The sequence below is a fragment of the Carassius auratus genome, chromosome 5, assembly GCF_003368295.1.
Source record: "Carassius auratus strain Wakin chromosome 5, ASM336829v1, whole genome shotgun sequence".
NCBI classification, from domain to species: domain Eukaryota; kingdom Metazoa; phylum Chordata; class Actinopteri; order Cypriniformes; family Cyprinidae; genus Carassius; species Carassius auratus.
Genome location: NC_039247.1, coordinates 3795150 through 3914702, shown reverse-complemented (window position 1 = coordinate 3914702; position 119553 = coordinate 3795150). Strand labels below are relative to the sequence as shown.

Here is a 119553-nt window from a genome sequence, read left to right as displayed (position 1 = left end):
ACATGCGAGAAAATAAATGATCTGAGAGAGAAAAAAAAGGTTTGAGAGAAAAAGTTATCACACTGATAGCAAAAAAAGAATATTTGAGAGAAAAAGTTTTCATACCAATAGCAAAAAATTATATTTGAGACAAAAAAAAGTTTTGAGAGAAAGTATTTTCTCATAGAACATAAAAAATATAAATTTGAAATTTGTAAAATTATTTCTGAGAAAAATAATCTCTCTCAAATATATATTTTTTGCTATCTGTGTGAAAACATTTTCTCAAAAAAAAAAAGTGTTTCTCTCGAAACTCTTTTCTTTGCTTTTGATGCAATTTCTTGCTTTTTTGAAATTTTGCTTTCACTGTGAGAATTGTTGTGTCACGGGCGGGGCCACGTTCCTACTGGCCAATCGGGTGAGCATCGTCTTGTCTTGTGTGTCGAACTGAATCATTACACCATTGTTCGGCGAACAATGTACAATGTTCGGTTCACCTGCACAGATGCCGCCTCTGCCTTATGGCTAGTTTAGTTGAGCTAGGACACTCCAATGTGTGGGTAAGATTATGATACACAGCTTGCTGAGCAAGTTCAGTATCACTGAAGATTAAACATTAAAAAATAGCACTCATATTCATGAATGAATGTGTATTATATTATTTGTTTGCTAATCGCTAATAAAGCTAACCAGCCATCATGCTAGTTAAACTTGCAAACCCATATGGTTTATGCTATTTTTAAATCAAATGACAAATGAATGTTTTGATTTAGATAGTTTCACATCTTATTTAGTGAGTAGTGAGCTAGTTTCTACCTTTGCACTTGCAAGCCTCAAAGCACATGAAGAGGAACTACTTGTTCATACAACCTCCTCTACAACTTTCAGCTAACGTTAGTATGCATGGAAGGTAGCTAGCTAACTTTAGACAGTGATTGATATACCGTTTGAAAGTGTCCCACCTAGTTTTGTTTAAAATAGTCTTTGTATGGTTGTTGCACTACACGTTTAGCTACACTGCATGTGTAGCTTGCAAATTCAGCTACACTGGGCTTATTCTAAATATTTTTTACCATCTAGCCGAGGTCTAGAGGTGACAAGGTAAATTGCAGGTCTAGGACTAACTCTTACATTAGCAATCCACAAATATGCTTGTGCCTGTACTGTCATGGTAATTATTTTTTCTTTAAATTCCCAGCATGGAAAACCGACCACAGGTAAACCATTGAAAATGATTTTTAGTTAAGTACATTGGAGCAAAATATGTTTGTACATCTAAACTAAAATACCTTACCAGTTAAATACTGCTGAGACACAAGAGAGGCCACGGCAGCTACTTGCCCCGATTTTGTCAGTAATTCTTCAAGAGCGACAGGGCAGCCATTGTGAATTGGCCAATTCCTCCAGGCCCACAGGAAGTCAGATTGAGCGCAGCTTCGTCCAGTATGAAAAGGCTAGGTCCAAAATGGCACTATGGTGATGTGAAGAGAGACAGAGGAGACAATTTGTTGAATGAAGTCTTTATTTTTGTTTTCTTTGTGTAAAAAAAGTGTTATTGTTGCGTCATGACGTTACAGTTGAACCACTGAGTGCAGATAGACTATTCTCGCGATGTCTTTATACTTTTCTGGACCTTGACAGTGTATTTTACTTGGCGGTCTATGGGACCACCCGGTTTTCATCCAAAATATCTTAAATTGTGTTCTGGGGCCTGTTCTTCATACGTCGCTTATTACATCCGAGATCAAATTACACATCCAAGATGATATCGTGCTAATCATGATCCGGCTAATTGGGTTCTTCGAAAACACCTGTTGTGTATGATTAGTATCGCTGGATTGAGTTATCGGAGATAGTTGCGCGTTCATGTGTTTGCTTAAAAGGGGATATGTATCGATACTCGAAACCATGATCAGCAGTGCAGCGATTGGCTGGTGGCAAGACGGCAATGTAATGACGTCATATAATTTAAAATGACACCCGACGAAAAACTTGACAAATTTCTGGACTTTTATAAGGAAACAACCAAGCAAACAAAATTACATAAATGTTATAATAGATACATGAAACAGATATAGATACATGTTTTTATTTTATTAGAATTTTTTCATGATTCCCAATTATTTAGATTCGCAATTTATAGCTAATAGTTGTGCAGTCTTTACATTTTTATTTCAATGTAGAAATTATCTATTCATTTCATTTTATATTTGGACAGATTTGTTACATGACAGCATTAATGAAAGTTTCTTAAGGGTCAATATCTGCATCTCCTGCACTCCATCAAGCCACTCTTATAATAGCAGTCATCACAAAATAATGCACGACTCTATCTGTATAGCATGTAAGACTCTTATACAATTATGAAGTAATAATTTTATGACAAATAAATATTTCAGTGAGTAAAACTGGCTGTGTCTATAGTAGGCTGTTATGGACTACACAGCATTTTTATATTATTTTTAAATATTTGTATTATTATTATTATTTTAAATTATTGTCCCTGGATCAGTACGATACTCTTGTAATAAAGTAGCGGTGGTACCAGATGTATTAAGAGTATCAGTTCTGGTTGAAAAGAAGCTATCTAATACTGTTTACATGAAATAAGCCTGCTCCCGAGCAGGTTTAAGCTTATGGACCTGTTGCTATGACAGCAGCTCCGGGATGAGCTTCAAAGAATCAAATGATCCAACATCATGCAAAATCGTCAACATTCAAATCCAGCTAACTGAGCTAGCGACGTACGAAGAACGGGCCCCTGAAGACAAACGAAGATTTTAAGGGTTTGGAACAACATGGGGGAAAGTGATTAAAGACAAAATTTTCATTTTGGGGTGGAGTATCCCTTTAAGTATTTTTGGGGAGTATCTTTACTTGAGTTTTTATATTTCAGTTAGCCTTTACGGCACTACATTCCCTAATTAAAAGGTATACACCGAAGCAAATTCGTTACTTAATACAAAATAGAACTGCAGTCAGGAAAGCGGATTTGATGAATCAGTGGTCTGACATTTGCAAGTTATTCTCATGCTCGTGCAAACAAGTGCGCGCACAACCGCGGATGATTCATTTTCCGTCGAGGTTGAGTCTCTGGACTGTGCGGTGTGTGATACAGCATCATCTGCGAGAATATGGTAATGATTTTGCTAGCGAAAATAGTTCCAAACAAAGATGAAAGCATGGTTTTGCATGTCTGTGCAATGGATGGTGTTTACTTATTATACTCTTGAATGAATCAATAATCACTGGATGAAGTGCTTCTTATTCTTACCCAAAAATACAAAATGCAAGAAAGAGGTCAAACTGAACACAATCTTGCTTCTCAAGCGGTGTATTAATATATACACATATATATAATTATTTGATGCTTTTCCATTTTGCATTTACTTGTACTTTTACTTTCAATACTCAAGTACATTAAAGATGAAAAAAAATACTGTTCATACTTAAGTACAATAAATATTACATACTTTAATACTTTTAACTCATGTAATATTTTAAAGTAATATTCTTCAATTACTACTACCAAAGTCATTTTCTGGTAAGATATTATTTCACACAATCATTGATGATACAGACACTATGGAAAATTTAAGTGTTACATGCATTTTATTTAGCAATGCTTCACAAGAACAAACAACTAAGAGTTACAGGGAAAAAAAGAACATTCTGAACAGTACTGTTTAAGAACAGCTATCAAAAAACAAACAAAACCAAGAACGAAAGACAGAGACTCGTATGTAATCTACCGTCTGGTCTAGATGCTGAACAGGTGTCATTTACAGAAAGAATAGTTTCTCTGAAAGCTGGATAGCAGGCTCTGAATGGAGGTACTGGCCAGACAGGAAGGCCAGTTTGTGGGCATACTTGCACGGTGCAGGAACACGTATCGTTCCTGGCCAGTTCCAGTAAAGGTGGCACATCTTGAAGGTCAACCTACGTTTATAATAAGTAAATAAATGATACATACTAATAATTGTTTTACTGGCATCTTTTACTAATTACTAAGAATGAAGGCAAGTATTGCTAATACTAATACTGAAGCCTCAGTTACCAATTTCTGTGGATAAAATAGGTATATGTGTGTGTGTGTGTGTGTGCGCGTGTGTTACAAGTTAAACCAATTTCTTACCTCTGTAAGTGGTCAGGGGTGAGGTTTGCTGTATTGTACACTGCTATGTAATGAGTGGGCAGGCCACAACCCTGACGAATCGAATGTGCCATTAGGTAGAAGTCCACCCTGAAGAGAAGAGAAACGTGTCAATTCATACAGTATACCACATTTTATTTTCTCCTGCTAAATCACTTGACTAGATCTCATTTCTTAAGCCGTTTGCAGAATCCTGGGCTGCACATGAAGCACAAGCCTTAGCTCTTTAAACCAACCAATCTCTGTTTGTGACAGTGTGGTCCAGTACGGTTCCCGGCGAGGGTGTGCCAAAGTGCCCTGATCCACAGGAGTACAAGGTGGTGTTGATTCTTTTCTGCACCACGATGAAAGCCAGTTTAGGTTCATACTTCGGGATGGTCTCAAAGCATTTTAGAATCTGAGGGATCTCGTAAAGCTCCACAGTCTGTAGCTGTCCGTCTGACACGCCATCGCGATAGATGACAATCTTCTCAGGGAAGGTGTGGTTCACCTGTTTGTAAAAAGTAGGTAAAGTACCTATAAAAATCTATCTTCAACATTAAGGAGACTGAGTTACCTGAGACTGAGGTGGCTGTGCCACCTTGAAAAAGCTACAACCATCATTTAACATTTGTTGTAAAGCCTTTATTTTATCTGATTGAGATTAAAGTTTGTAGATATGCCTCATTACCTCGTAATATTTCTGCAGGGCAGCCAGCAGACAGACTCTGAAGCCATTGATTATCTCCTCGTGAGGCATTTGGAAAGTAACTCTGGAGTACCATTTGGTCAGCATGCTACATCGGGACGATAAACAGAGTTGGGTCTGAATCACAGATTTCTGCTGCATTTAAGCAGAACATGTTCATTTCTCCCGTATTAACATCTTGCTGTTCTCAGTAGCTTGACAAGTTTTTCAACAGTTTTAGAAACAATTATATTAGTAGACATCAACAACTACATAATACATAACAAAAAAAATGATAAGAACAATACATTAATTCACGAAGGACACAAACTGATCAATATGGTTTTGTACGTTTATAATAATAAAAAAAAGAAAAAAAAGTTGTTCTTTTGAACTTTCTATTCATCAAAGAATCCTGAAAAAAGTACAATATTTTGAAGGATTTTAAATTGGATTTTTAACAATTACCATTTTTACTGTATTTTTGGATCAAATAAATGGTGAGCACAAGAGACTTCTGAACATTCATTTAGGCCGGTTTCAATATACCTGTTGAGACTAGCCACAAAGCCCATGACAGATCTGCTCTTCTTGCTTACGTCATGGTGAACATCCACCCCAACCACCATCAGGTATTTCTGTTCAAATGAAAACTACAGTGGTTAGAAGGTATCCCTTTAGTTAATGCAATTTGCTAATTTATTATTATTATTTATTAGCTGCAACAATCCAACATCAATACCATTCAACAGGAATAATGCATTCAGTTAACTTTTGCCTTTTTTCTTTATAACACATAACATCATATTTGATTTATTACAGGTTATTCTGTGCACAAATATAAGTTTGGAAACAAGTTAAGAAAAGACTTTTAATATTAATGACATTTAAATGTTCTACCACCAACTCAAGATTATTAATGAGTTTGTGGCTGTTGTTGTCAAGGCTTTTTAAATGTGGGGGAACAGAGCTTTATTTATACTCGATAAGAAAGTCCAAATGTGAATCTAGGAATAATTTGACCATCAATGTGTTAAAAAATAAAAGATACCATTTAACAGAAAATGGGTCACACAGCTATCATATATCAGTTCTCTTTGCGCAGTGACCTTGGTTCTTCCTGATACGCCATATTTACTTAAGCATTTTTTAATCAAGAGTGAAATACGATATGATAACTCCAGGGCCATCCGTGGGGAAAAAGGTCTGATTAGCACACACTCACCAAAGGAACATTTACCGTCCACAGCTCTCCTCCCAGTTTGCAGTTAATCTGCAGAAGGATCTTTTGAGCGATGCTGCGGAGCTTCTGCGGCTGGGAGATGGTCCGCACGTTAATGGCCTGGGAATAAGGGTCACAGATTCAGACATGATATGACATGTCCTATACGAATACAAGCTATTTGCCACAAACAGGCAAGGTCAAAACAGCTGAATAATTCCACTGACATGGGATTAAAAATTTATTAAAATGATGAAAATCTAAATTTCGGTACAAATGACTGTTGAAGGTGAAGGTGGTTCTGCCCTACATTACCTCTTGCTGTATATTCTGTCTCACATGGAAATTATCAACCATTATCAGATTTAAAGGTATTATCTTTCAGGGAAAACCACTTAAATAACTAACAATACCATTTTAAATGCTGAGGAAATTAACTTTTTACACTGACACTGAAGACAGGAGTAATAATACTGAAAAATCAGCATTGCATCAAATTAATTAATTGTATTTAAAAAAAATATTAAAATAGAAAAGAGTATTACACAATATTACTGCTTTTCAATCAAATTAATGTAGCGCTGGTAAGTAAAAGATACTTCTTCCAAAAACATTTTAAAAAATCTTACCAACCCCAAACCTTCGAATGGTAGTTTATATGTTACATAAACAGCAGCTGAACTATAAAATGCAAAGAAATTGTGTTTGAATGAAACCTGTGATGGTACGGGACTCTGGATGCAGCAGAGCTTTTTAATGGCGCTGTACAGGTCGTCTCTGTTTCCAGTCATGATGCACACGACCAGCTGCACACGAGGCTGAAAACCAGGAGAGAACATTCTATATACTATGGTATTTTGATAATACTCAATGTACTACAAAGCCAAAAGATCCATGGCTCATAGAGAGTAGCATGTTTTTAAGTAAACTTCTATGAACTCTTGTTTCGTTACAGTTTTTCCACATCTCTCTGTAGTTCACTTCCCCACCTCACTGGTGAGTTGAGAATGAATGCTCTTGATGAAGGTTTCAGTTCGATCATCTCTTAGCTCTACACGGATTGGCCGGTCGATTTTGATTCCCATTGGTCCGGCTACTCTTGTAAAAGTGGTCACCAGCTCCTCAGCCTGATCAGTTGCCCGTCGGGGATAGAAAACAGCCCAGCAGTTCAGAGGGACCTGACAGAGAAGAATCCGGAGACAGATAGATATAAAGAACTACAATAAGAGTCACATTTGTCACATTCAAAACATCCAAAGATATATATATATTTTTTTTTTTTCAATATAATGATCCTCTTTTCAGTTCAGTCAGATACTAATTCTGTAGAGTCACTAAAATTAGATCATAAGAGACAAAAAGAACAAGTTCAAAAGGGTCATATTGCACAGAAATAAGAATATACTGGTCCAGCTGTATTTTTTGATTAACTAAAATGAACCTGCTCCTAAAGGTAATTTTGCTCAGGAATCAGAATTCACTGCTCCAGCTGTACATTTCTGATTCAATAAAAAAAAAAATCCAGCTCATAAGAGTCATTTTATTCAGAAACCAAAAGTTAATTGGTCGAGCTATACGTTTCTGATTCACTGGATTTGGAATTGTGTGATGTCACGATTCTCCTCGATATGCCCCTTGCACTTATATTTATTAATGTCTGTCGATTAATCACAAGAGTGATACTGCTGTTAGGTAAAAAAAAAATATTTATAAACTAACCTTGAGAAACATGTTATAAAAATCTGAAACTGCATTTAATCAGCACCATGATCTGTGATTAGTGTAGGGCTGGTTGTAAAATCAATAAAAATATGTGACGATTCAAGTCAGTTGAGTTGTTAACTGAATCGTGATACAGTTGGGGCTGGGGGTTTACATGAATGTATCTCAGAGGGGAACTGACTGTCTTCAGAAAAGTTTAAATGATCATTTATTTTTATCTTGCCTCTGTATAAAGCATAATCAAGTAGTACTCATAAGTGCAGCGCTGCTTTGTTTACAGCGGAAACCAAGGGAATGTTGTCTCGCTGCAGCTGTAGTATTCCTGCTGTTTATTCCTGTCAGTAGCACAAAAACCATCTGTTCTCTATACTGTGATTATTTTATTTACAGAAAGCGATCACAGATTTTTCTCTTTTATTTGTTGGAGCAGTCAATTCAAGACCAGCTTAAATCTATCAGTGATTTTATTATAATCAATGACAGTTTATTGTGTTCAATGAGGAGGATGTTTACATCGCGTTTTCACTGTGTTAGTTATGATGAATATATTTGTGAGATTATAGAAATTGTGTTGCAGTTAGAAGATCATTGCATCGGGTTCTCAGCTGACATGACTATGTTCAGCTACAGTGCAGCATTACAACCAGAGCCTAAAACTAACTTTTTGCTACTCCTGCTAATGACCGGTGACATGATCAAATTAACCAGCCACATTTTTTTTTTTAATCGGCCATGAAACTCTTTTTCAAAAACAGGCATTTATTACTACTACAATGACTAAACATATTTACAATGTCATAATTTGTCCTGCTGGTGAATTTTCCCTACATTTTCCCTATTAATAATAGCCATTCAACATTACATTATAATTGATTTGAAATCCATTATTTTTAACATTTAATAGGCTCTGAAATATATAATAACTTTAAGTGATTTTAAAATTATCCTCACATTAACAATATTATATATGCATAAACTATATAGAATGTTATTTATTCAAGCTATAGAAGTTACTATAAAAGCAACTAGAACAGTCCAAGTTTTTTTTTTTTTTTTTTTTTTGATTTACAATAAATTACAGACTTCAGCAGGTTTCACTTTCAAACTCGATTACAAAAAATGAAAAATTTCTCTTCCTCAAAGCCTCTTTTAATTTATTTTAAATCTCACATTAGGTTCTTTAACAATGATTGTTTTAATATGACACAAATCATTTACATCGCCCACAAAGCGGAAGGATTTGTTTTGTTTTGAGGGCGCGGGAAACGTAAAGAGAATGTTGTGGCGTGTGTCCATTGCAAGATAGAGCTGGCATACCACAACTAGGGCCCTATTATTTCCGCGATGCAGAAAACGCGGACGGAGTCGCAGAATCCAGTCATAAAAATTTAATTTACACGGAATTTGCAAAATTTGGAATGAATTAATCAAAAATAGGTCCTTGTACTTACATCAAATCATGATATGGACTAATATCTGTAAATATGAATCCTGCATGTTCTGCGTGTCTCTTTTAATGAATGGAGCAGAAGCGTGACTTCATTCATTACATACACGGAAGCACGCGTGATGCTCCGGTGATTTCAGCATCTGCTGTCTCACTAAATATGGACGTGAACACATGAACAACATCTACAGAACTGCTCTGAGAGTCACTTCATGAGCATTTGACCGTTTGATTTGAGTAAAACTAGCATCACATCACATACACAGAACTGTTAAGGTACGTCAACCCGTCAAAATAATAGTTTGGGTTAGTTTAAAGACAAGTATTTGCCAGAGATGTATTACTATTGTTCAACAGAATGTACATAGCCTACTACAAAAAAAAAATAATAATAAAATAAAAAAAATCTACCAATTTATTTTATTTTTTTTTACATTTCTTTCATGTTTTTATTTTTAATAGTAAATCCCCTTTGTTTACCAAAAGGTTAAGTTTGCTTAATTTTCTATAATTAAATTATAAATTAAATTAATGTTTTATGTGTTTAATGTTTAATGTGCATCTCAGAAAATGCTTTATTTAAAACCCCAACTGAATGGCACTTAAATGCACTTAATTCATCTGTCAACTTTATTGTCACTGTTCACAGTACAAGTACAGACAGACAAACAATGGGTAATAATTAAATGTTTTTTGTGATGTATTCTATGCATTTAAAAAATAAACATATTTTTTCTAAAAAAGGAAACTTAGTTGTTCATTTTAAGAGACCCAGGAGTCTTATTTTCTCTTGCATAATTAATATTGCACTTTAATTAAACAAAAACACATTTTATCCGATTAATCTTTGGAATTTTTGGTAGAATACTCGATTACTAAAATATTAGATAGCTACAGCCCTAGTTAAAACACATTAACAGTTTGAGAGAGTTCCACATGTCATGCTCATTTCATATGCAAAGATGTTAGCCAATCATAGCCGAGGGCATTTACAGTGAAGTCTCACAGCAGACATGACCTTCCAACAGAGCATTTAAATCAGAGGGCTAAATTAAGGATAGAAAATGACCTTTTTGTATTTAAATTATTACTGTTTCTGATGAAGCATATTAAGATTATAAGTGCACCTCAGGAAACATGATAAAATCGTTTTAAAATGCATTTCATGACCTCTTTAATACCTATGTGTGATGTGACTCAAACAAAATGTGTGAATTCAACCCACACATTTCTTTCACACAAGCCAAACAAGACCATTCTCTTTCTCGTGGTGTGAGACCTCCAGCCTTTGAAAATATGCAGGTTCTGCAGTCCACCTCCTCTGATCATTCTGACATGTGCCCACTGCACGTGCGCACTCCCCCACAAAGCAATGACTCACAGTGATTTTGTTCAAACACCCTGCGGAGATCTCTGATTGTACTGACTCACAGTGCTGATGGAGGGGTCTCGAACCACCTCTCTGGACCAGTCTACTGACGGAGAGGTGACAAAAGATGCAGAATGCAAGCAGATGGTCTCGCTGGGCAGAGTTCTTCCTTGAGTCTGTATAGAAACAAAATGTTTTAGTAATCCAAGTAATCTACAAATGTACCAATGGATCAAGGTGAACAAAAAAGACTGTAGGCAAAAAAAAAACAATACAGTTTATAATTATTTAAAAGGGTGAACAACAAATCCAGTGACCAGTAGGTGTCAACATTAGTGATTCTTCAAAACTAGTTGTATTTTATAAAATGAAGATATTTTTTTTTCAAACCTTATATTTTACAATGACAGGTTTTAAAGATACATGAACATATCTGCACATTACAATAATGCTTGAATTCACTCGTTTCCATTTTTTTCTCTCGGCTTTCTATTTAGATTAAGAGATCCATAAAGGCATATTTGGTTACACTTTATTTTGATAGTCCAATTTAGACATTCTATGAAGTAACTTTGCAACATGTCAACTAACTCTCACTAGAGCATTTGTAGACTGCTCATATTTCTTTATTAAATAATTTTAATTTGATTACCCTACTTCTAAAGCATAATTTAACCAATACATAATGTTACTCGAAATAAAACACTTTTGAATCAATCAATGTTCTCCATTTATTCCTCTTCACTACACTCCGTCACAACGCACGTTCAACAACCACCCCCCACAGCACGGAACTTCATAATAAGAGTCCCTTTTTAGTTTCGATAAACTGGCATGTGAAATACTAAACAATTTTCAGCATAGAGGTATAATGTGCGTTAACACATTTTATAATGTCTTAAACTTAACACATAATATTCACATATGCAATTCATAAGGGACATTACTGTATTAGACCTACAGTAACAGCATAAAACACTATTTAAACCTATAACATTTTATATAAGATTGACCTATTTTATCTCACAATTCTGACTTTTTCTTGCAAATTGGGAGTTTGTTCATTCTGAGGGAAAAAATCCAGAAATCTGGGATATAAACTCAGATTCTGAGCCGAAGAAAAATAAATAAATATAGAGATTGACAAGTTGATTTTTTTTTTTAAATCAAAAATGTAAGATATAATCATGGAACTGCAAGAAAAAAGTCAGAATTTTTTAATATAAACTCCTTTTAAATTACCTTTTTTAATTATTTTATTCCATGGATTCCATAGAACTCTACTTTAAAATGGTAATTTTCTGGCACCAAATAGGCTCCGCCCACAAACATAAATTGGTCTATACTACCATTCAAAAGTTTGGTGTCAGTAAGATGTTTTATTCTTTTCAAAGAAATTAACACTTGTCAAAAGTGACTGTAAATACATTTATAATATAACAAAATATTACTATTTCAAACAATTACTGTTCTTCTAAACCTTAACAAAAATATTAAGCAGCACAACTGTGTTCAACGTACAAAATAAAGGATGATGTGACACTGAAGACTGGAGTAATGGCTTCTTAAAATTCAAATTTGTAATCACAGGAATATATTACATTTTCAAATATAATGAAATAGAAAACAGCATTTTGAAATTTTAATATTTCACAGTCAATTAAATACAGCCTGGATGAGCTTCTTTTATGACTTCAACCCCATCTACATTAATGTAGATACATATATGGAATGATGCAACTTAATAGGAGCTATTCAGGTATAATGTTGAACATGAACATATTTCTGGTTTGGTATAGTTGGAGGACCTGATGGAGCAGTGGATGCATCTAAGACACAAAAAAGTCCTACACTCTCAATGAAGATGTGTGTTTCCATTCTCACCACTAGAATCTCTTGGCTGATGCTGAGACCCCAGCGGTCCAGCTCTGACACAGCTTCATTATTGCTGTTGATGTTGTGCAGCAGTTGTTTGAGACTCTGAGTGTGTTGCTCGGCTCCCACATTGATGTGCATGGTCAGATCCTGAAACACAAGACGAACAGGTTGAAATAACCCTGAACAGTAGAAGTTTATTTTAAATTTATTTTAAATTTTACAGATTCCAATAGTTAGGCAGGACCACACTGGTCGATACGTTTAATCAGCTGAAAGTTTTTAAAATGGATACTGAACAAAAACTAAAATAGTGATTCACTATTAAAAAACAAACAAACAAACAAAAAACATGGACCTGAACCATACTTTGTAAATGAATAAAAATACTAATATTAGTTATATACTGATCATTAAAGTCATAGTTCATTAACTAATGTTATCAGAACCAACTTTAACATTTTAAAATGTATTAGTACATTTTGTAAATAAAGGAAACACTGAACAATACAACTTCTTCAACTTTTATCAACCTTGGCCGAATGAACATATCGATAGCTTTCTCATTTCACAGCTTTAAATCTGCAATTTCGCTGGCTAACAAATGCATTAATGTGACCATCTGGATATAAATTAATGCAAAATAGATGTAAACATTTGTTATATTAAACATATAGGTCAGACTTTGGTCACATTGTTTTAAGTACTAATAGGTGCACTAAGCGATTTCTGCCAAACAATGTTGATATTTGAAAGCACTAAAACAAATACGCCCAAACCCCAACTGGACCTTGCCCTTATTTTGTTAACCTGCCCCAAATGTACACAACCCTGGCAGCAACAATGGTGGATCTGCCTTGCCTGCCGGACATACCGTATTCAAGCAAAAGCCAACACAGAAAAGTTGTGGAAAAAGCTAAATCAATGTAACTTACCTATCAAGAAGAAACAAAGCATACTCCGCATCCGATTCCCTTTGCTCATTGAGTTCCCTCCACCGCTGGAAACTGCACTAATATTTACACGGTCCTACCTCTTGCCTGATTGTAACCATTTTTTTTTGCCATCTATAGCCGATCAGCTAATGTCCATATACTGTGCACTCATTGAGCGCTCTCTTTTCCCAATCATTTCTAGACACGCCCCTTTCTGATAATTGGCTTCAAGTCTATTTTGGGACCCGGTCTGACACAGTGGTCAAAAACGTTTTCCAAAATCGCTTATTGCACCTTTACTGTTTGCTTTTATGTGCTTCTGCCTGAAATAAATTTATACTAGCTAACTGTATGATTCCATTAGCTTGAACTTGGACACATTCACATAACAACACATAACACATAACGCACACAAATATGATTAAAATGTTAGAGCAGTATGGAGTGAAATGATTTCAACAGACATATATGTATTTAGGTTGAATTTGAGGTGCATTACCCTCAAAAATAAAAAGTAATCCACTGCGTCCTCAGTGGCTCAGATGTTGGGAGAAAATGAAGACTCTTATGTTCAGTCTAACATCCAAACACAGACCACTGGGAGTGCTTACTAGACAATGTTGACATTACAGCTTCTCGAGCATGGAGAAAATGAAGGACAGCACACAACCAAACAACTTGCTGAGGGAGGAAACCATGATAATGCATGACTGTCAGTCAACAGCAGTGGGTGGGGCCTAAACATTGTGACGTCACAATGCTAGGAGATTAAAATGGCATGTCTACCGAGGCTTTGGTTTAAGGGGAATTAAAAAAAAAAGGAGTGGGTGGATTTTTATCATTGTAGGGTGGCTGTGTTCACAAACACCATGTAAAAGTGGATTAATATGTGCCCTTTAATATTATAAAAACTTTGAGCATATTTTAAGTGTTTGTATTCAAATCACCAAATTTCAACCTTCCATATTATTGGCTCTCAGGTAGGCCTATATTTTACAGCATTAGTTAAGAGATTTTTTTTCTATGAGAACATTTCGTCCCCTTGGAATTATAAGGTTCTATCTGACATTTTTGTCAAATTGAGTTATTCACATATTCTTATTCTGTGACAACTTATTTACAGAATGTGATGTTTTTTTTGAAGTTGTGTACATTTTGGGACTTTTTATTGAAAAAACAAAAAGGTTCTATCTACAAAGACGAACTCTAACTTGGCTCTATAAGGTTCTATCTGCGTTAGCCAATCAGCACTTCGAATGCACAGAAGAGGACCAATCAGGATCAACTTTATATGTAGTGTCACCGGCTTTAGATCGCAGTGTGAAGATTATGGCACGCAACAAAGTTTTTAAGAAACCTAAAGATCTACAATTTTATTGACAATTTTGTCAAGGACCGCAGCTCGAATTCCAGGCAAGTTCACTCTTTATTTTTTTTAGGTCTTGCTGAGAAGATTGTTTTCATAGTTAGACACCACACTAGCCAGCAGCGCTAGCTTTATAGTTCCTGATATTAAGAGGCAAGCACTAAGATTAAAAAAAAAAAAAAAAAACGAACGAACGAACCTATCCTACTCAAAATAGTTCGTTTACAGTAAGTTATGATTTTTATGTGAACAAGTGAAAGATCGTTAAAGCAGTTACCTCAGTATTAAAACGATTTAAGAATGATTGTAGACTGTGTAGCTACTCAATGGGATACCATGCTAAATATATATAATGTAAATATTGTGTTTAAATATGTATTTTTTCACATGTATTTTTTTTCTCCAGGCAGGTGACAAGGTAGATGCAGCAGGGCCTAGGGTCTTACCAGACAAACCAGTGGGGAACCAGTGACTGCACCTACCAGTTTACAAATTAAAGAGCTGGGGTCTACTCAGAAAAGAAGAAACGGGAGAAGTGTCTCAGATAAAGTCTGTGTTTGAAAAAAAGGAGTCACAGAGAGTATAATAGTTATGTGTTTTAAAAAATGAGTCTGACATTTTTTTGTGATTTATATATAGTCAGTGAATCATTTTTCAATGATTATTAAACTTTATGAATTAATTTGCTGAAACGTCTTTTTTTTTTTTTGCAGTTTTTTTTGCAGTTTTTAAAGTCTTAAAATGTCAATATTAAGCCTTAAAGGTCAAATAGTCAACAATTTAATTGATTGGGTCTTAATTATAACAATAAACATTAGCATGTTATTTCAGCCATACTGATGTCTAGAGAGAAAGCCATTTTACCTGGCCCACTTTAGGTAGAATAAAGTCCTGCTCAGATATATTACTGTAGCTTCTTTCTGTCTAAACAAAAGAAAGATTAAAGTAACAATTTCTGCAATAATGTGTTTAATTACCCACCAAATTGTTACTAAAATTAATATCTGCACTCAACAAAATATTTAGACCTACCTTGCTTAATTTGAAATGTCCTAAATACATGAAAGTGCTAAAAATATAAAATAAATGTCATAGAAAGGATACAATTTTACTTTCTAACACATTTTGAGACATTGTTACAACATTAAGTTTATATTCAATGTTCAAATAATGTTTTGGCAGATAGAACCTTATAATTCTAAGTGAAAAGTGCTTTTTTAGAATTAGAAGGTTCTATCTGCATTTGACTCATTCCAAAAATCCCCATTTACAAATTAGATAGGATTTTGATATTTTATATTTAGAATACATTTAGGGTTCCTGTTATTTTCATGTTTGAAAGAGACTTGTTCCCCATATACATTTTCCTATATGTAATGCAAAAACTTTGAAGCTCAATATCTCAAAACTGCTCAGAACGCAGATAGAACCTTATAATTCCAAGGGGACGATTTGCCATTTCATATCCAAAATAATTGATATTAAATCAAATCAAAATCGGAATTGAATCGAATCTCAAACTTGTGAAGGAAGACTGAAGTGAATTGTGAAATTATTGTCAAAACCCAGCCCTATACTTATCTGATTAATAACGAGCAGACATCTGTGAGAAATAACAACACAAAGACAAAAGAACTGATAAAAATGAGCTGTTATTGGAGCAATAGTCATGTGGGCAGCGCTGTGTCATAAACCATAGCTGTGCACTTATTCGTTCATTAATAACGTCATCAGCGACTAGTCGACATTGACTTGACTTTCATCAGATAAACGTAGACTTTAAAAAAAATCTCCTTTAAAAAAAGTCCTCGAACCCCTACTTATTTTACATTCACATCTAAAGTGTCCTGCTCTGTGCAGCGCACAATGTCAAGTGTTTTTACTGATTGCCGATAGTTCCGGCCATCAACTATCGGTGCCGATTAATTGACAAAACCAATCAATCGGTCAACACCTACTGAACATTTTCAAAAATAAAGAGTTTATCCACCGGACTCTATTTGAGACTGGTTTGAATGGAAACTATTCGTACCTTCATGGCTTTGAAGTCTTTTCTCATTTTCTCAGGGATGCCGGTCATGAAGGAGAGTTCAGGCAGCAGCAGGATTTCACCGGTTATAACCTGTCATGAAACAGATCAAATTCACATCTTTGGATCTTGTAAATTTATATTAAAAAAATAAATTAATAAAAAATTGACACAGGGCATTCATTTCATCACATACTGGAAAACATTCCCAGTGACAACCCTAAAACAACATATGGAACTACCAAATTTTTCTATAAGTTTGATTGCATCATATTAATGGCTATTAATATTTTCATCATCTGTTTGATTACGTCTTTAATTGATTTTTCTGTACATTTCTGCAATATGTACATAAACTGAGTCACTACTGATAAGCTACTACTCAATATTGTAGAAACATAATTTTCTGTAAAGTTGCATTGCAACGATTTGTATTGCGAAAAGCACTACATCGATAAATTTAAATTGAAAAATATTGGCCATTGTCATAAAGAAAAAGCTCTCCACATTCGCCACCAAAATAAGCATTTAAGGAACAAAGTCACAACAAAGTTTTTAATGTATTTGAAAGAAGTCTCTCAAAGGCTGCATTTATTTAAAGGGGTCCTATGATGCGATTTCATGTTTTACTTTGTCTTGCTGTTCGTGCATACAGAAGATCCATTCAGTCGCAAAGATTAAAGTCTGAAACCCAATGAGATAGTGAACGCTCATCCACGGCTTCCTAAAATGCCTCGTTCAAACACGTCCCCACATATCTACGTCACTGTGTGGGAAGATTTTCATAACCCAAATGTATATGCAAAGAAAGAAATTTTATTCTCACAGTAGTACTGTTGCCTCCGCAGCGCGTTTCATTGCGATAGCTAAACTACTTTGTTTTGCTTTTCAAAATAGACTAGAAATCAGTGGTTAAGTGGGTAATTTATATGGGTAAACGGTTGGTGGAGTCCATACATTTGTGGATTGGTGTGCGTCTTGATGTTAGAAATGTCTCATAATCCACAAATACGCGCAGCAAACCACAAATGCACAGCGAGCTATCCACAAATGTGTACAGCGATATACAAATGCACAAGACGCAATTCACAAATTGCTATTTTTATTTCCAAGTAAAACATTTTTATTTGTGAATTAAATTCATGTTTGTGAAACTAAGATTTATTAGTGGATCTCATTCTATTTATTTTGTTCATTTGTTTGTTTTTTGTTAATCGCTTTACATCTATTTGTGGTTCACAACAATAATGCAACAATTTTACCCCCATATTATTTACAACACTGTTCCAGAAACAGTACAACCCAAATATTAGAGTGTGAGCAGTGCATTTTACAGAGAAAAGTTTTATGAACCTGGTAAGGGGCGTAATATTTCCATCACACGCTTGAGGAATTCAGCCAATCACAACGCACTAGATAGCTGGCCAATCAGAGCACACCGCGATTTTCAGAATGATGAGCTTTTTAAAAATTGACGCATTTCGGAAAGGCGGGGCATAGATGAGTAACAGTAATGTACAGTATGTGGAAAAAAATGTGTTCTCTTTTTTTACCTTAAACCGAGTAAACACATTGCATTAAACCAAATACACACAAAAATGTCCCAATGTCATATGCTCCCTTTAATCAAATTCAGTAAAACAGCTAAATTGAGAACTACTATTACATCTGAACATACATACTGCTTAATATTTTTGTGGAAATATTTTCAGGATTCTCTGATGAAATGCAAATACAAAAGAACACCATTCTTTTGGAACGAAAATCTTTTGTAACATAGATATATTTACAGTGACTTTTAAGCAATTTAATGTTGAAAAAACAAATATTTTCTTTTTTTTATTAAAAATTACTTAATTTTATTTGGCAGTGTATATGACTTGTACATATCCTTAATTCACCTGTCATAAAGATAAATAGTTAAATGCAGACACTGACTACTATTTTAGGACAAATGAACTACTGTTACAGCACAGTACCCAATGACCCCACTAGATGACAGCACGGAGTGTGAATTCAATCAAGCTCATTCTATTCAAACCACCACAGACTGACATGCAGCTGTCACTGTCATTTCTAAAGCTTTTTAATAACTCGCAACATAAGCTAACAGAACAGCAACACCATCCATTCCAGAAATCCTGATAAGCATTATTTCACCTTTCCTCCTGGTTTGGACCTCTCTTTTGGACGATGAATGAGCAGTGGTTGGTCCAGTTCCTTTATAGTAATGCCATAGTTTTTTCTGTGCATATGAAAAGCCAATTAGAAAATTTACAAAAATTGTCATTTGCATCATAATCCAATTATGTAAGTTACGGCCCAGCTTTTTTATGCCTTTTACATGGATTCAGGTTTTAAATCAGAGAAGTGGGTTTTCCACATAGCAGATGAACCTGTAGTAATCAACAAAGGTGGTCACGGTTCCATCAGCCAAGGTGAAAGTGTCTTTGGGAGACTTGGACCACTCAATGTCATCAATACGGTAAGTGCGGTTATTATAGCGTGTGATGACGATTGAACCGACAAACTCCTTTGTACATACGTCCTGAAAACTCTCACGACTTCCTTGGTAAATCAGGTTCCTAAAGCAAACAAATGTTAATTCAGGGTTAAGCAAATGGCATCTCTGCACTGAGATTATAGCGTACATTTTAGTCTAAACTTTAGCATGCATTTAAATTATTTTATACAGATGAGTTCCGACAGTCTCTGAGCTCCTGGTTTTTAGAAGGTGTTTCTCTGTATGAGATGATGCTGTCTGCATTTCCACTCCTAGTCGCTGCATAATGCTTTTTATTTTCATTACAATGAAATTTTGGCACATCACCAATGTTCTCTGACACTTATGTCAACAGAAATTACCAACTCTCACCGAAAATGAAAATAAATGTTACGGCAGCATCTTTAACTAAAATGGAACTTCCTATGCAGGCCAATGTATTATTAGTTTAATTAAATTAAATTATTTTTGACTCCTTGTCCGCACCAAATGCGACCTGATGGCAAAACAGAGCTAATAAAGACTCCAATGACATACAACAAACAAATACATTTTGAAAGAACTGTTAGAAAAACCATAGAATATTTCAACCCAGTGTATTAGGGAAATCATGTATTACTTGAAGAAGCGCATAGCATACATAAAGTTTGGGCATAAATACATAAAGAAATAATACATTTCTCTCTTTTAATAACCTATAAAATAAACAAACACACACACATACACATACATATACATATACATATATATATATATATATATATACACACACACACACATATATATTCCTTTTTTTTCTAGATCAGCAACTAGATTTTGGAACACTGCTTTTAAGTGGAATGAAGCATGCAATTGACAAAATGGCAATGACTTATGTCAGAATGATTGATTGCACTGATCAAAAACTCACATGACATCCAACACAGAGTCGTTTCGCAGCACCTTATGCGAGACATCTACAATGAGGTAGAGGCCACCATCGGTGTGCTTAATACTGGTGGAGTACCCAGGCCACACCTGAAGCCTGATGGACACGAATTCACAAACACAAAAAAAATCACAAGGATCCTCAACAGAGAATCATCATGCAAACCATAATTACAAGAGGTGCTGAAATGGTTCAAATGTGTCTGGTAATCATAGGTGAGGTGGGAAAATACAGAATCTTAACTGTAGATTTATTCAGTGTGAAACCAAACTATGTGGAGTACAGCAATTTTGGTTGGATTGCAATCACAAACAATCAGGTCAGTGCAAAATACCTGTGTTTGCCGAGAACCACAACAGCATTGGGGTCGTAATGGTTTCTGCCCACCAGCTTCAGCCCCAGTAATTTCATCACTCTAGAGCAGAGAGAAAAAATGAGAGGAAAGCAGCAGGAATGTCAAGAGATGTCAGAGCTGACTGTCAACAAGCCATTATAGCTCAGTCTCATATGCACAGAAAAAGTGGAGCAATACTCCACAGGGCTCAACAATACAGCCTGTTTCACACCGCACACTCATGTGGTGCACATGTGAACAATTTAACTACAAGAGCAGCCTCACAATGTGTTTTTAAACTCGCCGTTTACCAATACCTTACCAAATATTTGCTTTAATAATGGCCATAAATTATCAAATGCTTATTAGTAGTCAGCCACTGAGCTATATAACAAATTGACTGTGATGAAATCTAATTTACATGAAGAGGGAGATCACACTGAAATGGCTATTAAAGGAATATTTTGGTGTCAGTACAAGTTCATTAAAAGCATGCGTAAAATCCAGTTTTGTTATTGTTAACTAAAAATGTTTATGGAAACTGAGCTCAAATCAAATAGAAATGAAAATGAAAAACTTGAGAAATGTGCCTTGCCAATTAAAACCCATTAAGCTTAAGCGCAAGTAGTAAAATTACTAAAACACAAATAGTTATATTGAAATGCAAATACTAAACAACTTAAAACTTTACAGCTCAAATAATAGAAGAGTTCTCATCATAGAAGAGGTCTCATTAATTTTCTATTCGAAATAAACCGCTTTTTGCCTTTTGAAGTCCAAATTTATTTTTGTGGTAATCAACATGCTGTCACATATGCTGTCGAATCGGTTTAACTTGTATTGAACCTATAATATTGCTTTGACACAGAATGGAACACACAGTCTTCATTCCTCTTTGGGTTGTTATGTCACATGGCCCATAATCCAATTACACTTATTTAATTTTCTAAAATTGCTTGATGACCCCATCTCCGTGGAGTGAAGGGAAATGGAGTGAAGCAGTCACAGCTGAGCAGACTCTCAGGATCATGTTTTCACTCCTGGCTATCAAGAACAAACAGGGTGTTCAGTCCCCACCGAGACTGCAGCTAATTGTAGATTTCAAACATGGTTGACTTCAGACAGGCCTAGTGCTGAGACTCCAGGATATCACACGAGGGAATCTTCTGAGTGATATGACTGCTACGGGTTTTGTCTTACAAGAGAGGGAAGAACTATGTGTCTGTCTGTAACAGAGAGGGAAGAATTATGCCAAGTGAAAACACTGGGAGATGTTACATTCTCTCTGAGGCCGGGTTAGTCAGAGTTTATGTTTTTTAACGTTATTTATTCTTTGTTTTTTTATTTCATTTAAGATTTAATGGTGCATGTCTATGATATTTTTCAAAATTACTACTTTTTTTAATTTATTTAGTTTGGTAGTAAGTTTAGTTAATTTCAGCATCCCTTATAACACCACTACACATAGTATGACACTACACTTTATCAGAAACTTTTCACATTATTATTTCACATTATTTATTATTAAGCTGTTTCAGAATTCAGATATACACTACAGTTCAAAATTTTAGTTTTTTTTCTTTAAATGAATTAATACTTTTATTCAGCAAGGATGCATTAAATTGAGCAAATGTGACAAAAAAAAAGACTTTCTATTAATCAAAGAATCCTGAAAAACACCTGTATTTAACATCGACAATAATAAGTTCATAAAAAAATGATTGAGAATCAAATCAGCAGATTGGAATGATCTCTGAAGGATCACATCGCAACACTCTACAGACACCTTGGCAATTGAATCGCCATTGGCAAGTAAATATTTTAGTTTACTCTCCAGACTGATATACTGTATATATATTTGTAAAATGGCCCAGTTTTTTAACCTGTTAACTGTCACTCACGTTTTTGAAGATAGACATGAATGTGCATGATACAAACCTAAATTTTTATAATTCATGACTGAAAACATTTTGTAACATGATTTTGATGTACCATTTACATGGTAATGCAATGTCTGATTTTAAAATGGTTTTTGAAGGATGAATTTTGAGATTTTATGTTTTCAAGTGATATATAACTTCTGATGATTTCTAAAATGTGATAGAGAAAAAGGCAACGAGGAAGTCTTTTTTTTAAACAAAGGTCAAAGCTCCTTTTGAAATTTAGATTTCTGAGGGTGCACTCTTGTCATAAATTAATCTATTACTTTTCCTAAATAATTTTTAACAAAACCTTTCCAACGATATATAGTTTATCAAGATTAGATTAGATTTGATTGTAAAATAGTATATTCAACGTAGGCGTCCCGTATACGGGACGGGGTGACATTTAACAGGTTAACTTGAGAGGTGGTTGTTTTTTCTGTCATTCAATGTTTCTGACAAAGAAAATGGGAAAAAACTAACAAAAATACTGATATGATAATGATATGAATTCTAATAATAAGACTATAAAACACACTTAAGCCCTATTCGGACGGGACTAGTTTTACAGGGGGTCGTTAGAGAAATCTGCGTTTCACAGACGTACTTGGTGATTTTAATCCCGTCCGAATCTGCCACGACTGTGTTTTTCTCACACAACCTCTGTGATAATTCCAGAGCAAATTTCCTACCGTTTTTCAGCAAACTCAGTGATCCTCTGAGAAAACTAATCCCGTCCGAATGCGAATGTCTGTGATTCTCGGTGATATTTTATTTCACAACGCGTTTCCTTGTGTGTTTTGGCCAACGTGAATTACCGTAGATGCTCTTACCGCACGGATGTTTGATATATTTGCTTAGCGGCAAATAAATAATAATAAAAAAATAATAAAGATAATAAAATCAAGAGCAAGATCGCGTAAACTCTTAATACTGGCTAATGTAATATCAGCATCAGGTAAGATTACTCACATTCATTTATGTACTCAGTTACATAATGTTTTAACTACATTTAAAAAAAAAAAAAAAAAGGAAAACAAGTTAAACTAAAGGACCCACACATTAACATGGTTTTGGTATACTAGCCATTTAGTATTTATTAGGGGTGTCACGATTTCGATTTTAAATCGAAATCGATCGAAATTAAGTCACAGTCTCGAACTTCGAATTAAAAAATGGAATAGTCGATGCTGCCACGCCCCCATGTTGTATGACGGCAAATCAATGACAAAAATAACCGAGCATTCAACTGATGCTGGCGCACGCGCTATATGGCTTCCGCGAGAGGAAAACTGAATCGGATGCGAAGAAACGGGAGCCCGCGAGCTCATTTCAAACTCTCGCGCGCGCGTGACATGTACTCTGCGCGCAATAAAAGCCCTCGCGCGCGCATGCTCATTCCCCACATCCTCGCGCTCGATCATATCTCCTCTACTCGCGTGAACAATTTTATTTTTGTCAGTCGTGGGGCTGGGCTTGCTGTTTTAGTTGTTATCTCAAATGTCATTGGTTATACCCCTTTTCCTAAAGTCAGTATTAGACGCCTGATAGAAAATAATTAATAATTCACTTGACTTGACCCATGACTTCATCAGTGGACCAGATACATGCGAGTAATCATTTCTTTTGCTTGTTTAATTTATTTTTGTCTTTAATGTAATTTAATGCATTGTTTATAGAGTAGATCTTTTGTAGATACTTGATTAACTGGAATTATTCTGATTGCTAGTGATTGCAGTCTTGTAATAAGAGATACACATATTTTACAGACTGTAATGATGCACACACACCACACACACACACATACTTTACATACATACATAATATACATATATATACATATATATATATATATAAATATAAATAAATCTAAATGAATGACAGTGAAGTGTTTAACAAGTGTTTTATCTTTAATCTTTTAAATAGATACATCGTAATATTTGAAGGTTAGTTTAGTCATTTTTTATTGTTTTTGTTTGTTTTGTTATGAACTTGAATGTCATCTTTTGTGACTGCACTTACAAAAGAGAAACTGGATGGCAGTTTATTTTAAGTTTTCAATTGACTAAAGATATAAGTTATTGTTACATTATGTTGTTAATAAAAGTTTTAAATTTGACAGTGTAATGTGGTACATTGCAAACAAAGGTCAGATATTATATTACATAAAAGTCTAGTTTGAAAAATGACAATCTGTGCTTTAAAGAGAATAAATGTAAAAATCGAGAATCGAATCGAACCGTGACCTTAGAATCGAAAATGCAATCGAATCGAGGATTTGGAGAATCGTGACACCCCTAGTATTTATTGTGTAATAATACTAAGACAATCATTCTGAATGAATGCAATGCACGCATACAGAGCGCGTGATCTCGGTGATGCACAAATCAGACCCTCCCACCTCTGTAATAAACATGGAGATGTTAGTCCCGTCCGAATTGGTACATGAAAATCACAGACGTCAGGTGGCAAGAATCGAAACTCAAACGTAGTTTAGAAAACTAGTCCCGTCCGAATAGTGCTTAAGGATTACTGAGGACTAATGAGTTGCTGGATTCATGAATATTAATCAGGTTTTGTGCGTTCACTTGAACTGATTTGCTGAAATCAAAACAGGGACGATAATAGGTGAGTGCCAGCCAATGGGATTGCCATTTGTGCATTAACTCCACTCACTACCGAAAAACCCGGCTGTTCTTAAAAGCTGAAGACTTCCATAGGAACGCTGTTAATTTGACAGGAAAATACAACAAAGAATATTGTTTAAATGTAGCACGTCAATTCACTCTCTCTCTCGGTCTCTGCGTGTGTGTGAGAGAAAGCGACGGCGATCTGTGTGCCTTAACACTAGAGTTTACGGTACATCAAGTACAGGTGCGTTGTGCATCCATTGAGATGAACTGAGAAATATCACAGATCGCTTGACTTAGAGTGAAACTCTGAAGCCCTCAGACAGAGAGTGTTTACGAGTGAAAATATATCTGTGCTAAACTTATACTTAGCCTCCAATTAACACACTGGCGAGTAAAATCTGAGAATTTATTAGCCATTGGCTAATATTAGACATCATTTGAATTTACTCGCAATGTAAAGGGTTGCATCGAACTGAAGACCGAAAGTAAAGGATACTTGAAATTCAGCTTAAAATACATAAATTATTTTTATTTTTAATAATGTTAAAATAGCAAATAGTAATTTTCAATTGCATTACTTCACAAAATTACTTTTGACTATTTTTGATCAAATAAATGCAGTCTTGGTGAGCATAAAATACTTCTTTTCAAAACAAAGGAAAAAATCATACCAACTCCAAACTATTTAACAATATTGTAAATGACCTCGGTTTTCTGTTTTGTTTTTTGTGCTCATCTTGATGAAACAACGTAGTACACACTCTCATCCAATTCAAAATATTCTTTTCATGGTACTTATGTCTAAACTATTTCTGACTCACTTGTTTTTGCAGTTCAGTTTCCATGAATGTGCTGGATGAATGAGGGAAGGAGCTTTGTATTGTGAACATTACATTATGTCTACGTGATACATCAGACTCTTATTTCAAACCATTAATGAGGTCATACATTAATGAAAGAGCACGTGTTTTCTCTCAGAGGAGGACATTTCAAACCATGAAAGAAAAACAGGAAGAACAAATTATAAACACATCTGACCTGTGGTGTTTTATTATATTATACAGAGAATACACACCTCCTTAGGACCACGTTGTAAAACGGGATACATAGATCAGAGCTGGGTGGCAAAATCTTTGTCAGCTGGATCTTGATGTCGATCTCTTGGTTGTCGGTTTTTCTCTCAGCTTTAAGATGAACAACCTGTTACGCAGCAATGCCAAGGTAATTTGGGGCTATTAGGAGTGTTTAAAGTTAAAGTCACTACAACATCTAACATGCACACAAACCTCTTCTAGACGTTTGGGCAGATACAGGATGGATCCGTCAAAAGCTACCACCTCTCCTGTAGTAGGCCGATGTTCCTTCATCATACCAAAACGCATACCGAGAGACTCAACGTTCGGGCTGAAATTCAATAGCTGATGATTAATGCCATTAATCACGTTTTCTCAAAAAAAAACAAAAAAAAAAAAAACGTTGCTAATAATAATTCTTCAATCAATACTGGTTACTATATAAGACATGATATTAACATCTACTTTATTCACACAGGCACCGGCAAACATCAAATTTCCATTTAACAATGCAAATGAAGAGGTGCACCCATTTATCTTCATACTTTGCTGGCAATTATTGATCTTCTTGAACAATCAATACTAGATAGCATTAGCTCTGAACAATGCATGAGTTAATGCCTAAAGTTTGTTTTTGTAACTGTAATGTTAACTTGTTTTAAAAAATACGGTACAGATAAAAAGACTCACGTAAAAGTAACATGGTACTGAAACACAGCTTCATTTTTGCAACAGATGGGGATGTAGTTTGACCCGATGGATACTGGACTGCCTTTTGTTCCCATTTTCTGCAGAGGCTCCCTGTAGGAACACATTGTAGAAGAGAAACATTAGTCTCTAATAACTTGCTGGATTGACTCGTTAATAATGAAATAAATCCTTGGGATTGAGGCAGAATTGGGTTATAACTCACTCAACAATGTTACAACGTATATAATATACACTAAAGTGTAAAAGGTGCGGGGGTCAGTAAGTCACGTGTTAATCAAGGACACATTTATTTGATCAAAAATACAGTTAAAAAGCAGTAATATTGTGAAATATCGTAATTTTAAATAACTGCTATGTAGTTTAATGTATTTTAAAATGTAATCTATTCCTGTGATTGCAAAGCTTAACTTTCAGCATCATTACTCCAGTTTTCAGTGTCACATGATCTTTCAGAAATCATTTTAATAAGCTGATTTGGAGCTCAAGAAAAATTTATTATGATTAAGTTTATTTAAAACAGGTGTGCTGGTTAATATTTTGAGGAAACGGTGATAAAATTTGTTCTTTTTTCAGTAGAACAGCATTTCTTAAAAAGAAACTTGCTTAAAATTATACAAATTTACAAACAGGACAAGAAATCATTGAAAGAATTCATACTTCACGGTCTCAATTTTCACTTCAACTTTAGGGGGTGTTCCTGGAGGAACCGGGGCATCTTCAGAGATGGAGGCAGCGGAAGACAGGGAGAGTGGGGCAGCAATGGGAGACACAGGACTTGATGGGCCAATCGGTCCACGACCTACACTCATATGAGGCAATGCTGCTCTGCCAACACCAACAAATCCTCTGCCCAGGAAACTGCAACCACAAAACAAAACTCTGATTTCATTTACATTTATTTACAATTACATACTGACTTACACTTGAACAATACAACAAGCGATTTATAATAAGATGGTAATAAACACAAGTAGTACCCATTATACAAGGTCTCAGTCTAATCAGCATTTTGATGAATTTCAGTAATCATCCTTTAAAGAAATAGTTCACCCAAAAACCGAAAAAATCTGACAGCATTTAGTATAACTCATAACATTCCAAACCTGTATGACTTTTTCATTTGTGAAGCAAAACAGACAGATATGAATTGTTGTTCACTTAGTCTTGCAAAAGAAAGTAAATCATGCAGGTTTGGAATTGCATTAAGGTGAATCCTTTTTTTTAATTCATTATTTTTGTGGTGAACTATTACTTAATGTTTTCCACGTGCAAATAAAAGATGCAGAAAATTAGCAAATCCAAGAAACATCACCTGATGGATTCTTCTAAGCGAGCTTCCGCTCTTTCTGGAGTCAGAGCGGCTGCCCCAATGATGGTCGGCTTAGGCCGTACATCTGCCCCCAAATCACCTGCTGCCCCCCGTCCTGAATTAGGACAGGAAAAAAACATCCAGTACAGACAAATAACAAGAGTCATATTCAGAGAAATGCTGGTTTCAGAGTTCACACTTAGACAACATGATTCTTCTTTAACTGAACTGCAGAAGATCATATGAATACTAATTATCCAACTTTACTGATAGGTCTCTATGATTATGACTTTATCAAATCATGATATGGGCTAGAGACTGTAAACATCAAACCACAAAAAGACTGCGGTTTAATAATAAAGTCTGCATCTTCTGCTACAGTTTTGTTAAATGGGTAGTTCACTCAAAAATGAAAATTGAAATAAAAAGCCTGCTTCCTTTTTTTTTTTTTTTTAAGTCTCACATGGCTCCAGGGGATGAACAAAGGCCTCCTGTAGCGACTCGATGCATTTTTGATAGAAAAATATCCATATTCAAAATGAAATAATCACTTTAATCTAGTTTGCGCCAACAGTTTTACACACGTGCAATTCCGGGAGCATAAATGTTTACAGGATCAAAATAAGCAGGTCAAAATAAAAGTTTTATGTAACCTGAAAGCATAATGGAAATATATTATTGCACAGTAGAGTGTACTTCTCAAAGTAATAAGAATAATGTTATAGTTTACTGAAAGCTATATCACACAATTTTTCATCCATTTTTAAGCACTAAACCTTTGTTGTGCAGCACTGATTGCAAAATAATAATAATAATTTTAAAAGATGAACTGTGTAGAGATTAATTTAATAATTACATAATCAAGTAAATGTAATCAATGACACCAAGACATACCGATTGTCTGTATAAACACACTTGACAAAGCTCTTTCTGATTCTGATTCTAAATCATAAAATAGAATGCAAAGTTGAAAAATACATAACATAAATTCTGAAGGGACATGTTGTTACAATTTTAACACATTTTTACTGAATTTAGCCAATCAAAATGAATCCAGAAATAAAAAATAAAAGGGAATTTGAAATTCATTATGCTCTAACTGACACAATTCCAAGGAGGTAACTATAATGAAATGTCAACATACACTACATTCTCTAAAAGATTACTACAGCATCCTCTCCACTTATGTCATAAATGTCAAGAGACTTATCTGTAGTGTGAAGGGGCGGTCACACTAGACTTTAAACGTGCGAAATTATCTCGGACGCCGCTGCGAGTATGGGCGGGAGCAAGATAAAACAGTTTCACCTCAACTATCACAACATGGATTACTATTTGTGCTTGTACCGTGTCTTTTGCGATGGCGTCGAACGCATCTGATTATATTGTACTATCTGTATCTCTCTCTATATAAATATATACACCCTAAGCAATAAAACATTTTAAACATCCTGATTAAAATGTACCATCTGTTCCCGTTTCCACCGACACTAGGAACCATGCAACTTCTTTTATTTCATTTTATGATCTTTTAAATATGTATTATATAAAATAGGACGCTGCGCTACAGCTAGTTATTTAGCGCTTCCTTTATTTTGGAATTTCTGTACAGAGAAGTCACACAGTGACGTATCGATCTTCTACTGGTCCCACATCTTCAGGTGATGTGAATTCGCAGGTCAGAGGTCACCAAACGTGATATTTTTTAAGCCAGTCAGTTTGCTGTCAAGTGCATCCAGAAAAAAGCAGAGGTTCCTCAAGAGTTGTGCGTAAGACAAAGAAAGGTCACTGATTCAGATGACAAGGACCATTTCAAGTGCTATTTAAGTCCTTACACATAAAAAGCTCTTAAATACAAGATTACTGGGCTTACTTTTATCATTTGTATTTACATTGCAGATTAAGTTTGTTTTCCTTATTACTTGACCTTCCTGTTGTCTTCAGCAGTAAATTGCACATCTAAGTGGTGACTATTCAACTTTGTCGGGATTTCCAAGGAAACAAGAATGATGGCACACAATCTAATGCCCACTCCAATCAACCTAGTGCTGACATGAATAATAAAACAGGTATGAGTTTGATTAAAGTTTGAGTTTAAATAGAAAGTTCAAAAGAAAAGCATTTACCGGTATATGGAAAAAAAAGTCTTTACAGTCACTTTTGATCAATATAATGCATCCTTGCAGAATAGAAATAATAATAATAATAATAATATATTATATATATATATATATATATATATATATATATATATATATATATATAACAATAATAAAAAATAAATAAAGGGAAATAAACATTTAAAAGGATAAAAATGTGATGCCAAGCTCTCCTTTTTGGAGTTTGGAGTGACTGGTCATGTCAAAAAGAGAGTGAGTAAATGATGACTGGACTTCATATTTTTGTGAATTATTAATTTAAAGACATACATACACAATGTAACAAAAATAAATCTTTTCACTTTTTTCTTGCTCATACCAAGAGGTGTAGCTCCTCTGTCCCATGTCTTTCCTGGCTCAATGCCCAGGCCCCTGAACATGGACACCAGCGATGACCCCGGCCCAGGAGCATCAACCTAAAAGAAAGGCATGACTGAGACATTGCATAAATCTATTGCGAATTGAAATGTGTTCATCTGGAACTAGTACCACAATAAACACTTATTTCCTGAAATGTGGTGACTTAAATATTACTTTGAACCATTTTATGAAATAACTATTCTTTGAAATAAAATCTAAATTGTGATATGGCTGAGTGTGATTGTCAAATCATAAACGCAGCAATTTAATTAAATAAATATATGCACTGCGTGTTTCCGACTGAAGCATGGCACTGTTCTTCTATGTGAGCCGGTAATAATCCGCTGGCATCTCAGAGCAGCTTGGTTCACAGAAATTGTGAATAGAGTAATAATAGCCATTAACTGTCTTCAATAATAATAATAACAGAGACCACATAGATTGCAATTTATTGTTTTACAGCTTTAAGAATATATTTCCCAGCTGTGTGACTGAGTGTGTGTCCCCTTAATGATACTGCAAAACAATTCTGCAGTTTGTTTGCTTTAAAAGTTAGCTGGCTAGTTAATATTAAAATAATAATATAGCCATACAAGTTGTGATATAATATAAATTATTATTTTTCTTTAACATGCTTTACAGTGAAATATTATAACAGTAATACTTATTTAGTTTTTGTTTATATTTTGCTTTTATATTTTTATTTTTTAGTAATAATAACATTATTTCACAGCCATATTGATATATAATGACAACATTTTGGCCAAACTGTGCAGCCCTAAAAACAATCACAGAAAACCTAAATAACATCTTAAATTGCAATCCTAATTTTTATTTTTTTTAAATTACAATTTGATTTATTTTTCTTAAATGGCGCAGCCCTAACCTTGTCTTCTACTTACCTTGGCAACCGTTGGTGTCACCTGTGCTTGCAGTTCGGGCATCTTTTCCCTTGCCTCTAATTTTCCGATGTCTGGGATAGGTACTGGTCCCACAGCAGCCCCTCTCCCTATCCCAACAGTGGGATCCAGAGATGGCAGCAAAAAACCTCGGGCTCTTCCAAAACCTCCCTCTTCTATAGGTAATCGCACTCCTCTAGGAACGCCCACCGGAAGCTCACTTACAGACTGAGTTATTCCTCTCCCAAACCCCACAGGAATTTCTCCAGGTACGCCTAAGGCTCTACCTCGTCCAAGAAGAGGTTCATCCTTAGGCAGAACGAGACCTCTGGCCCGTCCCAATGGGGGCTGGTCTGGTGGCTGACCCTGATCTTCTGCTGACAGCATCCATGGTAGGCGGGTGACCCCTGGGGGACCAGGATGGGGTGGTCGTTTTGGATCCATTTCCTCCTTTGTTGCACTGCAATGCAACTGACAAAACCAAAGCAAAGAAATCAATGAAGGTTTTCTTGACAAATCTATCTATAACATTGTCAAAGCACTGCAGAGCTTTAAAGCATTAAATCATTAAAGTAAATCTCACTGACTCTTTCCTACCACCTGCACGAATTAATCTAAACTACGCAACAAAATCAATCAATTAACGGGTCACTGTACAAGATTTCTGCCGAATAATGCGCATGATAACATAAGAAAAAACATGCTTTAGTGTTTTGAAAGACTGTTTATGTCTGATGTAAAGTATTGCACATTTATACTATATAATGGGGGGTGTTAACCCCTTCCCGTATCAACTTGCTACCAGCTAATTTATGTTTTAGTGCATTTTTGTCCAGTTGTTAAAAAAACGCTGTTAAATGGATGATTTGAGTGGAGAAATCTATTGCTTGTCATAGATAGGCTTTAGATTAGTACGCCCAAAATATCATTTTAACGGCTGTAATCAAGGCTAATGATATTTTCGCTAACATTTAGTCAGATATTCAAGTTCGTCATCTCAATGGACATGAGCACGTGCCTGCATGACAAGCGTCTATAAAACAATAGCTCGACTAATTTCATTTTTTAAATGTATTCTGCAAATTAAAATTAAATGACACGTTAAGATGGCTATGGGAAGATTTAGTGTATTTAGTACTTTTTTGGCTTTTGCATGTCGACTGTCAAGTTTAATCAGCAAAAACAGCGAGCGCATTCAAATTGATCAGATTATTCACAGAATGACGAACGCAGTAACAAAACAATTCTTTTCGATTATTTCCAGAAACAAATCAGTTTGACGTGTGCGTAAAGTCGTAAAAATTAATGTAAATATACCTGCAACTGTAGTAAATTGTTCTGTGAGACGATGAACCGTTCGCTCCAAGAGCCAGATATTTTAGACTGAACTGAACAAATACTGATTCAGTAGTGTTGATTCGCGATTTGTGACTCAGTCAAACCAATTCATGAATCATTCGACTGGAAACACGAGGTTTTATAGTCTATGGTTATAACTCAAATAAAACATGGCATTTACTTCCCCACCCCAAACATTAGAAAAAAAAAATCCTTGTTTATTAAGATTTTATTTTTATCTGTATACAGTATTGTATACAGTATTAAAATAAAGCAAAATTATGTATATTAAACAATACATCTTTATCTTTTCTTCTAAAAAGTTGACAAAAAATAGATTTTTATTTGAAAATCAACCATGTACAAATTATATAAGAAAAACACTCAATACCTCCGCTCCCTCTCTCTATCCCGCTAAAGATTGTTGGATATGTCTGATATTGTCAGATATTTTTAAAACCAAAGGGCGATGTCATGGACAAACTGCCAAATTTAGCATCTCTGAAAGCCCAGGATGTCCTCTTTGTGACATACCACTTAAGGCAGAGACATGTGTGGTCTGAAATGTATAACATGCAAAAGTCCTCTACAGAGTACAAAATTCAACTGCGGTGCCCAGGAGATTTAATAAAAATGAAAAGGCAATTAACCCCCTCATGGTTGGTGTCCTCTAATGAGGACAGTTCCATAACATTGTAATGAAGCTAAAATCTGAAAATAAGTAAAAATTGATTTGGTTTTGAATGCAAGCTTGTCAAGATTTAAACTAATAGGAACAAACCTGGATTTGCATGAAACAGTCAACAGAAAACTTCAGTTGAAAAGAAAAATAGCATAAGTAATTGTCTGTTTTGAATAGTGAAGTAAGTATTCACCCCTTTTCCCTCAAACCTTTGCTGCATGATAATTATTTTCTTGCCACAACCAAACAAAGTTCACCACGTCAAGGCAAGAAATATTTTTAGAAAACAGATGATGCTGCAGTCTTATATGTGGCATTCTTTAGAGATACTGTATTCTGTTCGTTTCACCATGCAGGTCCTGTGAAGAGAAAAGATGTTTATAAGAAACAAATTCATCAAGTCATTTTGAACTTTAAACCATAGCTTCCAGATAAATTAAGAATCCTCTATTCTTACTATTGCTGAATCAAGTGAGAAATATGCACAGACCAAGCCCTTTACAAGCGTAAACAGTTAAAAACAAACATGTCTATGAAATTTGATGTACTGTAAGAGGACAACCAAGAGAAAGCTGTATTATGGTTGCAGGCTAGTATTTTGGCCATAAGTAGTTATTTAAAGCATGGGTTCCCCCCCACCCCCCCAACACTGCATGTTTTCCATGTCTCCTTACTCAAGCACACCTGATTCAGATCATCAGCTCATTAGTAGACTCTGAAATGGGTGTGTCAGACAAAGGAGAGATGCAAAATGTGCAATGTTGGGGGGCACCAGGAACGAGGTTGGGTAACCCTGCTTTGATGTTCAAATTCCTGAATGATGGATTTGTTGTACAAACAAGCAGCTTTTTAGGTGAGCAGGTGATGTATGACTCATTTCTCCAAATCTGTTCTGATGAAAAATAAACGCATCTAGGTTTGGCTACTCACCCCTAAGAGTGAATACATTTCAGCAATTTTACATTTCTGGGTGAACTATTCTTTTAACTTCAGTCCAAAAATCTAATCCTGTTGCTTTAATTCATAAAAAACAGTTATAACTTATAACCAAAGAAATGATCACAGAAATCGTGCATTCAGAATAAGGCCATTGGAGGTGGGGGCCCATGTCCCAGCTGTACCCCAGCTGCTGGACAGTGACAAAGAAGATGATGATAGTGACTTTAGCCACATCAGACTGGGAACATGCTGTTCTGTGCAATTCTCTGCTTCATTACAGATTCATTTTTCATGCCACTTAATTCCATGAGGTTGAGTGCTCACCATTCACAGACAGGATGTCTTTTATTTTTTGTCTCACTAGCTGTCAACATTCAAGAGATTTTGATTGTTCAAATGTTCAGGGCTTTTGTTCTCTTAGAGCTCTGCATGGTGTTCTAGCAAGTCTAAAATTATAAGCATTTTCAGATGGCGTTTTATCCAAAGTGGCTTAAACTTATATCTTGACAATTTCCCCTGAAGCAACCTGGGTTTAAGAGCCGTTCTGTAAGTGGTCATTAATCACCCCTTGCAGGGTTTGAACCAACACCCTTTTTGTCACCAACCTAGATCTTTCACCTCAACGCTACAATAAAAGAGTGCTGTAAGCTATTTCTGAATAACACCCTCTCAATCTGTAAAACCCCGCCCCAAGAGACGTGGTGAGCAAACATGTAAACATGAGGTAAGTCAAACATGCAAAATAGCTTTTTCCTTTTTATTATTATTATTATCATTTTGATGCTAATTATTATTGCTTTACAAGCTTAATCATGCGACCTCCTCTGTCTGCACTCCCATTTGATATTGCTGCATTTGTTCCTGTGGCTCAGTGGTAGAGCATTAAAGGTCGTGGGCTCGATTCCCAGGGAACACACATACTTGTGTATATTGTGAAAAATATTTATTGGACACACCCATATAGATAAAAAAGGTTTTGCAGCTCATCGGAAATCGCAGCTTTATTGAAAATGATTGTCGTTGTTATATAAACAGGGCTTTTGGCCCTTCACTGAGCCTGATGTGCTCTTTCAAAACACCTTTTAGTGATATCTGTAAGATAGGGCAATTTTATTATTTATTCTCCTCTTTCCACTGTCCAAATATAAGATGTCCAAAAAATAAAATAGTAAAATGCTATATAAAATTTTTCCCTTGTAGTTATGCAATAAGGCACAAAACTACAACAATAATAAGGAAAACAGTAACTGACAGTGAAATGCCTGAGAACTGAAGTGAGCAAATGTTTCAAAGCAGTCAAGTGCGGTACTCTTGTGCTTCCTGCAAAATAGAAGACAGGAAAATAGATCTTGATGTAGTCTAGGTGGAGCTGAGACCACTTCCCTTTGATGAGAAAGTTACGCGAGTAACCTACTAGAGTGCGCAATTCTCACACACTTCCTCGCATGAAGAACCGAACTGTCACTTCCATCAAGTCAAGGACTGTACAGCCTCTCCAAGCGCGCGCATTATACAGCCAAACCATAGTTATTGTCCTCCTTCCTCCCGTTTATTTAAGTTTCCCTTTGCTGTATCCGTGCAGCTTGTCTTTTTTTTCTTTTGGGAGCCTGAAAGACACCCCAGACCTGCGCTCGCTTCAGCATGCGCTTGGTGCACGGAGCGCACTCTTGGCGAGCGCTTCATCATCAGGCGCAGGGATGATGTTCAACTCATCGGGCTCGTTAGATTTCTTCTCGTTCACTCACCCCGAGGTTGCGTCGGAAGTTCTCAATGGTTCCTCACACTTATTTTACAACATCTCAATGGCCATGTGGAACAAATCCTGCGGGGAACAATTGCTCGATTTCACCACAGCGGAGAAGATTGTCATCGGAACGATGCTGGCCATCATCACCACCGTGACGGTTATTGGAAATATGCTGGTGGTGATCGCGGTGTGCGTCGTTAAAAAACTCAGACAGCCGTCCAACTATCTGCTGGTGTCTCTGGCCGTGGCGGATCTCTCCGTGGCTATTGTGGTGATGCCATTCGTGATCGTGACGGACCTCACGGGAGGAAAGTGGCTTTTTGGAGAGGTCTTCTGTAACATCTTCATCGCCATGGATGTGATGTGCTGCACTGCATCCATCATGACGCTGTGCGTGATCAGTGTGGACAGGTGAGTAGGTTGGCTGCTTCTTACCAAGTCATTTTGGTGATGCTTTAATACAAAGTGACTTTGTTATAGAGAGACAATCCTCCTGGTGCAACTAAAGTGTTTTGAACACAGTGGTGATGGTTTACCAAGCAACTCATATTGGGGTTTGAATTTACAACCCGTTTTCTTAATAAATATCAGTGTTTGAACCACTAGGAGTTTTTCCAAAATATTTCATCCCTAAGTGTAAAAAAATATAGTACATAAAATATCATTTTATATGTATGTACAGTATATATGTATATATTATTTATTTATTTACCAATATACACCAATTAAAACTAAAATGTATCCAAAGGTCTGAGGGAATTTGTCTTTTATGTATTTATTTATTTATTTTATTAAATATATATTAAGCAAACTGCATGAACACCACAAGTCACAGAGTTTATGTATACCGGAAAGTGTAGGCTGATATTTGAAGATGATATAACTCTTTTGATGTTGTTGTTTTGAATATTTTTCACCATTTTAAACACCTTTTAGCTTTTGCACTTTACTAATCATAAATAAATACAAATATTCCAAATAGTCTCTAAATTAGACGTAAAATGGCATTTATGATTTTACAAATATTAGAAAATGCTATTTCAAAAACTGCAGGGCACTGCTGTCACTGCATGACATGTCATGCCAGCTACCCATCTAATCATAAACGTTCCATGTTGTTGCTCATTTAATACCACTCCTCAGTCAAATAAGCATCAGTCAGTAAACTGCACTGGCAAATTCCTTCACTCAAATGTCAAGGCAACTCTCCGGACTTGTCCACTGTACAGCAGAAATTAAGACTGACAACTCTGTGTCCATGTTGGACATCATTCCTCCAGACCGAGAATAGGGTCAATAACACCTGCAGCCAGTCTCCCGTGACATCACAAGGGGGTCACTGACAGACCCTGATTTGGTTTGACACATCTCAGGAGCAAGTGTCCTTTGGCTTCTGAAGTCCGAGTATCTGCTGCTGTAGTGAAGCCCACAGAGCGACTGGATCATGTTGAGAAAAAAAAATTGCTGTATTGATTTGGCAGTTTTCACTTTCACATAAGGTTGTAGTAAACTGTTATGTGATTAAATAGTTAATTCAGTCAGCCATTGATCTATACGTCAGTGTGGCCATTAATATTTAGTTCAGATTTAAAAGCTGTTGCTCTCTAACTGAAGACACGAGAGCTGTTTCTCTATGTGACAGTAAAGTAAATGGGAATATGGTTTAAAGCATGTCTGAGTGTAAATACCTTTTGGAAGTGGTGCCTTGAGGTTTTGAACTTCAAGCTTTTTCTGTTGGGCTGGAATCTCAGTTTGCTTAAAATATATTCAGTCTCTATATATATAAAGATCATTATAAAACTGTCTTATTTAAAGAATCTGTGCTCTGCATTGAACCCATCCAAATGCACACAGTCATGAACGAGCACACACACACACACACACACACACACACACACACACACACACACACACACACACACACAGAGAGAGCAGTGAGCAACTGCAGCTAACCTGCAACATTTGAGCTACAAGTCCCTGACTCTCTAACCATTAGGTCACAATTGCCCAATTAGATCTTAGCTAGTTGTGATATCATTCTTTAGTGAACTTGTTTAGACAATAAATTCTTGTTTAATTATATATTAATTTAAATTGTATAAAAATAATTTTCATGTTACATTCTTAAAAATAAAGGTTTCACAACAGTCTTAAAAATAAAGATTATTTATTGGCATTAAAAGAACCTTTATCATCCATGGAACCTATCCATTGCGCAAATGGTTATATAAAGTGGGAAAAGGTTAGATTATTAAAATAATCCTCACAATAAGAAACAAAATTGTTATTTTAAGAACTGTTCATTTAATGGTTCTTTGGGGAAACCCATATGGTTCTTCTACTGTATTTTTATGCAAATAAAGAACAATTACTTTTAAGATACAGTATAAAGTTTGACATATAGCACCAACCTCAAGACAAACAGAATGTGTTACAGCACTGCTCTGTCTCCTTATTGTTGTGATGCACATTTTTTTTAGAAGCATGCTTTTGATACTCAAGCAAAATGTCACACAAATGCATTTTTTGTATTTTTTTTTTCAGCATATTATGTCTGCTAATGCTTAGTAGACACTTTAATCTATACACATGTACATACCAGAGGCTCATGTTCTTTCAGCAAGCACTTGAGGGTTTTTAAGTATTTCAAACAAACCTAGTCTCTTATGACACTTGTTTCTGTTTGAAAAAAAGCTGATGAGAAGTGATTCCACATTCGAGGATTGCTGGAACAGATTTTTCTGTTTGGGCATAGACCTCGAGGTGCTTAGTGCTTTTCTTGTTATTGAGAATAAAGCCGTGTAATCTGTCAGGTTGCTCTGCTCGAATTTTATTAAATGAAGATTGTGTAGCTTCCATTCGTGATGACATTACCCAGTCTTCACAGTCTAACTGGCTATTAATTTAAAATGGATCCAGTATTTCATTAGGAAATGTACCTGGATACATGTGCCCTCTAAATGAGATTATAACTATGGAATAAAGGTAAAGGTGATGTAACAGTGTGAACTAGGGATATCTATTTGTCCAAACAATGGAAGACTGACACATTCTATTTAGTTGTGTTAGTAGCACATATATTTCAGTTCTAAGCAACTCAATATTAATTTTATGCTGACTTTAAGAGTATATAATTTATGTTGCGTAATGTAATAAATATGCCACCATGGCCCTTTTAAGACCCTTTTTAAGGCCCTTTTTATTTATGCTCTTAAATGAATTTTACAGAAGCCAGCAGTGAAGGACAGCTCCTAAACAGGAACTGAAGTGCCTGTAAACTCGCCATTATAACTCAGTGTTTAACTACTCTTGACAAATGCTTTGACCTTTTATTCAGAGCTCATAGATCATTTCAATAATGGAAGAGAAACTTTTCCTCATTCGTCTTGAAAGTGAGGTCTTCTTAAAAGACCATTAACTACAGTGTGTTGTCAAAATCTTGAGGTGTTTCCAACAAGAAGGCACTTCACAGAAAAATACAAGTCTATCTACTGGACAATCACAGTCCAAAGCTCTAGAGAGTAAAGCCATTCAGCAGCAAGGAGAGACCTTTAACAGAAAGAGAAATTAGCAGGATTTGAGGGGAAAATGGCAAATGATTGACACTTTGAGAAAATCCAGACTGATAAGATGACAAGTGTTCATATCTGATTTAAAAAGTTTTAGGATTAAGTTTTAGTGAATTGAATGTTTACTGCCAGTATAAAATAGTAAGAACACACACAGTTCTGGGTTTTGAGGAAAAGGCACAAAAAAACAGGAGTCAGCACAGCTTTACTCATGGTATTCATGCTAATGCGACTGGGTAATGCTTGTGTAATGTGCTAATGTGAATTCAAAGCACTTCAAAAATCAAGTGTCGGATTTGTTGCATTATTAAAGAGGACACATCAAAAATACAAGTAGCATGCCTTTGTTTCAATACACTGAACATGTGCACAATACTACCTGCTGGTTCATCTTTTAGAGGTGTCTTGAATTAAAATATTTAGTGCATTAAAATCATAATTATATACCTTATCATTAAAAAAGATTGGGATCAGTAAGATTTTTTCGAAATAATTTGTTTTCTTTTTAACTTTCTATTCGATTGCAATTGAAAAAACATTTCAGAGTATTGCTGGTTTTATTTGTTTTAGTTTTTTTTGAGCATATATGCAACATATATATGCACACACATACATTGCTTGCTGGGTTGTAACAAATTACATGTAATCTAGATTACGTAACCAGATTATATAATTGTAATTCAAATACTTGTAACAAGTCAATAATTTAACAACATCTTAAAATGTTCACAGTTCTTTGATGCTTGTTAATGTCACATGACTTGAAGGTAAAAATTGTAAATACTTAATTTGATTGTTTTGATTTTAAAACTAGTTCATTAGTGACATAGTAAAAATTTTTTGGTGATTTAATTAATCATTATTTATTCACAACCCCCCAGTTTTTTGTTTAATACGTCATGATTTTTTGATTTTCTTATGAGTTAGGTCAAAAGTAGTCAGAATACATTACCTAATATGTGTAATCCAATAGATTACTTTAAAAACTACTATTTTTTTCATGTACAGTAATTAAAAAACAAATTTCACTGCACTGTTTATTTTTATCATGAGGTACCTCCGCTAGTGTGCACATTTATTGTTTTATGAAAAGCACTACAAACAGTCTTACTCTAAACTGAATTCAGTCCTTCTGTAAATGTGGTAAATTTAGTACTTTAGTCTTCTTGTATTGTAAATCAAGAGTGCATATACTGTAGCCTCAATTCTGACTGTTTTACCTGTGAAATAACAACCCGATCTCACGGCAATTCGTACATTTTTCACAAGGTGGCTTATTCCTACGAATTCCTACGACCACACTCTTACAAATTCATACGATTTGTACGTATTTAACGAGTTGCACAATTCTATGAATTTGTACGAATGACCTACACCTAACCCCGCCCCTAAACCTAACCGTCACTGGGGTTTAGACAAATCTTATAAAATCGTATGAGTGAGGTCGTACAAATTCGTACGAAGAAGCCACCTGGTAAAATACGTACGAATTGGCCGTGAGATAGCGTTGGAAATAATCAAAGCCACATTCATGCCCACATTATCTCTAGTTCATTTGGTCACTTTAGCTCCAGTGTTTCAGTTGCCTCTGTCCTTTGTAAAAAAAAAAAAAAAAAAAAAAAAAAGCCTCATATGTTGGACAGGGTAGTTATAGGAAGGGACAGATTCACATTAAAATTGCAAATGAGACACAAACGGTCTGGCTGTCTTCTAGAATTTAGAAATGAGAATGGACACAAATGCAGTTCAGGTTCAAAAAGCAGGTTTTCCCAGTGGCCCAGGAACTAGCCCCAGGTCTCTAGTGTTCTTGTGACTACTCTCCTTGAGTCTTAGAGGCATATGACGCTGTTTCTGCTCTCCTGACCATCTCTGCTGGCAATATGGAGGCCCAGAGAGAGGCTGCTCTGAGGTAAAACTAACCTGAGAGCCGCTTGACACATGGAGTCACACCTGTCAGTGTTGTCCGTTGTGTCTTCGACAGTCACTGATTTCTCCTTGTGACCACAAGAGCAGAAAGGACAGGAGAAACTGTTATTGTGAATTTTACACTTATATTTTTATATAAGAGTATTGCACGTTTCTAACTGCCAGGGGTCATGCTATACAATCGCTCAAGCAAACATTCTTGAATCCCCAAAATGATTTGGACATCAACTTACATGAGATGCCCTAACCAGAAATGATGACAAGTGATAATATGCTTTATTCCTCACGGAGGACAAGTAACCAGAAAAAAGCTTTACAGGGTGGAACCGCTAGGGCTAGATCAACGTGGTAGAACAACTCAATGGAGGCTGACACAGTTGACACATGGGAGGGAGGATGAACATTTATTGAGTTACCTCTACAGGGGGATTCAGCAGTAGATGTTAAGGGTTAAGGCACACAATAGAGAAAAAAATTGAAAGTTGTCTTGTAGAATACATGGGGGGGGGGGGGCTGCTTAAAGAGAAGTAGTCCTGGTTAAATACAATTTAAAGTGATAGTTCACCTGAAAATGAGAAAGCTGTCATGTACAATCAAATTCCATCCAGTGAAAGTGAACGGTTACATAGGGACTGTCAAGGTGCAAAAATGATAAATACCAACCCATAATTGTACGTGTACGTTTTATTTATTTCTTTTTAGGGAGATTTCCCTTACGAAAGGAAAATATATTTACCAATATATTTCTTAAAATATATTGTGATTTTTATTTCCTTTTTATTTTCTAAAATTGTATATATTTGAATACATTTAATAATATATTGATGATACATATATTATATAATATATTGCAAAATATACAAATGATTGCCACTTTCAATATATTGCAATATATTGGGAAAAATAAACATATATAAGAATATATGCCTAATATATTACATGATATTTTCCAATATACTGCAATATATTTTTGTTTCATAAGGGTTACTACCCCTGGTGACAGTTTTCAATGGAGAAGTTCTCACTATTTGAGAGAATCTCTCAAGATGCCATTAGGTCGTAAAGTTTATCTAGTCTGGCTGAGGTGACCTGGTTGCCATGGTAACCAGTGGTCTGGGGGGCCATTCACAGAGATCCTGGCAGTCATTCTGGTTGTTGGGTGAGGGGCTTTGTTTGATTATTTGTTTAATATAACAAATAATTGTGTGTCTGAATTATCCAGGTGTTACATAGTATATATAGTGGGGTTATATTGGGCCACTTGGTGGTAATGACATTTATATATTTTCCACACATTTACTTTCTTGGGAATCATGAACATGAACTACCTCTGGGTAAAGATAATCACCTTCTTTGGTACATCCCTTATAAGGTTCACTGCAAAAGCTGGCACCTGCAAAACTGCACAACCAGTGTTAAAGAACCAAATGTAATGGTATGATGAAAATGTCCTATGAGTTATAATTCTGCCTCCTGTACAGATGGTTTATTTATTTATTTTTTCATCTCCTGTTACATGATTTATACATCCTGAGTGACCCATCCAGGGCTCTTACAACACATAGCTTGATATAAAACGACATACATTTTTAACTGTGCTAGTGTTTCTGCTCACAGAACACATTGTCAGTTGTAGGTGGCATCAGTTGCCTTTACACTCCAAGCTCACAAACACAAAAAGAGTTGCTTTCAATAACTTTCTTTTTTTCTGATGATGTTGAACCTTCTGCTGCTCACATAATTTTTACTGGCTCATGGGTTTTTATGACTGCTAGTTTTATAGGCTTCTGTGAAACACATCATGTAAAACACGACTATGTAGCGAGAGGATAACATAATTGGTTGTCCACTGGAACTCCTTCCTAAAATATAAGGTCAGCTGCATATGTTCATGCAAAATACAGTAAAGGTGATAGCTCTAATCATGGTGTTCAACATTAAAAATGTATTTTTCAAAAACAACCTGACAGGAGATTGTCATCATTTCATGCTTCATCTGTACTTCATGACTAAACTCCATTAAAAGTTTAGTAACTGTATTTCGATTACATTCATTTTGTGCAACTTAAAAATCGTTCCAAAGGCTTACAGTTTTCACACGTTGGCTCACCATCTTATCTTGATTTAAATGATTTGACATGGATCAATAAACTGTGATCTCTCACGTTATACGAGGCATAAACCATCACAAAGTCCATTATTTGTGCTCGTCTGAGACTTTCAGTCACTAAAAAAAAAAAAAAAAAAAAAAAAACGAACAAAAAAACATCCTGTCTATTGCAGATGTCCTGAATTTCATTTGAATTAATTGTGTAATATTATTGCACATCACAGTGGCTGTGTGCGATGATTGTTTAGTCTCATTAATTGTTAGAACTGCCAAATATGAACAGTTCCTTCTTTTTAATTAAACTTTCAGAACATGCTAAAAGCATCTGAAATGAAGGAGCTATTTTGCATAGAAAGCAGCATAAAGTTTTGTTTTTGTCGCCTACAGAAACATCATTCAGCCCAAAAACGTCATTTATTAAAACAGTTCTTATTTATAAGAGGCCTGTCTCTCTTTTCACTCAACCGGGCCTTAATTAGGTGAGAGAAAGAGAGACATATAGATTTTATCTAATCAATTTTTACTTGAAAAAGTCCATTGCTTTTCCACTTAAGAACTCATGCTTTACTCTAGAGTCATTTTGCTCTATTTTTTATTTAATCTGTCCAATTAATCATTTTCACTTTCCCCCATGACACATACCTGAAATGACATAGTTACTAAGATTAAGAACAAATGTACTTCTTTAGAGAAAGATATAATTTGCCTTCATATCAAGATTTTTTTATTATCACATTATCGATTAAACTAGGCTGGGAGGATAATTGGCTGTCCATTGGTCCATTAGAGCACCTGCCTAAAATAAAAAGGCAGCTGCAATATGTATTTTCATGAGATTAAATACAGAAAATATTTTCCTTACAACCCCCGTGTACAAAATAAAGGCAATAATGGTCATTAAAATCATTCTTTTTGACATTAATAATAACACATTTGGCAAAAGTGTTTAAAGATTATTGTGCTGAAAATGTAATAACTGTATATAATTCAACAAATTTCTATATCGATTTATATAATCATTTTTAAAATTAACATTGAAAATCCTTTGTAAATATGTTATATTTTTGTACATCTTGTTGAAGGTTTTAAATGTGAAGTGAAATAAAATACCATTAACATGAAAGAAAATATTACTGATCTAACAGGATGAACAAGCTTTTGTTTTGTTATATATTTCATCTGCTTCAGCTACTGAGTGATTTGTAACTGTTAATAATAATCATAAAACGTACATTTTAACCAGAATAATTGATAGGGAGGTAACGTTGTTATTATTTATGCCACTTGTGCTTCATGAATCTCCACAACAATAGGTTTAGCCTTCTCATAACAGATTTCATATTTTCCATCTGTGCTGTTTTTTGTTCAGCTGGGAAGGTCATGAAAATGTAAGTGGACTGGTTCTTGATATTAATGTCTTCAATTTGATGTGCAAAAGCTCAGAATAAATGACTGAAATATGAGGAAATGAGCACAAATAAACATGAATTAAACATAAAACCCCTTGGAATTGATATCCACTGAATATTGCAGATCATCATTAGGAAGTGGCAAAAATAAAATGGCATAATTCTGAAGATTAATAGAAAATGTGTTCTACAACTGAATGCTCTGCCATTTTCCTAGTTAGAATAAATGCTATGTCTGCTGATCTGGTTAAGGGGAGATGTTTAGTAGCATCTGTGTTATTTAGCATCAGGTGTGACTGTGAGTGAGTCTTACTGTGTGGCATCCTGACACACGTCTGTGAGCGTTCACTCGGACATCCTGTCAAAAAAGATTTTGCTAAATGAGAATCTTTGAGCTTAAAATTTCTAAAGCAAGTCAGATGTATCAGATGTCTGAAAATGTTTCAGGTTGAATTATGGGTAAAGCTAGAATAGAGAAGATTTGTATGTGTATTTTTTTCCCCTAAGTGGGCTATTGTGTTGCTTATCAACAGTGACATGACTGCAAAACAACAGCAAATCAATAGCAAGTCATGGTGTTTTGGACATGGTATGGTACCATAGCCACAATTTTGATGATTTTTGGATTTGTACCTTGAAAATACCATGGTAAACTGTAAGGCTGTTAATTATCTTTGAATACTTATATTCATTTATATTATTAATATTATTATATTTTAAAGTGCCATTTAAATCTGCGATGGCAAAGATGAATTTCCAGCAGCCATTACTCCAATCTTCAGTGTCTTTACCCATATGGTACCATAGCCACAATTTTGATGATTTTTGGATTTGTACCTTGAAAATACCATGGTAAACTGTAAGGCTGTTAATTATCTTTGAATACTTATATTCAAAGTGTGGCTATGGTTCTACTCCACCATCATTGAATCCATCCTCTGCACTTCTGTAACTGTCTGGTTCAGCTCAGCTTCTAAATCTGACCTCAGAAGACTACAGAGAGTAGTCCGGACTGCTGAGCGAATCATCGGTTCAACTCTCCCATCTATTCAAGAACTGTACTTATCTAGAGTGAGAAAAAGGGCTGTCAAAATCACTCTGGACCCCTCACATCCAGCACACTCCCTCTTTGAACTGTTGCCATCTGGTCGACGCTACAGAGCACTGAGCACCAGAACAACCAGACACAGAACCAGTTTCTTCCCTCAGGCAATCCATCTTATGAACAGCTGACAATAATGGCGAACACACTACACTTTATATTTATATACACACACACTTTATTTATCTAACACACATACTTAGTATACACTTAAATTTTGCACACAATATATATGTACATACATAACTTCACTTTGTAATATACCTGCCTACAATTGTCATTTGAATATTGTCATTCACTGTCTACATATTTGTATTTTTTATTCTTTTATTATGTGTTTTATGTTCTGTCGCTGTCATTCTGTTGTACTGCGGAACTTCTGTCACGAAAACAAATTCCTCGTATGTGTAAACATACCTGGCAATAAAGCTCATTCTGATTCTGATTCTGATTCTTTTGAAATAATTTTAATGTGCTGATTTGGTGCTCAAGAAATATTTGTTATTATTAGCAGTGTTGAAAATGCTAATATTTTTGTGCAAACCTTTTTTTTCAGATCCCCCCCCCCCCAATGTAACAGTCTTTACTGTCATTTTTTATCAATTTAATGCATCCCTGCCAAAAATAATTTAATTCAAATAAATAATACTAACTCCAAACTTTTGAATGAAAGTGTATATATTGTATATAATGAATGAAGATTCATCAGTTCAAGAAAAAATGTGACACCAGAATAGATGCTGCAATTATATTTGGGCAATGCTATGGTGACACATTATGGGATGCATGGATGTCCATGTATGTGTAAAACATGCATTTGTTCAGATGGGCAATGGCATGATCAGATGTGTTAGCATAGAGGGTAAAAATGCATGTTTGTGTATATGTATTGGATGCTGTACTCAACTAATATAATCTTTGATTATATAAGCTTGCAAATTTTGTGTTCATAATTTTATTTACATTCTTGACACTTTCCTGGGAGACAGATGGGTTGCTAAGGATGCAAGTCAAGTGGTTAGGCTAGACATCAGGGGCGCAAATACAGGAATGCATAAACATAGCATGTTGCAAAATGTTGACACAGAACTATGCCCCCCCCGCCCAATAATCTCCTGAATACAATGATAATTAATTGGTTTTCTTTGTAATTGTACTTAACAATTAGCTTAGCGCTACACATCCTACATTGTGCAAAAATCTTACAGTATATGAAATCTAAAAGTTAATTTCATTTCCTTTTTTTTTTTTTTTTTTTTACTGAAATCTTGAAATTTTAAGTACACATTTGCTAATGGGCTTCCTAGGATGGAAATTAAATAAAATATGACATTAAATATATCAAATATTAAACCTATATCAAATTAAATATTCAAGCTGATGCAGCAGATATTGGTAATTTGACATTTACAGGGAGTGTCATTTTAATGAATGTCAAAGACATTCTTTTTGAACTATTTGAAGCTGTATATCTGTGTGATTCTGTTTAGTTAATGACAGAAATAAACAAAACTAGGTATAAGTGGCTTCATGTAGCACATAGGCTGCCACAGATATCACAAATATAATAAAGATTTTACAATTATCTCTTGTCTTTTTGATGCTAAAGTGATTTGTAGTAGTAGTAGATAAAAATAATTAATAAAAACCATTTTTGTCATTCAGTTTCCAGCAAGATAACTGTATTGTGATGTATCTATGACTAATTTCAGATATAAGTTAATTTTTCATATACTGCGGGGTAGCCTATGTCAGAATTGTTTAAGGAAACCAAAAACATTCCACAGATGCTGGTCATAGACATTACATTAAAAAAAAGTTCCTTTCCGGTCGCACTGACACCATGAACATATGGTTACCACTTGAAAAGCACAAAGGTCATGTTTGCTCACATGCATTAGCAACAGATGTTCATGCACCATTTAAAAACAAACCATGGAGGTTGTCTTTGACACTAGCAAGTCTGGCCAAGACTTTATGCCTTTATGCTATTAACAAGGAAATTGGATTGTTCATCTTCTTACAGGTCAGCATTAGGTGATGTTGTGAAGTAATAGCTAAATAAATCAAAGGGAACAAGAAATAGGAAGAATATGTGGAACCGCCATCATTGGCTTCATGAAGAAATGTATTATTGCTAATGTTGCATATCTGACACTGCATAGTAATTTTAGCTGCATGCAATAACCATTAAAAGAACAGTCAATCCAAAAAAGAAAATTTTCACCCTTACCCCCAGGCCATCTAAGATGTAGATACATTTGTTTCTTCATCAGAAAAGATTTGTAGAAATTTACTAACATTGCATCAATTGCTCACCATTAGATTATCTGCAGTGAATGGGTGCCATCAGAATGAGAGTCCAAACAGCAGATTAAAAGGTAACAATAATCCACACAAGTCCAGTCCATCAATTAAAGTGAAAAGCTGTGTGTTTGTAAGAAACGTCCATCATTCAGACATTTTAAACTTTATAATTTGCTTCCAGCTAAAACATGAATCCTCTATCCACAATAATGCTTTCTCCAGTGAAAAAGTTTTCTTATCTGAATCAGGAGAGAAATATGCAACATTTACAAGTGAAAACAGTCCATAGTTAAACAAATATGTTGGTGGATTCTAATGTGAGAGGACAACAGGAGATGAAGATTTTCACTGAAGTGCTATTATGGAATAAGGACTTGTTTTTTGGCAAGAAGTGCTGGTTTAAAGTTAAAACATCTTAATGATGGATTTGATTCTTTTCACTTCATAAGATGTTAATTGATGGACTGGAGTCATGTTGATTACTTATGGATTATTGTGATGTCTTTATGAGCTGTCTGAACTCTCATTCTGATGGCACCCATTCACTGCAGTGGATTCATTGGTCAGTCCCTCCAGAAAAACGTGATTATGCGATCACGTGATTTAATGCATAATCAGCCAAGGCCCGCATATTTATGCATGGGTCACATTTTTTCAAATACGCCGCATTTCCGCTGCATAAATTGCCGATTTCAGGAAGCAAAATATGCGGAGGTAGCATGATTTCATAATAATAATAATTTTCGTTGCAAAAAATATATCTTAGGAGAACGTTGAAAAATGTTGCGTTTACTTCACACAGGTAAATCGCCATTATTTTCCAATGGGAACCTTATGAAGTGACGTAATTGCACGTTGTGAACATCATCTGGGAAGCCCGCGGTGAAACCAGGGTGAAGGACACAAATCAATCTCATCTGCCAACAAAAATAAGCGCAAAAGACCACGCAAAGCAGTTACCCGGTGTGTTACATGACAGTGGGGGCAAATTATTTTGAGAGAGGAATGAGGATGGCGAATGATAGGCCAGTGTTAGCTATGCAGTTAGTTTTGATTTTCACAGTGGACTGTTGTAGTTTCATTCAGAAGTTGATGCACCTCTACAGTTGTAAGATTGTACTTTTTTTGTTACAGAATAGTACCAAAACCTTACAGTTTATTATATTAGTTATTATATTATATTATATATATTAAGTATATTAGTAGTATGTAAAATAATTTAGCAGTAAGAGATTGCACTTTGCAATTTGTGTGTATATTTTATTTGTATTCATTTTTACAGAAGTTGTTGAATATTCCTTTTGTAAAGCTAGAGAACTTGTTTGACTCAATGTTTTGTAAGTTTGAGCCATGTGTTAATTAAAGGGGGGGTGAAATGCTCGTTTTCACTCAATATCCTGTTAATCTTGAGTACCTATAGAGTAGTACTGCATCCTTCATAACTCCAAAAAGTCTTTAGTTTTATTATATTCATAAGAGAAAGATAGTCTGTACCGATTTTTCCCGGAAAAACACGACCGACTGGAGGCGTGACGTGTGGGTGGAGCTAAAGAATCACGAGCGCCAATAGGCTTTTGCATTGAGAGCATGTGGAAGTTGTGACATTACCTTGAGGAAAAAACCATCATCAAAAACAAACCATGGCTAACAGTCAAACTCAGTTGTTATTTATGATCCAGAATCAGATCCCGAGGCTGAAACTGAACAAGAGCAGCAGCAACGAAATAAACTCCATCCACTGGTGCCTTAATGCTGTTTTTTCTTTGGTAATCTGTGCAGGGTTGTCTTGCCCTGGCAACCAAAAACACACTCCTTTTGTGACATTTCGCAACGCTCTCGCTCTGATCAGTGAATGTCTGTGCTCTCTCAGTGCTCTGCTCTACGGGAGCGCGAGCTCTTCTGGCAAACGTGCCCTCAGGACCCATATAAGGAATTTCCGCTCCATCTAACGTCACACAGAGCCATACTCGAAAAAAAAAAACTTTCCGAAACTTGTGACAAACCGGAAGGAGTATTTTTGGATCAGAAATACTCCTTCAAAAACGTACAACTTAATTTTTTAAACTTTGTCCATGTTTAGCATGGGAATCCAACTCTTTAACAGTGTAAAAAACTCAGTATGCATGAAATAGCATTTCACCCCCCCCCTTTAAGGTCTGAAATAAAACAGAATGAGAACTTAAATATTCTGTGATTTAGTATGCTTGCTTTTCATAAGAAGTCATAAGAAATGACTCATTACATTAAGGTAGTAGCCTATTGAGAACAGGGTGTTGGGGGTCACCTTTTTTCTCTTTTTCATCAAACCGCAGTTTTTGCAAGTTCCCGCAATTTCATCGCATAAGATTGCAAAAATATCCTGCATATTCCATCGCATTTTTTAAGAAAAGCTGCCGCAAAATCAAGGATTTTTGCCCGCAACAATAACAAAAATAATCTGCGTTTTTCTGGATTGACTGATTGGTGAGCAAGTTATGTAATGCTATAACTCCAAATCTGTTTTGATCAATAAGAAACTGATTCTTCTACATATTAAATGGCCTGAGGATGAGAACATTTAAAATTAGTGAACTATTCTTACCTCTATTTTAAATATCCATATGACATCATATGAAAAGTCACAGAAGTCATATACCAATGAATTATGCTGTGGGAAAGCAATATATTTTTCTAAAATATTAAAATGCAAGCAAAAAAAATAAGAGGGACAAAACAAATAAACTACATTTATATGCTTTTGTGTGAAGTAGGACATGGAAAACAACTAGATATTGACTTGGCCTTCCAAAGTGAATAAAACATGCTGCTAATGCACCCGAGGCTGAAAGTAAATGTGGCTTCACTCAGGAAATGAAATGGAGAAGTTAATGGATAAAACCAGATATTCTGTAAATACGGAGTTGAAAGGGGAATTTTTAAAAAAGCTTTAAAATCCCTTACATTTATTTGACCACTAAGTTTTGCGATGTTGTGCCTACACAGTCTATGAATGCTAAACAACAAAAGAACAGAATAAATCAATATATCATAATCCAGCCAGCAGACGTGCACACAGATGTTAGTAATACTGAATGAAGTATCAGCTCCCTCTGGAAATTAACGATCGATTGCAGTAATCCGTCATGTAAACCACATTTAATCATTTATTTAATGATAATGGATGTCATTAGAAGTCACTAATTTCAGTTTATGTAGTGTATAGATTTTCCTAGTGCTGCCGTGGGAAGTCCCTGGAAAATGCAGCTATAAAAACAGTATTAGATACTTGCACTATGGTTATTTAAATATATTTTAGGATCTAGTGACACGTGCCATCTACAAAGTGAAAATAAACAGAGACAGACTTTCTGATGGGAAGCACGTCTTTCAGAACTGGCTCCCAGAGCAATTCTTTTCCGTTCTTTTGCTTGACATACAGCTTTGCATGACCATGTAAGTCTCATATGTGATATTTAGATCACATCAAGTGCTTTAAACTAAGCCGTTCTAATAACAACGTATTTCGTTTTAAGATTCTAAAATGACAGATTCATCAGAAACTCTTCGTCATTTTCCCTGCGGTCCACTTACAATGTTAGTCAAGGCTTTTTTTCCCACCCTCTACCTGACCTTTAGAATTAAATGGGCTGTTTTTAATGCTTTGACTTTACAATATCTATGCAAACACCCTCTTCACATTTTCTCATAAAGAGGCAGTGAGTTTCCTGTCGGGTCTAAAGTAGTTTGCACTTTCTAACTTCTATTTAAATCTTCTTCCTCATAAAGTCACTGTGACTGGACAGTCTAGAATGCTAAATACTGTATGTGTTGTTGATGTTACTACTACAGTTCAAAAGTTTGGGGTCAGTAAGTTTTTTAAAGAAGTAAATACTTTATGCATTAGTGTATTAAATAGTTGTATTAAGTGACAGTAAAGACATATAATATTAAAAAATAAATAAAAAAAAATGATTTCTGAAGGATCATGTGACACTGAAGACTGAAATAATAAAAAAAAACAAAAAAAAAAAAACACAAAAACAACAACAACAACAAAAAACTGACCCCAAAGCATTTTTTACATTGATAAATGGTCATTTTGAACTCTTATTACACACACAAACAGTACAATAAAAAAAAAAAGCTGGATCCTCTTTTATCCATCAGTGGTATGTGCAAGCATCTCTTTTTAGTTTAACTTGTGTTTAACATTTCTTTCTCCCTCTCTCTCTCTCTATCTTACAGTTTAGTGTCAGAAATCAAGCTCCCACTGAAGTACTAGCTCTGAGGGCCCTAAACATGGCCAAAGCTGCACAGCAATCTTGTCTGTCAGGAGCTGGTGCAACAGCTCACTACAACCAGCAACAATGTTTTTCTATCCAATAAAATTCACATTCATTTTTTTTTTCAGAGAGTGAGATATCTATGCAGCATTATGCCCCCCTTATGCATTTTTTTTTCTCGTGTGTATATGTGGGTGCATCTTTTATTGACATACAATTCAATTTCACTGCTGCCTTAACAAACACTTCAAGGTTGTTGAACTGATTTATTCTCGCAATACTGCAGATAAACGGGAACTCTTTGAAATACTATTCTGTTTAGTTTAGTCACTCAGGAAAGCATGTTCTGCAGCTACAAATCTTCAAGTTTAGTTTTTACAATCTTTCACTATCAGTTTAACTGTTTGTTCAGTCATACTCTGCATATTTTAAGGACATCTTTGCAAATTTCTATTCCAAATAATGATAATTCAGTATATTTAAATAGCCCTGGTCTTGCGTGACAACTATCATACACTTATCATTGAAATGCCAGAAGAGTATCTTGATAGGGTTATTAGAGGGAGTTATTAAACATCAACACTGTTAAAGATTATGCTTAATTTACCAACAATGTTAATTGTAGGTAAAACACTGATCATGTAATTACACTGTGTGAACAGAATATTAGTAATAATAATCGAAAAAGAACTACCAAAGACACAGTGCATCCATAATATTGTTGATGTATTATGTACTAATGTGAACAAAAGCTCGGACTAGTGTATTAAAGCGTGATATTTTCTAATACAAATGTATTCTGTGTTCACTCTCTGTCCATGTGTCTGGCACAGCACTCAGTGTCAGAATGACAGCTGCTGCTTGTGTGCATAGTAGCAGCACTAAGGAAATTAGTTCAATTAATTATCTTAATAAATTAGGAGCTATTGGTGTTTGTCGCTAATAAACTCAGTAGGGCATGTGTCATCTGACATATTTAAATTACCCCTGAATCTGCAGTGCAAAATTAAGGTGTGTGTGTGGGGGGTTTATGAATCCAATAACAAATCAAAATAGAGCTGTTTGAATATAGCTGCAAACAGGACTGCAGTGATGATTTATTTCATGCAATGTTTGTTTTCATGACTTCATCCCAGGACTGCCAAGATGTGAGTGTTTTTTAGATACTGTCACAAAAGAACAAATTTGGCAATTAACTATCTGATTTTATATGAAAGTGCTGCTGTTAAAATGACATATTCTTCATTCCAAGACATGGATTTTAATGGAATTGTCAGGGTTCAGTACAACTTAAGCTGTGCTTGCAGGATCTGTAGCTGTCAGTACATTTGCATTTATTCATTAAGCAAACACTTCTATCCAAAGCAACTGATTTTGATTTATCCGTCAGTTTGTAAAAAACAACCAAAACTCAAAGTTTAGAAAAATGCATGTACAATGCAAGTCTTTAGGGCAAGTTATATTTCTCCTGTCAAGGAAAATGAACCAAGGACATGAGTTTGATCCCAAAGAAGACATAAATTCAATGTAAGCAGGAATTTATAATCCTTTATAAAGTAAAAGCATCTGCATATATATATATATATATATATATATATAAACACACACACACACACACACACATATATATATATATATATATATATATACACATATGTATACATACGTACACACACACACACACACACACACAATAAGACAAGTAATAGATAATGAAAAAAAAACTTCATCAGTTCATCTGCCTTGAATTATAATTTAACCCCTATAAGGAAGATTTTTAAAGTTCACCCAATTCTGTATTAAAGAACTATATTCCCTTCACAACAGCAACAAAATCAAGCTCGCAGACAGCATAGACTGAGAGATAGATTGAATCTATTTTCTCTTTAATCAACAGCAGGCAGCTGTTGCTGTCTATACTGCTGAGCTTGTATTGAACCTGGATTATTCTTTTAAAAACAAGTCTTGTCGTTTTAGTCAACTCTGCTAAGAGCCGTTTTATAGAGACGCTGAGTTTGAAACTGTGCTCTTCTCCAAATAATGCCATGCCTGAGTTCACTTAACACACAGTCTCTGATATATCCTATCGCTTAAATGCAGCTTCACTCCACTCAGTTAGTCTCTTTAAAATGTCAGGCTTTGTGAAAGGGTCAGTCTGCTGATGAGTTCAAACTGGGGTCTTTGCAAATAAAAGGTTTAAAAGTCACGTTACACAGTTTCATGTGACGGCATGTCTTTTATTCATTTGATGAATGTTCTGTAAGAAACAATAGCAGATCCATCACAAGTGCTCAGATCCCCTCCAAAATTGCAGCATGAGGAAATGTAATGTGCAGTGAGATACAAATATGAAGTCAGTTAACGGTGTAAAATTGTGCACAAACAGTAACTGAATCAGGCAGTGTTTGCCAAAAGTGTCCTTTAAAAAAAAACAGCAACCACATCCTTTAAGTATTCATTATAAATCATTATAAAAGACTGTCACTATATATGTAGTTTTTCTATGAGAAAGCAACCTGCTGGTAATACAACAATAATAAACTAAGAGGAGACGTTGGGCTCACATGGAAATAATCTAGTTGTATTCAGATCAATATTGTCCATCTGAGTTATGATCTGAAAATAGCCACAGGTTTTGTCCCTGACCTAAAAACATACTGGCTGTAGCACAAACTAAACATAGCACTAAAGCTTCTTGGATTTGGATATCAATTATTGAAAAATACAACGAAAGAGAATGAGGAAGAGAGACAGATATAAACAGAAAGAATACAAAAATCATGAAATACCTTAGCAGTGTTGTACAGCAAAATGACAAATTCATAGAGAGGGAGTGTGTGAGAGAGTATCTTCAGGAACACATAGCTGTAGCATTTATTTATCCTTGAAAAACCAGACATCAAAAAGAAGCTGTCAAGTCGAACAATTATATGTATTCATATTCATAGACATTAGCAAAAGCAGAGACCCTTAATTTTTTATCTATTATAATTTTTTTTTTTTTTTTTTTTTTGCTGATGAAGCCAATGCATTTCTCTGTTGTGCAGCGATGATATTTTTAGTTACAATATACTGCATTAATTACATAAATAAATTGATTGCATAAGCTTGATTGCTGTGAATTTATGGACAAAATGCATCATTCCAGTGCATACGTTACAGCAAAAATACAATCATGCCATAAAAGTGGCCTATATGCCTAGAGAAAGAGAATGTCTGAAATGATCAACACCATAAAAGTTGTAGGTAGGAGTGGAGAGAAAAAGGAGAGAGATGGTGAAGATACTGGTGTTTTTATCGATGGAGAGTTGGTGTAAAGAAGAGAGGAGGAGGAGGAGGATGCTGAAGGAGCTGTGGTCACTCTAAATGCCTTTGCTTGATTGTTTCATGTCCTCTGTATGTCACTCTGCATCAGTTCATTCAGAGACAGACCTGTGTGCATTTCTCTTCCATGTCTCGTCCTCCATTAACCCAGTCTCTGAATCACTTCAGCCTGGACTTTACTCTGTCTTAATCTTGTATCATTTTACAGTGCTGAGAATAATTGGAATTATATATTTAAAACTCAAAAGTACAATGTCTAGTTGCATTATGATAATATGCTCAATTTTTATACACTATTTGCAAAATAATGTCATAATTCAAATGATAAATACTGTAGGCTTTATTTTCTTTAAGATATTCATGCTCTCTCTCTCTCTCTCTCTCTCTCTCTATATATATATATATATATAAGCATAAACAAAACCTCAGATATTTTTTTCTTTTTTTGGACATTGAGTTTGGGTCATCTAAAAGCAGTACTTGACAGTCAGTACTTTTCCCAGACACAAAATGATGAATGGTCTAAAGAGCCCTAAAAAGATCTGGGTAACATTCAAATAGAGATCACTTCACTTTACTTCTGCAGTATGGTGAAAGTGAAACGTTCTCTCCATTAACCCTGCCTTACTGTACATCCACACTGTGGATCCCCAAGGCAAACAAAATCTTCAGAGTAATAGAGTTAGAGTAAAAGAATAGAGCCAGGAATTTTCTAGAAACTCTCGCACTCTTCACTAGACATTCATCAACATCTGAAATAAACAGAGATGACACAACATGAAAAAACACATCTATCATAGCTATTTTTAAGTGTTCTTTCACTAGTTGCTCTCATGGTTACTATATCAAACTGACATTTTCATTTACATTTAGTAATTTAGCGAACGCTTTTATCCAAAGCGACTTACAAATGAGGATAATTTACAGTAGATGCTTTTGAAAAGTCATGGATGCAATTTAAAACAAGTTTTGAAGCTAAGTGGAAGAGTTCAGATTGCATGAATGCATGAAAAAATCTGTCATTTCAGGAGAATGTCAAGTTATAGGAAATGACACCATTGCTAAAAACTGCCAATTTGCAATAAGCTTTATACCACATTAAGGGAATAGTTCAGCCAAAAATGAACATTTCAGCATCCACAGACCCCTGTAAATGTGCTACACTGAACAGACCTGGACTCGTCTATTATTTTGAAAGTTGGACCCAAACCCAGCCAGGAGACACAGACCCGACTGGACCCAATCGGCACATATTCCACAGCAAATTGCTATTAACAATTCGATAAACAAGTTATGCAAATTATTTTTTTTTGTCTTACCTAATGTAAGAAGCCTTCTCCCTTGTATCTGACTGTGATGCACACAATCCTCCTTGCCAAGAAAGTTCCATCCATGTTATTCCTCTCTTGCCAATTGAAATTCTTAATCCACTCATTATTCCAGCTTCAAAAGTCCACTTGCTATCATGGTAATGGATGATAAATGCGACTTTGCAATTTTGCATTTTTTGTATCTTGAGTCAACTTGCATAATAATTTAGACTTTGCCCATGGATTCAAAATGATTGGTCGCCCAGTGCCATGGCTGCTGACATTAGCTTATTATCTTATTTGCTTTCATCAATGTGATCTCTGAGCAAAGATTTTAGATAACATTAATATAGTTCATTCATAATGTTAGGCTATTATAAAATTTGGAGAAACTGCATAGTAAAAAATAAATTCTGCCTTCTAAATAAAAAAGCCATTTGTAAAAGCTAAAGTCATTGCATAGTTTTTTTTTCAAATTTCAAATTACCAACTTACTTTCTCATCCTAATTTTAGGTTAGTTACAAAGTTACAAAACAACACATGCACAGCACTGACTGTCTCTGATAACAGCCAGGTGTTCTACAATTCCGATCGACTTGGGTTTTACAAACAATTTTAAACAGACCCAGAACCCAAAGTAAAAGATTGGGACCCAACCCGGACCTGGGTCCTCTGGTCTCTGGGTCTCAGTGTAGACCTCTAACTGGATCCTCTGCAGTGAATGGGTGCCGTCAGAATGAGTCCAAACAGCTCATAACAAGTAACAAATAACTAATAGTCCAAGTAATCCAAGTAACCCACACAAGTAATCCTCATGAATAATCCAAGTAAACAAGTAATCCACACAAGTCCATAAATGGAAGTCTTCTGAAGGAAAAATCTGTGTTTGTATTGTTAAGGTATTTTTAAAATCAAACCTTTGCTTCCAGCTAAAATATGAGTCCGCTATCCATGTTACTGCTTTCTCCAGAGTAAATGTCATCTCGTCTGAATCAGGAGGAAAATATGCAAAAATCAAACACTAATAACAGGGCAAAATAGTCTAAAACATTTATGTTGGTGGATTTTGACATGAGAGGACAACATGGATACACATTTTCACTGGAGGAAGTATTATTATGGATTATGGACTGGTTTGGTACTTTGACCAGAAGTGATGATGACCTTAAAGGATTTGTTTCTTATAAACAATCTGAAGTTAATTGATAGACTGGAGTTGTGTGGATTATTGTGATGTTTTTATCAGCTGTTTGGTCTCATTCTGACAGCACCCATTTACTGTAGAGTATCCATTGGTGAGCAAGTGATGTAATGCTAAATTACTCCAAATATGTTCGGATGAAGAAACAAACTCATCGATATCTTGGATGGCATGAAGGGGAGTTATTTTTAGGAAAATGTTCATTTTGGGGTGTACTACTCCTTTAAGAAAATTTTGCACCTAAAGAAATCAATGGTACAATTTACAAACAAGTTTTTAATGTATATTCACATCAGATTCATAAAGCCTGGACCTCATTTGCACCTTCATTGGACCTCGTGAGGTCTCAAGACATTTTCTTTTTCATTTTGAAGTGGAAAATTGTACTTGTTATTCAAATGATTACATTAAAAGGTCAGACTGCATTTTCCATATGACCTGTCCTAGAATTATGATTAAAATTATTCTAGCCTTGGAACCTCCTGTGCCCTCAGTGTTATTACATAAATAATGTCTATGTTATTTACATGACCTGAGGACCTCTACAGTGCCCTGGGAGTCATAAACCAATGGGTGTTTGACTGCTAAGCTGCTTAAAGGGAAGTTGGATTCATTTACTTTATGCAGCTTATGGCGTCTGAGCCAGAGCTGGTGCCATGTAGAATCAGATCTATGGAGCTGTGCATATCGAGAATATAGAGCTTCAGCAATTGCATTTGTACATTTGTACGTCTTTACTCTGTCAAACCACTGGTTTAATTTACAGTACTTGTGAAACGGAGAGTGATGTCAAACATAACTGTAATACAACTATAGGGCAAAATGTCAAAGATAGTTACTGGACTTTAGTGCTAAGACAAAACTAATACAGTGTTAATTAAATCTCTGTTTAGGCCCGGAAAGTGTATAAGTATTTGTTAAATATATAATACACACAAAATGGTAAAAAAAAGGACACCATGTGGGAGGCGAAGAGGTTAGTTTTCTTTAGTGAAATATAAAACATTATTGGTTGCACTTTATTTTACAGTACGTGTACTCACATGTACTTATATTATACTTACAGTGTATCTATATAAGAAAGTTCTGGTAATACAAGGTAACTACATGGGGTAGGGTTAGGTTTAGGGGTAGGTTCAGGGTTAGTACCTAGTTATTACATAGTTATTGTAATTACTATAATAAGTCCATAGTATGTACATGGGAAACAGGACTTTAAAATAAAGTGCTACCACATTATTTCTCTTTTTTCTGTTTGAATCAAATAAATGTGCAAATAATTATTTAAGTAAAAGAAAAAACATCAATCGAATGTATCTGTATTTTTATCTTAACGTTTTCTGATAAAAAGTCCATTACTAAACAGCGTTGTCATGGATGATTTCAAACAATAGGAAACATCTGACTACTTAATACTGAAATTGATCAACAAGAATCAAATATTTCAGAGAGATGTGTAATAAATGAAAAATTTCATTTGTTCATGAACTGGACTCCACAGGAAAAAAATGTATCTTAAAGTTCGATTCTTTTAGTGAATCAAAAACACAAAGCACAAACTAAAAAGATTTGGTTTATTAGAGTCATTTGTTCGTTAATCAAACCCCATCTGTCTTGGGTATGTTTGTTTCTGTGTGAGCAGCTGCAGTGTAGATTCAAATAAGCTGTGCAGGACAAACTATCATGGAGCCAAATGTTCAGTACAGACATTTCAGGGAGATCTCATAATAAAAAAAAATTATATTAGATGAGATTATGCTCTCAGTTCAGTATGACCTACATTTGTCTTTATGGTACTTTGTTTGCCTGATTAATCTTAATAAATCACATCTGTTTACCATTTGTAAGTCACTTTGGATAAGAGTGTCTGCTAAATGAATAAATGTAGATGTTCATCTCTTGATATATCCAATGTCATATATGGTCTTAAACTAACTTTGTGCAGCCATTCTAAACTCACCGGCTTTGTGGGATCAGTAAGACACCAGCGATGGTGGAAACTGCATGGAGATTAAATTTAGATCTTTATGGAAAAGACGTTCTTGCATAAGTGTCTCCTGGGGGCAGGGGTCATGGCAATGAGAATCCTTCATCAAACCTTCAAGAGCTGTAATCTTCTTCTCTTTAAATGTCGTTGTTTAACCACAACAGATGCAATGGTGGCATCAAGGTCAATTTCCTCAGCAACAGAAGTGGCAATAATATAATTGATCTTCTTTTGTTCATGTGTTTTTCTCAAATTCACCGTTCCTGCTCATCAACTCAACTCAAGTGGGTGCTGATTGGTTCAGACAAGAACTGCTCAGACAAATGCAATTTGAGCCACCCTCTCATCACACTGCAGTATGCCCCTGATGTGAACTTAATTTCTTTAAAATGCTGAATGTCTCGCTTCATTCACATTTGCCCCTCAATCATCTTGTTGTTCCAAACTTATTAGACCTGCTTTTTTTGTGAAATACAGAAAGAAATTGAAAATGAATGTCATGAAATTTAAGTTGTTACTCACTGAAAATGACAAGAATTGTATTTATTTATTAAATGTATTTATTTCTCCTCAGCACCATGCACTAGTCAAAGAGAGCTTCAGTAGAACAACAGTGAGCTACGGTTAGATGAGATGTTGTCAGACCATATGTCAGTAAAATCGAATTTTCCTGTCCTGTCAGCTTTATACTGTGCTTGTAGCACATGCTCTTCAATTGCACACACAAATGCGACGGTGCGTGCTGTGTATCATTTTATAGTAAAGTGCAAAGAAGCTACGAGCATGCAATGTAGACGTTATGTTGTCTGTTAAGTCATGAAGTTACTAAAAAGGCAAATAAATCTGCCTTAAAACTGTGCATGCATGTAAGTATTTGTTATATATGAGTCACATTTAAGAACATTTCTCTGAAATGCAGTGGTTTTCTAAACTGTCCTGAAGCAGTCCAGCACTGTCTCTCTCATCTAACACCCGAATCAACTTGTCAGCTCATTAGTAGAGACTTTAAGACCTGAAGCATGCCAGAAAAGGTAAAGGGTTATAAGAAAAACTGATGTCAAATCCGTATCATGTTCAGCAGCAGCTCTTAAAGCAGATAAAGTAACCTAATAACCCAGCTGCTGTGATGTCTGTTCATCAAAGAACAAAAGAAAAAAAGAGGAAATCAGTAACTTTTGTAGCTTTAAAGATTCAGCTTTATTTAATTTAGAATTAAGTGTTAGATAACTTCAAGCAAGTTCTGTACATTTCCTACATGCTGAAGGGCATAGGTACCTAATATGATTTATTATAATGGATTTATGTGAAAATTGTGAAAAGTTCACTAAAATAAAGAGTTGTTATTTTTCTATAGTCTATAAGTCTATAAATGTAGAATTGATAGCTCTCAATTATACTGTAATGTTTAATGGCTATAGTCAATGGTTAAATATTATGAAATTATGAAAAAAAAAATATGTCATTAAACAATTTTATGTTGTAATGTCTTTATGTTATTTCCACATTAATTTGAAGATTAAATGTGAAATTATTGCAATATAAAAGTATATATAAAAGTAAAATATTAAAATTAATTGCGATTAATTAAATTAAATGAATTGACAGCACTAGTAATTTGGTTATGTGCTTTTGTCATTTGTATTAGTTTTTTTATATTCTAATAGTTAATTTGGCAACATTTTTATTTCATTTTTAACATTATATTTTAGCTTTATTTCAATTAACATAAATGTTTTTAATCATTTTAGTTTTAGTTAAAGAATGACATGAGGGGGAGCAAATGATGACAGCGATTTAGCAATTTCATTTGTCAATGCTAGTATCCAGAAATCAAAAACTTCAGCTTTAATGTTAACAATCTCATCAAAATGTCTCAAAACTATTTGTTTGATTTCAGGTATCTTGGCATCACCCGCCCTTTGACCTACCCTGCTCGACAAAATGGCCAACTAATGGCAAAGATGATCTTTGGTGTATGGCTTGTGTCTGCTTCAATCACACTGCCGCCATTCTGTGGCTGGGCGAAGAACGTTAACACGGCTGGCGTTTGTCTAATCAGCCAGGACTTCAGCTACACCATCTACTCCACCGCCGTGGCCTTCTACATTCCCATGATCGTCATGCTCTTCATGTACTACAAGATCTTCAAGGCTGCCAGAAAAAGTGGTGCCAAACATCGTTTTAATGATTTCTCCCGTCGGGGTCGCCTGGAAACCGTTGCCAGTGAAGCGCTGAGGATGCAAGGTCTAAAACCCCAGCTCACGCCGGGTGTAGCCGAGGAGTGCGCTGCTCTTTCTCGCTTGCTCAGCCGTGAACGACAGAACATCTCCATCTTTAAGCGAGAGCAGAAGGCAGCTACAACACTGGGCGTCATAGTTGGAGTTTTTGCCATTTGTTGGCTGCCGTTTTTCATTCTATCTACAGCGAGACCATTTATATGTGGGGTCAAGTGTAGTTGCATACCAATATGGCTGGAGAGGACGCTGCTGTGGTTTGGATATGCCAACTCTCTAATGAACCCATTCATTTATGCTTTCTTCAACCGTGACCTACGCTCCACATACAGAGACTTACTCCGTTGCAGGTATCGGAACATAAACCGCAGACTGTCGGCTGTAGGTGTGCATGAAGCACTGAAGATTTAAAAGTAGAGTGGTTTGGCCTAAATTTGATTTACATGCAATTCAGACAGGACTGAATCATTTTCATTCAAGTATGACTTTGAAGCCAAACAGTGAGCATCGCAACATCCACTTATTGGATTTTTGTAGAAACAATGGGAACAAAAGAGAGAATTCATAACCTCATAGTCATTCAGAATACTCATATTTCAGTTCCATTAGAGCATCTGGTCAGTAATTGTTTCATTATTAGTATAGGTATACTGTATTAAGCCTGGTTTCAGTGAGAGTTAGCCCTACTAAAAAATTAACAGAAAGTTCAGCACTGATTCATGAGACATGAGTGAAGAAATTGACTTTGTTGAATTCATAAAAAAAAAAGAAAAAAATGCAAGTAATGCAAAATAAATCATTAAAACCTATATAAATATAAAATAAAATTATATTAGTTTTTATTTTCTTGATATACTAATAATTCTGTTTTTATGTACAAACATTACTATTAAAAAATGAGAGGTTGTAAATAAATTAATATTTGTATTCAGCAAGGACATGTTTGATTTGCTAAAAAGTGACAAAGATAAGTAAAAATCTTTATTATTTCAAATAAATAGTGAAAATTAAAATAAATGCCACAGTTTCCACAAAAATATCAAGCAGCACAACTGTTTTCAACATTGACAACAATAAGAAACATTATTAACATTATCATTATGTAACACTGAAGACTATAGAAGAAGATAAATGGTGACTGAAAATTCAGCTTTACCATTACATAAAAAAGAAGAAAATGTAAAATATATTACAATAATAAAAAAAATTGTAATAATATTTAACAATCAAATAAATGCAGTCTTGGTGAGAGATAATAGACATTCTTTCAGAAACATCAAAAATAAAAAGAAATCTTCTGACCCTAACCTTTTGAACAATAGTGTATTGATTTATGGTCTTATGACAGTGAGCTATAATTGATTGTTATACTTTTAATAAAATGGTAGCTTTGTATAAAGAACAGTGGCTATTGGCTATTTTCAAAACAAATGAAACTATGGTTCATGTTTTGGCCTCATCTCTCAAGAATCAGTCTGAATCAATTATATATTTTCATTTTGAAATATAGAGTAAATTCTGGTGAATAGGGACACTTTAAATGGACAAATGTGGCCAATATTACCTTAATGAACCCTATATTTAATCAATGTTTATGCAGCTTGCACTAAAATAATGATATCCTATAATATCCTTCTATACATTAACATTACGTTTGCCATTTCCATCTATAAATTCACAGTAAGCAGCTCATTTTTGCTGTCATAAAATTATGGGGTGTGATTATAAATAATGATATCCTTTAATATCCTTCTATACATTTACATTACATGTTTGCCATTTCCATCTATAAATTCACAGTAAGCAGCTCATTATTGCTGTCATAAAATTATGGGGTGTGATTATAGGGATGCTCTTGGCTGTTACCTTCTCATCATAACAATAGATTCCACAATGTGGAACAAAATGTAAATCTTTACGCCTGCCTCCTTCGTGTTTAGCCAGTCATTGGTTCATTTATCTGCAGTAGGCAAAGATCATGTTCATTTCCCTCCACCTGTGAGTGTTCTGAGAAAGTATGCAGTAAAGCAGATTTTCTGTACATATCTGGCAACCGAGTCTCCAGAGGAGGAAAAATAAGGGCTTGTGGGCAGTTGTCACTATGAGGCTTGACTGATATTGGAAATCCATCAGAACATGTGTGTGTGTAAGTGTGAATCTCTGCCTTGAGACAACAAGAGACAGGATACTCACCTTGCTTTTCCGATGACTCAGTCCATCTATTTTAAGAACTTGAACAAGGAATAGCCGGCTGTCTTTGATGGAACATCTGACTCCGCCAGCCATTGTGCATATGCTCTGGCATGGTCAATTTTGTACCCTTTTTTGACCTGATGTGGCAATTGAAAAAGACTTTCAATGCCTTTAAGTGTCTCTTCAACCATGAATGATGAAACTCATGGTAAGTAACATTAACTGAAGTCTTGTGAAATCTTGTGTTAATGACTCTTAAAAGATAAATTATTGACTGAACAACTTGACGTGGTTGTTTACACACAGGAGTGTTCCTGGTGTACAGTTCTATATGTATGTTGCCAAGTCTTTGTGAGAAGCTTACAAAGCGTTTCTAGTCACAGATTTTAACCCTGCACCAGAAATGTTGAAATTGCCTGTGCACTTTTGTGTATTAACTTCTCCCAAGTTAAAGTGTTTTGCCAAGATTGTTGATGTAAAACAAAGCAAAAAGGAAAACAAAGAGAGCTAAGAAATGAAATAAATTGGAAAAAAAGAAAATTAGGTACTTATTTGACAATTTTGAATTTTGATCAAAGTGTATCCAGAATCAAAATACCTGAGGGTTGTACATGATCTGTCTCTTGCACTGATTTGTTGTACATGACAACAATGGCTGGATATTTAACAACCGCTGTATAACTTAATTTAAAAATATATTTTGTGCATGGTTGCCAGAAACCAAAGGCTGTCAGTTACTGGTACAGTTGTAAAATACAATATAAATTGATTATATATTGGAAACACTTCAAAGGGAAAATTAAGCCAAATATGAAAATTTGCTGAAAATGTATTCACCCTCAGGCCAACCAAGTTGTATATGAGTTTGTTTTTTTTCCATCAGAACAGATTTGGAGCAATTTAACATTACATCACTTGCTCTCCACTGGAAACAAACTCATCTTGGATGGCCTGAGGGTGAGTCAGTTCTCAGCAAATGTTCATTTTTGGGTGAATTGAAAGGGTTAGTTCACCCGGAAATTAAAATTCGTCCATCTTCTACTCACCCCTGAAGCATCCTAAGTGTATGTGACTTTCCTCTTTCAGAATAATCCAATCAAAGTTATATTAAAAAAAATCCTTGCTCTTCGAAGCTTTTCAATGGGGTAATGGAGAGTCGTGGCCTAGTGATTAGAGAGTTTGACTCCTAACCCTTGGGGTGTGGGTTCGAATCTTGGGCAGGCAATACCACGACTTAGGCGCCCTTGAGCAAGGCATCGAACCCCCAATTGCTCCCCAGGTGCTGCAGCATAAATGACTGCCCACTGCTCTGGGTGTGTATTCACAGTGTGTGTGTGTTCACTGCTCTGTGTGTGTGCTCTTTGGATGGGTTAAATGCAGAGCACGAATTCTGAGTATAGGTCACCATACTTGGCTGAATGTCACGTCACGTCAAGTGGGTGTTTGTTGTCAACGGTTCAGAAGATGTGACAAAAATGCATGGATTCGATATAGGGGCCTTTATTCACCTCCCGGAGCCGTGTGAGGGATGTTTTATTACAGTTACGCACACTTTATTTCACGTCTTCTGAACAGTTGACAACAAACACCTGCTTACCCTATTGAAAGACTTGGAGGAGCAAGGAAAATTTTTTGTATAATTTTGATTGGATTATTCTGAAAGAGGAAAGTCACATACACCTAGGATGCTTCGAGGGAGAGTAGAAGATGGATAAATTTTCATTCTCCAGTTAACTTACCCTTTAAGGGTGCTTTCACACTACAGTAGAGCTTTTGATTCAGACCCAAATTCATTTTGACTTCAGAGTTTGGTTTGCTTAGTTTGACTGCAATTTTCTGAAACTAAGAATTGGCTTCCTTTCAGTTCAGTCAGAAGTGTATTGGCCACAACACACAGGATGTTGAATGTGGGAAGAGAAATTTACTGAATAGAAATTTAACATAATGCATTCCAAGAAATGAATTGCTCTTCCATATTGAGTCACACATACTATGGAATAATGCAAAGCTAATTGCCGTGTGTTTCTGAATAAATTACAGTTGGAAAGCAGCTCACACCTTTGCAGTCTCTCTGACTGAACATTTGTGGCAGATTCAAGTGCCATAAGCCTTATTCTGTACATATACAATTTTGGAGTTAAAACTAAAGAGAAAATTACTTACAGTGAAACTAGCATCAACTTCCTGAGTGATTAGCTACTAGTTACTCCCTGTTAAGTGATTAGCTACTAGTTACTCCCTGTTAAGTGATTAGCTACTAGTTACTCCCTGTTAAGTGATTAGCTACTAGTTACTCCCTGTTATTTATACTCACATTAATGGTGTAAACACACTGCAATTACTACAAAAATCTACAATGGAAAAAGAGATGTGTTGGCTTGCATTCAGGGCAAACATAAAAGAACCAAGTGTGAAAAAAAATGTAATGATAGACAAAGGATCATTGTGTTCATGAAGCAGGTCATAAAATATAGCATCCAGTGAATTTGTTATACTGTATTATAATCAGTGCCAAGGAATTAAAGGGTGTACAATTCAATAGCTCTGAATAGAACAAAAGCAGAAGAGCAGAAGATGGAGGAGGACGAAACATGATTGATGTATAGCAGGCTAAGACATGTCATTATCAGGTAAAGTGCCAGTACTTAGGGTTATATTAGCCATGTGCAGTCGCCTGAAAATCAATGGTTTTGAACCTGATGACCAGTGTTTCGATGCTGCGGTAGAGCCACAGTGGATCAAGAGAATAGTTTGTGGGGAGGAACAAGGGATAGTGGATAGAATCCTTTTCTCAAACTGCAACAACACTATCATCTATGTTGTGACAGAAGCTGTTCATTGATGTTCCATAACTTGGATGGCGAATGGATGGATAGTATGTGTGCCTGGCAAAAGTTGTAGCTCCCATTTATCTCACAAAATCTGTGAAATGTATTAGTTTGTGCTGGTGCCTCATTGATATCAACCAGTTTGTGATTTAGAAAAAAAAAAACTATCAAAGTAATACAATAAATTATATGTGGGGCCCTAAACTCTAGAGACAACTGGTGAAAAATGAATTTACTGGAATTTATGTAAATGCTGTTCTTATTTATTAACTTTAGCAAAGATTAATTAAATACTAAAGTATCAATGTTTTCAAGTGTATGATGGATCAAGTGACACTGAAGACTGGAGTAATGTCTGCTCAAAAATGTAGCTTTGCCATTGCAGGAATTAATTCAATTTTAAATATCTATTAAAAAAGGAAAATAGAATATTTGACAATATATTTACTGTACTTTTGATCAAATAAATACAGCTTTGGTGAGCATAAGACCCCAAATAAAAAAAAGTATAGTATGTAAAATAAAATACAGGTACATTTTCTTCATTAGAAATTATATTTTATGCATGAACAGTCATTTACTTGAAATTGTTCAGATGCATGGACCCCACTAAAAGTGTCAAAGTATTACCATAAGAAATAATCATGTTTCAAAGTGTTTTTTTTTTTTTGCAGTGATGTCATAAAATAACTATTTGGGGTTCTCTAAACCTTCCAGAGAATAGTTCTTTTTTATTTGATAACCTAAAGAACCTATTGTCATTATAAAGAAGCTTTTGTGCAATGCAATTGTTCCATGGATGTTAAAGGTTTTTCATGGAACCATCAATGCCAATAAAGAACCTTTTACCATTTTTAAGAGTGTTTAGATATTCAAAACTGTCTCAAAAGCCTCATGTTTATTGTTTTTAATGATTGGATCTAGATGGGAATACATTGCTGGATCCATTTCAGCCTCAGAGATCTGATTTCTTGGTCCATTTGAGCTAAAGATCTAATTCTTGTTTAGCATGAAGTAATGTCTATTCTTCAATAGAAGCCAATTTTCCAAAGAGGTTTTTGCAGTGTATGAAATTTTTGCAGTGCATTAGCGACAAACAATTTCTTTGAAAAGTACCTTAATATATATGTCTTATTATATGAATTTATTTGGTCATTTGCCAAATTTCTCCAGATTGAAATATGTCCTTGCTGTCTCAAGTGAATATAAAGGAATATGTTCTCTTAATCTCTTGTCTTTGTTTGAAATGGCAAAAAATCACGGCTGTCTTGTAATTGTGATCTTGTATGTCTGGAAGGAAGATCTGCATTTGTCATGCACATCTTAGTGCTCAAACACAATATGGAAAGCCAGCCAGATGTTGCCAAACCTGAGATCTGAAAGCAGAAAGTGTTTAGGGAATCCATAAATGTCGTGATAAAAGTTTCTCAAACTGATGTGACAGGATGAGACAACGCCTGTGAAAACAGGTGTCAGCTTTTGTATGCAGGTTTGGCATCACTGCTTTTTTAAAGCATCCTGTGAACTATGCCACATTTTCAGAAAGAAACATAATAAATGTTTTTTTTTAAGAGCTTTGGTTTTTTCCCCAGCATAATGTTACTCATAACTGCAATGCAGTTTTAACATCTGTTCTATCTAAATGACCGCTGGTAAACAAATCTATCTTGCTTGAGTGTTTCGCCAAACAAACCAACCCATAACACTATTAACTAACCTGGGGAAACACACTTGCTGCATGAAGTACTTCCTGTTAACATAAGTTAACAGGATGTGGGCAAAGTTGAGAAGGATTTTTTGTCTTTGTAAAGTCATGTTATATAATGTGTCACATTTGATCACCTGAAATGTGCTTTGTCTACCTCGATTATATATTTATATATGGAATCATAAAATTGTTAATACGTTTACGAGCCGTAAGTATTTTTTTCAGTAATGTCTGCATATCACCAGCTGGGTAGACATGATGGCATGTTATTTTATTTTTTATTATTGCATTCAGGGTGATCAGTCGTAACACATACTGTGTACACACTCATTCACACACACCCTTGAGTCTGAGCTATGAACTAGATCGCCATCATAAAACTGTCGAGAAACAAACATCTGAATGACCTCCTGGAAGAGATTCCAAAATAAACATCACATTCGGTTAACAATTCATGGGTGGAGAGGTTTTAAGTCTTATAACAAAGCTGGGAGAAATAGAGAGCTTTTGGGAGCCGGGAAAAATTCTCAGGCTCTTAGAAACGCAGAATGAGAACTGTGACCCAAAAAAGGACTTTTTGTTCTTCTCCCAGCTTGCAGGGAAATATTTTATTCAGAGGTTGTGTGGCAGATGTGCTCCCGATACAGCAGTTCTGATGGGCACTTAGAAAAGGAGGTGTGGCTGATGTACACAGGGAGAAAAGCAATCAGAAAGACGATTCATGTTTGTGTTGAGTCTATAACTGGATCTGGAGAGGGCAAACCTCGGCACACTTCAGCTGCTCTGTTATTAGAGATCAGATGTTATTAGAGGGACTTGCCAAGGCAAGCATCACTACTGTTATACCTCATACTTATGCTGATGGATTTGAGCAAACTCCTAACCCTAAGTATTTAACTTTTGGATTGCGGTACAGAGATGAATGATAGCTCAAATCCTGTGGTTTGTGAGGATGTCTGCTTTTACTTTTGTGAACTGTTTTGACATTAGCAACCACAAAGCATAAGATTAGGAACCGCTCAGAAAACCATATCATCATGGAAAGTGGTAAAGGTAACAAAATAAAAAGGGTATGAGAATAACGGGTATGAAAAAAAAAAAACATCCAAAAAGGCCTTCAAAAAGAACAAATGGACAGTTCACTGCCACTGTCCTATCAAACTCTATTTTAATAATAGTCAAACCGTTGCAACCCTTTCTTTCTTCGTCAGGTCAGGTGCAACCTGAAAGAGTAGGTCTGGACGACAAACAAGACAGCAATCAACCAATAAAGATGCATAGTACTAAAAAATAATTAAAATAACTTAAAATAAAAAATAAAATAAAAGGGACACCACACATTATACAAAACTAATATACAGTATAATAAATATAAATATAAATATAATAAAATACAATACTAAATTAAATATAAAAAACATAAAAATGTTAAACGCACTCATTTTTCAGTCTGTTCAGTTTGAGAGTCTTACTGGTTAATTAGTGAATGACTTTTGCACAGACAAACACTGCTTACAGTGTACAAAATGTAAAAAAAATAAATAATAATAATTCAATGTTTACATGCACTTTAAAAATCTGATTTCAGTCTGACTAAAGCAGTTTACACACTTATCGGGCTACAGTTGGCCTTAGTGTTGCCTGTTTGCTCCAAAAGCCAGAAGTGAATCACAACATTCATTTAATACTTGACTTATTCAAGTATTTGATTATTCATTATATACTTGGTCAAACAGATTAAGACTGTAGTGCATGCAAACATACTTATTGATTCCCAACCAGTAGGTTCCAAAGGATACTTGGAAATAGATTGATTTTACTTAAGTAAAACTAGTGTACAAAAATAAAAAATATGAATTTATTGAAATGAGGAGTGCTGCATGACATTGCTGAGCTGTAAAAAGAGCTTAAAGAGTTATTGCAGGTGAAACCATTAAACTCTTAAAGCACGCTTTTGCATGATGCAGAGCTTTAGGTTTAAGGACTCCAGCCTTTAATGCATGCACTCAAATATATAGAGCAATGGGCAAAAGATAAAATGTGTAAAAGCGCAGTTTTCGGTGACCCACTTAAGTAGTTTCACCTTTAAATGACAGAGCAGTCTTGAGTGTGTGATGGGTGCTTATAATGAGAAATGGAGAGAAGCAGAGGACACACACACACACACACACACACACACTGCCTGGAGGAGAGATGAAGAGGGTCACAGCAGAACAAGAATTCAGTGTATATACTGGTGTTTAAAGATGAAAGTGGAAAAGTGCATAAGAGGTTGAATTCTATTTTTATCATATCTAAACCGGGACTCCCAGTTGGTCTCAGAGTCAGCATGCAGTCTCACACAGATAATATGAATTTTCTAAACATTAAAATCACATTATAGAAATTAGTTCTCATTTGCAATGTTGAAATAACCAACATAAAATAATAATTATATAAACAGGAGTGTTGTAATTATCTACTGTATAGGCTATACTAATATTCCTGAAAAGATAATAAAAGTAAATTATTTATTAAGAATTATAATTATGAAAAAGAAAAATGAACATGCTCTTTGATCTATTACATACATTCCATAATAAGGACTCATTGTTTTAAAGTAAACATGACTTTAAATTGTGGAATAAATATATTTGTTAAGATTAGTATGCAAATCATTTGATTAATTAATTGACATATGTACTTATATTAAAAAATATGAATCCACTGGTGATTAAATGAATTTCACAAGTGGATATAAGCAGTGTTGATTAAATATGAAACATGATTAAATACAGGAGGCTGGGGAGTGAACATTTATTCTAAGTTATGCATTTAAATCCTGTAGTAAACTGTCTGTAAAAATATTTTTCCAAATATTACAGTATTGTACATGAAACATATTTTAGTTTTTCTACTTCAGAAGTTCATTTAATTCAGTTACTTGATATTTCTTTGTAATTGATTACAAAACATATTTCTGAGTAAAAATTGTTTCTATACCATTTTTTTTCAGTGTAGACCTTGGGAGAAATGTTATTTTAGACTCTAAACTGATTCTATTTTATGAAACCTAATGAATTAAGTAACTACTGTTGAACAAGAGGATGCAGACAGCGCTGACTACTCACTGTAAGAGATCTCTTGCGGCCCATTGATCGTCCATGTGACCTGCGGGCTGTGTCTGCCCACATGAGGCCTTTCAGCACATGTAAGTGTGCTGAAGCATACAAAGATCCATGTGTTTGTTTATACTGAAAAGGAACACGACACAACACACTTTCATATCTGGGTCGATGATGCTGTCATTTGAGGCCAGGGTCATTTTTAGTGCAGTTATGAAAGAGTTTGCACAAAACCATAGTTTAATTAAGGAACATCTAGTACGTTTTCTTGTGGGAGGCAATCAATTTTAACATTCTGGGTTCAGTACAACTGACACTCGACTGACAATATCTGTCAAGTCAAGTCACCTTTATTTATATAGCGCTTTTAACAATACAGATTGTGTCAAAGCAACTGAACTGCATTAAATAGGAAAATAGTATGTCAGTAATGCAAAAAGGCAGTTCATCATTGAATTCAGTGATCTGTCAGTTGTCACAGAATCAAATTTTCTAAACGCTTAGTTTGTACAAAAGATCTGTAATTGACATACAACAGAAGTCTATGGGCTGATTGTAGAGCTCTGGAATGAATGTTAAAAATATACAATTATCGCAGCGTTTCAAAGGTATAGGCTTAAAACTTAGTCACTGAAATTATTAGATTCAGAAAGTTTTACCCATGCACCTTGTTTACCCAAAGTTACAACTAATTAATCTATGTCTATATAGTCCATTTTTGGTTCCATGAAGAACCCTTAACAAGGACCTTTTTATGGAAAATTTTATTTAAGGTGGATAAAGGTTCTTTTAGAATATTTAATTGAAAGGTTTTTTGGGGGAACCAAAATTTTTTTCTTTTATGACATTGCTGTGAAAAAACCTTTTGGAACTAATTTGGGAACTAATTGTCCAATAAACATTTCAACACAAAATAAATCATATTTTGCTGACAGAAAATGTAACCTACTATTATAAGTGATTTTTTTTTTCACTTTATGATAATTTCACCAACAATTCTCACTACTTGTAATGAGTGGTACTGCATTTTTCATTTTGAATTCTATTCACTGTAAATCACTTTTTACTATATTACAGTAAGAACTCCAAAAATAAGAATTGCAAAAGTAAGAACTGCAAAATATTAATAATTTAATTCAAATAGAAATGTCATTAATCACATCAGAATTAAAAGCACATCAAATATGATCCATATGCATAAATAATATATGTTACTAATTTGTCTTGCAGCTACAGTAATGAGAATGTGACACTGTATTTTGTATCGCTTAAATGTCCTGAAAAAATAAATTAATAAATAAATAATTTAAAAAATCTGCCACTTTGTCAGATTCACCCATTGTGAAGTAACTATTCTTTCATTTTTTAAATAAGCAAACAAAATTATTATTATAATATATCAAAATTATTATTATCATTATTATTATTATTTACTAAATAATTAATGTAAGTGCTTTAATAAAAACACAAACTTGCCTGTACATCCGTGATTAAACTTTCTGGTACTCTGGCCCCATAGACATTTTAAGTGCATTAATTTTTTGTCTTTACAAATTAAAGTACAGGCCACAGGTATAATCAACAGCATGCCATAGACTGCAATAGTGCTTAACTTTTATTTACCCCGGAATATTTCTCTCAACTAACTACAGTGAGTGATTTTCATTACACCGCTGTATGATAAACTGAGGCATCAGGCTTCCTGCCAAATCTCATCAAGTGAACAGAAAACTGATACAAATGCATGAGCTACAGTCATGGCCAAAAATATCGGCACCCTTGGTAAATATGATTAAAGAAGGCTGTGAAAATGGATCTGCCTTGTTAATCCTTCTGATCTTTAATTTAAAAAAATCACAAAAATCTAACCTTTCATTGGATAATAAATATTTAAAATGGGGGTAAATATCATAATGAAATAAATGTTTTTCTCTAATACACATTGGCCATATTTAACGGCACCGTTTTATTCAGTGCTTTTTGAAACCTCCATTTGCCAGTTTAACAGCTCTGAGTTTTCTTCTATAATGCCTGATGAGATTAGAGAACACCTGACAAGGGATCAGAGATCATTCCTTCATCCAGAATCTCTCCAGATCCTTCAGATTCCAAGCTTCTCCTCTTCAGTTCACCACACTCACTTTCTATAGGGTTCAGGTCAGAGGACTGGAATGTATAGCAGAAGCATGTTTTTGTGTTTGGATTATTGTATGGTTGGACGATCCAAACATGGCCCATTATAAGATTTCTAAGAGAGTCAGTCACTTTTTTTTTCCTTTATCTGTTGGTATTTGATGGAATCAAATATGCCATGTATCTAAACAAGATGTCCAGGACCTCCAGCAGAAATATAGGCTCACAACATCAAAAATACAGCAGTATATTTCATTGTACACATGGGGGACTTTTTATCGCTGTGTGCACCAAACCCATCTTGAGTGTTTGCTGCTAAAAAGCTCATTTTTAAGTTTCATCTGACCATAGAAGCCAGTCCCATTTGAAGTTACTGTAGTGTCTGATAACTTAATATGCCTTTTGTTTGTTTTTGGATGAGCTAAGATAATTCTTCTTGAAACCCTCCCAAACAACATGCGGTGATGTAGGTGATGTTTGACAATTTTTTTTAAGGTTTTCTGACCCCGAGACTCAACTATTTTCTGCAAATTCTCCAGCTGTGATCCTTGAAGAGTCTTTGGCCACTCAAACTCTCCTTCTCACCATGCATTAGGACAATATAGACACACGTCCTCTTCCAGGCAGATTCGTAACATTTTATGTTGATTGGAAACCCTTACTTATTGCCCTGATGGTGGAAATTGACATTTTCACTTCCCTGGTGCTTTTCTTAATGTCTCATCAGTAATTTGTGAAGCTCAATCATGTTTTTTTGCACATCAGAAATATATTCTTTGGTTTTTCTCATTGTAATGCATGATTAAGGGATTTCAGGCTTTATTTTCCCCACATATTTCTGTAAAACAAGGAGCCATGGCTGGATAATTTCATGTTCATAATCACCCTGAAGTGTTCAACACTGTGACTATGAATGGGAATATAGTTCAAAGATATTTTACTCATAAGAATTTCTAGGGGTGCCAATAATTTTGTCCAACGTGTATTTGAGAAAAAAAAAAAAATTCATAACTATATTTTTTCCCTATTTTAAATTCGTATTATCCAACGAAAGGTTAGGTTTTTGTCATTTAAAAAAAATAAATAAAAGATCAAAAAGATTAACAATACAGATTAATTTTCACAGCCCTCTTTGATCATATTTACCAAAGGTGCTGATATGTTTGGCCATGACGGTACATTACAGCTATTCTAATATCTCTTGTACAAACCTGTGTCAGGAAACTGATCTATAAATATATAAAAATATAATGTAAATGTCAATATAAATATTCATGACCAAAATATTTATGATCATCGTGTTTGTATAGACATATGTTGAGTGCAGTCAATAAACATAAATAAATCTCCCCACATAATATTTTACCAGACATTTTCTAATTGCAAGCATCGTACTCAGTCATAGGCAGGATCATTTCTATAAATATAACCTCTGATTAGTATGGAATAATCCCATTTTTTCATTGAGACCTAAAATGTCAAGGTCCTCCCACCAGTACTTGTTTTGGCGAGACTGATATTGACGCCCCTGGTGAGTCACAAGCTAAGTGCTACTAAAATTCCTGCAATTTGGAGTCGAACATGTCAACTGACATGATTCAGGTCACGTTTGTGTGAAATAAATTCACATTCACTGGATGATATTTATAAGAGCTGTATTTTTATATATATTTGCTTGTACAAAGTGATATTTATATCAAATGTATGACAAACCCTAAAATAGTACTGTGGTATAAAGGTAATACTCTGACATATCAGGGTGCTCAGTAATTAACATATTCATATATTTATACAGTCTTTTAAGTTTTGTGTCAGTAAAATAAATTATATATATATATATATATATATATATAATTATTATTAAAAAGTGTTTAAAAAAGAGTAAACAGATTGCTAAAAACATTTATAGTAATAAACAACCTGCAGTTTAATGTTTGCATTTCTTTCCCCTTACTGTACCGAAAATGAACCGAACCGTGACTTAAAAACCGAGGTACGTACCGAATTGGATTTTTGTGTACCGTCACACCCCTACCTACTAGTCAAATATATAAAAAATATATATCTGGTGTCTGAATAATTTTTGGTTTGACTGTGCATTAATTCTTGTTAAAACTACAAAGTAATTCAGTCAAGAGCAGTGAGTGGTTTTCTTTCTTTCATTTTCTTGGATTAACATTACAGCAGCTAGTAGCTAAATTATGTGTGTGGTCACTTTAAGAGATGATGAACGCATCCAATATAATACACATCCCATTTTTTTCCTCAACTGTTTCTTCTTACTTAAGAAATAACTGACAGTTTTTTCGAGCATACTTTCTAGGGCGGGTATTTTGACATATTTTCTCTCTCTCGTGCGCACGTTAGCACATCACGTTTGATGTGGTAATTTCACAGTAGGTTTAAAGACTCATTCTCGCCCCCTACAGATTCGGCTAGGCATACATCCGCGCTATAATATCAAGGTGAAAGTCATCATAGCTTGCTTAGTATAGACCCAGCTCTCAACCCAACTTTGAGAATAGATTAACGGCGATATTTTTTTTTATCGGACGATAAGAGCCTCCCGTTAATGCAGCACGTTAATGTAATAACGGCCCACAACTAATATATATATATATATATATATATATATATATAGTGGGGATCGAAAGTTTGGGCACCCCTTGCAGAATCTGTGAAAATATGAGTAATTTTCAAAAAATAAGAGAGATCATACTAAATGCATGTTATTTTTTATTTAGTACTGTCCTGAGTAACATATTGTACATAACATATTTTAACATTTATTCCACAAGACTAAAAAAAAATGCTGACATTGTTTTCACCCCCAGCTCTTAATGCATCTTGTTTCCTTCTGGAGCATCAGTGAATGTTTGAATCTTTTTAAATAGTTGTGTTTGAGTCCCTCAAATGTCCTCAGTCTGAAAATATGCATCTCAAAATCATAAAGTCACTGCTGGAAAGGGTTCAAATATGCAAAGATACTGGAAAACTGAAGAATCTGCAGGACCTTAAAGATTTTTCTGAAGAACGCTGCTCAGTTTAACTGTTCAGAACAAACAAGGGACTCATGCACAACCATCACAAAACAGAAAGACAGTCGAGGATCATCAGGTAACAGAACACAGTACTAAGACTTTTTACTAATAGGTACTTATATGACTTAAGGTACCAATATGGACTCTTTAGGTCACCAAAGGTTTGACTTTTGAAAAGCTACCACCACAGTGACAACTTTTGTACCTTTTTTTTCTGAGAGTGCAGTGACATAACAAAATATTTATATTTCAGATGAACAGTAATATTGTATGATGGTTTCCACAAAAATACCAGGCAACGCAAATAATACAAAACACTTCTTGAGCAGCAAATCAGCATATTAGAATGATTTCTGAAGGGTCATACATTTTTTTTATATATAAAAAATAATTTCTTATAACATTTAATAATATTACTGTTTTTACTTTATATTTTTAAGGTGCTGACAAGTACAAAAGAAAGGGTGTTCAGTGTTGGTTGTGATGTTATAACATGGATTACCTTATGTATATTAATTGAGATATTGTCAAATATTAATAGTTTAGGTTTGTCTTGTTATATTCCATTCCCAGTTCATTTCCATGTCAGAATTATAATACAAATAATTTCTACTGCAATTTTCATGTAAATCATACAAATTAACTACATAAAATCATCGAAAACTTTTCAATTGCTTGTTGAGTGGCTATTTTTTGACATAAAAGGTCTCATTACTCAGTGATCTGAGGGAGCACTCATTGCCATGAACCATTTTCACTTGAGTGGTTTCAATTCAAATCCCCCTGAAATGCAACTTTGTTTCAATGAATCAAAAATTGCATCTGTAGGTTAGCAGATGTATATCAGCACCAGGAACACATCTGTATCTGTTTTTTCATTGAAACAGAACGCGAGTTCGCAGAAAAGCAATAGAGAAATGGAGCGTGTCTGACAGAGAGAGAATATGAGAGAACACTGCCGCCGTCGTCCTCCGTCTATGATGACAACCGCGATGACTACTCAGCAAAACAACACAAATAACACATTTCAGTGGCAGCCTCTCATTACACACACTAAATGAAAACTAAAGAATCAGATGCTTCCTTTGTATTATTTACACCCTGTGTAGAGACTACAGTATATCGCTTATTGAAAGTCTTAATTGTAAAAAAAGAAAAAAAAAAGAAGTATGCTTTGCTTTATCTGTGCTCGCTTTTCATTTTCGCCTCGGTTTTATGAGCAGGATGGATCCAGCTCCTCTCATTGCTCTGCATGTGTGTGAAATGTTCCAGATGGTGTTTTTTTTTTTTTTTTACTGCAACAGGAAACACATCCATGTGCCTTTAAAGCATAAAAGCACCTACAGGCATGAATGACATCAGCCGTCTGTGACATTAAGATAAGTGTGAATAATATTTAGCAGCTTATGGTGAAAAAAAAACAACAACTACTACAAAGTGCTGCACAGCAGAACATATCATTTATCTGTCCATGTGTTTTTAAAGGCCATTGCATATCTGTTAGTGTTATACGCCATCGCTTGTGTTTGCTGCTCGTCAGACAATGGTAATGACACAAACCATGACCTGGGTAAAAAAGACCAAATAACAGCATCCCCGTAAAGGTGTCATTTTAGTTCTTATAAGTATACCACATAAGAACACCATGTTAAAACAGGTTTCAAATTTTATAGTGAACCCAAAGACAATTCCTGCATCAACCACCACAATGGGTGAAATGAAAAATATGTATGCTAATCTCCTAATGCTAATCTTGTGATTTTCATAGAGTGTTGCTGAACACTACCCATGCTTCACTCTTACTTCCCAGAATGCAATGCATGAAGCAACAGCTCTCCATCACAACTTTAAAAAATGAATGATGTTCTCTCTGGTGTGACTACAGTGCCATAGATGGCCTACATAAATCATCGGCACTACTCGCATGTAAACCTCATATCTCTGTATAATCAAGGGCATAAAGCACAAAACTGTTCAGCTACATCGCCTTGGACAATTTAAATATATAGTACTGTACATAACAAACACAATGTGGTCTAAAAAGTCATATCAATGGTGATAATTCTTTTGTTTTAATCAAATTAATTTCAAATTAACACACACACACACACAAAATAAAATAAAAAATTAAGAATTCTAATATAATAAACTACATGATATAACTAATCAATTTATAAATATATCAATTTATTTAAAGCCTGTAAATTAACTTTTTTAAATTATTAAACATAATTATTACAAATAAAAACAATCATTATATAAAACATTTGTTATATATTTAAGGAAATGTTAAATATATATTTATGCAATATATAATGCTTATATAAAAGGTGAGGATCTCGCATTACTACTGTTTTTTTTATTTATTTTTGCTTTATTTATATTATTATTATTATTAAAATCTATCTATCCATCTACACTACATATAATATACATTTATGATTATTTTAAAATATATACATATTTTAAACATATAAAACAATGATAAAATAATACACAAAATACAAAAAATATAAAATAAAGGCAACACTTTATAATAAATATATATGCTTTGAACCATTAGTTAAGCATTAATAAATAGTAAATTCATCATTTATAAAGCATTGACCCTACATTAACAGACATTAGTATGCAGTTTAAATACAGCTATAAATGCTTTGTTTTTTATTTATAAGCATATCTATGATGTGCTTAATTATTGTATTTTCTTACTTTATTAATGATCAATGTATCAATGATCGATTTCAAGGCTCAGTTTTCTTCTAAACAGATAAAAAACAACAAACAACAACAACAACAACAACAACAACAACAACACATTGTATAGTAACAGATTTATCTAAAAATAAAAAATTGTATGTTCTGTATTACTCTGTGTTGTGTTTGTTTCCTTTTATAATAATAATAATATAACTGAGCCTTTACATTTCCTTTGTAAAAGCTTAACAAGGGATACAAAGTAGATGAGCTCAAAAAAAGTTAACTGACAACTACTAAATATTTTATAACTATGAACTAATCATGAATTATAGTAGAAATACATGTTAATAAAGCATTTATTAACACTGTTACTATATGTTTAAATAATAAGATGATAATATGCATTTAAATAGTTTATTAATCATTTACTTACACATTCTAAATTATCTTATGAACCACTGACAACTCCTAAACAACTGGTTTGTAAAAAATCTACAATGTAAAAAAAGCATTTATAACTGTACTTATAAACTGCTTACTAATGTCTATTAATATAGTGACAATGCTTTATAAATGATTAATTATTTACTAATGTTTAACTAATGACCCATAGTGTGTAGTTTTTATAAAGTGTTACCAAAATGAGAATATAATAGTAGTTATGAGAGACCCTCACTTTTTCAGATTTTACAAATGACAAAAATAGCTGTGACAAAGGCGACACTGGCTGCTACTTCAGACACATAGATCAAGACATTTCTATTCCATCTGTCTGGAGAAAAAAACCCAATCCACTCCCAAGGACTGAGATAAAGGTCTTTCAAAAGAAGATAATGTACGGGATCCCATGCACTTAACACAGTAGGAAGCGCTGAAGTAGGAATGTGACAGTAAATGTGATTTCCTGTCATTGATGAAGTATGCTGGCACAGTTTCTGGGAGTAGAATGTTCAGTGTCAGAACCCTTCAGGGACGCAGTCAATCCGAGCTGCGCTGATGTCAGGGTGCATTGGTTCACATCTCTAAAGAAAACCGGACATAGGTCTGACTACCCTGACACTGGGCCAGCCTCCTCATCTTTGTGTAATCAGAACTGAAGCCGTGGATTGGGCGAGAGGTCACACACTGGGTAAATGAATGTGTAAACATCTCATGCACTATTTATTTTGTATATACAGCAGGCCCAAAAAGTATGTGGACACTTGAGCCTGAAATGCATTAACACAACAGCAAGTGGCATCTGCAAACACTAAGAACCAGAACATGGATTCATTGGAAAATTATGCACATGTAAATGTTATGAGTGTGCGTTCGATAAACGTTTCCTCATTTAAAAATAATTTTAAAAGAAAATTTCTCATTAAATTGTTTTTTTTTATATTTTGCTTTAATATAACATAACATAACATAACATAATATAATATAATACAATATTTATAACATTTATTTTATTTTTTTGCAAAAATGTTTTACTTGAGTAGTGTGCTTGTGATATCTTGTAATGTATTATAATATAATGTAATGTAATATTTTAGCAATGCCGCTTGTTCAATGATTTGTCATAAAATAATTTACATTCAGAGGTTTTAAGTGTGGTTTCATTCTCATTGATCCTCATTAAAAATAATTAAGAAGTCGCTGTAATATCTACATGTGAAAAAACTTGTCATGCTGTAAAAGCTTTAAAGCTGCTACTACTACATCACATGTGGATCATCTAATTGCTTTTCAGTCTGAGTTAATCATTATTACACTTGAAATGATGTGCTATACTTGTCAAATCAATACGATTCACTGAAGCAGTGACTAAAGCTGTCAAGATCTGCAATTGAAGCAAATGTTCACACCACATGTTCACATCAGTGCAAAGTTTTTTTTTTTTTTCTCCGTGTGATTAATGCTGGTAAGAAAAGAGTGAGCTTAAAAGGAAGTGGCAGGGCACCACTATTTCATCTTTTGAAAAATTTCAAAGGTACATTAACATCCTTGTGGTTTTAAAAGCTAAGTGTCAGACACTGTGGGCAGGTCATTCTCAACATTACAAGCTGACCTTCAAGAAATGTACACCTCAGAGGAAGTGACGACTGCTGAAGTTTAAAAGAACGCTAAAACATTTCAACTGCCCCCTGCTGTCTTAAGGCACACTTTAAAAATGAACTGTGCATAATGCAAAGTGAGGATGAGTCTAGTGAGGCTGTCATAGATGTCATTGGCAGCACACATTCTGCGGAAGTGGAGTATGTTCAGGCACTATAAAAAAGCATATGTTACCGATTAGCATCTATTTGTTGGTACATTTACTATTTTAGTCCTGGATGCTGTTTGGTCAACAAAGTTTGAAAAAACAATACAATTCCTGTCATTATTTTCTCACTCCAATGTCATAGCAAACCTGTATACATCATATATGATGTACCCAACAGATATTTTGAAGAATGCGAGTTCAACAAAATATTCCTAACAACTCATCTAACTTTTCAGTTTTTATTTTTATTTTTTAAAGGCATTATTTTAATCACATTTTTACTTGCCATTTCCTTGAAAATAATTGGGAAATTTACAGTTTATCAATTATCAATATCAGTTACAAAGTGAAATGTGTGATACACCAATCTTTTTCAGCGCAGGCTTGTAATTGCATGGGGTGATTTTAAGCAATTAATTTGGGCAATTTTCTTTTAGCAAAATCCATTTCAAACAAGGTTACGTAATTATATTATTGTTACCTTATAGACTCAAGAATAAATCCATTCCTGAAACGGAAGATGCTCTGATTTGAGTTTACAAAAGTTTAAAGGTTTTTTGACGACGATATTTATTCTTAATTTTCGTTGACGAAGGCAGCAATACTTATGAGTTGTAATAACATCAATGTAATGTAAGCTTACAAAAAATATTGGAAATGAGCATACATAATTAAACGTTCAATATTTAAAAATAAAATTATATAAAAATGAAAATCCTGTTATAAAGGCAAATTGACTAAAGTTGGACACTCCAGGGATAAGAAAGGTACAAAAGCTGTCAGTGGGTGGTGCATTTTCGAAAAGTATACACCTTTGTACCTTATTTTCCCCTAAAGAGTGCATATTAGTGCCTTAAAGGTATAGATTAGTAGTTTTGAGTTTACCAATATATTGTGCATACCCATCAATCAGCATTTAAGATCACAATTATTAATTTCAGTCTTCATTTCACTTTGAGCATCAACCTCTTACTGAAAGCAAAATCTGAAATCAAAATAAAAGGTAATTCCGGCTATCCCATTGCTTCAACGTGCATGCAAATATCCAACCTTCAGTTTTCAACAATCAACATGTACATGCAGTCTCACCAGACCTGAACAGAGGATGATTGGTGAGTTTGGCATGGAGGACATCCAACCCCCAGGGTAATCTATATAAGTATGCTGACAGGGGCTTATGCGAATTGTTTTAATAAATTGATTTAAAATGAACAAGCAGGCTTTCTATCAAGGTGACTTATGTGAGGCAAGTTTCTCTCTTGAGACAGACAAACAATTATAAAGTTCCTCCTCTGCAAAGGAGACTGCCAACTCCTTCCAAACCCTCACACTCATCAGCGTCTGCATGTATAGCTAAATAGTGAACTTAACACTCTTTATGGAGTCTTTAGCCCTTTTCACACAGTAATACCAGTAAATTAGTGTAAAATTAGCAGAATTAATTTTTTTGCTGTTCACACTGGCAATGACATTTTGCATTTTTTTTTTTTTTTCTGGTAAAGCACCAATCTGCATCCGAATGTTATGATTGGCTCAGAGTAGACATACTTATACCAGTATTCTTTTGCTGTGTTCACACAGAGCTCATTACCAGTAACATCTCATACCTGGAACATTCCAGAACAAATTTACTTGAATTTTTGAAAAGGTCAGGTTCACACATGATCTCTTAATTTACTAGTAAAGACTGCGTGATAACGGCTACTGACATTCAACTCTTTACAGCATGTGTCAGTTTACTGTACCAGGTCAATGGATTAAAAAAGGTCCTTATTTGGTGAAACAAAGGAGGTGGGAAGAAATTAAACGGTGAGGGATTCTTCTTGTCCCAATCGAGACAGATGGATTCACTGTAAAAGGGCACGGAGCCGGAATCTGACACTTTGTACAATAAAAAAGCACTATCATTATACCAACCATCTGCGAAGGGAGGGAAATTATACTCAGGCATTAAAGGCATCTCCGCTGCTAATCGAAGTGTCATTTTCATTTGCAAGCAACTGTGTGAATTCTCACGCCTCAGCACTGGGAAACAGAGTTCAAAAATACGGCAGGCGTCACTTGCTGAATATGAAGTGCATTCTTTTGAGTAATGAATTGCATCTTTTTTATTCCAGCCTGTTACTCTTGCGCCGTCCATTTATTTATTCATTCATTCAGTTTCATTTTCCAGGGTGGGACATGATGACACATCTGGGAATCCAAAAATGGGCAGAAATAAGGCTTTTCTCGACCTGTGACAGTTGCCGCTATTTCCGCCAAGGTTATTAGGAGTCTTAACGTCTTAGAGACTGGCTGAATATATTCCGGAAGGAGTCGTTTCCATTTGTGGCCTTGTCTGTATGCCGTGCAGGGGAACATGGGATAGATTTAGGGAGGCTTGATCTGTTTGGCTGATAGTGTAATCACTAGACTGGTGAAGATGAAACTCAGACCTCTATTTAGTAAAGTCAAGCAGCTTTCAACATGATGCATATATAAATCTGAAGCACATTTCTTTTTTTCCTCAAAATGAGATGGTAGCCTTATCTAATATTATGTTGTAGTATAAAAGAGATACATATTTTATTTCACTCTTGCATTTTGCACTCATCTGACTTTAACGATATTACCAGGCTGAAGATTTATACACCTTACATAATGAGCTAGATGGAAAATCTGACATGGTCTTAAATAAATACAACTCTAATCTCAAGGAAAACAGAAGTTATATGGATGGTGTAAAAGTGCATGCTTCTTTATTTGCTTTCCAAGGGCAATGCTCCAATATTCAATATCATAATGTGCAGTGACTTTGCAGAGATCCTCACAAAAATTACACATTTATACCCACGCCCGCAAATACAGTGCATTTCAGGCTCACTTATTCCCACATCCTCTGCAGCTGACGCATCAAAACACATCATTGAGAGGAAAGATTTCAGCACAATGAGTGCTGCATAATCGAGATCTCAACCAATAAGAACGGAGCATGAGAGGGGATTTCATTCAATAATGCCTGTGAAAGGAATGTGCTAAAATGCACAAAGGCAGATGGAGTTTTTAGTATCCATTTACAGCCACTACTCATTACAGTCAAATTTACATTTTCTATATTTCAACTGGTTCTCCAACACAGCCACAATATTTCCTAATGCAAGCATCAACTTTAATACTACTTACATTTTTTTTGAAAACAAACCACTTACCTTTAAGTTTAAATATTTTTCCATGTAACTCATCCCTATAGAAATGAATGAAACGTCAAATCGTTACTTTCTGGAAAAAAATATTTGGTTTCTATTATCTACAGATAAAACAATGATTTTGACATAGGAGATTATCAAATGTACAATAAATTAATACATGCATGCATAAATAAATAAATATATAACACCTCTCTCGCAAAACTAAAACATTTTCAGCAGCCACTAATTCATCAGTCTTCAGTGTCTTGTGCAACCTAATATTTTGTGGAAACTGTTTATTTGAAATAGAAATCTTCAGTAACATTTTAAATGTCTTCACTATTATTCTTTTTATTTCTTATATATCTTACTAAGATTTTTCTCTTAATAAAAAGATCTGACTTTTGTCTTCTACAGAGTTTCAAAAGAAATGTCAACAGTGTGAGAAGTGTGCTGAATTTGACCAAGAAACCAAGGTCTTTTGATATCAACTTAAAATGAAACCTTTCCAGATCAAAGGATTTTTTTTTTATGGCACTGTATTTGTAGCATTTGGTCATGATTTGAAAACAACACTGAATACTTCATCTGACTAATGAATTACAAAAATAAATAAATAAATGAATAATAAAAATAAAAAAATTATGAGAAAGCAAAATATTACTGCACTTGCCAGGTCTGAATGCTGAGATTACTCAGTTGCTGCTGACGCACAGACCAACTGCTAATACACAAATAATACCTCAAACAAGTGCTACTTCTAAATGTTAAAAAAATGTCAGCTCAGACCCTTTGCTTATCGCTTATTTATACAACATACAGTATAAATATCAAACCAAGTCAAACATTAGTCATCACCTTATAGAGAAAGGAGAACTGGCCAAGGAATATCTTAATTATGTGACCATTTTAAGGCTGGCGCAGGATCCAAGCAACTGTGACTTAGTGTGAGCAACATGACGTGAATCCGCCTACTTTTTTCACACCTTTGCAACCGAATTTGGTCCAGAAATACATAGCTCACAGTGGATCATTCATATTTCACAGTATCCTCAGAGGTGTTGCATTTTTCAGACCTGGCTTTGGGTTCTCTCGTCCTACCCTGTTTTGATGAATGCTAATTATATTATATGGAAATGAGGCATTGTGGATGAGTCAAAGCAATGTTAATGGTTAAAGAGGAGGTTCTGCGCCAGCTGCTGCCTACCTAATGGATATTTAACACAGCTGTCAATCCAGCTGTCAGTCTACTGTACACAAGCACGGCGGAGAGGCACACACAATAAAGCTAATTGGAAGATTAAAACTGATGGATAAACAATGAAACACAAACAAATTAATTATTTATTGTATTGCATGATTGACAAAAGCTTACTATGTGAAGCAATATTGTGTTAAGAGGATAATGAGAGAAAAAATAAAGCCATAATAAGATATGAGAAGTCATGTGGCTAATTGCTTTTTTGCATTGCAAGAAAGAAATGAAAACTGATAATAAATGCAGCAAATCAGCAGATTATAATGATTTCTGAAGGTTTAAAATATTGTCAAATACAAACCTGTTATTTTAAATTGTAATAAAATATATTACTGTTTTTACTCCATTTTTAATGAACATAAGAGACTCACTAAGACACCCCTTATAACTCTGAAAATAATCTATATGAATGAAAAATATTGAATTTTGTGTAAAATTCCATATACTGTAAAATACATATACTATATAAATAAATTAATGGTGATAACTTATTTTAATACTTTAACATTTTACAGTCAGGCACTGAATAGAAGGAGCTCAAGTGAATCAAGTTGAGCTTTATTGTCATTCTGCTACATGCGTGGACATACAGTGGAACAAAGTGTTGTGCTCCACAGGACCACGGTGCTACATAAACACAGACATACAACAATGAAGTAAAACAGTATAAACCTATGCAAAACTAACCTACTGACAGATTTTGACTATAAATATACTATATATAAATGTTTACCTATACATAACCTAAAACATACAAACTATACAAACGCTTCACATAAATACTGCACCTATACACAACTAATCTACTGGATGATTTTTACTATAAATATACTATATATAAATATTTGCCTCTACATAAACTTAAAAAACACAGACTATGCAAATGCTTCACATAATACTGTACATGCACAAAGAGAAACATCATAAGTCAAGTCAAGCAGCTGGTTGGGGAACAATGCAAGATGATTTGTAGTGCATTAGCATGTAAACATACACATATTACTGAGCCTTTTGTGGGATTATGTACACACAGCAGTGTGTGTGAAAAGTGTCTAGTGCACATAGAGGAGAGTGTGATACTACAGGTGGTTTGTAAAGGACCACTAAACTTTGTGTAGCACACTTCGAATTGCACAAAAAAAGAGAGGGTTTCTATGATGTGGTAAGGTTCGGGAGTGTTTGGGGTGGAGGAGGTGAGATAACCCATGTTTCAGGAGGAAGGGGGTGTGTGTGGGGTTTCAGAGGAGGGTGGGGTGATTTGAGTTCAGGGCTCTCACAGCCTGGGGGAAGCTGGTGAGCAGTGTGGTGGAGTGGGGCCCTGATTTTACGGTACTGTCTTCCTGATGGTAGGAGATGGAAAAGACTGTGGGAGGGATGGATGAGCTTTGTTGTTGGAGCATTGTTTAGTTTGCTGGAGCATTGAGTAAAGAAAATGTCCAGGATGGAGGGGAGAGGGGCAACAATGATCTTTGCAGGTGTGCTCACTGTCTTCTGGAGGGACTTCCGGTCTGCTGCACTACAGTTCCCATACCAGACAGTGATGCAACTGGTCAGCACACTCTCTATGGTGCCCCTGTAGAATGTGGAGAGGATTGTTGTTAGTGCCACACTATTCAGCCAGCTGTGCCACTTCCTCTCTGTAGTGCGTTTCATCACTGTTGCTGAGGAGACCTACCACAGTTGTGTCATCTGCAAACTAATGATGTAGTTGGAGCTGAACTTGGCAGTGCAGTCGTGGGTCAGCAGTGGACTGTGCTCAGTGTGGTAGTGCTCGAGGTGTCGAGGCCGACACGGACTGACTGAGGTCTTCCAGTTAGAAAGTCCAGGATACAATTACAGAGGGAGTTATTTAGGCCCAGAAGGTTTAGTTTATCAATGAGCTGTTGTGGGATTATTGTGTTGAATGCTGAGCTGAAGTCAATGAACAGCATTCTAACATAAGAGTCTTTATTTTCTAGGTGGGTAAGAGCCAGGTGGAGGGTGGAGGAATTTGCATCCTTTATGGAGCTGTTTGGACGGTGTGCAAACTGGAGTGGATTGAGTGTGTTAGTAAGGCTGGTTTTGATGTTGTACATGACTAACCTCTCAAAGCACTTCATCATGATTGGAGTCAGTGCTATGGGACGGTAGTCATTTAGACAGGACACATGTGATTTCTTTGGTACAGGTGTGATTGCTGTGGATTAGAGACTTGTGGGGATGACTGCCTGGCCCAGCGAGGTGTTGAAGATATCTTTAAGGACATCTGTCAGCTGTGCAGCACAGTCTTTCAGTACACAGCCAGGTATTCTGTCAGGACCTGCAGCCTTGCGTGGGTTAATCCTAGATAGGGTCTTCCTTCATCGGCTGGAGACAGACAGGGCACCTGGTCGTTGGGACGTATGGGCAGTTTTTGTGCAGGTGTGTCATTCTGCATGTCAAACCATTAATAAAAGTGGTTGAGTGCATCCGGGAGGAATGTGTCATCATCACAGGCCTGTGGCAGGGGCTTGTAAACAGTGATGGTCTGAATGGCTTGCCACAGGCTCCGTGTGTCTCTGCTGTCTGTGAAGTGATTGTTGATTTATTGAGCATATGACTGTTTAGCATTTTTGATGCCACAGGACAGATTGGCTCCTGCTGTTTTGAAGGCTGCTTTATCTCCTGATCTGAATGCTTCATCTCTGGTCTTTAGCAGCCTACGAACCTCTTCTGTCTTCCACGGCTTCTTGTTTTCACATGTTGCGTTGGTCTTGGTGACTGTCACATCATCAGTGCATTTTTTGAATTAAGCAGTCAGTGTTTCAGTGTACTCCTGCAGGTCTGTGTGGTTGTTGTAGGTGGCTGTCTCTATAAACATGTTCCAGTCTGTGCAATGAAAGCAGTCCTGTAGCATCATCTGGCCAAATTGTGAGGAGTATTTTAACCGGTTTAGCAGAATTAGCATAACAGAGATTTGAATCGAGTACCCGAGGTCGAAACGGGGTACAGCTTTGTATGCAATCTTTTCTGTTGTGTAGACAAAGTCCAGTATATTTTTTCCCCTTGTTGTGAAGGTCACATGTTGGTAGAACTTTGGCAAAATTGTCTTTAGGTTTGTGTGGTTGAAGTCACCAGCTATTATGAAAAAGCCATTGGGGTTATTTGTTTGTTATTCGCTGATGGCGCTTTACAGCTCACAAAGAGTGTCCTTTGCGTTTAGACATAGGGGGATGTAGACTGCGACAATAACAATGGACGTGAACTCCCGTGGCAGATAGAACGATCAACATTTCAAAAACATAAACTCCACCAGCGATGAACAGTGTTTTGTCACTACCACAGCATTGTTACACCACTCTTTGTTGACATACTCACACAAGCCACCCCCGCAAGCCTTACCAGAAAGTCCTGTGTCTCTGTCCAATTGGCAGCAGGCAAGTCCGTGCATCTGAATAGCGGAGTCTGAGATGTTGTCGTTTAGCCATGTTTCAGTGAAAACAAACACACAACAATCCCATGTCTCATGCTGTGTAGACTGAGTTGAATTAGGTCCAGTTTATTTTCCAGAGAGGGAACGTTTGAGAGCATGAGTGATGGAATCGCTGGTTTAATGGGGCTAGCCCTTAGCCTAGTTTGTTAGCCTCCATGCTTTTGCCCCCTCTCACGATGCCGGCGTTACCCTTTTGCATGGGTAGCGTCAGTAGGCAAGGCTGCGGTCTTGGTGTTCAGCTTCAGCAGCAGCCAGAGGCCTTGTAGCTTCTCGGTATTCACCGGTGAAAGCTGATGTTTGTACACTTTGCCGATTTCCAAAAGGCTCTGGCGATTATAGATGTGTTTCCAAGTGTTTGTGATGATTTTGTGATAAGATGAGACGAAGACGAGGAAACGAGACTAACAGACATGAAACCCCATTTTTCGGAACAGTTTGCACAGCCATCCACCTTAATTAATTAATTAATAGAAATGATCACAAAGACAGGAAGGCGCGTCCAGTGTCGTGACAATGCCCTGGAGGCTGGTGCAGGACTGGGACACGGGAATACCTCCGGGGCGGATCAGGCAGTCCAGGGTGCCATGGCGGAGCAGGGAGCTCTGCTACATCCTCAAAATATCCTTGGGGAGAATCTCATCTTTAGAGGCCCTCCTTAGGTCTAAATCATGAACTGTGGCACTCCCTGTTCTTGACTTGGGAACTGGAGTCCTCCTTGTGCAGGACATGAATAATGGAGCCCTCCTTGGGCTGGACATAGGAACTGGGACCGACACTGGAGTGAGCTCTGGGGTTGAAGCCGACACTGGAGTGAGTTCTGTGTGGTTGTTGTAGATGCCTGCCTCTTTAAACATGTTCCAGCCTAAGACTTGCATAATGACCGCACTAAGATTAACGCAAAGAAATAAAGTGTACTATTAAATCTTACTGTTGTCGCTGGCGTCATGTCGTGGAGACACTGTTTGTTTCATTGTGAAAGTGAAACACACTTTGGCCTTCTAAAAGAGGATGATATACACTTTGTTATGCCTAGAATTGATCCGTGCTGGATCGCCGGTTTTCACTGTGGACGAAGTGAAGTCACATGTTGTTGCCGCAAGCTCCTTCGTCAAATCCGCCAGCCGTTCCTCACTCTAGCTGCCGGCCGGTCCTCACTGTAGCTGATCACAAATGCAGACATGGTTTTATGTTTACGCGGCGCGATATGAGGCGCGATATGCAACGCAACGCGTAAAAAGACGGTATACGTCATTATAATCAGTAATCATGTCCCCACTGGATGCAACAAATGCCTCGTTTGTAATGGGTTTTATTGTTTTTGTCCGGTCGTGCCTGTTTTCTGACTGGGACACATCATAACAGTATGTTGAGGGGCGTAACATTTCCATTACATCCTTGAGGCACTCGGCCAATCACAACACACTGGATAGCTGACCAATCAGAGCACACCTCACTTTTTAGACCAATGCAGTTTGTTTCAAAAAACACTTTTACAACATATTTGTTTCACCACTATGCCCAGCCTTTCTGAAACATGTCGTTTTTACAAAGCTGTACAGTGTAATAGTTCTATCAACATTAAGAATGTACCAAACGTGTTTTTTAGCAGCTTCACTGACGCATTTGACGAATCTGCTGGAGAGTGAAATCGCACACGAACACACGCACATCCCCAGTTAACACAATCCCCAGCTTATCCAGAACAACAGCACTCTTCATATGATGTTTAACAATAGCATCTATATCTATATCCATCACATGGTGTATGTATGTACTCTGCTGGGTGTTTTTTTGTTTGCTTTTTGTAATTTACTCAATAATGTCAAATCGCATAATTTAAACAACAACTACGATAGTATCATAGACAATATATATATTGCACATCCCTAGACCAATTAAATTTTAGTGCCGGAACAACTGGTTATATAATACAGAATTTTGTTCCAACCGTAAGTGCATCCCACAAACCACTGCTGACACTTTCAGTTTCTGTGGGAAGAAGAACATGCTAATATCATGATCCTAAGAAAGCCTCTCTTTCATCCAAGAACATTCACCCACCACGTATCCTCATTTTTTCATTCCGGTCACAGCTCTCAGTGTTCACCCCGCTCCTGGGGCTTTGACATAAATCCAGAGAGCAGATCTCTGACAGGCACCCCACTGCGCTGCATCAGCCATTTGAGAAATAACAAGAGGTACATTATGAGGAATTCAAATACGACAACCAGTTTATGCTAATATTGATCTGCATTTTGATTTTTCACATTTGAATAATGAGGCAACTGGAAATAATGGGATGTTGAGGGAGGTGGCATTATTCATTTGTGTGGGAAAATATTTTTCTTGCATGTTATAGAAAATAAATTAGATTCAGATGAAAAGAATAAATGTGAAGAATCAGAATAAAGGTCATACACTTAAAAGCATTGAAGAACAATCATTTTAAAGAGAGACTAGCAAGGCAGGAAGACAAAAAAAAAAAAGACTTAGTAAACATCAGGTGGAATATGGGTGATGATGCTTTGCATTCTCTCCAATACAACTGGAAATGATTATTAAAATGACAATGAGCTCATACTGAATTGTCCTCTCTTACATATATCTTTGTTCAAGGTGGATATGATTAAAGAGTATGAAATGACAAAGTCGTAATATATTTGAAGTGCATTTTCAAAGCTTATCTTATTGTGAAAATGACAGCTGCACAAAAAACATACAAAGATGAATATAACGCATTGCGTAAGGTACAGAAACCATCACTGCTACTGTGAAGGCTTTTAGCTTGTTTTTCCCCAACATACACCTGCACTATGACTCAGCAGGAGAGAATCATTACAGACAACGACATCCTTTTAAACCTGCACTAGTTGGTTCACAAAATCAGCCATTATATGACTTGCATGGGTCACGTCAGCACGTCAACCTCAAAATATAATGCAGCTTCCTTTGGGCATATTCTGGCTTTTGTGTGAAAGATTGACCTCAAACTGCTGCTCATTCCTGTTTTGAGCTCTCTGCTTATTGTGCAGACCGAGGTACAGCTGTAATTACATCTGGTGCAGAGACAAAGCTGCACCGAATCGACTGGATTCCTGCTGACACCTGGCTTTCTTAACACCAACCCGAACAAACATGTGCTTGCAAGAAACAGCAAGAACAGAAAGAAATAGTTTTGTTCATTACATTATAAAATTACTTTCACTGTTACAATTCATCAGTTTAACCCCTTGCTCAATGAAAGTGTACGTTTCTTTTAATAATAAATCTTACCGGCCATATACACTTGAACATTAATATAAAATGTTGCATTGCCACTTATAAGAAAAAAAAAAAAACCTTCCTTTGAAATTAAAAGCTAAATCAGCCTGGCAAAACATATCTCCAACATCACCACTGTAAATAATTCCTATTCAAACCAAATAACTCTTCAGGAATGCTGAACTTTAAGAGTCAAATGATGCAATGAGCAAAACAAACAAAATCATGTCAAATGAAAAACAAATGAAGTGAGAGCAAATGCAGCACAAGGCATTTCAAAGGCTTTTGAGATAAAGATCACTTCAGAGACCACAGTGAATCTGATTGCTTTGCATGTTGTTTATAAGCGGACACGCACCTCAAAATGGGCCAGACAATACCTCCCACCATCCCACTAAGATTTAAATATCCTGCCCTTCAGGAAAACAAAAAGTGAGGTGGATGTAGACAGAGCGAGTTTGTCAGGGAGCATGTGCTGGTACAAGTACCGAAGAAAAATGACTCAGGGGGACTTTTTTCATTAGCTTTTAGAAAATGACAATACTATGAATACTAGTTTTAATGTTTTAAATATGTCATAATTGGGATTATAAAACCAGTTCAGATTGGTGCCTTCCATCAAAAAATAACTTTACAGCCCCTTCAGCTTTTGCTGAACACAAAAGAAGATTTTTTGAAGAATGTTGGTAACCAAACCATATTGTATAAATATTAAGCTACCAACATTCTTTAAAATATTTAGAAATCTATAGTAAAAGATGACAATATTTCCATTTATGGATTGAATATCCCTTTAAATGAATCAATGTCATTGCATTAGATAGCAAATATCACAAATTATTGCTACAATGTAAATATACTTTATGCAATAAATGAAACTGAGATGTTTAAAAAAAGTTTCAAAAGGTGAGTCCTCAGAAAATGTCTAATATAGTTTATTGCAAATATTGTTTTCTAAGGTTGTAAGGTTTGCTTTAGGTCTCCAAATACTTTTTGGGTGACCCACTGTATACCATACCATGCCTAAACCTACCGTGTTACAATTTAGATGAATAAATATCTTATATTTTCACTTATGGCATGCTTTTTAAATAATTTTTCTAAAGCACAGCCTTAAAGTGCCTCTGAAGACCATTAATATTCATAAATCACTGGATAACAATCTAGGATTGACTTTAATTCCAACAATCCCAACCTTGGCATAGTCCTAACCCCCTACCACTTAAAACTAGGAGCTCATAGCCTCTATTGGCGCTCGCAGTCTTGGATTCCTCCTTCAGTCCTGCTGGTCCACAGCAAGATTTGTAATTTGCCACAAATCTTCTCCCATTTCCTGCACCGACCCCCAGAGAGCCTGGAGCCGACCACACAGTAAAGCCCGAAAATGGCAGAAGTGAGCTAAAACGTCTGTCTGACGAGGTAACGTAGCAAGGTTTTCCGCCGGCGCTCAATGGGCTCCTCCACAGAATGTCAAGCTTCTGAGCCGATGGGGCAGAATCTGAGTCATGCAGGGCGAGAGTAATGTCACAGCACGAGGTGACTGCATGCAGTTTATCACAGATTTAAGACAAGGAACATGGCAGGAGTGTGCAGTCACATATAACTTATGATGGCTTCTTTGTTTACTAGCTCCCTAGAATGTCACATCTCTTTTGAACATTTTTTTTGCCAAGATGATAATAGTTTATCTTTGTCAACATCTTCAGTCAGACCAGCACTGCTATAATCTGTCATATGATCGATGACCTGCCATCCTGTCCAATAAACTACAATAGATTTGCATGAACAAAAAAAATATGGGTCCTTTTTTTTGGGTTGTTGTTGTTGTTGAAAAGGAAATGATTGCTATTTATATGCAAAGGAACAGTTTTACCAAAAAAAAAAAAAAAAAAAAAACCTCCTTTATGTTGTTTCCTTAAATAAACCCCTTTTCCCCCCATGGAATACCGAAGTACACTCTTACTATGCAAAGCCAATTCATAGTGACCACATGTGCGCCAAAAAGGACAACAAACATCATATAAGCACAATAAGTTTCCTAAAAGTTGCCAATATGGCTTGTTTGCCATATTCCAAGAATTTCATGAAGGATTATACCATTAATCAGTTGTATTAATTCAAAAAATTAAAAAATTAAAATACATAAATCATATTTTAAATCGACAAATAAATCAACATATTTAACCCATTTAATTAATGCTAGTTAAATAACAATAAAGTGATTAATAATTTTTAATGCAAACATTCTCTAAATGTCATTTCTGAAGCATTTACAAGTTGCTTTAAGAATTGACAAGACAAGACAAGAATGTTTTTTTCTTTATCTTGCTTTATAGGAAATATGACACATTTCTCCTTATAGAGATGGCCTGTATTGCTCTGTGCTCCATTATAAGTGCATTGTTTTTACAAACTGCCAAAAAGATGAAAATGAGATCATGTTTAATAGTCCCAAGACTCTCAAGGTTCTCAAGACCCCTGGGATGAAAGACTGTACGTATAAGAGAAGGTAAGTGTGTGTGAGTCATAACAAGTTCAAGAACAATTCTCTGCCACTTTACCTTTCTTTTCCTTAAATTAACTTCATTTTTACACTAGTACTGCAATAAAAAAAGAAGAAAAAAGAAAAAGAAAAATCAGTCTTAAGCACACAGAAAATTTCCACCAGATTCACAACAAGTGTGCACAAAAATGCTCATCCTGTTGTTTATGAATTACAAACGGAGTGTGTGCCGTAGCATAGTATATGTGCAAGGGACCTCCATGAGGATTTCCTCTCCTGTACAGCCAGTCATCACTCTGCAATCATATCCTTATGCAATCTAAATATCTGCTCTCATTTTAGCCCACTCAGGATCTCTGAGTGAAGCCATTTCAAAACCAGTTAGACAACACATGACCCAGGTCAAGCTATAAAACATCATCTTTAGGTGGTGGTGGTGGGGTGTGGGGCTTACAATGCATAAATGTTCCTCTTAGTTGGTTCTAAATGTAATAAATAAATACTTTATCGATAAATTATGATTTTTCATATTTTGCCTTTTGTAAAAAAAAAAAAAAAGGGGGGAAAAGAAACTGATAAGTGTGCATACTTATTCAAATTAAATAGGTTTTAAGACAATATAGAATTAATGATCTAAGTAGCCAAAATAGTCACATAAACATATGGCACTGAATTAATAATTTTCAGTTAATATCTAAAGGTTTGAAGAGAAAATGTCTACTGAGAGAATTTTTGAAGCATAAAATCTTGCAATCATAAGTTGATGTTAGCACTAAATTGGATGTTTTCCATAATAAGAGGGAGAGATCAAGGGTCCCAGAATTCATCAGTCTATCAGACCATTCAAACAGTCAACAGACGAGTCTCTGCAGTCAGAGAGAGAGAGAGAGAATAGGAATACTGGATGAAGTTTTCGGAGTGCAGGGAGTTAGTTTTCTTGGCTCTGGAATATATTTAAGGAAGGGTGAGGATTTGCATACCATTTGTGCCCTTGGGCCAGAAAATACTGAAATTACATTCTGACTATCAGCACATTTACATTTCTCAATAGCAGTTCAGGGCTTATTTATACTAATCTGCACCATGTGTTTAGTAGTACAGTAAAATGACAATATAAAGATAGGTGTATTTGTGTAGGCCATAGCAATTTTAGAATTAGCCTGACTCAAAAATACAAGTGGGGGACGTATTCATGCACTGTCTGCAGGACACTGACAAGATTAGTTCCTCACTCCAACACCACAAACAAAAATGACCAAAGGTAGACTACACAAACTGGTAGGAGGGTGGAACAATTTTGTGTCTACAGGGTGACCCTGTTACAAAAACAGTGCCTAATCCAATTCAAGCCCCATAACTCACACCACAAACAGAGTAGTAGGGAGGGAAAGCAGCTCTGCTGTGGATGGAAATGACCATTACTACTACCAGAGTGTACTGCACTTCTCCCCTGGTTCTCTCAATGCTGCCGCTGGTGAGTATGCTCTTTTTGTGAACTAAAAACATACAGCGCGACCAATGTAGTTTGATTCCCAAGTTAATAACTCCTATTAAGTAGATTATTTTAATGAATGGTCAATGGTTTGAATCAGAGGGTTTTTTTTTGTTTTGCGGTTTCTGTATCATCTGACTATGCCATTTTTGGTAATGTAAGTTGTGTAAATAAAACAAGTTTTGTGCCAGTATAATTCCTGATTGATTATCCATCTAAAAACATTACAGGTTTGCACTCCAGGTGGATAGGGAAGTAGCAATGGACTGTAAAACTACGATGGAGGTAAAATGACGTTACCATATTCATGTGACATACTGTAAAACGACTTTCTTTATCTGTAGTATGAAGTTGCAGCAGGTGTTGAAAGACTTCCTCGCTGTCAGGTCATTTCAGTTGACTGTAGAAAGTATCCTAGCTATTTATATTGTAAACCTATGGGTTTCAAAACATCGCGTTGATTTACATAGTGAGTAACCATTTCCAACAATTCGGTGTTTAAGTGCCATGATGCCTTCCAAATTACTAGCAAATCAATTCAGATTAAAAAAATACAATAATTCGGGAATTGGCAATGCATCTCATTCTAAACAAAAGAAATGTAAACCTACAGGAGACACACAACATGAGAAGAGAAAAAGAATCTACAATTTCAAGCTAGACAAGGATTTGCCAGCAAAGTTATTGTGGCTCAAGTTTATTAAACAGTGATTTTTACATGGGACATTGTTTCAAAGCAAGTTTGAAAATCGCAGTAATAATGTCTTAAAGGGGTCATATGATGCTTTTTTAAAGATCATTATTTTGTGTATTTGGTGTAACAGAATATGTTGACATGCTTTATTGTTCAAAAAACACATTCTTTTTCAAATACTGCACATTATAGTAGGTAGCATGACTACATCAGACTTCGTATTCCTTTAAATTTCAGTTCGCTTTTGTACTCAGTCTGAGATAGCGAACTATCTTCCAGTTTTCCTCCTGCTCCAAAACAGTCGGCCAATCAACGAAAAGAGGGCAGGCTTAGAGGCGTGACGTAGACACTAAGCGCCAAATTTAAGATCGTAGTATTTTAGGGAAATCGAAACGGACACGGAGACACGGGATGCTATTTGCTCTGTTGTGGAGAATATTCCCGGCATTTGCCAACTGAAGCCCGAACAAGAAGAGTGTTTGTTTCACATTTTGAATGGAGGTGAACTTGTGACCCTACTCCCAAGTCCTGACAGGTTTTGGGAAAAGTTACATTTATCAACTGTTACTGATCATTAGCGAGAAACTAGGGAGGCCAAAGTCTGGCAAGGTGATAATTGTGATTGTGAACTTCCATTTTCACTCGGGTATTTCGCTCTATGGTTTTTTTTTTCACAGCATTCCTGTGTTTACAGTGGAAACGCTTGTCATTTATTCCCTTCCATATTTTCATTTCCAAGCGAAGGAACTACTCATCCCATAAACCACCGCGCCTCACTGAATTCGACTGAAGCCACAACCGCAAAAGAGCCTTTTGAGTGACTTCCAAATCATATGATGGCCACACAACCTTTTTCCTCCAGTTAATTTTATTTTATATAGTAAATGTGCAGTAATAGCAGTTCTTTCAGAATTAATTGTGTAAATAAATAGTGTTTTATATAGGTATTGTGTATTGATTTTTATATTTATCATTGTGTATTTTTAATATATTGTATGCGTGTGTGAAAGCAGTTAACAATAACGTCAGCAACATGGTGCAGTGCTTTGTACCTGACTGCAATCACCGCTCAGTCGTCAACACGTTGTTTCCATTACACACACAAAAAAAGCACTATACAAATAAACTTGAATTCAGTAAATGCACAAAAAGGTATGCCTAGGCTAAATATTGTTTTGACAGTGGCATTATAAAATGCTTGATATGACTCATACCATATGAAGGCTACAGTAGCCTAGCTAAAGTGGACGATAATACTAACTAACGTTACCAACCTCCCTGCAAAACTCACCAAAACTTTGTAGGTCTTGTCCCTCATGCTGGCCCTTACAAAACCCACAAGCTGACCCTCGGACACGCTACACTCAACTACCGTTACATGACCCTATCTGAAGTGGTTTTCACCTCTTTGAACACTTTTGTTTTCCTCCTTGAAAAAAGCCATCATGGCAGTCAAGGAGATCATGATTACACTGATAAGTCTACCGTGCAAAAACGCAACACAGGTTTTTTTATTTATTTTATTGATCTTCAGTCTTCACTGACCTTCGCGGGGTTTAACCAGACGGTTACATGAGTTCCGACAATCAGATGCATCACTGTAGGATTGTGGGCAATAAAGTACTTATCAAAGACATCAAGAATAAAAGGCATTTATCTCAAAACAAGGTTTTGAGTTGCCCCATGAACCTTTGGCGTTTATATGAGCATATACTATATCGCTTAGTACAGCCGTAGCTGGTTTTAAGTCTACCATGTATGGTTAAGTTTTTATGGCTTATACCCCAAATGTCAATGCAGAAATTGTATGGAATTTTTACTTCCAGCACCGGCTGTGGGCGGGACTGTGATGCTCTTTTCTCTATAAGCACAGTCTGCTCTGATTGGTCAACTGACCCAGTGCATTGTGCATTGTGCACACACATGCAAAGCCAAAATTCAGCATTTGAACATTCAATAGCAAATACTTAAATTAATAACAAAACATACTTACAGTAGCTGATTCAGAAGTGCCAGATTGTCTTAGCATAGTCAGAATGACCTCCTCTCCTAGGTTTATAAAACGGATGTCCATAAAATGCGTTGCTGTTCTAAGTAACCTTAAAGATTCCTAAATGCATCTGCTTTCGGAAGGCCAAATAAAGTGCATTTGCTTTCGTCTAGATACACACAGCTTCTCCCTCACACGGCTGCTTCAACACTAACTATGGTTACTGAAAGCTCACCTTCTTTCTTTGCATGAACATTTGGGCAGCATTACACAAATATTTCCACACTGTGATGTAGACATGTGGGGGCGTGTTTGAATGAGCCATTTTAGGGGTGGGTGGCAGAGTCTTAACTTTAATAAAGAATATCTCTATGGATTTGAGACTTCAGTCTTTGCAACTTTACAGATCGTCTTTATGCACCAAGAGCTTATAATATTCCAAAGAGAAAGGAAAAATTGAAATCTCATCATATGACCCCTTTAAATTCCAATAGGTCCTCATTTAGCAGCCTCATTAAGAGCAATTATCTAGGTTATTTATGTTAGCATTTGGAAAATGTCCAAAACACCAGGAAATAATCTTAACACTTCAAATTCTAGAATTAGATTTCAAATACACCCACCAATAAAAATTCAGGTAGCCTTCATTTTTAAAGTAAACACTAACTGTGTGCAAATTTATACAGTTGGTGAGTCATTCACTTAGAACTCAGATTAAGCCGAGTTTTAAATTTGCAAGGAGGAATTGTTTAGCTTTTTTTGGGATCACTGTGTGAGCAGGTGGTCAACTGTGTTGCAAGTCATATCTTCTTTCCTCTAAAGGGGAAAGAGGAGAGGGACCCGTGAGTTAATTAGCCATCATTACCCCGTCTCCTCTTCCTGAGTGGGTGGTGTGCCTTTGTCCTTTTCTATTAACATATCTAATAGAGCTGTCACCATGACTCATGGCGATCAAACCGACACATGGCCCGGTCCACAATGCCCCTCGTTATGTGAATGAATGGCGTTGGGGTGTCATCCGTACACAGATCTGAAACAGGATATCACAAGCGATTATCACATTAAAAACTCAGTATAATTAGGTATTTTGGAAGTGCTAGTAGATGCATTAATCGGGACTGCAAAACTAACTTCTTTATTTATTTTTCTTTTTTTATCTTTTGAAGTGTAAAACTCTGTAAGGTAAGGGTGTTACATGTGGCGGCTAAGGGGATCAGGGTGGTTGCTAGGTGATTGATTACTAGCAATCAAAAGAACACTATTTATATTATTTATATAGCCTATATATTCTCATATTTATAAGAGCTGAAATTTTCTAAACTGGACTGATTAAAATCCCACATTATATAACAAATGTAGGCCTGTTTACCAAGGTATAATATTAATAATTCTTTACTTATCGGACTAATGTAACACTAACAGAAATGCTTTGAAAGTGCCACCACATCAGTGTATAGCTGTCTCTGTATATTAAACTGGAATATGATCCATTATTTTAACACTTTAAAAACACCTATAATTAGAAGTAGATGTCAACATAAGCAAACGTGTGATTTGTTGGATCAGTATTAGACTCTTTGCTTTCACTTTCAAACAAACACATGGATACACACAGGAAGCTGGGTTCAGAGTAATGACCCATGACTCTTTTACTTTGATTTGGTGGATTAAAATCAAGGAGAGCCCTCACACACACAAACATACAAAAACACACACCCAAAGACTCAGACACACAATTTTATAAAGACTCCAACAACCACCTTTTTATCTGATGTCTGAAAGGGTGTCTCAAATCCCTCTCTCTCTCACACACAACCTTTAAACTACTTTCATCTGAAAACCTCTCAAAACGCCCCTAGACTCAATCAGCGGTGGTAATGGAACGGCGGCCTTTATATCCTGACTCCAGCTCTGCTCAAAAGAAGCGAGAGAAAGACAGAGAGAGATAGGTGAACATCCTAATCATTTTCATATAAAGATCTAGAGCCGTGATAACCAAGACACAAATATAGAGCTACATCCAGTCAGTGAGAAAGGTCGTCACTTCCAGAGAATTCTCCTTTCATGGCAAAAATGGTTTCGTGGGAAGCCCTTTATGGTCTTAAGGCATCCATTAATCACATGATTTATTAATCATATCAAGGCTCTACAGAACCACAAAAAATGTGTTTTCTTTTGCCGTTCTCTGCACTACTTTTATATTTTGATTAACATCATTTATATACCTGAATTATTTTATTCTTCAATTCTTCATTTATCAAAGTGACAGTAAAGACTTTACATTTTAACAAAAAATATTACTTAGGTTTTTTTTTTACTTTCTATAAAATCTCTATAAAATTAAAAAAGGTTAAGAAGGCTATCAAAGTTTCCACAAAATGTAAAGATGTTTTCAACACTGATAATAATAATGTTTCTTGAACACTAATTCAGCATATTATAATTATATCTGAAGGATCACGTAACACTGAAGACTGGATTAATTTGGCTGCTGAAATTTAATTTTTTTTCGGTCTGGTGAATGTTAAGGAAACAGCTCACGTCATTCCTAACATGTTTGGGGTGTTACAGTACTTGTACCACATGATTATTTTGTGCAATTGGGAACATGATAGAAGCGGTACGTTACTCGGCAAGGCTTTAATCTCAGCTGAACACATCACACACATTTCAGTTCATCTCCATCTGAGATGAAAGAATCCTGAAGACTCAGGAAGTGATTTCTCCTTGGAATATTAACGCCGATGAGGGATTTGAACCGCATGCTACTAAACAAATGCTTTAAGCACTAATCCCACTGAGCTTTTTCCTAAGATCTTCCACACTGCAGAAGACTTCTCTTTTCTAAATATCAAAGGAATATTAATGTACTAAACTTCATTATACAAACAGAAACTTCAGACATGCCCTTCAGAACTGCAGGAAGGTGAAACATGACACTCAATTAAAAGAAACCCACAGCAACGCTTGGGCACGTCTTTTTCTATAAGAGAAGGTGAGAGAAAGAAAAAGCAACTATTTATGGCGCCAACACATGAAAAACAGCAATGCACTAGGGAAATAAATGCTGCATTGACATTTAAAACGTTTAATCCTCCATTAAAGCTGCAGTAGGGAACTTTTGACGCTCTAGCGGTTAATAAACAGAACTGCTTGCGTCTTGCGGAAGAACATTGTAGCCGGAACTACTTCTCTCTGTTTATGTCTATGAAGAATCACAAAGGTACTGGGTTACTCCGCCGCTGTACCCCCGAAGCAATCTAAAATAGTCCGAATATAATCACTTATTATAGGTTTACCCTAGTGATTCAGAAAAAGCTAAAAACACGGTTTGGAAAATGGATTCATGGTGTACTCGCTTATTATATACATTTTTCTACATTTTGAACACAAACAAATTTACGGACCGCAGCTCTGATTGGTTGTTTTTTACCGGGAGCGCATGACTTTCGGCAAATGGCAATAGGACCACTGGGAGGAGCCAGAGGAGCTTGATTTTTTTCACAGATTATCTGTCTCATATTCTACTGTCAGGACATAATGACAGGTGTAATAAATATGTAAAAAATATTTTTTTTACAAAAGTTCCCTACAGCACCTTTAAAGTGCCAAAGCAGTAATAATTTCTGCCACTTATAGACATGGTAAAACAAAAAACGATAATTTACTGAAAATTTACTTACCTTCGGAACATAGAGGATTTTGTTCCTTCATAAGAAGAAGAGCTGTAAATATGAGAGTTCAAAACAGCTGATAAAAACATCATAATCCATATGACTCCAGTCAATCCATTAAGATTCAAGATTTTTTATTCATCACATACACGATTATATAGAACATACATAACCAACAGTGAAATGTTAACATCTTGTAACATGAAAAGTTGTTTAAATAAGAAACAAATCCATCATTAAGTTGTTTTAACTTTTGCTTGTGATCAAAATACCAGTCCATAATTCATAATATTGCTTCCTATAATGAAAAGGTCCATACCCTATTGTCCGAGTGGACTTTTATTTTAACCAGTAACAACATCTTGAAGTTAAAAACTTTTTAATGATAAATTTACAAACACACTGCTTTTCACTATGGACTGGAGTCGTGTGGACTATTGTGATGTTTATTGAATGTTTGAACTCTCATTCTGACGTCACCCATTCACTGCAGATGATCCCCTGGTGAGCAAATGAAGTAAGCAAAACTTCTCCAAATCTGTTCTGTTGAAGAAACAAACTCATAAAATCCTAAACTTTCTTTAAGTGTTACATTCCCCTTCCATCACTATTTATGCACCTGCGCAGGACATTCCTCTAATTACTTTTGCACTTCCTGAAGACAAATAGAATGGGTTCCTCTCTGCTCCTGGTGCTGTGCTTACTCCCTGAGGACTGTGCTTCTCTGCCCTCCGCTTCATTATTCTGTTCCTTGCTCCCTGTAGTAGACAGCAGATGCCAACACTCTAGCAGACATCTCCATATGTATCATTAGCACTTTAGGCCCAGTGAGATGACAATGCATTCACTTGGGTGTTTAAAATGAATAAAATAACTCATGAACGCATCGATTAAATCACAGTGGGGCACTGAATAATACTTGGAAAATAGCCTTAAGTGCAATGCAGTTTTCCCATCAGCTCTAATTTTCATTCTATTAATGGAGATCAGAGTCCACAAAAAGGAAACAGAGAGTCAGTTAAAGATGCACACCAGTGTTTCTCTGTGCACAAACATGGTCAAATGGCAAAAACTAAATAAAAAAAAAAAAAAAAAAAAAAACACGGACTTGAATCAAAAGCCACAATAGTTTCAAAACATTCCCCACAAAACTACCATGAATCAAAACTTAACTTAACTTAGGGTCAAGTTACTTTTGAATAATTAGTTAGCTAGTAGGTAAAAACACTGAAGTAATATAGATCACAAAATCACAGATATTTCGAGGGCAAAGAAAAAAATTAACTAAATTAATTTTATCTAGAAACTTGTGATCTGAATAAGAGAAATTTAAATAATGAACTACAAAACAGTCACAACCTGAAATGAACAATGAACATCAGCTATTAAAATCAGCAGTATTTAATATAAAGCTATGACAATTTAATGATGATAATACAAACATTACATTCGTATTGAACCGTTCGGTACGAGGCTTTCGGTTCGGTACGCGGTATGCATTATATATGTACCGAACGGTTCGTTGGACTAATTAATTATATATATATATATAAAAAAAAAAAGTGAAATATAATGATATGCGTTCAACAAGGTAGCCCAATAACCCAAACGACATAAAAGGCAACTCCCCTGACACCCCCGCAACAAACTATCCCCGCAGCATTTAGGCAGACATTTCCAACGGATTCAAACAGGCCAAAAGACATCACCGCGACGATTGGTAGGCCTCATTTACGTTATAGCCGCGTATATGAGACCTTACTATTTACCATTCATTCTATCATCACCATTATAGCTTACAGGGAATCCAAAGTGCACCCAAACACCAGACCTGTTGGTTATTGGAGGATCTTCTTTTTCTGGTCTGTTAAATGCATTAGCCATTTTGCAACGAGCATTCAGCGCTTACTGAGTGAGGGAGCGCCTATAGTGGAAAACACAGGTTTTAAGAACATGCTTAATGTCATTGAGCCCCGTTACAATATTCCCTCACGAGCCCATTTCAGCCAGACCGTAATTTCTGCTTTGTTCCAAAAAACATAAGCCCTATAGAGAACAAATTGAGTAAAAACACACTCAATATAAAGAGTTATAGAGTTCCATATAAAAAGTTACATCTTTGTATTTGTTCATAACTACTACAACAATATAACATTTTCAATTTTTTATAAGGCGCTGTTTTTGTTTTATACAGTATGCTGCTAAGAAAACACCATAGAAGATGGGTAAAGAATAGCTCCATCATTGATCAATGTAAAATAAACAAAAAACATACTTTGTTAGTTTTAATAAATAAATAAAAAAATTTTAAATCAAGGAAATTTATCTGCCAATTTTTTCATTTTGCTGTATCTAAAACGTACCGAACCAAACCGTGACACCAGTGTATCATATCGAACCGAACCGTGAATTTTGTGAACCGTTACACCCCTAATATATATATATATATGTATATATATATATATGTATATATATATATATATATATATATATATATATATATATATATATATATATATATATATATATATACTTTGATCCATTTAAAAGTCTCAAATTGATTTGATGTGGTTCCCTGCAGTGATTTGATACAGTACCCTTTTTCCACCATGATAATTGCAGGATATAAACACACAGTTCTGAGACAAAAAACTAATAATCATAAAAATTAATCATTTTTAAGATAATTTATTTTTTATTCAGTGGCAGAAAAGGCTTCCATAATAGCTAGCAAGCTCACAAACCTCTGTGGATTGGAATTCATTTGGGGTACATATATCACTGAAAAAGAAAAAGAGGATGATAAAGCAGTAAAGACATGTACCTGTCCTCAGCCTAAGCAAAAGCCTCACTCTTCTTCACCAGTGGTAACTCAGTTTAACTGAAATTGTTATAAGTCAACATAAAACCCTAAACAATTCCAATTCCCTTCTTTTGTCATCTTGCTAAAAAAAAAAAAAAAAAAACACACAAAAAGTCCTATTTTGAATTCTTATTGGTTTTCTTTCTTTGACACTGTGGTTTCTGTGAAACCCTGTCCAATAACTGCAATTTTTGGAGTATCCCCTTTTCATGGTTTATAAAATAAGCATCATGCTGATATTATTGCGTTTGACTCTTTGATGGCCAGAAGACGAATTGGAAATCCTCAAGGCCTCCTGCTAATTTTTCTTGGTTGAAGAACTTAAATGTATTTTCTACATTTAAAAAAAATAAATAAATAATAATAATAATAATAATAAAAAAGTCCAAACAATTCATTTGATAAATTGTGGAATCTTACAGAATATGCAAACAAGAGATGATGATCCATTGATGATGATTTCAGCAATGGATCTAGTTTACTGCCTTAGGACAGGATTTAAAGGATTAGTTCATCCAAAAAATGAAAATCTGATTATTTACTCACTCTCATGTCATTCCAAACCCGCAAGAGTTTCTTTGCAGACATTTTTAATTGTACTGGTTAGCTCTCTTATATGCCAATGCAATGGATGTGTACTTTCAAGTTTGAAAGAGGAAGTAAAAGTAATGTAGCCAGGGGCGGATCTACCAGGTTGGCAAATGCCACCCTAAAAGAAAGCCTTGCCACCCCTGCTGCCACCCAAGTTGGCATCAACGAATTAAAGGTTATGGCCAATTTTTAAATTTACGAGCACGAATCTTTCGTGATTCGCGATCCCGCTCCGAACTCCCGAACTGATTCAAATGATTTGCGATCCCCAAACTGACTCAAATGATTTACGAACCCGCTTTGAACTCCCGAACTGACTCAAATGATTCGCGAACCCGCTATGAACTTCCGAACTGAATCAAATGATTCGCGAACCCGCTAGGAACTCCTGAACTGATTCAAATGATTCGTGATCCCTCTCCGAGCTCCCGAACTGATTCAAATGATTTGCGATCCCCAAACTGACACAAATGATTCGCGAACCCGCTTTGAACTCCCGAACTGACTCAAATGATTCGCGAACCCGCTACGAACTCTCGAATTGATTCAAATGATCCGCGAAACCGCTCCGAACTCCCGAACTGACTCAAATGATTCGCGAACCCGCTACGAACTCTCGAATTGATTCAAATGATCCGCGAATCCGCTCCGACCTCCCGAACTGACTCAAATGATTCGCGATCCCCATAACTGATTCAAATGATTCGCGATCCCGCTACGAACTCCCGAACTGATTCAAATGATTCGCGATCCCCAAACTGACTCAATTGATTCGCGATCCCACTCCGAACTCCCGAACTGACTCAAATGATTTGCGAACCCGCTCCGACCTCTGACATATATTCAGATAAAAATGTAATTTAAAAAACAAATTAATAATTTTTGATTTCAAATATTGCACCTGTCAAACATATTCTATTTTGCCGTCAATACTGTTGACGGTGTCCTTTATCAGTAGGCTTTATATTTATGCTCAACATGAAGTATAGATATTGTTGTCGTGAAGACAAGATCCTGCTCTGTCGGCGGCCTCCCTCTATGTCACCTACAGCAACAGCAGAGCGTCATTACAGAGTCAGGCACGATTCTGGTGTGTAAAGACCATAGACTATAAAAACACAGAAAACGCGAAGCAGCCGCCACGCAGCAGAACCGAAACACTCACGACATGCAGCCAGTGTGTCACCGGCCTGAAACTCAGGAGGAAAAGTTAGGTAAAAATGTATTATCTATCAATAAATGAGGCTTTAATGAAAGCACAGGCTTTGAGATGATATATAACTAACGTTACAGTGGTGTAGTCTACTACGTGATACGTTGCCCACTTTTAAAAAGTGTGAGGATACGTAACAACTTCGTTTTGTGTCAGAACTTTCACACGTTCATTCATAAATTCACCCCGTTTGTATTTGAAAAGCGACAGGGATTGAATCACGGAAATCGAACTTGCTGTATAAAGCAGAACGTCACGGAATTCAGCCATTTTTATCGAATAAATCAAAAGTAGAGCATTTAATCAAATCTCGATATGGACTAGTGTCTGCAATATTAAAGGTGTTCAGTACCGTAGCTCCCTACACGCAGAGTACGCAATCTGCCTAGGGCACCAACTCCCAGAGGGGGCACCATCCCAGTTGTTCCAAAAAAAAAAAAAACTTCCTCCATTCTCCCATCCGCGCTGGCGACCGCTCGCACCTCATGTTTGCTGCTGAATGTTCATAATTTATGGATGAACATCTTATGCCTGGATAGAGTACATCAGCAATCCAGCGAAGAGAAAAGAAAACTAAAAGTAAAAAAATTAAAATAAAAAAATAACAGGCACAAAGTTGGCTTGACGTTGGACGAGTCTCAAATTTAGGGACCAAATTTAGAAAGACTTGCAGTCATAAAACAATTGTAATGTGTTCATTTAGGTCTCAGCTACAATGCACACCTTATACATTTTTAATATATATTAAAATAAAGTATAAATCATTTAGGTAAAAATGAGGCCTGTTTATCACTTTCAGGCACATTCCTGTGAAAGTATTTTTTTTTTTTAGGTTCCTTTACGAAAATTATATTAGTATTATATTAAAACTATGGTTTTAACAATAACACCACAAATCATCGTTCATGTAGCCATGGCAACTGCAAATTAACCATGGTTTTGTTACTTCAAATAATAATTTACAAAGTATTAATATACCGTAATATTTTTTGTTGTTGTTGCTGTTGCTATAAAAACAGACCTAAGCCATCAATATCCTTTAAAATGACTTAAAATGCATTACATAAAAAAAATAAAAAATGAGGCAATAATGATTGGTTAATAATAACACTGTTAAAATACATAATGTAGGCAAATACAAAATAAACACTTTATGTACATGTTATTACAAATGCCATGTGATTGCTGCTCTTACACTTACGGGACAATCAAATCCTTGTTTAGGCTACTGACCAAACATTTAATTCAAATATTCACTAAATCTTTCATTTTTGGACACCTTTTTTGCTATAGATGACAGAGGCTTTATAATATTTTCAACAACAACAAAAAAAAAAAACGTGCATATCACAACCCTTACAAAAATAAACCATGGTTTTATCATAGTAAAACTGCTTAGTTTCCTTTTGCATGATTTCTGAATGCTTGAGACTATAAAATAAATTAGGGTCATAATAAAGTTATAGCCACAGGTAAATGTCCAGAGCTACAATTGTGATTTGTAAATAATACAATTTATTCATTTACTTTTTAATTTGATTAAAGTTCTTTTTTCACCCCTATAGTAGGTGGTTTTTTCATCATCATATTTGAGGAAGGGGGGCACAACAATACAATCCTGCTTATGGGCACCCATTTGGCTAGCAGCGGCCCTGAAGGTGTTGATATACACGTCTCTGGGAATGTGTGCTCTACTACACACACACACACACACACACACACACACACACACACTGAAGCACGCGTGGTGTTTTCAGCTCTTCACTATATTGATGCTTGATTGTAGGCTACACATGTGCACGCCACCGGGCTATGAGAGGATTTCACCATTTCATTTGATAAAACTATCAAATATAGTTTTATTTGATATTTTTTATTTGACTATTGTCAGCTAATAAAACCTATGCTTCAGGGACCATATTCATATAACATATAAGGCTAAATGTAGCTCTTGACTGGTTGAGTTAGATGGTTATTAACACTAAACAGTAGAAAATCAGTTGAGTCTCCCCATCTGTAAATGTCATTGGTTGTTAAAATCTTGTGTTTCTTAAAATAAACTGATATATTGATAACAATTAACCTTTTATAATGCTATTAATTACATGTCGATGCATACTGTATGCATTAGTGAGTGTGGTGGTGGTTATGGGGTATGGTCACTTATTCCTTATATAAACTGTTTCAAATGCAAAACATTGATCGCATGAGATTAAGTTTTTAAATGATAGCCTGTGCCTTTTGTAGTGTGCACATATATTTATCATCAAACTGTGATAACTGTGACTAAATTCAGTATTAGTATATATGCCATATGTTGCCACCCCTCAAAAATTCCTGCCCCCTTCTCGCCACCCCATCAATATTTTTCTAGATCCGCCCCTGAATGTAGCAAATTCATCTGATTTGTCAGAATGTTTCTGAACTGGATTAACTGATTAATAAAAAAAGAAAAAAGAAGAAGAAGAAAAATAAAACACTCAAAAGAAGGTTTCATTCACCAGGCTATTGTGTTTCTTGTCCCACAAATGTGCCAAAAAAGAGTTAGGGTAGATTCTAGATTTCTAAATTCTGGTCCATCCTTGACATAAAACTATGATATGCCTTCAAAAGTCTTAGAATGTAGCACACAGTATTATAAAGCATCACATTGGCTACTTTAAAATCTTGAAAGAGTCAGTTCCCATTCATAGCAATTGCAAATTGCATTTTCAGAATTTCCCTTTGAGTTTGGGCTTTAGGTGAACTCTTTCTTTAAACACATTTAAAACCACTTTTACAATACAACCACTGCCCTCTTGTGGACTCCTATTTAAGACAGTGACAAAAAAAATTTCCCCATGCGAATCCCCATGCGAATCCAGGTAAAAAAGAATATTTTTACATTATTCAAGCATCAAAAGCTAATATATAACTATCCGTTATTAAACTTTTACAGGGGAATTTTTTTTGCAATAACAGGCCTGACCTAAACAAAGCAATGAACTCATTGACATAAGTTCTTTGTCTATTTTCTCTCAGATTCTATTTTGGACTGTTCACTGAAGAATAGAGAGAAATGATGATAGACCTTTTTGATGCAAAGAAAATTATGACTCACGGCCATTACAACAAGGTTATGCAGGTTTTATGCAAACGAGGCACAAAGTACAGCAAAAAGCTGAATGTCAACATCTCTTAGGTTGCCTCTTGTAATCATATTTTAAGAACAGAATGCTCTGTACACGTGTGGAGATGGTGAAAAGGCCGAAGATTGATGTTAACATTAGGAACTGTGAGGGTTTGCATTTTCACTGACTGATGCACATGATTCTGATGGATAAAGACACCGATTTAATACATTTCAGACGGATTTATTATGATTTGGGAAACCACTTCATGTAACACTGTCACGCTGGGGTGAGTTACTGGTGTTTGGGGTGTGTTACTAAGTGAATGACTGCTTTCTTGCCCATAGATATTTAATCAGGGAAAGATTATGGAATTTAACAGGGAAACAGTATTTTCAGTAAAACTATACCTACATTAAAGAAATAGTTCACCCCAAAATAAACATTTGCTTAACTTATTCAGGCCATCCAAGATGTAGATGAGTTTTATATCACTTGCTGACCAGTGGATTCTCTGAAGTGAATGGGTGCCGTCAGAATGAGAGTCCAAACAGCCAATAAAAACATTACAGTAATTCACAAGTTATCATAGTTCTTATTATTGTGATGTTATTATCAGCTGTTTTTGGACTCTCATTTTGATGGCACCCATTCACTGCAGATGGTCCATTAGCGAGCAAGTGATGTGATGCTAAATTTCTCCAAATTTGTTACAGGGAAGAAAAAAAACTCATCTACTTCTTGAAGGCCTGAGGGTGTATATATTTTCATCAAATTTTCATTTTTGGGTGAACTATTCCTTTATGACCAAGATTTTATGCAATAACACAAGGTGATTTTAACAACAAACTGCAAGCAGTAGATTTGAGCTCATTTCCCAGATTGATCATTATTAAACAACCAAGTACCTGATTACCAAAGTGGAACAAAACATTCAAGCCAGAACAGAGCAGCCTTAAACTCTCTTCAGAATAATGCAGTTAGTGCAGGCACATTTTGCCAAACCAGCATATTTACATGTTAAATATATCAAACTGGCAAGTCATTGAAAATACCCATGATGACATTAAAAACAACGACATGAATCTGAATAAACGAAGATATTTCTTCTCAATGTTTGATGGATTGTTAATTAAGCTCCCAGAAATGTTTTCCTTACTCCCATCAGCTGGCTTATAACACGTACTGTAATCATCAAACAGGAAAAACTTTGACACTTTGAGTGACATATTTATGTTCTGAACATCAATTTATGAAAGATGCTTAACGTCTTTTACTATCCAATACATTTTCTTTATGCATAACACTTTTTTCTTTTGATTTTGAGTTGAATATGACCCAGACATGTTCCTGACACAAATTATTATTATCATGACCAAACTGGTGTTCACGAAAGTCACACATGCACCATTCAGTTTAACTTTAGAGTAATACTCATGCACCCTAATAAGACAGTTAGACAACGCTCAGTGTTTCAGGAAACCTGGTCCTGATTACTAAAACATTTATAGATATAACGAAGTTCATATTCCTCTCCATCATATCCAAAAAAAAGTGGACATCTGCTTCTACACAATATGCGAACAACATAACAGAAATCATTTAAAATGTGCAAGAATAATGAAACTCCATTTAGTGTGTATATTATTAATGGCAACTGTTATTATAAATATGCACCAGGTTATTGTTTTTTCATTACAGTGCAAACGTATATGTTTAAGATGTAACAAATGTGAAAGACTAAGAAAAATAATTTAAAAAGGCAAAAAATGAGGCAGAAAGAAAGAAGTGAGAGGGATGAAATGAGTGTATGAGGTTTTCAGTCCAGAGGCACCTCTCTCAGATTTGCTGGGTCAGCTGTAGCTGTGGCCTGTTTGGACTCTCTCATCTTATCTAGGCCAAACAGCAGGTCCAGTTGAGTCACGGGCCTCAGCTGCATGCTGTCCACATGCCTGAGGACACACCAGAGGACACCGGGACAAAATCAGTGATGAGTACATTCATTACTGCATATTTATACAGCATTTCAAAACTCCTAAGAACACTTAAGAATATGTCGAACTGCTTCTCTTCTAACAAAACAGAAGAATGAACCAGCTGAACAGCTACTTGAGATTAATGGGACGGATTTCTCCAGATATTATAAACCTCATGGTGCACAAGCTGCATGTTGTGTGCCTAAAAATAAAATGTCACCATTGTGTGTGTGCACGATTATATAAAACATCTTAGACATACTCTTCTTCATCCAGCTGGAGCTGTTGTGCGATCTGTTTCATCTGCTGCTTGCGGACATAGTCTCTAACGCGGTACATGGCAGCGTCCCTGCAAAGCTCTTTCAGATCACTGCCGGAGTAGCCCTGGGTTTGATCTGCTATTTCCTTCAGGTTAATTGCATTACTTAACTGATGGAAAAAGATTCAAATGAAATAATATACATATACACTACTGTTAAAAAGTTTGGGGTCAGAAAGTTTATTTAAATTAATGCTTTTATACAGTGAAAATGCATTAAATTGCATCCATTTAAAATACATTTTGAAATGAATAGCCATCAAAGAATCTGGTTTCCACAAAAATATTAAGCAACACAACTGTTTTCAACAATGATAATAATTAGAAATGTTTCTTGACCATTAAATCAGCATATTAGAATCATGTGACGTAGTAATGGATGCTGAAAATTCAGCTTTGCTATCACAGGAATCAATTACATTTTAAAATGTATTCAAACAGAATATACAAAATTTAAACAATAACATTATTTCACTATATCACAGTTTACTGTATTTCTGATTCCGTATTTATAGCCACTTCAAAATCTTACTGACCCGCAAACTTTTGAATTGTTTTTTTAAATATATGGATTTCTGCCACTTCCCCATTAATATGAGCATTATATTTAAAGACAAAACATTTTGTGAAGGAATTGTGGTGCAGATGAAGAAGAGCTTAATGTCTTACATTTTCTCCAGACAGAATGAGTCTAAGGATTTCTTCTCTTTGAGCTGCATTCTGAAATTGGACCAAAAATAATTGTGTTTTATCCTGATTAAGACAAGCTATTAACAAAAACCGAGCACAAATGTGTGTGTGCGTTCAGCAAACTCACAGGCAGGCCTACATGAAAGGTTGTGGGCATTCTGCGTAGTATTGCTGCATCCACATCCTGTGGTCTGTTTGTGGCCCCCATCACCATCACCTGGACATTAACATCTTATTACACTTTTACTTTCTATGAATCCCTTTTGAGGAAATGCAATGACTTCTGAAACCTACATGTGTGTGTCTTACCTGGCTGCTTGGGTTTGTGTCTAGTCCATCCCAGAGACTCATGAACTGGGCTTTCATCATAGCGGTGGCCTCATGGTCCATACTGGAACGATTCCTCAAGAATGAATCTGAAGCAAGAGACAGATTTTATGTGAATAAGAAACTTTTCTTATTATTATCAGTGTTGAAAACAGCACTGCTTAATATACATGTGGAAACCGCAATATCTTTTCAGGATTTTTGGTGAATAGAAAATACAAAAAAGGTTTATTTAAAAAAAGAAAAATTCTTACATTTTTTGTGACATTAGAATTAATTTAATGCATCCTGGCTAAAATAAAACCCCAGTAATTTCTTTGAACCCCAAACTTTTGAACTGTATAACATATTATTATCATTAAAAAATAAAATAAAAAAACTTAACAGTTATATAATATTATATAATATGTGACTATTTAGTCAATTGTAAGAAATTAAAACAAATACTTTTTTGTAGCGTTTGTTTTTTCTTCAATTTCACATTTTCAGGATCTGTCATTTAATATGTGGTCCTGGCTTAAACTAATTCAAAATAATGAACTTTTACTGCTATTTCTTCTAGTACACTATAATAAAATTCCCGAGAGACTCTGTGCACAGTGTCCACATTCTTCAGTTTCACAGATGATGGGAGCCATACAGTATTATTCAAATGTCATCAGCACTGAAGAAACAGTGCTTAGATTGAGCATTGAAAACATTGCAGTCATTATGCAAATATTCATGTACCACGTTTTCCATAAAATCCATGAATATAAAACACCTTCATATACATAGGGAATACAGCCAAGTTTATCACCTTAGTAGTGCTGAGTGAATTTATTCAGCACATTCAACAAGCTGGCATTGTAATATTTTTCCTATCTGTCTGGAATCCCTAAATATCTGCCACATATTTTGACTATATTCAGTAGTTACCTATTTCATCAATGAAAATGATACAGGGCTGAATTTTGACAGCCAGTGAGAATACACCAGCAGTCAGCTTCTGCGATTCACCATACCACTTGTCAGTCAAAGTGGAGGCCTGGAGATTAATAAAGCGGCATCCAGACGCTTTGGCTGTTGCTTTTGCAATTAAAGTCTTTCCACATCCTGGTGGCCCATACAATAGTACACCTGGGAGTCAGAAAATAATTATGAATAGCAATCATTACTTTTTATATTACTCATATATTGCTACTGCATGTACAATAGAGCTGCACAGATTTGCTTTATTATAATTTAATTTGAGCAGATTTTCTCAACAGAGATTGCAAAACTCCAACATACATGTTTTCTGGCATTTTCAGATTATTTTTAGTGCTTTTTTTCTTAGTGTGGAGAGAGTGTGCGCATGGTTTCCAGATGAAATAAACACTGGACAAAAATTGCATTTATAAAAAAAAAAAAAAAAAAAACCTTAAACATAAATGCTTATGACTGATATAAAATAACGCTAAATAAAGAAGAAAAAAATCTAATAAATAAATAAACCACAAGGTAAATATTGCAGATAATAATGCCTTATTAACTGAGAGAAGAAACAAACATGATCATGATAAAAATGTGATTTATTGTGCAACCCTAATATACAAAAAAATAGGACGGAAAACACACACTGCAATGGAACTGTGACTTCATATGCTTTCTCCATGTCTCACCTTTGGGAGGTTGCAAGAGTTTGGAACCACAAAAGAGGTGACGTTTCTGGAAAGGCAAGATGACAGTGTCTTGCAGCTCTGAGATGATCTCATCTAGTCCAGCAACATCTCTCCAGGTCACCTTACAAGGAAAGGAAGAAGATATTTTATCATACAAGCTACTAATGACTTGGAAGGCTGGTGGGAGGTCAGTGCTTATAATGATTACAGGTCACACCTTCATGAGTGCGAACAGAGAAACGTCTTCCAATCTGTCAACACAATTCCAGACAATGTAAAAAAAACAACCAACGACATAAATCTCGTCTTTACTACTACTAACAGCATGTCCTTTCTTCAAAACACTGATGTTATGAGAGGCACAGTGTGATTTGATGAAAGGTTTGCACTGATTATAACAGTATTGGCGGTTACTTTGATGCTGCGTGGATCGACAAGATGAGTTGCAATGTTCAATTCATACTCCGTCAGACTGACGCCCTCTACACCTATTTGCTTCATCAACTGCTCTGCCTGGGGAAAGTAAGAGAGCTTGATAAATGTGAACATATGAGATGTATAGAAATACAGACAATAAATAAACGAGTCAATCATTTAAGACATTGATTTTAAATAAACAATTTAACATTAATTATCAACACACATTCAGTAGCAGAGATATCGTTACCCTTTTCTTGGCCTGGTTTTTTTGTTTTTGTGTCGGGTCAAAAGCCTCCACCACCCATTTAATGCTGTAATATGTTGCAGCTCCAAAGATGGTCAGTCTCACCAACATCCCCACCACCTCATTCCGGGTGAGAGGGCGGAGGAGGGCGTCCCGAGGAATGTCACTCAACATTTTGGTCCACCCCCACTGTCACCCCATTGGACAAGAAAAACAAACTGGGTGTGTCAATCTAAAACCAAGAAGGTAGAAATATTCACAGGGACAGTACATCTAGTATATGCAACTGACCTCAATCTTGATTTATTTTCATACAATTAAAAATCCAAAATTTAAGTGAATTGATATATTAATACTGATATATTCGATTAAACAAATTATAACGACGCCAGCAAATAATATCACCGTATATATAAAAAAATATATTAGAAACGCCATTCATACTAAGAGAGAGACATCTTCTTCTTTCAGAGACGTTAATCACATCACGGAACGTCACGATTGGCATGCACAATCTCATAAACAAGACATGACATCAAAACACAGAACATTAATATAAAATTTGCTCACATTTCACAGCATCACTGTAATCCACCGTAATTCACCTCTTTTACTGTCTATGTAATTCACACATCGACTTGTGTAACGGACTACACGAACCTCCGGAAAAAAAGGTCTATAAACACAGGTTCCTACGTCCGTTTTTATTATTATTATTATTTTTTTTATTAATACAAAATGGCAATCAATCAATGAGTAAATAATTAAATAAATAAATAAACGTGGCGCTTGCTTGTTCAAAATGTAGCTTAGTTTAACACCTATTTAAAATACACTGCATATATTAATACTTAGCCTACCTAAAGTCTAGCGTAGCTGGTTGATCTGCACACACGTTTCCTCAGTATTTCATCATCATCACAAATACAATATATTAGGATTGTTTTACTGACGTTTTTACCCTCCTCTTGGGTCTGATGGGCAGTAGCTAATTGTCATAATCTTATCAGTTTGCCAATCCAGCCCTCAGTTCCTTAACAGACCACATGAGGGCAAACTTGGCATATTCAAATAAACTTGTGTCTGAAAGAAAGTCCGAACACTTGAGACTGTAATAATAATAATAAAAAAAATCCATAATAAGCCGGAAACAGGGATGCATGTTAATTAAACTGGAGAATGGATACTTGCTGGCATCAAGAAGTCATTATTTTCAAGAACAGTGACTGGTTTTGGCTTAAAGCCAGTAAATAAGAATCGTTGTGTTAGAGTTGCCGTGGTACTGGCATCTTCCCGTGATGGATGCAAACTGGGAGATGCTTTCATGTTAATTTCTTCAATCTTTCAATTAGCGGAGAAATCTGTGTTCACTTAGACTACATAATGCGGCAAAAGTGAATTCTGTTATTAATCTGTGCGTCTATATTTTTAGACATTCCTGTTGGCTGCTATTCAGAAATAATATGTTTGCAATTATTTTCTTTTTAGTCCAGTGATATCTGGGCTAGTATTGTTTATTACAAAAAATGACAGAAAATTATTCACCTGCAACAAAACGTCTTAATGATGGATTTATTACAAACACATGTAACCTTTCACTTCTTTAGACATTAACCGACGGACTGGAGTCTTGTGAATTACATTACTTGTGGTTCATTATGGTGTTTTTTTA

At 35.5% G+C, this 119553-nt stretch overlaps 3 protein-coding genes across 6 annotated transcripts; 1 reads left to right on the top strand and 2 right to left on the bottom strand.

Annotated features, from left to right (window-relative positions):
* Positions 1-3567: 3567 nt before the first annotated feature.
* On the bottom strand, positions 3568-33017 carry piwil2 (piwi-like RNA-mediated gene silencing 2). The gene is made up of 23 exons (XM_026244733.1): positions 32913-33017; positions 31599-32066; positions 30656-30752; positions 28181-28292; positions 27526-27726; positions 26848-26958; positions 26371-26488; positions 26160-26284; positions 20530-20610; positions 20178-20291; positions 19161-19349; positions 18925-19009; positions 16768-16857; positions 12444-12584; positions 10622-10735; positions 7011-7199; positions 6738-6839; positions 6025-6141; positions 5349-5437; positions 4803-4908; positions 4369-4622; positions 4115-4222; positions 3568-3918 (listed from the first exon to the last, which is right to left on the bottom strand). Exons 2-23 carry the CDS (start codon positions 32037-32039, stop codon positions 3762-3764), a joined length of 3141 nt encoding a protein of 1046 aa, XP_026100518.1. The 5' UTR covers positions 32040-32066; positions 32913-33017; the 3' UTR covers positions 3568-3761.
* A 2845-nt stretch (positions 33018-35862) lies between these two features.
* Positions 35863-63816, top strand: htr7c (5-hydroxytryptamine (serotonin) receptor 7c). Its single transcript, XM_026244727.1, has 2 exons — positions 35863-36712; positions 62707-63816. The coding sequence occupies exons 1-2, from the start codon at positions 36000-36002 to the stop codon at positions 63452-63454; spliced, it is 1461 nt and encodes a 486-aa protein (XP_026100512.1). The 5' UTR covers positions 35863-35999; the 3' UTR covers positions 63455-63816.
* Positions 63817-112279: 48463 nt separating this feature from the next.
* atad1a (ATPase family AAA domain containing 1a) lies at positions 112280-118559 on the bottom strand. 4 transcript variants are annotated; one of them, XM_026244720.1, is made up of 10 exons: positions 118452-118559; positions 117885-118113; positions 117632-117730; positions 117218-117338; positions 116493-116693; positions 115557-115663; positions 115375-115464; positions 115227-115277; positions 114501-114667; positions 112282-114214 (listed from the first exon to the last, which is right to left on the bottom strand). In XM_026244720.1, exons 2-10 carry the CDS (start codon positions 118053-118055, stop codon positions 114082-114084), a joined length of 1140 nt encoding a protein of 379 aa, XP_026100505.1. In that variant the 5' UTR covers positions 118056-118113; positions 118452-118559; the 3' UTR covers positions 112282-114081. The 4 variants fall into 4 exon arrangements, with proteins under 4 accessions (XP_026100506.1, XP_026100511.1, XP_026100505.1 ...); XM_026244719.1 differs by having other exon boundaries at positions 117885-118070; positions 118452-118556; XM_026244721.1 differs by lacking the exon at positions 118452-118559 and having other exon boundaries at positions 112280-114214; positions 117435-117730; positions 117885-117934.
* Positions 118560-119553: the final 994 nt, after the last annotated feature.

Coding starts and splice junctions, on each gene's coding strand:
- piwil2 (XM_026244733.1), bottom strand. CDS start 32,039: ATGGATCCAAAACGACCACCCCATCCTGGTCCCCCAGGGGTCACCCGC. Junction 16,858..18,924: donor GGTCCAAACCAGGAGGAAAG/GTGAAATAATGC, acceptor GTTTCATGACAG/GTTATAACCGGTGAAATCCT. Junction 6,142..6,737: donor AGAGTCCCGTACCATCACAG/GTTTCATTCAAA, acceptor CCTTATTCCCAG/GCCATTAACGTGCGGACCAT.
- htr7c (XM_026244727.1), top strand. CDS start 36,000: ATGAAGAACCGAACTGTCACTTCCATCAAGTCAAGGACTGTACAGCCT. Junction 36,713..62,706: donor TGCGTGATCAGTGTGGACAG/GTGAGTAGGTTG, acceptor GTTTGATTTCAG/GTATCTTGGCATCACCCGCC.
- atad1a (XM_026244720.1), bottom strand. CDS start 118,055: ATGTTGAGTGACATTCCTCGGGACGCCCTCCTCCGCCCTCTCACCCGG. Junction 117,339..117,631: donor TCGATCCACGCAGCATCAAA/GTAACCGCCAAT, acceptor TTTCCTTGTAAG/GTGACCTGGAGAGATGTTGC. Junction 114,668..115,226: donor TCATTCTGTCTGGAGAAAAT/GTAAGACATTAA, acceptor TTTTTCCATCAG/TTAAGTAATGCAATTAACCT.